General features: G+C 38.8%; 2 protein-coding genes across 8 annotated transcripts in view; both read right to left on the bottom strand.

Moving 5' to 3' along the window:
- The window catches only part of LOC137615196 (protein tweety-like), a 219,204-nt gene extending 204,596 nt beyond the window's left edge, over nucleotides 1-14,608 (bottom strand). For 5 of the 6 annotated variants that reach the window (XR_011039189.1, XR_011039191.1, XM_068344847.1 and 2 more), the window contains exons 1-2: nucleotides 14,512-14,608; nucleotides 6,013-6,065 (exon numbers count right to left, since the gene is read on the bottom strand). The gene's annotated coding sequence lies outside the window, so the exon portion shown is untranslated. Of the gene's footprint in view, nucleotides 1-6,012; nucleotides 6,066-14,037; nucleotides 14,305-14,511 lie in introns of those variants that run through there. The other variant, XR_011039190.1, reaches the window with a different exon arrangement.
- An 18,828-nt stretch (nucleotides 14,609-33,436) lies between these two features.
- Nucleotides 33,437-97,374, bottom strand: cta (Guanine nucleotide-binding protein subunit alpha cta). 2 transcript variants are annotated; one of them, XM_068344844.1, is made up of 8 exons: nucleotides 97,241-97,374; nucleotides 76,212-76,283; nucleotides 60,569-60,715; nucleotides 58,038-58,238; nucleotides 40,148-40,198; nucleotides 37,567-37,784; nucleotides 36,485-36,650; nucleotides 33,437-36,114 (listed from the first exon to the last, which is right to left on the bottom strand). In XM_068344844.1, the coding sequence occupies exons 1-8, from the start codon at nucleotides 97,301-97,303 to the stop codon at nucleotides 35,917-35,919; spliced, it is 1,116 nt and encodes a 371-aa protein (XP_068200945.1). In that variant the 5' UTR covers nucleotides 97,304-97,374; the 3' UTR covers nucleotides 33,437-35,916. The 2 variants fall into 2 exon arrangements, with proteins under 2 accessions (XP_068200945.1, XP_068200946.1); XM_068344845.1 differs by lacking the exon at nucleotides 97,241-97,374 and adding an exon at nucleotides 81,797-81,895.
- Nucleotides 97,375-102,500: the final 5,126 nt, after the last annotated feature.

Raw genomic sequence — 102,500 nt, 5'->3', positions numbered from 1 at the left:
ATATATATATATATAATATATATATATATATATATATAATATAATATATATATATATATAATGATGAAAATCATCACAATATCATGTTCCAATTTTAAAGATTAAAAGTGTCTGGTTTCAGTTCCAGTATTATCAAAATAGATGCTCACCAGAACGTCAGACGGGCAAGCCCAACGCCCCACTGTGGTGGTGCCCAGCCACAGCAATAGCCTCCAGTCCCCAGTAAACAGCTTAAACTCACGGTCATGGGCGGGGATCGACCTGCCGAAATGTGAATGCTAGGTGAACACATTTACCATTGTACTAGCCATAAGGATCGAACCACTTTCTCTTTAAATGAAAGACAAGGTCGCTGTGTCTCTAAGTGCTAACTGTACTTCACGATTTACCTGATGATAGGTCACTGTCTTACATAACAGCGAGTATTATCAACTTCCTGACCCACCAGGTGACCCAATTGCTAGTTTTTAATTTGAATCACCCGTCATGTTTCAATATAAGATGAAAGTCAACACAATACCATTTTCATATACTATGAATGTATGTACATATATGTGTGCGTGCAATAGACTTCATTTATGCGCAATATCATATGTATTAATGGCATGTATAATGCACATGGAACAATCGAATGCGTCTTTTATTGTCTTACCCAGCATATTCTTACAATTTATTTTAAAAAATAGAGCTTATAGACGGTAGGATACAAATGAAAACTAAAGAAATAAAATTGCATATCAGTATAATGATAAATACTTAGATTAAAGATGATAGAGGAAGATCCTTGTTAAAATAAATCCTATGAAGTATAACCTAACAGGAAATATTTATACGACGTACCAAATCACAATTCCTACTTCTAAGAAAAGAAAGCAACCGGTTACCAATTCCGTCTAAGATAAACTCCATGAGATGCTAATAATATCCAGACATTTCAAAATTAAGATATCCAAAGCATTTAGTATCAATTATTATTATTATTATTATTATTATTATTATTATTATTATTATTATTATTATTACAAGCCAAGCTATAACTCTTGTTGGAAAAGCAAGATGTTATAAGACCAAGGGCTCCAATAGGGAAAAATAGCCCAGTGAGGAAAGGAAATAAGGAAAGAAATAAGCTACAAGAGAAGTAATAAATAACCAATATAAAATATTTCAAGAAGAGTATCAACATTAATCATGAAAGCAGAAATGTAATGACGAACAGACATGTTAATCAGTGAAAGTTCATGAAATTTTAAGCATAAGAATATGCTGACAAATGACAATACAGCGAATATAAACTTATCTGAGAGAGAGAGAGAGAGAGAGAGAGAAAGAGAGAGAGAGAGAGAGAGAGAGAGAGAGAGAGAGAGAGAGAGAAATTTACAAGGTCAAAATAGCTTTGTGTATAAAATAATCGTTCCTCAAACTAATTCGACTTGAGCCCCAAATTTAACCCAACAATTTGATGAAGAGGAAAGAACCAGAAACCCTTTTCAATTGCAGCAAATATAAAATTAAAAGATTCTCCTAAGACAAAAGGGTTGGGTGGGACCCCATGCATAGGAAGGCTAAATCCTTAATAGCAATTGTTGCCTTGTTCGTTCAATTGAGACCATTGTAGTGTGTGGGGGGTATCTCCGGCACAATAAAGTTCACCCAAGGTTGAAGAAAATGAGACCCCTTTTTTATCAAAAAAATCCGGTAGAGCGTCCAATCCAAGATTGCGTCGGCAACCGGATTACTTTCTTCAGCCGAATGTCGTTTTCCACTCATAGTGGTAAAACGATTTGTATGAGGCTTAGATTCAGTCGGTGCATTTCTTCAAGGTAATTGGATCTGATTTTAATCTAATTAAGATTTGGGATGCATTAACGTGGTGAAAGGGTTTGTATACCGCCATAATTAGCAAAACTGTGCTAGTTAGGATCACCCATACTTAGTTGGTTAGTTGTGAGCGATCAGACTAAAGTCTCCTACCATCACCAATCTGCAGTGGCCAGGTTGGTGATAAAAATTGGCAAAATCCCAGACATGATTAAGGGCATGTCCGAGGTATTTGTCTTGTAGTGAACTAGAAACGGGTACATTTGTTGCTGTTCTTGTAAAATACCAGCAAGTGTTTCCTAGCAGAAGCACTTTCCTGGCATTACAGATGTCCGAGTAAATTTCAACATTATGTACACGGTTTAATTATGAAAACATCTATTGAATAGGAGAATACTAAGTATTAAGAAACGGAAGTGAATGGTCCATCAAAATTAAATGATTTGTCCACATAAAAAAATGTATGTTTATCCCCACAGGTTTTTAAGGAGCTCGCTCCCATAACGAAATTTTCATTGTCATACTGTAGTCTGAAGAAAATTCGCCATCGCCTTCCTCTAAATAAACATAAACTTTTCAACTTCAAATTACCAATGAGTACGAAACCAATATAGAACCGTGTACAATTGGACACAGAAGTCCCTGAAACAGCTCGCTTCGAAGAAGTGTACCATGCCATACTCTTACTTAGCGGTGAGTAACCAAACAGATAGTGTAGGAAGATATGGCAGAGGTGGATGGTGGGGCTAAAACAGGAACTCTACTCGCAGTAAGGGCGTGGCTAGGTGCACTTCTTCATATTGATGTGTACCAGGAATTCCAGCGTCCAACTGGACATAACGTGTCCTAATGTTTATTTTGTAAAATATAAAACTCATCAATAAGTCCTTCCACGGTGAGCTGCCTTGCCCGTTGTCTGAATTCTTAAATAATTACAGTATATGAAACTTACGTATTTTGTATAATTGTACAAACATAAAACTTACTACTATCCATCACATTCAGCTGGGCTTCACAAGGCACTAGAAGAGTTGGAAGACCCAGGCCTACATGGCTGAGGACTATGAAGCGTGAAGTAGATGATGCATGGAGAAGTATTGATTTAAAAGCTCAAGATAGAAACAACTGGCGAAATCTAACGGAGGCCCTTTGCGTCAATTGGCGTAGGAGGAGATGATGATGATAAACCTATTCACTGGATTTCGCTAACAGGACGCAATACCCTTGGAATGAAATTTATTATAAATAAAAATCACTTAAAATATGTATAATTTCATTAATCTAGTCCAACGATTAATCTATCAAAAAACACTATTTTGTTTACCAATAAATATATTTTATTACTCCTGAACTATAATAGTATCCTTAGCTTAAAAAAAAAAAAAAAAAAAAAAAAAAAATTCTTCTAACTTATGGTGTTGATATAATCTAAACGTTAAAGTAAAAACATTCCTAATAGACGTCGCTGCTTATGCTACCCCCCAACCCCCAATGAAACTATCAATCAAAAAATAATGGATACGAAAAACAAATGACTTCATGTTCTCTGTCGAAATTTTTCTTTTAGTAACATTCTGACAATTTTCCCATCTCGAGAAGCAATCAAAACTCCATCTTAAGGAATGACGTTGCAGACCGTTGATTACATTCAAGCTTTTCCCTCGGCCGCCCTAATCAAACGAAAATGACCAGTTTCAGGGAAATGATCGAAGTCCTTGCAGTGCGATGGTCTTCAAAGGAAAATGCAATCTAGCTTCATGGGTTACTTACTTTACTTTGACGGCTGTTTTTCCCGTCCTATACAGCAGGGGAACTCTACTCTCTACAGGACCTCCACTGCCATTTTATCTCGTTCGTTTAGTTAAAGTAGTTGCACAGTCGACATTATTCACCAATTGATATGATTCCAATAACTCACTAAATGCCAAAGCATAAGGTTATGATGCGGCATCCACCTAAAGATTGAAGTCTCCACAAATAACTAATTCATTTTTCTCCGTAATAATCATCTCAATGAGTTCACTGAATTCTTCAAAGAAGATACTGACATTTGCTCTCGGAAGTTTGTAAATTGTTACAATGGATATTTTTTTCTGTTTTTCTACATAAAGTTTATGTATGTACGTATTTATATCTTCAGCAATGGTAAGTAGCTCTTCTGGGAGAATGAAACTCCAAAATCAAACCATTGTCCTCTGGTCTTGGATAGTGCCATGGCCTCTATACATGGTCTTTCACTGAAGAGTTCTCTTGCTTGAGGGTACACTCGGACACACTATTCTATCTTATTTCTCTTCCTCTTGTTTTGTAAAAGTTTTTATATTTAATATATGCAAGATTTATTTTAATGTTGTTACTGTTCTTAAATTATTTCATTTCAATTGTTAATTATCTCTCGTATTTCCTTTCCTCACTGGGCTATTTTCCCTGTTGGAGCCCGCGGGCTTATAGCATCCTGCTTTTCCAAGTAGGGTTGTAGCTTAGCAAGTAATAATAATAATAATAATAATAATAATAATAATAGAAAGGCAACCATTCCAACAATAGAATGGATATTTAGTTTAAAATTCATCCATCGTATAACCATAGAATTATATTTCCTCATATGAGAAGATAGTCTATAAACAACTGTGATAGTTGCATTGCACGTTTTCCACCTGTTCTCCACGGAAGTGCAATACTGTTTGTACACATTACATTACTCAAGAAGACATTGTGACAAATGCGACATAGTGATAGATAGGAAGGCTTAAAATAAATGCAAAGCGATGCCATTTTAATAATCAATTACACAATTTACTGTTATGTATCCCCCCCCCAAAAAAAAAACGACAGGACTATGTCATCTGAACTTGCAAATTCAACTACCTTTGGACTTCGGTCTACAGAACACACTATGTAAAAAAAAAAAATCTTCAAAATTTAGAACATCAAATATTCTTTGGAAGAAAATATCTTGTTAAAAAAAATCCGAAAAAGGCGATGTTAACTTCTTGATCCAAAAACGCTTCATCTCTAGCACAAAAAAAAAAAAAAAAAATGTGGTAACTTGCCAAATTCTGTTGCAGTGGTCGTGAAGCACCAATGGTTAGTTAGGGCTGCAAGGCCAAGGACACCATTTTAAACACTTGTGTTTAATTACATCACCATCATCTTTCATTTGGATCATTTTTATTTTTGTCTCGTCCAATATTGTAAACACCAAGAGAAGACAACCTTGTAATTTATAGTCATGAGGGGAACCAAAATCTAGATTTTTATTTTCACGCATTTTATATTTACTTGAGAGAGAGAGAGAGAGAGAGAGAGAGAGAGAGAGAGAGAGAGAGAAACTCAAAGCATTTTGATGATAGGACAAACCATTATGGTGGTTTACAGCGAGGACTTTCCATCCGCAAACACAAAACCATACAAGGCCTTTGATGAATCAGATCTCGAGTTCACAATCTCCATAGAATATCCGTAGGGAAGCGAACCTTAAAGGACAAAGATGCCAAAATAGAGGTGACTGACAGGCCTTCAGGGGCAGGAAGATCGATGAGCGAACCTTGGCCCAATAACGTTAGAAGAATGGGTTTTACATTTCAAGGGAAAACGTTCCATTGCAAGCTAAGAAAATACATCGTAGTAGAAACAGCGTACGTGCGTATTATATGTGCATACTGTACTGTATATATGTCAGTAATATAAGATTCAGTATTTTTTATTACTTTATCCATACTACTGCATCTGTAAGTTAAATTCTCCCTTTCAAAGGGAGAATGAAATGTTAGATTCTTTTCCCCGAAATTCCCTTAAAATCTATGCAATTATGTTGTACAATATGAAAAAACGCAGGAAATGGAAAGCTCACAAAGGATATAGCTCCATGCTAAGTAAAGCTTTACAAGTCAGGGCCACCCATACTAGGTTGGTTTGCAATGAACGAATATATATACACACACACACACACACATATATATATATATATATATATACAAACTTTTAAGATAAATAAGCTTTCAAAATAACGATTTCTAATAAGTAAACTACTTGACCAGAGCTTGACCCAATCTCCAGCCTCATAAACAATTCATCCCATATTTCCTTCATGTTCCGCTTAATTGAAATTTACTCGGGTTTAATTTTGCAGTTAACAAGATCTAAGCATCTCTCTTAGTCTATTAAAGAACAAACGTTAATAATTGATCTTACCTTGAGAAGATCTAGTGTTTGAAGTGGAGTTCCCCTCTCACTGGATACAGAGTCTGAAAAGGAGGAATAAATAGTTATCATTTATATAATAATAATAATAATAATAATAATAATAATAATAATAATAATAATAATAATAACAGCAATAAAAGCAACAACGTTAATATATGCATTTAAGTGAATAACTTCTTCAGTAAAATCGACTAAAAAATTATTCTCTCTCTCTCTCTCTCTCTCTCTCTCTCTCTCTCTCTCCAAGACTGGAAAAATTCAGTAAAATGTACATTCTTGTCACTATTCAGAGTGAGATGACCTTGCTCCTCAGAGAGAGAGAGAGAGAGAGAGAGAGAGAGAGAGAGAGAGAGAGAGAGAGAGAGAGAGAGAGAGAGAGTTTTCATGATAAATGGAGTAAAGAAAATTAAATCTGTTATAAATTTACAGTTTACCCTCTTCATGCAATTACTGTGAGAATATAAAGTTATAATGAAGTTAGGCGTGATTGGAGCACTCGAGGTGTCAGCAATGGAAAGTAGAAAAAATATCTCTTTAAAAGAAAGAATAAAATCCTACAATTAACGAAGATCAGCAAAACCTTATGCCGTGAGACCTTCGTTGAAATTATGAACTGACCAACTTGAGAGATTGAGATACCCTTCATACATATGTGGCTAGACATCTGAAAGACAGGATATTAAGACTTTCAAGACGAAACTGAAGACTTCCTTGTTTTTTAAGTGTTTCGATAATGAGGATTTGACAATAAACGAGCAATATGCGATGTGAAATGCTGAATGCCTTGGAATATAAACGATGAATTACTATTGACCCTTGTAGTAAGTAAAATATGTCTTCAGCAAAGCCAAGAATATGTTTATGTTGCTTAAAAACATAACCACCTCATTACCACTCGAACTTAGTTAACCAGACAATATGACAATTCCATGACAGGCTGCTATTTAGTTCCGATCCAAAATCTGTGACGAATCAGAGCTATTCCCTTTCCCCTCTCTGGACGCTAACAGCATCACACGACAGAGATCAATTTCGAAGAGGGTCGAGAAGAAAAGTAATATGATTCGCAAATAAGAGAATCAATTTGCAGCTGAATGAATGGGACAAGAGGGGTCTGTCGCTGACGAAGGAGGAGGAAATGGCCAGGGGAGAGAGAACACAGACGAGAAGGAACAGATGGATGTTAAGTCGTAAACGGCTTCATATCACTACCTGTCATGGAATAACATGGTGTCATCAGTTCAGTCTGAAAGAGGTGACACTCAAACAATTTCTCATTTCATTCAGAATCTCTACTACAATTTACTTTAAGGTTCTCGTTACCAAATATACTTTAATATATTCGTGGTCTCTCACTCACACTAATAACTAATGCTGCTTTTTCTAGTCCACTGCAAGGCAAAAGCCTCAGACATGTCATTATTCATGCCTTGGGTTTGGACATTTCATCATCACTCTAGCCATTGTCGTTTGGTCATAGTGGGAGACTTCAGTCTCATCGCTAAGAAAAAAACAAATTAGTGAGGGTCAGGATTAATATTGTACTCTATTAATCCTGGTGTGGGGTGACCCTGGCTAGTACAGCTTTGCTGATCGTGGCGATACACAAACCCTTTCACTACATAAGGTATCTTCACTAAGGATATATATATATATATATATATATATATATATATATATATATGGGTGTGTTAAAGCATTACATAGGCCTAAGGTAATATAAATTTACTAATAGTTCTGTATCTACTTCCAAAACGAAGATTCTGAGATTAATCCCGATAAAAAAATAATTGCAAATAACAAAAATAAAATATATGCAGAAATACAGGTATTACCCAGAAACTAAAATAAAAATATGCCGAAATATAGGTTTTAACTCGACAAGAAACAAAATTATGGCCTTGTTTTCATTTAATGTATTCTACGCACACCGCGCGATTTGATTCCTGTAATGTCGAACACAGAATAGACAGATTTCGGTTCCGATTCAGTATTGGATTCGGTTGGAATATAAACAGGATAAAGTTGATTGAGCCTCAGACAATGACGGTACTTCAATGCAGTAATCTGATCTGCAATTCTCTTTAGCCTCAATTCAAAGAAGTATTGGAATCGATAGTGTTTGTCCTTGTTTTACAAACACAAGAGAAAGAGAGCCCAAAATTGACGAATAAATGTTTCAAAGTAGCACTTGCATTTCTTAATAATATAAGTCTGAGAGAGAGAGAGAGAGAGAGAGAGAGAGAGGAGAGAGAGAGAGAGGAGAGAATCACTTTAAACAGAGGCCTATTGACTAATATTCTTATATAAATATAAATATATATATATATATATATATATATACAGCCGTTTGTAGTTCACTACTAGACAAAGTCCGCAGACATGCTTTTATTCATATCTGGAGTTTGGCCAGTTTCATCACCACGCTGGCCAGTGGGGATTGGTGATGATGGGAGACTTTTGTCTGATAGCTTTCAGTAAACCAACCTAGTATGCGTGACCCTGACATTTACGGCTGCCTTTGCTGAGCATGGCGAAACAAAAACTCTGCCATCGCGTAAAGGTATCCCCACTCACAAAAAGTACACGCACACACACACACACACACACACTATATATATATATATATATATATGTGTGTGTGTGTGTGTGTGTGTATGTGTGTGTGTCTGTGTGTATATATATACATATAATTTCTCATAAGTGTTATTAGCTTTAGTGAAAACCAGATTCTGTGCTTGACTGTGAAAAAAAAAAAGACCCAAACCTTCACTAGTCCTAACAATTACGTCATATCTTACTACCTCACTCCGCATAGGCTACAAAATAAGCCATCATCTTAAACAGCTTCTATCTTTAACCTTTCATTCATTCCAATTGTCCCTTCTGTAAATTAATTTATCTAACAACCATTTTTTGTCCATTACCTTTAACTTTTATTGAAGTCCTTTTAAAAAAAGCTTTCGTCAGACACATTTCCCTTGCTAAACCTGTTCTGTCATCCTACCACCCCTAGTTACACCTTTCCAAAATAAAAACATTTGTATCAATAATGTCCATACTTTAAGCATCCAATGTAACATTCATTGCTCTCTATTTCTGGGTTCCAAGTATCCTTGTTGCCTAGCATTGTTTCACTTTACCTTTCAAACATTTCTGCTTACAAACTTTCGCCAACAATTTCACCTACAATTTCTCTTCACTATCACCAACTAGCTCCTACAAAAATGGATCATCACAGATGCAGTTAAAACCCCATTTTCCTATCACACAAAGTTACACCTAAATCTGTCCCTTTCTTCTCTTAGCTCAACTTTTTAGCTAAAAGAATATCAAGCATCTATGAAAACAAACCTTGCCTTTGTTTGAGTCCCAATCTCCACCAAAATCAGTACGTTTCTTGTCTTCGTGTCCTAACACAAAAACCACTTTTATCTAAATCAATCTCATAAAGTTACCTCCAACACAACACATCTTCAATAAACTCCTCCGCTTTTAGGCCTATTTACGACGCATGCAGCTTTATTATTTTCACTCAAAGTTTCCTTACAGTTTTCTGCAAACATTCAAAGCATAAATTATTATAAAACACACCCCTACACCATGGATGCACAAGCAGCTTATTAACTTTCTCGATGGTCACCTATCCAATCACCGACCACGCCCATCACTGCTTAGATTTGCTAACTAGAATACCAGCAGTAGCCTACAACTCATGTGTCGCAGCTGTAGGCATGTCAGTTATGAATATTTTCAGTCTTAAAAAATACGAATTTCTGAAATACATACTACAGAGCACTTATTACCTAATTATGAAAAAAGGGTAAAATATGGAAAAGTTTATTACTATTACGCTTGCTTAAGCTCCAAAATGAAAAACTTGACACAACAGCCCTATAAAATTGGCCCATTAAAACTTTGGCTACGACTTACAGAGATAGCTGCGTAGGCCTACGAAGTTTGTCTAGGTGTAGAAGATTTTCACAGCGTAGTTTTCTTCTGTCTTTTTCTTTTCAATGTGATGGCTTACAAGAATAACTTCTCTAAATTAAAGCTAGGACATTTTTTTTAAATAGTGTTGCCTCCCAAAGATGAGATGAGGACCCGTGGCCCCTTATAGGGCATTTATTATGACTAAGTTCACAGGGATCCATATAAACTTATTCATATACAACAAAGATACACACACACACACACACACTATATATATATATATATATATATATACACACACATATATATATATAAACAAACACCTGCAGCTATTTATGGTCCACTGTAGGACAAAGGCCTCAGACCTGTCCTTAGTCATGTCCGGGATTTGGCCATTTTCATAAAAACGCTGGCCAATGCGGATTGGTGATGGTGGGAAACTTTACGCTCATAGGAAACAGTATGGATGGCACTGACTAGTACAGCTCTGCTGATCATAGTAATATACAAACCCTTTCACAACGCCCCTCCCCCCAATTTTGGTTAAGAGAAACATTCCAAATTTGAAAGAAAAAAAAAACTCTAAGGACAGAGATGAAACCCGACATACTACACGTATTTGGAATTCAAACACAAACACAAAAAAGGTCGCATTACATGTTCCGTAATAGGACCACAATAAGGTAATGCCAGTGATTTACTAAAATATGCGTTAATACCGTCTTCTACTAGAATTCTACTTACGTCCACGGTCTAGGTATAAACGCTCATGCGTAGTACTATGGAGCGTAAGTAGAAATATCTAAACACAATAAGCCCGTATGTTTCATACTACACGCCAGTTGAGTGACTGAAGAATGAAAATCATCATAAGCGAATGAAGAATAAATCTGGAAAAACTTTGCAACAAGACTTAAGCTATTAAGGCTTTCTAGGAAGAAACTGAAGACTTTCTTGTTCTCTAAGTGGTTCGATAATGTGGATGTGACAATAATAGAGCAATATGCGGTGTGACATGCTGAATGCCAAGGAAGGCAAATGATAAAATGACCGTGGTGGTCCTGTAGAGTAAGGTTCCCCTACTGTATTATTATTATTATTATTATTATTATTGTTACCTCGGTCGACGAAGTTGGAAGGGGGTTATGCTTTCGCCCATGGTTGTGTGCGCGCGAGCGCGCGTGAACAGCTTCCTGGCCATAATTTTAATCGTAATGAAACTTGCAGTGATTAACTGTTATGTAAAAAGCTGGAAATTATCAAATTTTAGGTCAAGGCCAAGCAAAATGTCTAATTCACGTAAACACTCATAAGTTTGGACATCGTTGTCACTGAGACTTCAAACTTGGTTCATATTTGAGGGTATGAAAATCCACAACAATTAATACACGTCAAAGGTCAAAGTCGAGAAATAAGCTGCCACAGCAGAAGTCTGCTCTCTACAGAGTGCCCCTCTAGTTATTATTTTTATTACTAGATAAGCTACAACCCTAGTTGGAAAAGCAGGATGCTATAAGCCCAAGGGCTCCAGCAGAGAAAATAGCACAGTGAGGAAAGGAAACAAGGAAATAATTAATAGAGATGTTCCATGTATAAACTATAGAAACATGAAAAAAAAAACAAGAGGAAGAGATGACAGAATAGTGTGAGGTGTTCCCTCAAGCAAGAGAACTCCAGGAAAAAAAAGCAGCCCTTAAAGTAAAGTAAAAATTAAATTTTATTAAAAAAAAAAGGCGTAACAACGATGGATCTCTATTGGATAAATAAAAATTAACACAAAAAGTAACTTCATAAAAGCAGCCTCCTCCAGACCAGTAGATGTCTCAGTGCCAACAATGTGTGATCCCTCGAGCCATAATCAAAACACCGTTAAGAGTCAACTGAGGTCAAACTTGCAAGGGCAACACGTCAACAAAGAGATTCTCTTCACGTAGTTAGGGCGTGGAGTTAAAACAAATGTACATATGGGAAAATGAAAGCTTCGAATGGTACGGGAAAGAAAGTATGGAAATTGGAATACTTGGGTGTGGTATATTCAGTGATAATCTTCAGATATTAGCGTGTCCTATAATTGTTCAATATTGGTTATGATTTGAAACAGTTTTGATATATTGAATAAATATATGTCTCTGTTATATATATATATATATATATATATAGGCCTATATATACATAATATATTTATATATATATATAGAGAGAGAGAGAGAGAGAGAGAGAGAGAGAGAGAGAGAGAGAGCAATAGTTCTGCATGAGTACCAAGGATGTATGTACAAAAAGAGAAATAGCTAATCACTGAGTAGAATGAAGCAAGGTTTATATCTGGATAAGTGCTAAAACGAGATAGGAAAAAACTACTCAACCAACACTTATTGTATAGGTTATGTGGGAGACATTCGCTTGACACTCGTTTAGACAATGCAATCCATTTGAAGTTTATAATTTTCTAAGAAAAAGAATATTTTTCACGTTTGGAAACTATGTAGACACTTCTTTGCGCAAGTGAAGTGCGAAAGAAATAAATGTATAGAAGCTATTGATATGTTTTGTTCACCTAATTTATGACCAATGAAAATTTGAAGGGATGAAAAATTTGGAGATGCGTAAGGGAGAGAATATGTAAACAAAGTTGAAACGAAGACAAAAGATTGGTGAACAGTATTTGAGAAACGGAACGAATGGACATAATATATATTGGCTATGTTTGAATGCTTCACAAATACTTTGAGGAAAGAGAGATTGAATAGATAACGAAGAAAAGTCATTAAAAGGGGATATCTTTCATATGTCAAGCTTGAGATAGCAGTACATGTAAGGGTGGGTATTTAAAGTGGTTATTGTAGAAGTTTTATTCACTGGATCCATACACAATTCAGTATTCAATGTGAAGGATGAATGTGTTATTCATCACATATCTAACAAGGGTGACGTTTGATACGATATATATATATATATATATATATAGATATATATATATATATATATATATATATATATATATATATATATATAGATATATATATATATATATATATATAGTATGTGTGTGTGTGTGTGTGGGGGGGGTGTAGTATATATTTTGAGAGAGAGAGAGAGAGAGAGAGAGAGAGAGAGAGAGAGAGAGAGAGAGAGAGAGAGAGAGAGAGAGAGAGCTAAATCAAATCCTGTTATAGTCCTGTAGTAGTCATCAGAACTAATCCAGTTATCCCAGCATCATCCTTGGATATCAAGTTACGGACTACAAAATGATATCATTTCAATAGTGGGTAATCCATTCATCACCCAGGTCCATCTTTATGAAAACAGCTAACAGATTCATAACAATATACTCCAACACCAATTTACAGGATCCCACCTTTTCTTTTAAAAGACAAACTGTCAACACATATAGCAACAATGCACTCTTCGCAAACTGGTATTCCAAAGCAAAATTGGTCTTGGGTTAACTAAGAATTGTAAACAAACAACCAACCAAGACAAATGGAAGCAACATTGCACATATAAAGGGTGCTATATAAACACCACTAAACATAGCCATATTGTTTCTGGATTATTATTTCTTCAGATGACAACTAGCCAACCTATAACATCCCCTTCCGAAGCGATAGTTAATAGGCAATGCCCTTGTCGTTTGAAAATTTTATTTTGCTTGAAACGATGGAAATATTTGATGGCATATTACATAGATTCTATTAATGGTGTAATATTACTTCAATGTATTCAGAGAACTCATTTAGACGAATATCAAAACTATATGGCTGTCATTGTTGATAAAGACCTACAGAACTATATAGACAAGCATAATGATCAAGTACTAGCCTACATAGTCAGCCTACAAATAAATGACAATATAATTAGTACACAATCACCACATTACAAAACGGCCACAACACGAAGATATAATGACACTGATGTTGATAATGAGGAAAAACACTCATGTCAGTTCCATGCACTCGGTATAGTAGACATGAATTTGACACCCAACAACGATTTCGCAATTAACTTCGCCGGCCAAAGAGCACTTGCAAGAGATGGACGATATTTCAAACAACAGTGCATTGAATGTCACAGCTTAAATACCTTCTTTTGTTTATAGTCCCGCTCCTTTTCTATCTCTCATCCGCAACTGATGCTGAACAGCCTCCCAGACAGCAGCAGCAGCAACAACGCTAGATACCGGGACGCAACTAACCACCTTCTCCAACAATAACCCCCCTTTTAAACGTTTCTTCAAGATCGCACTAGATTTTCACGATTCTCCGGTGGGAGACCGATGTCCTATCACCGGCTCTGTGTTATCTAGACTGCGAATGCATCGACCTAAGCGCTAAAAAAAGGAGGGTTTCTTTTTTATTCCTTTCGGGGGGCTTGCAAGAGTAACCCTGGGGCGAATTCTGCTTAGCCCACCTTGCCCGCTCGAGTATTGATTTCTCTCTCTCCAGCACCTACACAGAAGAATAATAACTTAAATCGCTAACATATAGGTTAACATTATTAACCATTGCATTGAATAACTGCATAATACCTAAATTATCCTTATAGTTTTAAGCATACCTTAATAACAGACTAGCGAAGTCCAATACTCAGTGGGTATCCGGGGGAGGACGTTCCAACTACACTTTCCTCCGCCAACACAACCAAGCAAACTGTCAAAACATCGAACAGTCCCGTTTTCTTTGCTAACAGTAACAACTGACACGGAAGATGCGCACACTATTTTGGCGGGAATTTAATTTGTTTCATAGGACTGACAGTATTTGACTTTTCTCACTGATAAAACTTATATTGACAACGGTACAAATACATTGCGTAGATATCATAACCACCATCATATTATTAAATTTAATTTCACAATTAGAATTGATTGCCAGATCCACCTCGATTTTGTTATAACACTAAAATTAATATACAGTACCTTTTATTGTCAATGGATTTGTGATTGTGAATTTGGGTCAGTTGGCCCACCACTGGGGCTAGGGAGGCTATTTGATGCCCAGGTGCAATGGCAAAGAATCTCATTTGTGCACTCGAAGTTATACGGAACATTTAAAGAAATGAAGAGGAAACGAAGCGACTGTATAGCTTTTATCATGGATATATTTTTTTATCCATTATAAAGTAAAGGGTCTCCTTTCACACTGTCTACTTCATATGATATAAGATCTATAAAATACAAACGATAATTTGTAAAATACATCTAATTACATGTATGAAGATGTTCAGAAATTTTACAGTAATAAAAAAGATAACATCCATCTAATGAATTACTAAAAGAAAAATCATCAGGAAGAAAAATCATCATCAAGATTTTTAACAGCTTGCGTGAAGACCCTATAATTATTCACACACGTCTGTAAAGAAAATTACATTCACAGACACACACGTGTTTATGTAGCCTATGTATGTATGTATGTATGTATATATATATATATATATATATATGTGTGTGTGTGTGTGTGTGTGTGTGTGTGTAAATATGCTTTGATACACTTATGCACAGAACGTCATTTGTCTCTACCCTGAGCGCCTCCTCGACAATGAGCCCTTCTTATACAATGCCCCTTCCAATCATGCCATGTATCCAACCATTTTACCATTCACTCTTTCAAAATGACTGTACCACCTTAAAATATTTAGATCCATCCATCCTTCCTTTTTACCATTTCTACATATATATATTCTTTACCATATTAATTCTTCTTACACTGCACATATTAAGAAAATGTTTCATTTCAACAGCTGCAACCTTTTTCTTTCATTTACACTCAACAGCCACAAATTTGTTAGCTTGACAAACCCTTCTTACACTTTCAACTTTGCTTCACTTATTTTGTCGCTTGCTTCGTCTTCCATTATTTACTCTCCAATATCTTAAAAAACACTCACTTTTATCCTTCCACTATTCATAACAACTTTCCCGATTACCCTTTACAAACAAAACCCTACAAATTTTTCTCTTACGATCTCTTTCACTAATGATAGTTACTGTAATTTCTCTTCAAGATCCTAATTCAGTACTTTATCTTTCACAAACACCAGCCATTCCTTACTCCAATAAATGACTATGGGCTCATACCACATTTCTCAACTCATAACTAGTCCTTATTCTACTTTTCACCTTAATCAATAAAAGATAATATAGATTCTAGTCAAAGACTTACAACTTGATCTTATCATATACACAAATTTACTCCAAACCAGTATCTCTCCTGATTACAAAGTCTGGCAATTTCACTTTCCAACATATAAATTATCCCACATACAAAACTTCTTGCATATTTCTATAGCATCTGAACCGCACACTACTTTTCTAAAAGTATGTAAATTTTTCAATAAAAATTCTGCCATGCATTTTAGTCATCCTTAGGATTAATTTGTACATTCATTTGCTGCAGAGTATGGAGTTAATTCCTACATTCTCCCTACCGTATACACACCATTTCCTAACTTTTCTTTAATATGCAGTCTTTCCTGCACCCTTACATTTTAGGATGATTCCATGTCCTCTGTCTTTTTAATATTTCTTTGACATCTAGCTTAGATTTTGCTGTTAACACTAGTCATAAGCATGAAGCACCTGTAAGGGGTCCCCTTTTTTGTACTCCTTCGCAGTTTTCTTTATCGCAGTGATGAAAAGAAAAGGCTTAAGCTCCGATCCTTAATGAATCACTAGCTTTTATCTCAAGTTCTCCCAATATATAAACCAGTGCCCTCATTTGACTATTTATGTTACGCACAGTAACATCACTACTTCACAGAGTTTTTGGCAAATATTTTTTTCTAGACAACACTTTTAGAAAATAAATTCCAAATGTAAATCAAAACAAACCGAAAGATTCTAATGATCATGGTTAAAATTTATTGCTAAATTCTCAAATTATGCTAGAACATGCCATAGTAAGTACACTTGATATTCCAAAGAAATCTTAATGATTTTCTTGAAGATATTCATGAACAATGATTAGTCTCTCGGTTCGAATCAATCTGATGGGCTAACTTTTCTACCAAGCAAAACATACTCACATACTGTATGGTATTACGAGTGAGGTGTTTATACTCTAAGAATATAAAATATCATTGGCTCCCTTAGTGTGATGGTTCCGATAGGTAAGACCTTAATTAATTCCATGTAATTGTATCCAAGTTAAACTATACCCTTCCTACGCAATGTATGGATATAAAGTACAATATATCTACAAATTGAATCACACCTATAAGGAAAGGCTAATAGTACCATAATAATGAAGCTCATAAATAATGGTGCATCAAGTTGACAAAGTTAGCTTATCTCCGCCAAGGTTATAAAATGTTCTGCGTTTATCTGTGATCAGGATTACACAAAACTTATTGCAGCATTTTCACCAAATTTTAACAAAGGATAGGTATTATTCTCCGGAAGAACTCATTCGATTTTGGAGGTGATCTGGATCAAGATTCTGGTTATTATTGTTATTATTACTGTACAGTATACAGCAATTTCATTCACAGTCAACATATGAAAAAGGGAAAGCTTGGTCAGTAGACAGAGTAAAATGTTGACAATATTCATTGATGGAGGTCTGAAATCTCTGAATACTCTTTCTACTTGTTTTTAAGTTTTTATATCAATTGCATATAAAAACGTTGGCAAAACCATGCACAATACAATCAATAAGATAATACTTTTTTATTATCAAACAGCTTTACCAGATAAATCAATGAGAAATCTCTACTTGACAGTACTATACAGGCTTCCACAACGGGTTCGGCGTTTTATCAATACGTATAACTGAATCTACAATAGGATAGTAATACACTGCATTTACAGTAACAAAATAATATTTATTATATTTTCTATAAAATGCTCTCAAGCTCGGGCAGAAGTCATAACTTTACATGCTATTTTTTTTCTCCCTCTCACCCACACAGATTCCACTGAAGGGTCACTTCAGCTCTAAACATGTGTCTGAAACACTGGCAGTGAGAGGTCACTCACTCTATACAAATTATGTAACAATACCTTGTAAAACCTAACTCTAAAAAGTATCCAAAATATCAAAAAATTCATTATATGAAACAAATGACCACTTCACAAACTCGACAAAGACAAAAGCAAACACATATGGAATAGGAATGTCCTTGAAAAATATGCAGAAGTCTTCAACAAAATATCATTTATCACAAATTAAGAAAGCTACATTTATTTACTAAATTTTCTAATTATACACAAATGGAATGGTAGCTAAAACTGCATTATGAAAGTTATCAAACTGAACTTGCTACTGAACAAAATCATCTTTGAAAAGAATGGTAAACTTCAAAAAGTTAGTAAAAGTACCCTGATTGATATCTCAAGCTCTTCAAATAACAGAAAAATTAAAAATCAATCGAATAACAAAACAAGCAAACTGAATTATACTGTTACTACGGAGGGAACCAATTCTAGAACATCCTTTAAACGTCTTTTCAACAATAACAGTACTATGCAAGTATCAGCCTAAACTAATAATGTACAGTAATACAAAAGATATGTAACTCCAACAGTACTGAGTGTGAGAGGTCTGTGGATATCTTAACTTACCATCTCCATGACATACAACATATATCTGTACATTATCCAAAAGGGACACACAATGGAGAACCTTATGGTGCATCTCCAAATGACACACACACTCGGGGAAACTTATCGTTTATTGTACAGCTACAATAGTGTCTTATCAAATAACGACCAGTATTAAAGCTATGTTTAAACTAAATATAGTAAATACATTTTTATTTATGCATTAGGAAGCACATAACAATGAGGATTTGAGCCTGAAAATGAATATACAATTCACTTCATTTACCTTAATTATCACAAAAAAACTAAAGCCTACTGTTATATACAATCTTGTCACACAATGTTAATTCTCACACCAAAGACTATTTGCAAAAAGTTTTACAGTCTCAGAAAGAAATTCTTAATGAGTAACAAGATGCAATAATGGACCTCCACTTGTCTTTAACAATGATAGAACATACAATAAAAATGAACCTGAAGATACATGCTAAAGTTCTTCTTTTCATTTTATTAGTGATTCAAAAACCATAACCAAAAATTATGTTGTACCATAACCTTTGCATATTATTGGGAATAAAAACCCCTGCCAAATATGCTACGAACATAAAATCTTGTTAGAAAATTTTAATCTTTTCAGTAGATAAAACAATTACAGAGTTATATCAACATAATTAATTTCTAGTGGTTTGTTTACTTCATGCATTGCATGAAATAAATTTAATTCTACCCAATGATGCCGCCTTACGATTCTCAAGTGCTATACAGTATTATAATTCTTGGTTCATGTATAATTATACATAACAAATTACAAGAAATTTCATTCTTGTCTAAACTAAAAATGAGCTAATTAACAATGATAACTTTCAAAATAACACCTTGACAACTGTTCCATAATTAACAGATCAGAAGGAAATTTCCTCTCTTTAGAATATTTTCAAGTAACTTAACCAGACTATCAAGTTAAAATACTCGCCCTTCATTGGGATGTGCCAAATTATTGATTGTAATAAAAAATATTTTCTACAACAAATTACAGTTCCAAAGGATAAAGGCTTCCTCGATTGATGATTTCCAAAGCTTGAAATTCTTGGTTAGCTGAAGTCCCACACAATGTGTTTAATAGTTACCACTGACCTGCTTTCATCAGCAATTAACTCAGGACTGTCCCAGTTCAATGGAGAGTTTCATTATTCATATACTGTATATCAATATATTATATTAATTTTTCCATAAGTTTGCCATATAATGAAGATTAAAGTTTATGATATGTTAAAATAATCACTGACAGGAAAAGCTGAATTTGAACATAAAAATGGTTGTAACTTTCACTGCTTTACCCAAATCTCTATTTCCTTTAATGGACACAAAGCTGGGATCCAACATAATATATTTCAACATTTACATCAGCCTCATATATGTGGAATGTAAACTTCACTTGTTGTACTAACATATTTTACAACAAAATTTTAAGGTCATCAACAGGAATCATAGTTACTGAAAGTTAAAAATTTCAATGGCAAAATATTCCTAATAATTTTAACCACATACCAATGATTGTCCTTAAGTAGAAAGAAAAGAAACTCGGCAATACAGTAGAATATCGCATTAATGAAAAACACTCTCTGGCTGAGATGGCTTCAAATGGCTACTGTTTAGCTTTGCATAAGCAAGACAAGGTGTGAATGAATGTTTAATTGTTAGCTTGACTCAGTGTATGAGGTCTATTATGGGCTGCTTACATATGAGGTGAAGGTTATACACTACAAATGTGACCAACCCACACTTAGTTGTGCCATTTTGCTACTCTCTTTGGGGCAATTATAATGCTCAGTACCCATTACTTTTGGTTCCCCTCTGATTAATCTCAACCTGAAGCATTACTCTAGAACTTTAAATGTCTTGTGCTCCTGTCATTATTATACTTTGATAACTGTTACACGAATCTCTTTGTACATTTCAAAAATAGAATTACCATCTTAAATGGTTTACTTCACTACCGACTGCTTTGCACGACAAATAAGACATTTGTTTCACACCAGGTAAATTTCATATTCTTTATGCCAAATATGTCCTGTTGTAGAGCAATTCTTAATTTTATTGAACTTTTATTGTTATAAATCAAAAGAAAAAGATTTATTGGTTAAATTCTTTGTAAATGCCTCATTGGCTCATAAGTTTTACCTATTAAACAATTTTTTAATGACGGATGTAGCATTGTATGAATATGCAAGCATTATGGTATTTCTAAAAAATCACAAGCTAAATTGCAACAGTATTCAGTCCACCTTTAGATGTTACTACTCAAAACTCTTAAATACAATCTTGTTAACCTAGATGAGGCTCTGTACAAGCTGTTTAAACAGAGATGTGGTGCAGGTATTGCTGAGAGGTTTGGTGTGCAAAATCAGTGTGATGTGAAATGAAATATGGCATCCAAGAAGTTTCCATGGAATTTGGTGCTGAAAAATTAATAGATTCTCATCACCATTTTTGAACATTTTTGTAAGGGCCATGAAAGGGGAGAAGGAAGCAGCCAGTACACTGATGGAGACTAGGCCAAAGTGGAATTACCTCCAAATTATAGAGTAAAAAGTCTGCTAGTGTGATAATGCAGTCATTAAGTGCAATAAACAATGAATGAAAACATTTTCCTTTTGTGATTAGCCAATGCTAAAAAAACTTAAAGCCAAATCTGTCTGTACATAAAGATATTTTGAGAGAAAAAAATACTCATCACCAATGCATTATCACATTTCCTAGAAAGCACAGTTCACTCCAACAATTATATAACTTATGCCTTTGAAACCAGTCTATATAAGAAACCCAACACCCCTAGAAGACTATCCTGAATATTCCCACAAAGGAGATTGGGTATATTGTCTCGGGGATCAGTGTATCACATCCACGCTTGAGGGAACTGATGACTAGAATGGTTATCTATCTCCATGTGCCTTCCGAAGAAAAAGATCTCTGATACCAACTACAGATACAAATTTTTTACACGGCCAAGAAGTTGTACGAGTGGAGTTTTAACCAAAAGATGAACGGCTTTCGAAGATGTAAAGGGAAGAAAAGACTAGAAAACTTCTCAAAATACGACATAAAATCAGCTGTGCTTACTGGTTTTCACACTGACGGTGGAGTTAACAATACAAGAAACTATGTTTAAGGGACTGTTGGAAGACACTGGAATCATCCAACACTTCCATAATTTGAGGGAGCTAGATTTTCAGCAGACACTTCAGCCATGGAAAATTTGAAATTGACCTTACCATCACTACCTAGTTGGAAAGGAATAAAATCCAATCCATTGTGTGTTCAGAAAAGGAAATAGTACAACTCTCATGAAAACCCACAGCACAAATGAACAACATTATTGATCAGATGTAGGATCCACTCGCCAAAAATGTCTACATTTACTTAATGTTACCATGTTGGAAATCTGAGGAATGACTGCTGATCTGCAATAAACAGCAATTGAATAGCAGCAGACTCTTCCTTAAAAATAAGAAGTTTCCAAAAGGTAATTGATTATGTTTATTCCACTGGGTGTGGATACTCACAATTACATGTCACCTCACCCTTGGTTCTTGGACCTGATGTGTCCCATCAAGGTCTTTCACCAACACCTGATCCCTTAAGCATCCCTTCATCTTTTACAATACCTGTGCTCTATAAGGGATAGGAAAGCTACCTGTATAGGGCTTTTTGTGAGGTATTGTATACACTATTAAAGGTTCTTTGTAACATCTTTTTGACAATAGCAGCAATGGTTTCTGTCTTTAATTTTTTGTCTATTCCCTTTACTTTCTTCCTATTTATTTTCCCAATCACTTCAACTTTACTTTCCTCCAATTTTCACCTGTCATCCAAGAGCAAATCCTCTTGCGAAGCTCTAAAATTCTAAAAAATTGACTGTGATGTTTGTAAACTAATTTAAAACAATAGCTATACTGACAATGGAATCTGCCCCTCTACATACCAACCTAAAAATTGACCGAAGACAAACCATCCTTAAGTAGCAGATAGGCAACACATAGAAACTACCATTTATGATACATATACTGCAGTAAAAAAAAATAAGTTGTAAAAAAATATCTAAATAAGGAGGTATTGAACATGATTTTGCATAGTTATTTCCGATGAATCAAAAATATATATATTCTTTTGATATATGAATGCTTAATCTTACCAGGGTTGGATATATAATTGATCAGAATATGAAAAATTTAAACAATTCTTGTTTACTGGTAATGAGAAGCCACAATTTCTAATTTAAAAAAATGATCCTATATGATCATAAATACACTAGTCTTTTAGATCGTAACTATTTTCAAATTTTAAGCTTTCCCAGACACTGAAAAGTCACCAATTAAATCAACCATTATTCATAACAAACCGAGACAACTAACTAGTCTTAATGGTAGTTACATTTACATCAAATTAATAAGACAGAAAAAAAATAGACAACAGAAATCCAACTGACCAGATACATAATTAATTGGAAGCCAGTTATCATGACCATATTAAGTGTAAATACAACAATCAATAAAGGGATTTACTAATTTTATGCCCTTATCCTCACTAAATGGGAGTGATTATGATTAATCTCCCATCACGACAATTAAAACAATTCATAAAAATATCATATAATGTTATCTGACTCTGCAATGGACATGCGTTTATTTCCAAAAATATAGCCTAATTTAACACTACCTTCATTAAACTTTTGTTAATTTTAACAAAATCACCAAGTTAAAAAGAATTCAAAAGTCCTCTAACCAAATGTTTCAAGAAAATAAAAATAAAAATCCACATTCTTTGTGGGCTGACCGAAAATGTGTGTTCATGCGAAAGTCAATTTTGAATATTGTATATAAACCATTTGTTACCTACAACTGTACAGCAAATATTGCTACCTAATGACTCAAATGAAAATTTTAAAAATTTGCAATTCCTTAGGAATTTAGGTCTGAGACTTAAGTTAAATACTTGAATATGCCAAACAAAGCTGGTCACGACAAAAACATCAAAACAAGCAACCAAAGGCAATAGGGAAGATGATAAAAAACACAAACACTCAAAATCCTCCAAAATAAAGAAAAACTAAAGATTTCCCTTTAACATACAGTACCAGATTTTAATACTTTTCTGGAACCTAAGAAATACACAAATATGAATAATGAGGCTACTAACAGGAAAGTTCAATTACTTGGACAATACTTAACTTCAAAAGTTAAAAAGTTTATTTTACCAAGTCATAATTTCATTGCTCTAAGTTTCATTTGCATATGCTAAAAGGACATTTATAAAACAATGATTTCATGATCCACATTCTCTAAATAAAAAAACAAATATCTTAAACTGAAATATCTTAAACTGTGTGTGCCCCATATATAACTTTAAAATGATGCAAAGTTTACCAAAAAAAATTCAATAAAATGAGTATTACTGTACCTTCAAGTATTACCCTCAAGAAAAAGAGAGGCAAAAAACACAACAGTAAACAAACAAATAGCCAAACAATTGAAAATAAATTCTTTAAAAGAGAAATTTTATACAGTATTTATCTGATAATACCCAATAGTACTGTACTGTAGTGTAAAAAACTATAACCAGGTTGATCTTCCTTGAGGAAGAATTTGAACATGAACAGTTTCCACTTTTAAGCCAATTAAAACTTTTACAAAAATCAACATGATCAACAATCGTACGAAACTCCCGGATATTTTCTCATAGCAATTCAAAGTACTATAGAAATGTTAACTTAAATTCTGCATGTATCATCACTAAAAGAGCCATAGACACAAGAAGGGGAAGATTGTGTACAATTCTTATGAAATCTAGTGAATCACCGTAAAACTATGTTATAATCCCCAGAGACAGACTTCACATTTTCTTGTGGTTACATTTACCAAATTTTGTTGGCATAGATATTCCATACACCAATGGCTTGACACTCATTAAACGACAAGAACCAAATTACAATTTCTATCATTAATTTTACAATTAATAAAAATATGGAGAAATTCAACAAAACTGGTATAATTTACATGTCACATTTCAGTCCAATGTAAGGGGGAAAACAGATACCCACATAATATTTCCGGCTGTACTTTTGTAATCATTTATTATTTATGAAAGTGCAGAAAAAAACATCATAGACTAACAAAGATGAACTTTAACTTCCCGTTTATAATTTAGAAAATAAAAAAGGCATAAAAAGAAGACTTGGCACTTTCATCTATCTCATCAGGATGTATTGGCTAATTATATTACTGACACTATTAAGATTAAAAAGCAAAGAATTTATGCAGACCATTCAACCTTGGAACACCATTATCAGTTTTGGTGCACATTCCACATTGCCTCAGTACATAGAAGTGGTGTGATTTTGACTAGTAGGTTTTACAGTTTACAAATTTTGAGCATTTTTACTTAAAAGCCCAAAGGTGCACTAGTCTTCTTATATTAAATAAAGTAAATTCAGAAAAAGCTTATGAAGCTCACTACCAACACACTCAGAAAGCTTGGTAATAGCCTGAATAGCATCATCATCATCCCAACTGTAATGCACTAGCCTAGTATTTGTTGGATTTTCCCGAACTAAAAGATACTTTTCTTTCACGTTTGCAGTCATTCATGTGAAATTGGTCAGCCATAAGATGTAAATATTGCCCCATAAAAGGGACGGGTAAGCTACCAAATTCCTCGTTAATATTTTCTACGTCACACTACCGTCCTCGACATGTGACGCAGAGAATGTTGATCTTTATCATCCAGCCATAAATCCATTAAACAACTAGAGCTTCATAAATGTCAGGGGGAGTATAAAAATAATTAATTCTAATAAAATTGAAATCTTATGGTCTGGTGTAAAAAATTATTAGCATTATTAATATTACATACAACACTTCTCAAACTCTCGAAGAAACGAATCATTATCAGCTGATCCCCCGTAAACACACTATCATACGAGTCAAAAGAACTGCTATGCAAGAATTTCCTAGAGCAAATCATTCAGATATCTAGACAAACTAATGGAAAGTCTTGATTCCGCTAAAAATTACAAAATTCTGGCACTCCCACTCGTTTGCAAGTCCATATATAGTAGTCTAAATAAAAAATGTATATATATATATATATATATATATATATAGTAGGCCTAGTGGATACAAACTATTTCCTTGTTGTATGCTGTATCACCCTTTTAATAAACACATATGTCATAAAGCCTATGCTAGCTATGATATCCTTGCCCAATGAAACCTACTGTAGTAGCCTAGCCTAAGCTATGAATTTTTGCACTAACATTTACCAATTTTAGGCGGACAAAAATTTTTCAAAATTGGTTATTGCTTTAAATGCTAAATCTGTGTGTGTAGTGTATACTAGCAAGGCTGGGCCATATATTTGGGTAGTCTAGCATTAGCTAAGCCCAAGACTATTCCCTAAGCTGTATTTTGTGATCTACATACTGGTTGAAGATGTAAACAACCACATACACCAGGCATGACTGAGCAGTAAGAATTAACTGGGTTACAATCACACCTGGGATGACAAAACTCTTCTTTGAGCTACTCATTGTCTTGTGCTATCCAACTCCAAGATATGTCTCTTCCCTCAAAAACTTACATTTCTCTTTACCAAAATATAATAATTTGTTGCTAGTCACAAAATCTACTTTTAGGTAAATATTATAGAAACCCACACTTAATGGAGCGTACTTCTGTGGATGTCAACTTACAAAGAAAAACTGAACCAAAAGCATAATCCTCTTTATGAAGTTTAATTAATGTATTGTAAACCCCATAATATTACAGTACATACAGAAATACTGATCAACACTAAACTGGTTTATGGTTTAGATATTATGAAAAAAAGATGATGGTATTTCATACACTGTATCCTCCTACGAGTTGAAAGCTTACTTAAACATCTATTTTAATTTTTCTAATATCAAATTCCATACTTAAAACTGGGGAACCAATTGTCACTATTAGTGTTACTGATGCAATGCACTTCATTTCAACATATCTAAACACAATCAAACAGATAGTGGTAGACTGTTTCATTATGAGGGTCTTTTGTTATTAATAAGATCTATCAAAAATCCAATTAAACATATCACAGTTTTGCCACTTGTACCTTATAAGTCAAAGTTGATTGACATGGGTGAAAATGCAATGTACCAGTAATACAAAAATGTGCAATATTACTAGTCCATTCGCTCATCTACAACAGTCTACCAATCAATTATGGTTCTTTTCTTATTTCTAAAAGAACTTCAATACCTTTTAGCATTACTAGAAATAAACTCTCAAGAATATTTGGTTCTGTACTAAATGGAAAAATCCCACTCATAACTTAATTAGAAGGCAGATCAGTTAAGTTCACTTCATGACTGAAATATAGTATTGATTGATGGTCATTAGAAATTTCTAGGACATGCTTTTTATTAAAGCCTGAAAAGATTGCAAGACAGGCTGTTCCATGGTGCCACGGTTCCTGAAGAGAGGTAAGGCCAAGACCTAAAAGTATTTAACCTTTGAAGAAAGAGTTGGGTTGCTCTGGCTGAGAGAACAAGAGAGCGATGGTTGGGAGAAATTGGTCTACTAATAAAAAAATCTATCAGTAATGTGTATTTTTCTTAGCTATAAAAACCGGAGATGTTTAAATTAGAAATATGTCTTTTGTGGCACTGGAACTGCCATTGAATTGTTAATAAGGTAGTTTGTTAATGACAGGTGGCAAAAAGGGGACGCCCAACCCACCAGCCTGTCACACAATAGTCACTTTTGTCCTTAGGTCTATGACTGAGAGGAGGTTCAAATGGCAAATTTAATTCAAAGGACTCAGGGTTGCATATGTAGAAAAACTAAAATTACAACTAAAATTTATTTTTCCCTAACATATACAAGCTTTGTCCTTTGAAAATAGGGAGACTTAATCACTAGTGGGAGGAAGTCCACTAAAACCAAACTATAGGATTCTTTTCTTCCCTTGTCCCCAATGGGGGAAAAGGAAGGTTGACTCCAACATCCTAACTGCAAATCTTAGGGATGAAGAAGCTGTTACAGCCGGTTTCGGCCAATACTGGCCTAGAAAAGAACCTAGCAATCGGACATGGAAAATCTACAGTATCTCCTCCCCATTACCAGGATAAGAGAGTTGCTTCTTGGCAGATGTAATCTGCAAGAGAGGTGCTCTATCCTGTAACATACCAGCATCACACGTTTGACCACCGTAGGTAGTAGGTTGACCAGGCACCAGCCATCTGTTGAGATTCTACAGCTAGTGTGTTATGGAGGTCCTTTGACTGGTCAAACACTACTACGTTGAATTCTTCTCTCTGGTTATAGTTCATTTTTCCCTTTGGCTACACATACACCGAATAGTCTGGCCTATTCTTTACATATTCTCCTTTGTTCTCATGCACGACAACATTGAGATTACCAAACAATTCTTCTTCACTATCACTGTTCAGAGGCCACTTTCCTCTAGGTAAGGGTAGAAGAGACTCTTCAGCTATGGTAAGCTGCTCTTCTAGGCAAAGGCCACTCCAAAATAAAACCAGTCTAGTCTTGGGTAGTGCCATAGCCTCTGTACCATGGTCTTCCAATGTCATGGGTTAAGAGTTCTCTTGCCTGAGGGTACACTATTCTATATCATTTCTCTTCCTCTTGTTTTAAAGTTTTTATAGATTATACATTCTCTTCTTCTTGTTTTAAGTTTTTATAGTTTATATAGGATATATTTATTCTAAAGTTGTTACTGTACATAAAATATCTTATTTTTCTTAGTTTCCTTTTCTCACTGGGCTATTTTCCATGTTGGAGCCCCAGGGCTTATAGCATTCTGATTTTCCACCTAGTGTTGTAGCTTAGCAAGTAATAATAATGCTTTTGGCTCTTGCATTTCCTCAAGAGAAGAACAAGCAGTAGAAAAGCCAGTCATTCTACTGCTCCTCAAGACTTGTGCCGAATTTGAGTCCAAGGGTGTATGGGCAACGTTCGCTTTGTTTGTGAACCGTTAATGCAGTGCCAGTGTAGTGTGGTATTAGTGATTTAATTTTAGTAGGTAGTATTTCTCTTGCGCCATAGTGTATTTCTATACAAACTTTGACCAAGAAGATATCTGACATTCAGAAGTGAAAGGGTCACTAGAATTTCCCAAAATTCTAAAAGTAACAAAATAATTTGGGATGTTGGGAAGGAATAACTCAATTTGAGTGAAAAAAAATAATATTTACATTTATGCTTTAACATGATTAGTATTAAAAAAGAAAATAAAAGTATTAATGATGAATTACGACTTTGGAACTTTCGGGTTATCCAAAATTATTAAAAGTAAAATATTTCTTTATCATTATGCATCCTACATAATAAATATGAGTAAATGATAAATGAAAATCATTATATGTGGTACTAAGCACAGCTGAACTTGAAGATGAAAAAGAGCAAGTCATACTGCATATCTAGGCAATGCCATAAAATATACCAAACCTGCCTTGTACAGTCCAAACAAAAAGAAACAACGAATACTATGGCTCACTTTATAATGTGAAATGCAAAGAAATTAAAGTTAAGAGCAAAATGAAGTTGGTTACCAGAAAAGTTACATTTATCTGATAGACCCTTTGAATTTTTAACACTTAAATAAAGCAGGTAACCCATAAAGCCATCAGCATCTTTAAATTGGGAATGTTCCCATTCAATTAGCTAAACAACTAACGACTAATTTTAAATTTAAGACCGATTTTCTTAGCTCAGACCAGCAACATACAAGACATTAAAAAAAAAATTTACAGCGGTACCTTGGCTCATGAGTGACTGAATACGACTATTGTATCAACCTGCGAGCAAACTTGGCCTCTGTACAGTATGTGCTTTTTCATAGACAAATACTATTAAGATTAGTATGCGTACCCAGATGCCACCTTCACAGTGTTCAGAGATTTTTTATGCCATTTTGTTTTTTTTATTAGCTCGCAACCACCCCTTGCTCAGTCTAACTCTTTCACTCTCCCAGCAGCATTGGTAGAAGAATAATCTCTTAGGCAAGTCTTTGGAATTTTTTTTTGTACAGTTGTGACTGCACATTCTTTGTAGAGCTGTGACCGTTATTGTTCATCATAAAGACATTTTGTGCTACGTAAAGTTAAGAGTATCGTGACAACGTCCCCCAAGGAGAATTAAAGACTGTAAAAAGGAAAAGATCATGTGTGCGGCTGATTGCAAACCTGTACATTCTTACTGCAACATCCACTATTGGTACAGATATAATTATGAGCAACTAATGGGATATCGAAGCATTAGACAATGCAGAACCAGGGCTATCAATGAAAATAAAGGGCACCATGTTCTTAACACTGAACTTTTATCTGCTTATCTGGTTTGAAGAGAAGCAGTTATAAAGTGATACAATTATAGGACATGCTATTATTGAAAAAACAATGGTAATGGAGCTAAATAAGGAGCAATATCAAGAGAATGTAGCGATTTCAACCGAGGAAGAGAAGATGATCTTAAGAATGTTGGAAAGACTAGAAAATTTAATAAAAGATACGACTTCATCATGGCAAGTAGACAATCTGTGCAATACTGATAATGCGATGTCACATGACTATGAAATTAAGGAAGAGGACACAGCAGTCGACTCTAGATAGGTTCGTTATGAACACAGAATGTGTAAAAAAGACGACCAAGTGTCCAGAAAGTGTAAATTAAGTGTTGCAGATAAAAATTCCTCATGGAGGGAGCATCTCCCACCAAGCAGTAATCACCCCCCTCTCCCATTTCATGTATGCCAACTGCAACAATCTTCAAGGGTAAATTGTGAGTGAATTTGCAAATAAAGGTATTTCTATTTATTGATGGGAATTATTAGTCTGTATTCATTTTATATGCTAGAGATAACAATTTGTTTTTTAAATAACATTACAAACCTCTAAAAATGAGTGCATATATATATAGAGTATTTATGGACATGGGAATGCATTGAGTGAATTTACTTTATTTCTTAAAAGGAAAAAATTGTTTTAGTTTACCGTACAAGCATTTTTGGTTGCGAGCTCACTCCCAAAACAGATTAGATTCGTATGCAGGGACACCATTTACTTTCATAAGTTTGTAAGATAAAAGGTTTTTATTTTAAAATATAAATTTTAACGTTTCAAAACTTCCTGGAATGTGTGTATATGTGCTGTTCATTCATTAATGATGTGTCAACTAGATATAAAAAAAAATTTGTAACAATGTATGTAAAATTCTTCAAACTATGATAGTAGAATGTCAAGATGGAACCGAGGTAGAAACATGTAATGACTAAAAGTGATTGCCTTTCCCCCATTCAGAAAACCTTTAGGTGTTTGAGAGAGAGAGATTGTGTCAATGCTTCTAGGTGTTGAAAATCCGAGCTCTATTTGTACATGATAATGGCAAATGAAAACCCATAACCTAGACAGTGGTCAAGACAGTTAAGATAATTTTCCCCCCTTCGCTACCTATGAAATTCTATGCTCCCTGCCTTTGCTAACTTTAATAAAATATCAAGCTTTTGAAAATAACTATTCTTTATCTCTTACCCTTCGATATTTTGTTTTCCATACTTCTAGTTTTGTAAATTTCTTGTTTCTAGTCGTAAATTTTTTCTAACATAAATAATCCTACTGTATATCTTGGTAGCCATAATTGATCTTTCCATTTCATGTGCATTACCATATAAAGACAACACTAATACAGTAGCATGAAAAACATATGATTAGTAGCTATTAATTCCTTATACTGTAATGTGTTTTATAGCAATGTAGCATAATATTTCTTGGATTTTTCAAGGTGGATCTATCAGACTTGACTGCTATAACTTTCTGGTATCTCCTTTTCTGTGATACGAAATATGAAAAAGGATCTTGTCCAGCTCAACTTTTATACACGTTACTGGATGAGAATGACTGTGCAGTAATTTTTCCTTGATTTCTCTGGATTTTCAGCATCAACTGATAAGTTACAAGAACAAATTTTCATGTAATTTCTATACATGTATTAAAAAATTCCTCAAAACTTTACATAAAAATGATGGATGTTCTAATGAAATATGAATAATAATTAAACAGTCGGGCTTATGTTTTGAAAATGGTAGTGTCATAATTTAATCAAAGTGCGATGATTTTACCACTTGAAAGTAAAAGTTGATAATTTAAGTGTACCTTTATTCTGGCAAAACTCCCGCATAAATATTTATCCCCACGAGCTCCACCCATGAATCACAGCAATTTAAAGTTCCCCCTTTTCATAGTTTTCACAATTTTCCTTTGGCATGAGCCCAATTGGTCTTTTTAAACCATTACCGTAATCATAAAATTCCTTATTTTGTGCAAATGGCTCTTCAGCAACACCTATTTCATAGATCTTGAAAAGTTACAACTGTGCATGCAGCGACCATGAATTGTTATCCAAAAGACAACCTCAAGCTTCCTACTAACTTTTATCAAAGCAGAGGTGGTTTCTTTAGTCTCCCTGGATTAGCAAATATTTCCCATTTCCAATCATCAGTTCTTCTCATGCTCTAATCCTTTCCATTTTCATTTAGCAGTGACAAGTGATTATTTTTGTGTATTTCATTTTTGACATTCCAAGCTGGCAGTATTATTTGCCAGCATGTTTGTACATTTGTTTGTTTATTTTCTTAGCTCATAGCTATTTTTCTATTTCTTACAAAGATTGAATCGTCCTAACTATTCAGGAGCATTTGAATTAAACTGTTTGTCTTATGGCCTATAAAATTCTGAAATTTCCACCGTTTTGATATATTGTCAAAGATTTTGCCAGTTGATTCATGGAAGCCAGTTTAAAGTTCATTTTTACTGTGAAGTAATCACAAGAAACTGGGAAGTGTTTTTTTTTTTTTTTAAATGGGATTTTATGCTAGTTTTACGGTGACAAGTAACAATCAATTCTTTGTACTATTCTCAATTTTACTTATTGAAGTTCCCTGTAATTCTGGCAGGATAGAACCATTGCTCTACAATCTAGACCAGGCATTTTACTATATCCAAGTGAGTGAGAGCTGCCATGATAATATACACAAGCAAGAAATATTACTTGCCCAATATATACTGATTTACTTTTTTTGCAATTCCTCCTTGTTTTATATGTTTTAATATGAAAGTTTACACCAAACTGGCATCTTTTTCATTACTTCCTACTGATAATGATGATTACTGGTATAAATAAATATAGTTTCAAAAACTTAGAAAGTCAAGTCTAGACCTTGCAGATAGCATTCATACTGCTATTGTCCTTGGAGTATGTCTTGAGTAAAGTGGCATTGGGGCATCAAAGGACCTTTAGGAGAAACATGCAACATGGGGCAACCCCAGTTGCACTATGAGAGAAAGGTCAAGAGGCTGGACAGCAAGATGAAGAAAAGGAAGTGGTAACAGGCATGGAAATACAATACGAGGTGTCCTTGTTGTGTAATAGTGACTAGTGAAGCCAGAAAGCTATTTACCTGAAATGAATCTGTTCGCAAATAAGAAGTTTATAAAAACATGTTTCTTAAATCTAAAGAAATATGACCCATGGAAACTTTATTTGTGCTTTGTTTACTAAGGGAATATTCTTATCTATCTGTACCAAAGCAACTTCTTTACAACTTTTGTTTTTAAAAAATGCCAAACCATACCAATTTCATATTTTTTTCCGGACACCACCATCTTCAGGAGATAGTAATGTAATAAAGTACTACACGATCATTCAAAGTAACTTACGTCTATCTGTAACGTGAAAAAAAAAAAGCCAAATTCTCAACCTGCTACCAAAACGGACTTGGCGTGTCAGCAGCCTTAACCAACAAACATTGCCAAATGAACTCTAAATTTCCATGACTGGCTATCAAATGAGACCATCATCATAATGAATTGATATTCCATCAATGGTCAATCTTCCTATGCCAATTGATACCAAATTATTCTTGATAATAAGAACTAAAAGATACAAATCAAACACCAAAATCTAATACATTTTTGCTAAACTCATGGTAAACCTTCATAGATAATCTTATATAACGATTGGTCCACTAAAAAATAAATGAACAAATTTGGCACAACTTAGATTAACTTCTAGCAGGAAAACAGCTGACTCTATAGGAAAGCCATCCAAGAAAAGTATCTATAAAACCAGGAATGCATTTTTTTTCTTACAGGCAGATGTAGTCCAAATCTTTCCCCCCTCATTTTTCAAGCCAGAAGAAATATAAATGCTTCCATTAATAGCTGTGGTCCTAATCTTTAACCCAAAATTTTCAACTCCCAAGAAATGCAACAGTATAAATTCATGGAGAAACAGAAATACAGTAGAAGGTCCTCAACTTCTAAACATTCGGATACAAACACAAATCTAACTGAAATAATAAATCTCATATTGTATCAAAAGTTTATAATGAAATACTGTAAACAATATTATATAAATTTAATGCAGTAGGCAAGATTACATTTGCAATACGAAACGGGACTATGTGTCGATTTCTACAGCTGAAAATCGTAGGCCTAGTCGAGTCTGGTTATTACAAATGTTGTTATGATTACTGTATTAAATGATATAATATTGTTTTATTAAAGTATTTCTTCATCTTATCTCTGTTAGTCTCAGTTGGATTTGTGTTTGTATCTCAATATTTGTAAATTGAAGACCTTCTGAAGATATGAAGAATGTCATCACGATAATAAATTAGTGAGAGAGTGAAAGCTTCCCTAAATATACAAAATTTTCTAAATAATACAGTATTAAAAATATTTTACAGCATTAAATGCAAATCAACAGGGCTCTTAAACTAACATGCTCTGGATCATTGTGCGCATTAATCACTTCTTGATTGTATGACACTTCCTAAATTTCATAAACCAACTTAATCACGCTAATACAGTAGACTACATTAAATAGCCCCAGGTTTGAAGCAACTTAAAATAAAATTGACAAAATGAGTATTGATCTGATCTAAAATTAAATATTTTGATATAGCAATGAACTCCTCAGTACGAGGAGGGATTCCGGTTAATTACTCTAATATTTCTGTGAATTAGTAACCAAACTCTTTAAGGGAATTTGAAGTAAATTCAAAAGATGACACTAATGATTATGTACAAAAACTTAAAACAAAAGGACTAAAACCAAGCCAGTCTTTTGATACCAACCTTGCCTGAAATTAATTCTAGAATAAACATTTACTGACCAAACTAAAACAGTCTAATGACTTTGAACTCTTTTCTTTGTGACAGAAAAATTATTCTTTGTGACATGAATTTCCTGCATACTGAGGAACAACATGAGCATTTTAAATCAATCTTGCTCACATTTGTCATCTAATGACTTTACCACACTCTCCTACATAATATAAATCTAGTAGCTTTAAAACAGCTACAATAATATAATTGTCAATTAGTAGATTCCTTAGTCTTTCTAAATGAGTCCAGGGTTAATTAACTTAAATAAGATCATCGTCCGTAATTGGGGTCACATTATGATATACACGGCATGGAGGAAGAAAAAAAAAAAAAAAGAGCTGCATATCAAAATACGCATGATTTAACCAAGGCTACTAAAAAGGAAAAAAGAAAACTTCCCACAATTAAGTGACCGCATCAATGACTACCAATATTCTAATTGCAATATTCAACAATAATCTTCAATATCCAACACTTCAAGATTCTTCTACAGTGCAGTATCTCACTCGCAAAGCTCGAAGTTCATCTACAAATATGGAATTTAATATGTTCTTTATAAACAAAAATAAGTCTGCCCCATCTACACATTGAGCATTTGTTACTTTATAGGAAAGACTTTCGATCCAAAAAGGGGAATTAATGTATACAGTATACATAAACATCTTATGAAAACTATATAAGAAAATGTCTTCACTAATGATTTTGTATCATCTAATAAACTCTCCTGGATCTTCTATCACGTTTAAATGTAAGATATTTCAATCCAAGGATAAATATACAAAACAATTCAAACTTCAAAACTACTTTGGAATGATGATCATAAGGGTTTAGGTTCAACTTCACGTTCATGTAATTTTCTCTAGTAACCTTGGCGATAACAGCTAAAAAATGCAAGTTATCTACTTAACAGCTTGTGCAATATGACTTTACACTTTAACATTTGTGAAAGAATAAATTGATCAATGCAAGCTGCCTCACTTCAACCTTGGTCATCTTTAAAAGCACCTGTGTATAGAGTAGAAACTCCAGTCAAGAGAAAACTAAACTGGTTCTGAGCAGCAATCACATAGCTGCCTTTTCCAAAGTTTTCAAATATGGAGTTTAAACAGCAAATTAAGTAGTTTCCAAATACACTTACTTGCCACAAGGGAAGAAATGGCATCTTGTAATGGGTATGCAGGACACCTGCATATAAGCTTCATTGTAACATTAGTGTTTCCAAATTTCGCTGCAGAATTGTATCCTTTACAGAGTTAAATACAACTTTAATGTTCTCAGTGTCAACTGCAGTGGTGAAGTGATGGAAGAGCGGCCTACGATTGTTATCGGCTCTGCGCTGTTCGACAAATTTGTGTAGAATAAAATGCTGAACGCACTTCTCGTCATGAGGATTACCCTTCAAAGAAAAAATGTCATCGAATACAATACTGTATATCATAACAATTTAAGGACTGACTAAATGGTTTTTATTTTAGGGGTCACCATTTAAGAATATTACTGTTTTAAAATGATGGAGAAACCTACTTAGTCAATATTTAAATATGATGGAGAAGTACTTAAAAAGTCCAAATCTAAATAAGTGGAAAAATATCTTTTTAATGAAATTATAAAAACCCATTGGCATTTTATGTTAGAACAAGGTACTTGGGGCATTACAGTAATGTCTACAATATAATGTAATAAAAAATTATTTATCAATTGATCAGGGACAATATTCCACAACCTTATTAATACCAAAAAATAAAACATACATGATGATTCCTTACCACAAAATCTGTGAAGTAGTGAGAAATATTGCTCTGTCTGGAGCGAACTTTCTGAATAAGAAGATCTGTCTTGTTCAGAAAGAGAATGACAGACACATCACGAAAACTACGATTGTTGACAATTGTTCCAAATATATTCAGAGACTCTTCCAGTCTATTGGTTATTCTGAAAAACAAATCAACAAACGTAGCTAAATATGCTGACAAAATATATTTTATATGATACGTCATTAAAAGATTAAAACTCCTCAAATATGCAAACAAAACATTAGATTTAAAGGAATATACTACCCAAGATTCCTGAGGAATAATCAACTATTCTTTAAGTGCATAACATTGAACTAGAATGTTCACATATTTCAATGAAACACTTAGGACTTCAACCATGTACTCAAAAACATTTATTTTCCAAGGTTGGATGAGTGGTAATCCTTTCCCCATTATTTTCATATACAGTACAACACACTATACTGGAATATAACAATGTAAAAACTATGCAAGTACAAAACCCCATTTTTTTTTCAAATAAAAATATTTACTGCCCTCTACTTGAGCTGTCAAAAATTGAATTAGACAATACAGTATTTATGAAATTTGGATCTTGAGTAACTTTACTGTTACACGTGAATAAAGAACTATTTCACCACAAAACTCATCTCTCATATACTGTTCCCATTCTCAGTCTTTATATGGCCCAGACAAAGACGCCTTTATCTAAATGACAGATGAAGATAAGTTAACTGCCACACTTATGTCTGCAATGTTGTCAAAACTTGAGCAGGATATCATGAGTTTTCATTTTTCTGCAGGAATGTCGCAATATCTTAAGGAGGGGCGAATAACTAACACAAACTGTTGATCATCAGCCACCAGTGGGTAGAAGCACTAACAACTACCTCTTGATGCCATGCAGTAGCTTAATATCTTACCTTTGAGTGGAAAACAATTTTCAGGTAATGAAAAATGTCAGGAGGCTTCACCATGGTTACATGAACAAACAAGAATTTCAAAAAAGGAAAAAGATGCTATTTTAATAAGAATAAATTTTGGATAGTCATAATTACACAAGAACGAACACCCACCTGTCTTCCAGTAGTCTTTGGTCAAATTCTGAAGACGATGCAAGAAATAAGATAGACGTGACGCTTTCAAAACACTGGAACCACTTTTGTCTTTGTGTTCGCTGTCCCCCAACATCCACGAAGAGGAAGGGTACATTTTGGATAGGTATGGTAAATTCTGTGATTGCTTTGGTAGCCTTTCGACAATGGAGTATATCTTTATCAGTTGGAATGTACTCCTGAAATTGAAAGATTATAAATATCAATGTCGTGAAACATAATATAAAATACATTAAATTCGAGTTGAATTCTAACATTTGCTAGTTTGTTGGTAAGGTGCAAATACAAGAGCAATATGTCTCTTCGAACTCGCATTTCTTCACCACAACCCCATTAATAATACACAGCCTTCAGTGTAACAAATTTAAAAAGCAGCAATTCATAATATTTATGATCATAAAATTTCAACTATGCATTGACAAGTCACCACAACCTTATGTATCTAGATTCAGAACTTCAACTATGCATTGACAAACCACCATAACCATATATATTTGATTGCAAGAAATTTGGACAACTGCTAAGCACTGAGGTGCAATTAGGGAAAATAAAGCAATTGCACTATGAAGTAAAGACAGAAGATTGGATGGTAAGATGGAAAAAAAAAAGTGGGAGTAGAGATACAACAAAAAGATAAAATGTGGGTGCAGCTAGGAGCGCCAAAGGGATGCTGTAAACTCTACATTAAGGGGTTAATCAACTTCATTTACTCCTCATTCTTCATTGCAAGTCAATAGGAGTGAGGATCAGTATGCAGCTCACCCAGGATCACACCTTTGGGGTTTTTCACCATCATGCCATTCTACCATTTTCACCTCTATGTCCATCTTTGCGTGTATGTGTAATTCTCTAGTCTATGTACAGTATTAAGTGATTTTCTGATTATCGGTGCATTTTTGAACAAGCTCTGAAGCTTGAAATTGAAGTTACTTCATACATGCATCAAATTTTTTCTATTTTCTGCTCACATTTGTTTTCCCAGTTTCTTGATATCAATGTTTCTAAAACACTTTATATTTAGTTTATCAAATTTTGTTTCCAATCAGGCTAGACGAGTTTCAATCTCTTCACTCTGCTGTAATGATATAATTTTGCACTACCATAGTCATTACATTTCTTTCATTCTTAGCTTAAAAGAAACTTATTACTGTACCTTCAATGCATTCGGTGTTTATAGTTTTCCCTTGGCTAAAAAAATTCATGTGAATCTCTTCAACTATATTTTGAAAGACTCATTCAAATTCAATTGAAATTTCTTATATCTTCTATTTTTCAATTTTATGATTAGGTAATCTTATACTTTCAACTGAGTATTTGCTAAATTCAGTTGGGGGATATTACACGCCACATGTAAAATCATAGCTTCTGTATACTGTACTGTACTTTGTTCATCAGCCTTCAATGTAGTATACTTGAAAGGATTTGCCCGAGTAGGCTTTCAGCTTGTTCATGCCTCCTCTTTATAAAGACTTCCTTCTCCCCTGCCCATCATAAAGGTTTTAATAGAGTTACCCTATATGATCTGTAAGACATGTTCGACATTAAATTATGGATCACTGGTTCCTGTTTGCGCAGAGGAGATTCTACCCACATCGCAATCCACTCTTATGTTTCTTCTCCTTCTGCCATTTCCTTCTGACAATGAATCCATTTTGGCAGTACCTCTAGCACCTGTAAAATCACAATCCGATTGATTAAAGTCTCTGGATTCTGCCTTACTAGGTTACTTGAAACGTCTAGTCTTTTATACTATGCAGGATATCATCAGCAACCAGCTTTGGTAGGCAACAGTCATTGGTGAAAGCCTTGCAGCCTCACATTCCTTACTCATTATTTCTCCTAAGACTGCCTCCACAAATCCATGGTCATAAATGCAGGAGATTCAGTAGCATGCACTCTCAATAACAAGATAAAAAAGCTATAGACCTTCTTCAAATCAAAGGCCTGTCATGGAAGAGGATGCCATTATCTACACTCAGCAAATGTTGATGACAAAAAACAGTATTGGGGCCATACAAACAGCACAGATAGGATGAAGGTACTTTGCTCTTTTGGATATAAATTTAGTACAAAGACAACCTTTCTCTTGGCATTTAGTGCGAACAAACTTCTTCGTCTCCAGGATGAAAGACAAAGCCAGCACACAAATACACAAAATGTAGAAGGAAAAGAAATACAGTAACAGTATTTGGTTAGGGCACAAAAGTGAGTCTATACCAATTGCCACCTAAGAAAAAAGTGAAGGATCTTTGAGAGGAAAGTGGATGGGGCAGCTTGTACGCGTTCAACATCAGTCGTTAACAACCTCATTAACGAATTCAATGATCATTCTACCTCGGCAAAAGACATTCCTTATCTTAAAAGACAAAAGATTTTTAAATATGTAGGAACAAATACACAATTATGAAAAAGAAATTGAGTAAAGCAATAAAAAAAAATGTAAACAGAAAGAGACGGTGTGTGTACTTCACACATTTGATGTAATTTACCAAGAATACAAATATGTATAACTTATTCTAACATAAGGAAAATTTCTACTTACCAATATTGCTATTCTATCTAAGTCATTGAAGAAATATGATACACTATCCATCTGAAATTAAAACAAAATAGTACTTATCAGTACAGTAAATATAGTCATAGAAGGTAAATTATGTCCTGCACCACAATAATGGTGAGGATATACCATAAAATAAACTGAAGGTTATAATGCCAGTATCATCTTTTACAGTAATAAAACTTTCCCTTGTAACAATTTTTGAAAAATCTAAATGATATCTTGATCTCTACAACTTAAAAACCTGCATAAAAATAGTCTAAATTAAAATATAATTAAAAATTAACTTAACTTTCAGCCTTCTCTTTTTTATACAAAGGTAGCAAAATAAATTTACTAACAAGAAGGCACAATATTTGAAAATGGTGTACCAACTGCACATATCACAATAAATAAGGCTTGGAAACCTAACTGTGTAATGCTCAGTATACAGAGCAAGACCGTTCCAAAGTAAAACAATTAACAGGAATTGCCTTTCATTATTGAATAACATAATGATAACTGGGTTGGCATTAACTCCAACAAGTTGGTTCATTCCTATGTATAAATACTTTACCTTGAAAATGATTTTCTCTAACAAACTAGATATTGTATTGTATTAGGATAATCATTCCTTCATATCTATAAAATGATATTTTCATAATAAAATAAATTTTTTAATATACTTACCCGCTGGTTATACAAAAGAGCTGAAGTCCCTGACGCCAGGGCAGAAATTCAAATCTCGCGCTATCGAAGATACGCCAGGTGTACCAACCGCACCCTAGCGGTAGAACAGGTGGAACTACACACCAACTCCAGTTCTTCCATGCCTCATAGCCATACCATAGGTAGTCTCTAGAGGGGAGGAGGGTGGGTGTTAAATTTATATAACCAGCGGGTAAGTATATTCAAAAATTTATTTTATTATGAAAATATCATTTTTAAATATAGAACTTACCCGCTGGTTATATAAAAGAGCTGATTGACACCCCTTGGTGGCGGGTCAGAGACAGCTACATATAGAAAATTCACTTAAGGGTTACATACAATAAACTTAAGCAGTTCTCACCTGATAAGGAAGCTGACAGCAATGATACTCTGCCTCATTTCGTCCGCTATCCTTAAGAGATCCAGTAATCCACTCGGGCTGAAAATCTCTAGGAGCTGTCAAACGGTACAACCACCTATAACATGACAGAACCTCAACCAATACCCTTGTTCCAGGTGCACTCAAGGAACAAATTGACCACCTAACCAAATCAAAGATTGCGGAAGACTGACGCCCAATCTCCACAAACAACCATAACAAACGAGTTCCAAGAGATAGAAAAGGGGTATTAGGAAAAAAGGGAACGTAGTGGTAGATCATTCACCTACTATCGCATTAGCTGCTATAAAAGGACCCAACGTAAAAAAGTCCTCATAGCGAGTCTGAACATTCTTCAAATAACGGGATGCAAAAACAGACTTACTTCTCCAAAATGTTGTATCCATCAGACTTTGCAGAGAACGGTTCTGTTTAAAGGCCACTGAAGTCGCTACCGCTCTGACTTCATGTGTCTTGACTTTCCAATTCACCGCCAGCCAAATCAGAAAGGTTAGGAATCTCGAAGGATTTGGGCCATGGCCGAGAAGGGTTTTCGTTCTTGGCCAGGAACCCCAGTTGCAAAGAACAAATGGCTTTCCCATTCCGAAAACCAATGTTCCTGCTTAAAGCGTGAACTTCACTAACTCTTTTCGCAGTGGCGAGGGTAACTAGAAAAAGGGTTTTCAAGGTTAAGTCCTTAAATGAAGCCGAGTGTAAAGGCTCAAATCTGTCACTCATGAGAAATTTAAGGACAACATCCAAATTCCAGGCGATGGGAGCTGTTTGAATCTTCTTGGTCGTATCAAAAGACCTAAGTAAATCTCGTATATCTTTATTATTAGAAAGGTCTAGGTTCCTGTGTCGAAAAACCGTCGCCAACATACTCCTGTAACCTTTAATAGTCGATGACGAGAAGTTATGCTTAACTTTAAGGTCCAAGAAAAAATCTGCTATTTGGGAAAGCGAGGTACTGGAAGAGGAAATCGCGTTAGTTCTACAGTGAACCCTCGTTTATCGCGGTAGATAGGTTCCAGTCGCGGCCGCGATAGGTGAAAATCCGCGAAGTAGTGACACCATATTTACCTATTTATTCAACATGTATATTCAGACTTTTAAAACCTTCCCTTGTACGTAGTACTGTTAACAAACTACCCTTTAATGTACAGAACACTTAATGCATGTACTACAGTACCCTAAACTAAAACAGGCACAAATATTAAAGGTGATTTTATATCATGCATTTCCTAAACACGCTAAAAAGCACGATAAAAAATGGCAACCAATGTTTTGTTTACATTTATCTCTGATCATAATGAAGAAACAAACTGGAGGTAGAGCTTTGCTTATTACCCAGACATATTTCCCATACTTTTCCCTTAGAACTACATCACATCTTCCTACTTTAGATATATATATATATATATATATATATATATATATATATATATATATATATATATATATATATATATATATGTGTGTGTGTATATATATATATATATATATATATATATATATATATATATATATATATATATATATATATATATATATATATATATATATATATATATATATATATATATATATATATATATACAGTGATACCTCGGTAGTCGAACGACTCTATACTCGAACAATTCGGAGTTCGACCAAAATTTTCGAGAAATTTTTGCTGCGGTGCTCGACCAAAAATTCGGTACTCGACCAGCCGAACACGTGACGACCGCATTGGCTTTGTGATGATCGCGCCATCTCGGCCACTCTCGCTTGTTCGGGAAGCATCAGTTCTCTCGAGAGCGTCACTCAGACAACGCGCGATCAGCATTCGTTGTGATTTAGTGATTTTCAGTGCTTTTAATTGCTTTTTTAGCTTTCATAATGAGTCCCAAGAAAGTAATGAGTGTTAAGGGGAAGGAGAAGAGGAAAACAGTGCGAACAACGATCGAGTTGAAGAAGGAAATTATAGCGAAATATGAGAATGGTGTACGAGTGTCCGATTTAGCGGTAGAATACGGAATGGCGAAGTCGACCATTTCTACGTTTTTAAAGCATAAAGAAATGATTAAGAAGGCGAATGTTGCAACGGGAGTTACGGCGGTAACTAAGCAAAGGCCACAAGTGATTGAGGAGATGGAAAAGTTGCTTTTAATATTTATTAAAGAAAAACAGTTGGCCGGGGAAAGTGTTAGTGAAGCGTTCATTTGTGAAAAAGCGTTGCATATCTATGAAGAATTAGTGAAGAAAAGTCCGAGTACCAGTGAAAGTGATTCATTTACATTTAAAGCGAGCAGGGGTTGGTTTGAAAAGTTTCGTAATAGAACAGGTATTCATCGTGTTACTAGGCATGGGGAGGCAGCTAGTTCGGATCAAATTGCAGCCGATAAATACGTGGGGGAATTCGATCGGTACATAAATGAACAAAATTTGATCGCACAACAAGTCTTTAATTGTGATGAGACTGGGTTATTTTGGAAGAAAATGCCAGCCAATACGTACATTACCAAGGACGAGACGAAGATGCCAGGTCACAAGCCAATGAAAGATAGGCTAACATTGTTGCTGTGTGCAAATGCAAGTGGCGATTGCAAGATCAAACCCTTGTTAGTGTACCACTCGGACAACCCCCGGGTGTTCAAACGAAATAATATTTGTAAAAGTGCACTACCAGTTATGTGGCGCTCGAACACTAAATCTTGGGTCACAAGACAATTCTTTACTGAGTGGATAAACGAAGTGTTTGCCCCCCAGGTTAAGGCTTACCTCATTGAAAAGAGCTTGCCAATGAAATGTCTTCTGGTTATGGACAATGCTCCTGCACATCCTCCAGGTCTCGAGGATGACTTGAAAGAAGAATACAGCTTTATCAAAATCAAATTCTTGCCCCCCAATACTACTCCCATACTCCAGCCCATGGACCAACAGGTCATTTCAAACTTCAAAAAACTCTATACCAAGGCCCTTTTCAGAAAGTGTTTTGAAGTGACCAGTGACACGAAGTTGACCCTAAAGGAATTCTGGAAGGAACACTTCAGCATCCTCAACTCTGTTAACATGATTGACCAAGCTTGGCGAGGTGTGACCTATAGGACATTGAACTCTGCCTGGCGTAAGCTGTGGCCATCATGTGTCACAGAGAGGGAGTTTGAAGGTTTCCAACCAGAGGCGGGTCCAAGCACTGCTACCCCTGTAATTTCTGATGACACTGATGTCGTTGAGGAAATTGTTGTCATGGGCAGGAGTTTGGGGCTTGAGGTCGACAAGGATGATATTGATGAGCTTGTAGAAAGCCATTCTACCGAGTTGACTGTGGAGGAATTGTTGCACCTGCAACAACAACAGCAGCAGGATCTGATTGTGGAGCAGGAATCTTCAGAAGAGGATGAGGTAAGGGAGGATGTTCCAAGTTCTCTCATCAATGAAATTTGTTCCAAGTGGGCAGATGTGCAGGCTTTTGCTGAAAAATACCACCCAGAAATTGCAGTAGCAAACCGGGCAGTGCATATGTTTAATGATAGTGTCATGTATCATTTTCGAAGAATACTGCAGAGGAGGAAGAAACAATTAACAATAGACCAGTTTTTCACAAAAGAAAAGAAAGCTGCTACATCAAAGCCTGTTTCTCCTCCAAAGAAGAGACAAAGAAGAGAAGAAACCCCTGAAATAGATCTGCCCACCCTTTCATTGGAGAGAGAAACAACTCCTGAAGGAGAACTACCCCGCCACATCATGGAAGGGGACTCTCCTTCCAAGCAGTAACCTCCCCCTTCCATCCTCTCCACATCCATCCCTGTATGCCATCGAACCGCTGCTCAAAGGTATGTTCACTACAGTACAGAAAATGGTTTAAAATTGTTTTATTTTAGTACAGTAAATGGTTTAAAATTGTTTTATAGGATTTTCTGACCAATTTCATACACATTTAGATAATTATTGTTGTTTAGGTACACGTTTTATTAATATTTTGGGCCTGTTCGAGTGCTTGGGAACGGAATAGAATATATACCATTATTTCTTATGGGGAAAAAAAATTCGGTACTCGAACAAATCGGAGGTCGAACACGGATCTCGAACGGATTATGGTCGAGTACCGAGGTATCACTGTATATATATATATATATATATATATATATATATATATATATATATATATATATATATATATATATATATATATATATATATATATATATATATATATATATATATGTGTGTGTGTATATATATATATATATATATATATATATATATATATATATATATATATATATATATATATATATATATATATATATATATATATATATATATGTATACACATATACATACCTACATATATACATAAATACATGCATACATATATATATATATTACTGTATATATATGGGTTATGGAAAAAATCCGCGAAGTGGTGAATCCGCGATGGTCGAACCGCGAAGTAGCGAGGGTTCACTGTACACCATTCCCTGAACAACTCCCACTTGGACTGATACACCTTGATGGTTGAAGACCTTCTTGCCCTTGCAATTGCCTTGGCTGCCTTCTTCGAAAATCCTCTAGCTCTAGCGAGTTTTTCGATAGTCTGAAGGCAGTTAGACGTAGAGCTCGGAGGTTTTGATGATTTCGGGCCAAGTGAGGTTGTCTGAGAAGATCGGGTCTCATGGGAAGGCTTCTCGGAACATCCACCATCCATTCCAGTACCTCTGGAAACCAGCTCCTTGACGGCCAGAACGGAGCTATCAGTGTCATTCTGGTCTCCTCGTGTGAAATGAACTTCTGAATCACTTTGTAAAGGATCTTGAACGGAGGGAAAGCATAAACCTCCATGTGTGACCAGTTCATCAGAAAAGCGTCTATGTGCAAAGCTTCGGGGTCTGGAACCGGAGAGCAGTAACACTCTAGCCATTTGGTCTTCGCGGTGGCAAAGAGATCCACGAGAGGTCGACCCCATAACCGCCACAGACTCTTGCAGATGTCCGGGTGCAGAATCCATTCTGTGGAGAGAACCTGACCTTTCCTGCTGAGTCTGTCTGCACTCACATTGTTGACCCCCTGGATGAACCGCGTCAAAAGAGTCACCTTCCTTTCCTCCGCCCAGATGAGGAGCAGTCTTGCAATCTCGTACAGAGGCCAAGAGTGGGTCCCGCCTTGTTTCACAATATAGGCCAGAGCTGTCGTGCTGTCCGCATTAACTTGGACCACCTTGCCCCTGATCTGCTTTTCGAAGCCGATGAGAGCCAGATGAATAGCTAAAAGCTCCTTTTGATTGATGTGGAGAGAGGTTTGCTTCACCGTCCAAGTCCCCGAAAGCTCCTGCTTCTCTAGAGTGGCTCCCCACCCCGAATTGGAGGCGTCGGAACACAACACGAGGTCTGGGTTCCTCTGAAGTAAAGACAAGCCTTCTTTCAGTCTGGGCTCGTTGTCCCACCATTGAAGATGAGACTTGATGGAAGCCGAGATGGGAATGCAATCCCTGTCGAGGCTGTCCCCTTTCTTCCAATGGCGGTCGAGATGAAACTGAAGAGGACGCAAGTACAACCTCCCCAGGGTCACGAACTTCTCTAACGACGAGAGAGTCCCCAGAAGGCTCATCCAATCTCTGACGGAGCAAAGATCTCTCTTCAGGAACGTTTGGACTTTTAGGAGGGCTGCTTGGATTCTCACCGACGACGGAAAAGCCCGAAAACTCCGACTGTGAATCTCCATCCCCAAATAAAGAATCTCCTGGGATGGAATCAGTTGTGATTTTTCCGAGCTCACCAGGAGACCCAGTTCTCTGGAGAGATCCAAAGTCATCTTGAGGTCCTTCAGACAACAATCGGCTGAGGAGGCTCTTATCAGCCAATCGTCCAGATACAGAGAGGCCCTGATTCCCCTCGAATGCAGCATGCTTGCCACGTTCAGCATGATCTTGGTGAACAATAGAGGAGCCGTGCAGAGTCCGAAACAAAGAGCCCTGAACTGGAAGACCTTGTTTCCGTCCATGAACCTCAGATAACGTCTGCAACTGGGATGAATCGGAAGGTGGAAATAGGCATCCTGAAGATCTAAAGAGACCATCCAATCGTCCTTCCTCACAGCTGCCAGAACTGTTTTCTGAGTCTCCATAATGAACGTCGAGTTCTGGACGTAACCATTTAGCACACTTACGTCCAGAACCGGTCTCCACCCCCCGGAACTCTTGGGTACTAGAAAAAGGCGGTTGTAAAACCCCGGAGACGTAACATCCTGCACTTCCTCTATTGCTTGCTTCTCTAATAAAAGAGACGTCTGCAGAAGCATGGCTTGCTTCTTGGGACCCTCTCTGTATTTGGGCGAAAGATCCACTGGATCTGTGACTAAAGGAGGATTGGTCAGGAAGGGGATCTTGTAGCCTTCCTTTAACACCTGGACGGACCAGGGTTCCGCTCCGTTCCTCTCCCAAGCCTCCCAAAAGTGAGTCAACCTGGCACCCACTGCTGTCTGAAGGGAAGGGCAGTCAGACTTTACCTCGGCCGGACTTGCCCCCTCTGCCTCTAGGCTTCCTTCCTTCTGGTTTAAAAGAGCCTCTTCCAGAGGGCTTCCCACGAAAGGACTGAGGTCGAAACCCAGAAGATTCCTTAGGTTTACGAGAGGAGAATGACGGAGGCAAAACTTTCCTAGTCGAATGAGTAACTAAGTCATGTGTGGCCTTCTGCGTGAGAGCAGTAGCCACCTCGCCTACCAATTCCTGCGGAAATAAGGTATTAGACAAAGGTGCGAAAAGAAGGCCCGTTTTCTGGTAGGGAGACACTCCTGCAGAGAGAAAAGAGCACATCGTGGCCCTTTTCTTGAGAATTTGAGCTGTAAACAAGGCAGCAAGTTCGTTGGAGCCATCCCTCACACCTTTGTCCAAGCAGGACATCAAATGAACCAAACCACTAGTGTCCGTTTCCGTCATATCAGAGACCCTCTTACTCAAAGCCCCCAAAGCCCAGTCCAAGAAATTAAAAACTTCGAAGGCTCTGAACAGACCTTTAAGCAAATGGTCGAACTCTGGAATGGACCACCAAATCTTCTTCTTCCTTAAGGCAAGACGACGAGAAGCATCTACCAAACTTGAAAAATCCCCTTGGGCAGACGAAGGAAAACTCAAGCCCAACACTTCACCAGTCTCGTACCACACACTAGATTTAGAGGCTAACCTAGCGGGAGGAAAGGCAAAGGCCGTCTTGCCAAAAGATTTCTTGGAGTCCAACCAAGAACCCATTAATTTCAAGGCCCGCTTAGAGGATCGAGAAAGAACCATCTTGGTATAAACTGGAACCTTGGTAGCTTTACCTAAGATGAATTCAGAAGGCGGAGAACGAGGGGCCACAGGGGTAAATGAATCCGGGAAAATTCCAGTCAGAATAAGCATAAACTCGCGAAGGTCCACCGCATGCTGATAATGCTTCTCCTCCTCATTCTCAGAGACTTCCTCAATAGGATCATCCTCTTGTCACAACACCGAGAGAGTCACGATTCTTCGGTACCACATCAGACACTGAAACACTTTCCACAGTTCCGATAGGCTCACGGTTTTTCAATACCTTTAACTCGGAAAAGATAGTATTTCTATCGGCTGCTAAAGACTCAACTTTCTCACCAAGAGACAAAATAGCAGTAAACATGTCTTTCATAGTAGGTTCCTGATCTACCACCACAGGGGAAGGAACAGGATTAGGAACAGGTAAATTAGGTAAGGCTCTATCCACAGATCGGGAAGAACTACGCCTAACTCTATCTCTCTCTAGTCTCCTAACATAACGATCGAAAGTAACAAAATCATCATCAGTTAAGGAAAGACACTCATTACACCTATCATCTAATGAACAAAATTTACCCCTACATTTTACACAAATAGAATGAGGATCAATAGATCCTTTAGGAAGTCGTGTACGACAACCCTCACTAACACACCTACGCTGAGCAGGGGAGGAGTCGGCCATTTTTAAAGCTAACGTGAGAGACCGACAAGCAAAAAGTAAGGGAAAAAGCAATAAAGAAAATCTCAAACAAAAAGATTTCAAGATAAGAACCAAGGGAAATTAATCAACGATAGCTTAAACTCAAAAAAGAAACGTCGTACATCACCAAACAACTTCCCAAGAGAGTAAAACACGAGAGCGAACTTCTATATGTCAGTCAGCTATGACGGCAGAGAGAAGAACTGGAGTTGGTGTGTAGTTCCACCTGTTCTACCGCTAGGGTGCGGTTGGTACACCTGGCGTATCTTCGATAGCGCGAGATTTGAATTTCTGCCCTGGCGTCAGGGACTTCAGCTCTTTTATATAACCAGCGGGTAAGTTCTATATTTAAAAATTACACCTTGGGAGCTCATTGTCGATGCAAAAACTATATCAATTTACTGCTGTCACCCAATTGCAACAAATATTGTCAATTAAAGAAGCCTACACATATGACACAATCAAGTCAGCCTCTGCTCTGTTAATGAAAACAATACAAAAGAAAGAATACTGAAGGGATTTATTCTTACGTGAAACGAAGTTTTCATCATATTGTTGGTAGCATGTATTCTTAGCTGTAAGTCTATGTTAAACCAAAAACCATCAGACACAAAAAGAATTAAGATACCAATTCTAAAGAATGGCAATGACTTATACACAAAGAGTAAAATTTGAACATCATAGTGAGGGAGGAAAGGAAGCGTATCACCCTTTGTCATATCTTTTCCTTTCATAAATAAATATAATTTTCCCTCAAAGGTGAAGTACTATACATAATTTGTACTAAACTTTTCCCACTGTATATTATACAGTAATGTATTATACTTTGAAATTACAACGGATCAAGACTTGCCAGGGTACAGTACCTCTAATATTTATCATACATAACTCACTAAAAGCCAGCAGTTCCTAAACCCCAAAGATGTACCCCCAAGAATGGATTGGATTTATGAATTTGGGCTATATAACTCTGGTCTGGGGGCTGCAAATCCATTCAGCAATGAATTACCAGTGAGAAAAGACCCTGCAGTTACACTATCAAGTAAAAAAAAATTGACAGCATGTTGGAGGTATGGATACCGAAACAGAGGTAAAGTGTCATGCACTAACCACCTAAGGAGCCCCAAGAGTGGGCCAATAAGGTTTATCAAATATACTTGATGTAAAATGTTATTTTCCTTAGTAAAATAAATTTTTGAATATAATTACCCGATGATCATGTAGCTGTCAACTCTGTTGCCCGACAGAAATCTAAGGTCGGGATACGCCAGCGATCGCTATACAGGTGGGGGTGTACACAACAGCGCCATCTGTGAGCAGGTACTCAAGTACTTCTTGTCAACAAGAACTCAATTTTCTCCTCGGTCCACTGGTTCTCTATGGGGAGGAAGGGAGGGTCCTTAAATTCATGATCATCGGGTAAGTATATTCAAAAATTTATTTTACTAAGGAAAATAATATTTTTCAATATTAATCTTACCCGATGATCATGTAGCTGATTCACACCCAGGGTGGTGGGTGGAGACCAGCATACATGTTAACATAAGAAGCTAAGTATCCCGTATCTCATTTTAGCAGTTATTCAAAATAACAAACATAAAATAAATAAGTACCTGGTAAGGAAGTCGACTTGAACCATTACTCTGCCTTTTTAAGTACGTCTTCCTTACTGAGCCTAGCGATCCTCTTAGGATGCTGAGCGACTCCTAGGTGCTGAAGTATGAAGGGCTGCAACCCATACTAAAGGACCTCATCACAACCTCTAATCTAGGCGCTTCTCAAGAAAGAATTTGACCACCCGCCAAATCAACCAGGATGCGGAAGGCTTCTTAGCCTTCCGGACAACCCAAAAATATTTCAAGAGAAAGATTAAAAAGGTTCTGGAATTAGGGAATTGTAGTGGTGGAGCCCCCACCACTACTGCACTCGTTGCTACGAATGGTCCCAGAGTGTAGCAGTTCTCGTAAAGAGACTGGACATTCTTAAGATAAAAGACGCGAACACTGATTAGCTTTTCCAAAAGGTTGCGTCGAATATATTTTGCAGAGATCTATTTTGTTTAAAGGTCACGGAAGTTGTGACAGCTCTAACTTCGTGTGTCCTTACCTTCAGCCAAGCTTGGTCTTCCTCATTCAGAAGGGAATGAGCTTCTCGTATTAACAGTCTGAAAATAATAGGATAAAGAATTCTCTGACATAGGCAAAGATGAATTCTTAACTGAACACCATAAAGCTTCAGACGGGCCTCGTAAAGGTTTTTAAAATAGAAATTAAGAGCTCTTACAGGACATAATACTCTTTCTAGTTCATTTCCAACCATACGATAAGTTTGGAATATCGAACGATATTGGTCAAGGCCGAGAAGGCAGCTCGTGTTTGGCTAGAAAACCAAGATGTAGAACATGTAGCCGTTTCGGATGAAAATCCGATGTTCTTGCTGAAGGCATGAATCTCACTGACTCTTTTAGCTGTGGTTAAGCATATCAGGAAAAGAGTCTTAAAGGTGAGATCTTTCAGGGAGGCTGATTGAAGTGGTTCGAACCTGTCTAACATAAGGAATCTTAGAACCACGTCTAAATTCCAACCAGGTGTAACCAAACGACGCTCCTTCGTGGTCTCAAAAGACTTAAGGAGGTCCTGTAGATCTTTATTGTTGGAAAGATCTAAGCCTCTGCGACGGAAGACTGATGCCAACATGCTTCTGTAACCCTTGAAAGTGGGAGCTGAAAGAGATCGCTCTTTCCTCAGATATAAGAGGAAGTCAGCTATTTGAGTTACAGAGGTACTGGTCGAGGATACGGATACTGACTTGCACCAGTTTCGGAAGATTTCCCACTTCGATTGGTAGACTCTAAGGGTGGATGTTCTCCTTGCTCTAACAATCGCTCTGGTTACCTCCTTCGAAAAACCTCTAGTTCTCGAGAGTCTTTCGATACTCTGAAGGCTGTGAGACGAAGAGCGTGGAGGCCTTGGAGTACCTTCTTACGCGTGGCAGACGTAGCAGGTCCACCCTTAGGGGAAGAGTTCTGGGAACGTCTACTAGCCATCGAAGTACCTCGGTAAGTTATTCTCTCGCGGGCCAGAGGGAAGCAACTAGTGTCAACTTTGTCCCATCGTGAGAGGCGAACTTCTGCAGTACCTTGTTGACAATCTAGAACGCAGGGGATTGCATATAGATCTAGATGAGACTAATCTAGTAGAAAGGCATCTAAAAGAACCACTGCTGGGTCCGGGATAGGTGAGCAAAGTATTGAGAGCCTCTTGGACATCGAGGTTGCGAAGAGATCTATGGTTGGCTGGCCCCAGGTGACCCAAAGTCTCTTGCATACATCTTTGTGGAGGGTCCAATATGTCGGAATTATTGTCCCTTCCTACTGAGACAATCTGCTAAGACATTCAAGTTGCCTTGGAAGAAACTTGTTACTAGTGAAAAGTCTAGACCTGTTGAACAGGAGAGGAGGTCACTTGCGAACTCGCACCATGTCAGAGAGTAGGTCCCTCCTTGCTAGGAGATGAACATCAAAGCAGGGAGTTGTCCGTGTTCACCTCCACTACTTTGCCTTGAAGGAGAGACCTGAAGCTTTTCCAGGTCAGACGTACTGCCAGAAGCTTCTTGCAGTTAAAATGCATTGTCCTTTGACTCGAGTTCCATAATCCCGAGCATTCCCTACCGCCTAAGGTCGCACCCCAGCCTACGTCCGATGCGTCTGAGAAGAGAACGTGGTTGGGAGTCTGAACAGTCAGGGGAAGACCCTATAAAAGGTTGATAAAGTCCTTTCATCAAGTCAGACCAGACTTATCTTCCGGAAACCGGAATCGAGACCGCTTCTAGCGTCTTGTCCTTTTCCAGTGAAGAGCTAGATGAAACCGAAGAGGACGGAGGTGTAGTCTTCCAAGTGACACCAATTGAACCACGGATGACAGTGTCCTAACCAGACTCATCCACAGCCTGACAGGGCCGTGTTCCTTCTTCAGCATCTTCTGGATGGATAGCAGGGCTGGGGGTTGATCGTCTTTTTCAGCCATGTCCTCATCAGAGGGTTCCTCATCCGAAACTGATGAGGAAACGGCAACGGAGTGGGCAACGTCTGACTCGCTGAATCCGGTCGCACTGGTGGATGCGTGACGGAGCCGGACACAAGATCATGGTACTGCTGCACAGTCTGTGAACTGTCAACCATGGGGATGCGAGGAAGTACAGCGACAACCCGAAACTGTCTAGACTGTCTGGGTAGTGCAGACAACCCCTTATCGGGTTGTTGAGGTTGCCGCACTGCGTCACAACAAGTCACCTCTGCTGGTTGTTGAACGTCTTCCCAGTGACACACTGAACGTCCACAACCACCTCCGAGAGTAGCTTAACGTCAACGTGCGACTGGCAACCCACACTGGGTCGCACCGGTGGAGGAACCATCTCAACTGGCGGACGTGAGTAGGATACCTCAGCGTCAACAGGGCGTACAACCAACCGGTAGGAAGGTCGTTGGCAAGAAGGTTCTTCTCCGTAAAAAATCCTCTATCAAGGACTAAGCTTGGACTGCATGTCTTGCAACAAAGCCCAAGGTCTATGGGAGCAGGTGTGGCAACAGACGGGGTTAGCGACTGAAGCGGAACCATTTACCCTCCCTGGAAGCATGTTATGCTTTAATTAAAGTCCATAGGAGGCTAAGCAGCTTAAGGCTCCTCTCCAAATGACAGAGTCCTCAAGGGAATATCAGAAGGAGGGAGAACAGCACTTTCTCATCTACAGGAACCATGTCCGAGAAAAGCTAGGTTATCTCAGTGAGGGTTTCACTGGTGCATAAGCAGCAGACCAGAAGGCAACGCTATGTAACTGCCTGACAGTCAGTGAACTGTCAAAAACTGAACTGTCAACCACAACAGGTGCGTGAGGACATACAGCACTGGTGCATTAGCAGCAGACCAGAAGGCAACGTTATGTAACTGCTTGACAGTCTGTGAACTGTCAAAAACTGAACTGTCAACCCCAACAGGTGCGTGAGGACATACAGCACTGGTGTATTAGTAGCACACCAGAAGGCATTGTCATGTAACTGTTAGACAGTCTGTGAGTTGGCAACAACCAAAGCTGTGTGGGGAAGCCTCAACTCCTGACTGACTAGCTTGCTGCGGGCGAGTGGCGGTAACCACAGTGTGTTGCTGAGGCTGACACACCGTGTCAAAACACGGAAGCTTGTGGTAGCTCACGCACTGCAACGGAGAGCTCCGTGTGTCTGTGGGAGTCAGCATGCGTCTGGCAGGGTCGACTGCGCATGGGTGGAGGAGCTCTCACAACAAGAGTGTGGGAGCAGGCAGCCATGCCGGGCGCACAACCGTGGCAGGTTGTAGGCCAACGGGTGCATCGTCAACCTTCTCCGCAGTCGGAGTGTGGGAGCTGGCAACAACAAAAGCGGAGTGCTGGTGCGTGGGAGGGACTGCCGTGGGTTGCGGAGCATGCCGCATTGTGGCAAAACACGGCAGCTTGACAGCACCTTCCCACTGCTGATGCGGTAGCTCACGCATGTCAACGGAGGGTGCAGCATGAACATGCGTCTGGCAGGGTCGACTGCGCATCGGTGGTGGAGCTCTCACAGGTGGAGTGTGGGAGCAGGCAGTCGCAGTATCTGCTGAACGCACAACCGTGGCAGGTTGTAGGTTAACAGGTGCAGAGTCAACCTTCTCAGCACGATACTCCTGCATGAAGGAAGCAAGCTGAGACTGCATATCTGCAGCATGGACCACTAGGGTCTATAAAAGACGGCAACAAACGGAGCTACTGTCCGTTGTGACTGAGGGTCTAAAACAGCTGGTGCGGCAACAGACGGAGTTACTGCCTGTTGCGGTACCACCTTGCCTCTCTCGGAAGGTGTGCAGTCGTCGAAGACTGCAGCGAGTCCGAACTGACCCAGTGGCTACACCTAGGCCGTTGGACTTGCGCGGAAGGGACCGACTTGCACTTAAAAGCTGCAAGATTTGGTCCATGGTTTCTGCGAGAAACCTCTTCCGCAGACGAGGAATAAATGGGCTCTCTCGTCTTTGTGTGGGTGGGGTGATCACGTCGGCAACGTGTGTAGATACACCCGAAACCACGGAGGGAAACATCTGTTCGTCAATCAAGGCCTGTGGAACCCATAAGTCCTTCGACATTACTTCTCCCCTGAGCTTGGGAGCTTGTAAGAGGTATCGGACTAGGTGAACAACTGGCACGAACAGACGAACCCTCGAACGCAACACTGTAACACTTTGCGCATATCACTTTATCACTTTTGATTTTCTGTTTGCACTTATTTCACTGAACTCGAAACTTTAACTGATTTGTACCTGAAACACGCAATCCTATCCTTCATTAAAAGGTAGTAATTGCGAAAACAGTTTTACAATGCAACAGAAAAACATAATGAAAGATAAAGAATTCAGTGGCTGGAAAAGAGACTAAACACTAGATCAAATAAACTACGTTTAAAATCTCTCACCGCATAAAGCCTGGGAACAAGAATAAAACTCTAGAAACGTTTTACCTTCTTCCCCTATAGCGACTAGGGAGAAGAGTAAAAAACGAGAACAACGTTACCCGCTTGAACGAAACGTTTATTCTCCTCTCTCTCCCTCCGTCTCTATCTCTCTCTCTCTCTCTCTTGACTTAGAACCTGAGAGATGAGCCCAATTATATATCGTTAAAACATATTATTTGTTAAAGGAAAAAAAAACTGAAAGGTTTCCCAAATAAAAAGTTCCTTTATTAGAATTAAAACCATTTAAGCTAAGAAAGAATGAACGAAATGCTAGAATCGGTTTACTCTTACTGCAACGTGAAACCGTGAAATACTCTCTCTCTATCGTAACGATAGAGCGCATGTTGAACGTTCTGAACGTCAACAACTGCGGAGACTAAACTAAACGTTAGTTCATCTTTGAAAACAGTACGAGACTATCAAAGATTTTCTTTCAAATACATTAAAATTAAAAAAGTATAAATTCTTAAAAGGAAATACGATATGACGGGCTCAATGTTCATTAACTTCGGTTCCAAGTAAGGACCGCCTACTATTAGGAAAGGTCGCATATAAACAAACATAAAAATTAATTTTTTATAAGTTTATAATAAATGGAAAGTTAATCGAAGAGGCCTATAAATGGCGGAGAGATATAAAATAAATAGATCTATAACTTGTTAAGCAAAATTACCAAAAACCTAAACACACTTCCGTCTAAGGGAAGGGTCGGTCATTTAAAAGTGAAAGAGAGTCCATACTCTCTTCGTCACCAACACTTCCGTCTAAGGGAAGGGTCGGCCATTTAAAAGTGAAAGAGAGTCCATACTCTCTTCGTCACCATAATTAAATCTATCCAAAACGAGTTCAAGTTTTGAAATGAAGATAAAACCCCTGCATAGCGAAAGCTCAAAACTGGAATAGTGTACTTCACCAAAACGTTGTGAAAACAAAACCAGTTAGGGACGGCGTATTTAGTAGGTCTTGCCTGTGGCACGACAGAGGAAAAATTGAGTTCTTGTTGACAAGAAGTACTTGAGTACCTGCTCACAGATGGCGCTGTTGTGTACACCCCCACCTGTATAGCGATCGCTGGCGTATCCCGACCTTAGATTTCTGTCGGGCAACAGAGTTGACAGCTACATGATCATCGGGTAAGATTAATATTGAAAAATTACAATTTCTGATAGTTATGTAATACTTCATTTAAAATTGAATCCATAATTTGCTAACCCTAGGGCAATTTCATTCCAAAGAACAAAATCCTTGACAGTATTGCAGTTTACAGTTATGATTTAAATCTCCTGACTGATATAAACAGTGCATTTCTTTTATTTTTACAGCCAAACTGCCTGTTGAAAAATGTAAAACTTTAAAGCAACAGTTACCTCACAATTTAGAAGAAAATAATTCAATTGCCATTCACATAATTATAAGAACAAAATAAGTTTCATAGTAAACAAGGTATTAAATAGGATAAATAAACTATGACTTGAGCTATCTAGTCAGATGTAACAAAGGGACACTAATCTATTTTGGAAACACCATAAAATAATGTGGGATTACCGAAATATCTACCAAATTTTTTTTTTTAAAAATAAGGAATTCCAGGTAACCACATAATAAAATGTTTATACCTTGAGATTAAAAAATTAAAGTCCTATTTAGGGAACTGGTCTTAGCAACACATTATTTATTTTATATCATGTCGCACTGTTAAATTCAGAGGTTAATATCAGATTCATAATGTCTTCAAAAAATTGAGTAAAAATTCTCAAAAATTAATCCCATTCTAACACATGCCACTTCTGTTAAAAGATTTATACTTCTATAGTAAATTGTGGGAGACTGCTGTACAACTTTGCAATAGACTTTACATTCAAATCATAAAGAAGTTATCAGAATATGGACTAAAGTTTCTCAGAGCAAATCTTTACAGGTTGGAAAGCGTGTCACACTTACCCTTATATTGTACCATAATCCTGTAACATTTTTCAAGTGCTACAATAACACTGATAACTGATCCAACCACAACCAAATTTGATCATAAAAGATTTTTTTGCAAATGATCATTCAAAGTAATTTCTGTTTACAGTCAGACCATCTATTAAAGCTAAGAATCTGAAAGTAACCTGTTATTGTTATATTACCAAATTAACAAATCCAATAAGAGAATTCTCCATTCCACAGATTGTGCATTAAATTTTAAATATGTTGCCAAACTGCAGTCCATGACAGGCGAAACATGTGCTATTTCTATATATTTCCCTATTCAAGCAAATAGGAGTTATAATTAAAATCACTTTGGAGGTTGGGGAATAACATAAAAAAAGGTTTCTTACGACTTACCAACTGGTATTCTGCCCGTCTACTGTAAGCTTGTCGAATACCACTATCTTTCCAAAGCTCTTTAACACTAGGTGAATATTCAAGAAAAACATGTCGATCTAAGGACATGGAACCCATAAATTTCATAACATGATGCCCATATTGCTCTCGATCAGGGTCGCCCCAAGGTATTCTCAACTTATCTCTTGCATCTAATAATACCTGAAATTATAAAACACTCAAATCAGTCACAAAAAAATTATGGCACAAACTTATATTCTTTCCTTATTAACCCCCTGTTATAGAGCAACTATTCACAAATTTTAAGTCATTTGTATTTTCCTCGATATACAAGCCAGAGTCCTTTAATAGGAGAATAATTCAAGCGCAGCTGGAACTCGGCAGTTAAAATCTTATAACGAGGTGTTGGCATACACTGAACAGTCATCTGGGATCTTTAAGAGGAAGGTGATGGTAGGAAGTTAAGGTATATCCCAGAGTAAAAGGGCCGAGAGATCATCAAGAACGTGTCGGCGAGCTGTGCAACAAGGTGAATACTTTGAATGAACATACCTATCATCATCATCATCAGCCACTGATAGTCCTCTGCAGGAAAAAAGCCTCAGACATGTCCTTTCACTCACGTCTGTTTATGGTCTTTCTATGCCAATCTATACCAGCAAATTTTCTTAGTTCAACAATCCATCGCCTTCTCTTCCTTTCCCTGCTTCTTTTGCAATCTCTCGGGATCCATTCTATTATTCTCAATATCCATCTATTATCTTCCATTCTCATTATATGTCCTGCCCATGTCCATTTCTTTAACTTGCATATTGTTTGAATATCCTCTACTTTAGTTTGCTCTCGTATCCATGTTGCTCTTTTCCTGTCTCTTGGTGTTATTCCCATCATGTCCATAGCTCTTTGAGTTCTAAGTAGCTTATGCTCTAAGGCTTTATGGCTCCAAGTATCTGATCCATAAGTTAATATGGGTAGGACCACCTGATTAAATACAGTACTTTCATTTTTAGATAAAGAGGCATTTTACGTTTCATAATCTCATCTTGTTAACAAAAAGCTCTCCATACCATGTTGATCTTTCTTTTAATTATGATTTCATGTCCTGGGGAAACGCTCTCTACCCTATGAATGTATAGCAATCATTAAAAGTCAGTCACAAATGCCTTAAGCTAAAGGCGCCATGAGCAAACCTTTAGGATCATGAGAAAAGTTCTATGTTGTGTGCTAATGCTAAGCATGCAGGGGTGAGAGCGCGCCACAGCTATGCAAGTCATAGGCAAATTTTTACAATCGTGATAAAAACTTTGTGTGCTAGTGTTGAGCGCGCCATCATTGGAATTGTTATCCGTGAATCCATTGGATGGCAAGTGCTCTACTACACGCTAGTGTAAGTGTGCTAGAGAAGGGGTCCACCATTGCAGAACCTGCTGACCACAGATAAGGTCTGGCAAGGTAGGGTTATTCAATAAATGTGAACATGCGCAAAAGGGAGTGCATTTATGAGAAGCAGAATAGTCAAGGGATGAATGGCACTATTTCCTGAGAAGAACTCACTCTTTTCACTAGTGTCTACTTTGGGGAACCCTCGTGGGGTTGGTCAAAAAGCCTGTTCCAAGGTCGAAATATCGGTTGGCAGCACGGGTACTGGCTCATTGTCAAGAACAATATTGAGAGAAGTCTTATTCCTAATTGAGGAATTAGGCTCAAAAGGCTAAGAGCAGAGGTGCAGCATAGCATCATCAACTGGAGCATCTGTAAAGGATGAATCCTTCCAACGGAGGTCTTCCGTTTTGCTAGGGGAAACAGGAGTCCACCGGTCTTGAAATTCGTCCAATTATCAAATTGGCACCACTCTTCCCTGACTTATTTCCTGAAGAGACAGAAAGGGAAGGGTCAAAGGGTAGAATACCAACGGAAGAAAGAGGAGGCCTTGCAGACTTCTTTGATCTTGAGGACGAGCCTGAGGGGAAAGTCTCGCTTCGTCGTTGTCTTCTGCAGACTGTCATACGCCTCTTACTAGGAGGGTGAATGCTCCTTTCAGGAGAATTCCAGGATGAAAACGTGACACATGCACAAAGGGCACAAAGAATGAGGATTTACTTCCCTGCCACTCATGAAAGCACCATTTTTTTCTAACACTCAGAGTCCCACCTGTTTGCCTTCTGCATAGACAAGCATATACTCACAAAAATGAAAAAAAAAATAAATTTTCAAAACAAGCAAGTTTAAGCGGACGCCAATAGCACGTCAGTGTTTATCGGCAGCAAAAATCAAAGTGACTGTTTAGGGTACCAGCAGAAGGGGGGTGGCTTCCCACAACAGCCAGTAACTACAAGCTACTGCCGACACCTCATTATACGTTTTTAACTTCCGAGTTAGAACTGTGCTTGCATCAATCTCCTATTGAAGAACTAAGGTTTCTATTCGTGTAGGAACAACTATCTTTTATAAATAACAATAATTCTTAGTAAAATATATTACATCCAAATAACCATGAAATTCATAGGCTTAGCCAAGCTTAAATACCTCACCTTCATACCCATAACAATATTTTTGTATATAGTCTGTCTGTATTCTTCGATCTCATCATGAGCAAAGCGATACCCGTGAATAATTCGCATTTGTTTAAGGAATGTTGATTTACCACTCTCTCCAGCCCCCAGTAATAACAACTTCACCTGAAATAAAAAAGAATAAAAAACCACCCTTCATTTAATAGAAAACCAAACATAAAGACTAGCTTTCATCTCATGAAGAAAATATAGATTGAACATTCGTTACCTTAACTTTATACCAATTCAGTATTGTGAATATGTCCTACACAAATTCAGATATGAACAAATTGTGAATATCAAATATCAATGGTAAAAAATGCATGAATTTTTACATATAATACATATCTTGGCTCTCATTACACTCCTCTGTCTGACTCGCGGCGATACATGTGTAGGATTAGTCATGTTCAGATTCTCTTTAGGTGAAGTTTAGTGAAATAGTAAAAACAGTGAAACAGTAATAGTAAAAAAAATTAAGTATGCAAAGAACTTCCCATTCCCAGAGAGTACATGAAGTAAATTCTTTATGGAAGAAGGATATTTCTGCAAGTAAATCTGTCCAACTCAAACAGAAAGACAAAAGAAATTACAGTAAAAACATAAAAGATGAAGAGGATATTAGACAAAATTATGGAGTATCTTTATGATTACCAATTTTTAGAACTGCAAACATATGGATGAATTTCAGTAATGAAAAATACAGTCACCTGGATAAGAACACAATGCAGTCCAAGAGTCTGTTTTCAAGTTAAAAAGTTTTTAGTCTTAACATAATTAACTTGGGCTCCAGCTCATAAACCACAACCCCATAATTTCCATTACAGTCAGGCCTCTCTCTCTTTGCAGGTAACAAAGACAGGCACGAAGAGCGAGAATCCGTGAATACTTACTGCCCTAGGGTGGGATGACTCTTAACCCTATCACTTCACTGCCCATTGCCTACACATGGTCGATTTACACGATAAATACTGCCTAATATTGTTTTTACTTGCTTTCTGTCACAGTAGAAGTATTTTGTAATCGAATGAAAATATTTCAGCACATGTAAAGTACATGTGCACATGTGTACATCTAGTACTGCACAGGGTAAGGCCAAGTTACAGTATGTAACAATACAGTAGTCATTGGGACACTTAAAACAACAAAACACTATTGCTCTTATCTAATATAACACTTGCTAATATTGTAGTGTATATTACTGTAATATATGTACAGCTTGACGGTAATATATGTACAGCTTGACGGTACTGCAAGTGTTTGCAGTTTTCATTCCGACGCCTTGCATTGTTGAAAACTCACCGCACAGGTAACCTGCATTTACATATTGTAGAGTACAGTACATGTAATTATTTACCTACAGTACTATACAGTATAGTAAATAAACAATAATATACATTACTGTAATACTGTACCGTACTGTATATGTATATATGATACTGCATTCAAGATGAACTAAGTGTTCATATTTTATACAATGACTACTGTACTAACCATTCTCGTACAAAGTTCTAGCAGCAGTCTTGAAGCATGACGCAACTCTTGAATTGTCGTCTCTTTTGCATTACTGTAGGGAATTGCCCATTTACAGTTCATTACCCCATAAATATAAACAACGTCCAGGAGTATGTACAGTACTACCATATGCAAATACATCACTTTTTTTCCATGAAAACATGATTCTGCTCTAAAAGGAAAGAAGTGGGAGATTCACACGCAAGATAGACATTGCAAGACTGAGCTGAGTCAGCATGAGATGGGATGTTGTGTTGGGCAGAGAGGGAAGTGGCACGAAGAGAGCTGGGTGAAAAGAAGCGAGGGCTGTCTAAAATTATCGAACCACGAGAGTAGTTATGAACTCGCGAATGTGATTTTTTATCTAATAAGTTATACCATTCTGTGTTGCGAACGAGCGAAATCATGAAGAATAAACCCACAAGAAGGGAGGGCGGACTGTATTTACAGTCGGCTGATCTTGCTAACAATAGTGAGGTAGCCTACTAATAGATCTAAAATTCCTAGATATTTCTATACAATAATACTTTTAAAAAAATTTAATTCATTTGTATTTTGATTTTCTGTATTGTTTTGCAAACACACTAGTTCCTATCTTCAAGAGTTCTCAACTTGAAAAGTTTTCAAGCAGACTTGCTGTAAAAATGTTATTTTCATTAGTAAAATAAATTTTTGAATATACTTACCCGATGATCATATAGCTGTCAGCTCTGCTGCCCGACAGAAAAAACCTACGGGCGGAATACGCCAGCGATCGCTATACAGGTGGGGGTGTACATCAACAGCGCCATCTGTCGAACAGGTACTCAAGTACTCGATGTCAACACAGAACCAATTTTCTCCTCGGTCCACTGGGTCTCTATTGGGGAGGAAGGGTGGGTCCTTTAATTTATGATCATCGGGTAAGTATATTAAAAAATTTATTTTACTAATGAAAATAACATTTTTCAATATTAAACTTACCCGATGATCATATAGCTGATTCACACCCAGGGGGGTGGGTAGAGACCAGCAAATATGTTAACATTAAGAGCTAAGTATTCCGTATTTCATTTTAGCAGTTATTCAAAATAACAAACATAAAATTAATAAGTACCTGGTAAGGAAGTCGACTTGAACAATTACTCTGCCTTTTTAAGTACGTCTTCCTTACTGAGCCTCGCGATCCTCACAGGATGCTGAGCGACTCCTAGGAGCTGAAGTATGAAGGGCTGCAACCCATACTAAAGGACCTCATCAAATCCTCTAATCTAGGCGCTTCTCAAAAAAGAATTTGACCACCCGCCAAATCAACCAGGATGCGAAAGGCTTCTTAGCCTTCCGGACAACCCAAAGAACAACAATAAAAAGCATTTCAAGAGAAAGATTAAAAAGGTTATGGGATTATGGGAATGTAGTGGCTGAGCCCTCACCCACTACTGCACTCGCTGCTACGAATGGTCCCAGGGTGTAGCAGTTCTCGTAAAGAGACTGGACATCTTTAAGGTAAAATGATGCGAACACTGACTTGCTTCTCCAATAGGTTGCATCCATTACACTCTGCAGAGATCTGTTTTGTTTGAAGGCCACTGAAGTTGCGACAGCTCTAACTTCATGTGTCCTTACCTTCAGCAAAGCATGGTCCTCCTCATTCAGATGGGAATGAGCTTCTCGAATTAAAAGTCTGATATAATAAGAAACTGCATTCTTCGACATTGGTAAAGAAGGTTTCTTAATGGCGCACCATAAAGCTTGTGATTGACCACGTAATGGCTTAGTCCGTTTCAAATAGTACTTAAGAGCTCTTACCGGGCATAGTACTCTTTCTTGTTCATTTCCAACCAAATTAGCAAGGCTTGGAATATCGAACGATTTGGGCCAAGGACGAGAAGGAAGTTCGTTTTTGGCTAAGAAACCAAGCTGTAAGGAACATGTAGCCGTTTCAGATGTAATTCCAATGTTCCTGCTGAAGGCGTGTATCTCACTGACTCTTTTAGCTGTTGCTAAGCAGACGAGGAAAAGAGTATTCAACGTGAGATCTTTTAAAGAGGCTGATTGAAGTGGTTCGAACCTTGCTGACATAAGGAACCTTAGTACCACGTCTAAGTTCCAACCTGGTGTGGCCAACCGACGCTCCTTCGAGGTCTCAAAAGACTTAAGGAGGTCCTGTAGATCTTTGTTGTTGGAAAGATCTAAGCCTCTGTGACGGAAGACTGCTGCCAACATGCTTCTGTAACCCTTGATCGTGGGAGCTGAAAGGGATCTTTCCTTCCTTAGGTATAAAAGGAAGTCAGCTATCTGAGTTACAGAGGTACTGGTTGAGGATACTGATTTGGACTTGCACCAGCTTCGGAAGACTTCCCACTTCGACTGGTAGACTTTGAGAGTGGATGTCCTCCTAGCTCTAGCAATCGCTCTGGCTGCCTCCTTCGAAAAGCCTCTAGCTCTCGAGAGTCTTTCGATAGTCTGAAGGCAGTCAGACGAAGAGCGTGGAGGCTTGGGTGTACCTTCTTTACATGCGGCTGACGCAGAAGGTCCACTCTTAGAGGAAGTGTTCTGGGAACGTCTACTAGCCATTGCAGTACCTCGGTGAACCATTCTCTCGCGGGCCAGAGGGGAGCAACCAACGTCAACCTTGTCCCTTCGTGAGAGGCGAACTTCTGCAGTACTCTGTTGACAATCTTGAACGGGGGGAACGCATAAAGGTCTAGATGGGACCAATCCAGAAGAAAGGCATCTATGTGAACTGCTGCTGGGTCCGGAATCGGTGAACAATAAATTGGGAGCCTCTTGGTCATCGAGGTTGCGAACAGATCTATGGTGGGCTGGCCCCACAATGCCCATAGTCTGTTGCATACATTCTTGTGAAGGGTCCACTCTGTTGGGATGATTTGACCCTTCCGGCTGAGGCGGTCTGCCATGACATTCATGTCGCCTTGAATGAACCTCGTTACAAGGGATATGTTTCGATCTCTTGACCAGGTGAGGAGGTCCCTTGCGATCTCTTACAACATCCTCGAATGAGTCCCTCCTTGCTTGGAGATGTACGCCAGGGCTGTGGTGTTGTCGGAGTTCACCTCCACCACCTTGCCTAGAAGGAGGGACTTGAAGCTTCTCAAGGCCAGATGAACTGCCAGTAGCTCCTTGCAGTTGATGTGTAACTCGCTTTGAACCGCATTCCACGTGCCCGAGCATTCCCGACCGTCCAACGTCGCACCCCAGCCCGTGTCCGATGCGTCCGAGAAGAGAAGGTGGTCGGGGGTCTGAACAGCCAGTGGCAGACCCTCCCTGAGGAGAATGTTGTTCTTCCACCAAGTCAGTGACGACTTCATCTTCTCGGAAATAGGAACCGAGACCGCTTCTAGCGCCTTGTCCTTTCGCCAGTGAGCAGCTAAGTGAAATTGAAGAGGGCGGAGGTGGAGTCTCCCTAACGCGATGAACTGGTCCAGTGATGAAAGCGTCCCTATCAGACTCATCCACTGTCTGACTGAACATCGGTCCTTCTTCAGCATGGACTGGATGCATTCTTGGGCTTGACTGATTCTGGGGGCCGACGGAAAAGCCCGAAAAGCTTGACTCTGAATCTCCATTCCTAGGTATACTATAGTTTGGGATGGGACGAGTTGGGACTTTTCTATATTGACCAGGAGACCCAATTCCTTGGTCAGATCTAGAGTCCACTGTAGATTCTCCAGACAGCGACGACTTGACGCAGCTCTTAAAAGCCAGTCTTCCAAATAGAGGGAGGCTTTGATGTTTGCTAAATGCAGGAATTTGGCAATATTCCTCATCAGTTTGGTAAAAACTAGAGGTGCCGTGCTTAGGCCAAAGCACAGGGCTTGGAACTGGTAGACAACCTTCCCGAAAACGAACCTTAGAAAAGGTTGGGAATCTGGGTGGATGGGGACGTGAAAGTAAGCGTCCTTTAGGTCTAACGAGACCATCCAGTCTTCCTTCCTGATCGATGCTAGAACCGACTTTGTCGTCTCCATGGTGAACGTCTGCTTTGTGACAAAGACATTCAGAGAACTGACGTCTAGCACCGGTCTCCACCCTCCTGTCTTCTTCGGCACTAAGAAGAGGCGGTTGTAGAAGCCCGGGGATTGATGGTCCCGGACTATGACTACCGCTCCCTTTTGTAGTAAGAGAGACACCTCTTGCTGTAAAGCTAGTCTCTTGTCCTCCTCTCTGTACCTGGGAGAGAGGTCGATGGGAGTTGTTGCTAGAGGGGGCTTGCGTAAGAATGGAATCTTGTACCCCTCCCTGAGTAACTTCACAGACTGTGCGTCTGCGCCCCTGTTCTCCCAGGCCTGCCAGTAGTTCTTGAGCCTGGCTCCCACTGCTGTCTGAAGAAGGTGGCAGTCAGACTCTGCCTCTAGAGGACTTGGAACCCTTCTTCTTACTCCCACGTTGACTTCCGGCACGAGCACCTCCTCTGCTGGAGGCTCTGCCACGAAAGGGCGGAATGAACCTTGATGCTGGAGTGTCCATCCTGGGTCTAGGTACGGAGGGCAAAGGGGTGGTTTTGCGTGCAGAAGACGCCACCAAGTCAAGGGTGTCTTTCTGGATCAAGGAGGCAGCAATCTCCTTAATCAACTCTTCAGGGAAGAGACACTTCGAGAGTGGAGCAAACATAAGCTCCGACTTTTGACATGGGGTGACTCCAGCTGACAAGAAGGAGCAAAGGTGATCTCGCTTCTTGAGAACCCCAGACACGAAAGAAGCCGCAAGCTCACTAGAACCATCCCGTATGGCTTTGTCCATGCAGGACATGATGAGCATGGCGTGCAGAAGACGCCACCAAGTCATGGGTGTCTTTCTGGATCAAGGAGGCAGCAATCTCCTTAATCAACTCTTCAGGGAAGAGACACTTCGAGAGTGGAGCAAACATAAGCTCCGACTTTTGACATGGGGTGACTCCAGCTGACAAGAAGGAGCAAAGGTGATCTCGCTTCTTGAGAACCCCAGACACGAAAGAAGCCGCAAGCTCACTAGAACCATCCCGTATGGCTTTGTCCATGCAGGACATGATGAGCATGGAAGTTTCCTTATCAGAAGGGGAGGTCTTCCTGCTCAACGCTCCCAAACACCAGTCCAAGAATTTAAAGACCTCGAATGCGCGAAAAACTCCCTTCATAAGATGGTCCATATCCGAAGGAGTCCAGCAAATCTTGGAGCGTCTCATAGCCAGCCTGCGGGGAGAGTCTACCAGACTTGAGAAGTCGCCCTGGGCAGAGGCAGGAACTCCCAAGCCGAGAACTTCTCCCGTGGCATACCAGACGCTAGATCTGGAAGCAAGCTTGACCGGGGGAAACATGAAGGATGTCTTCCCAAGTTGCTTCTTGGACTGCAACCACTCTCCCAGTACCCTTAAAGCTCTCTTGGACGAGCGAGCGAGTACGAGCTTCGTAAAGGCAGGTGCTGCTGACTGCATGCCTAAAGCGAACTCAGAGGGAGGCGAGCGTGGTGCTGCAGACACAAACTGATCCGGATATAAATCCTTGAACAGCGCAAGCACTTTCCTAAAGTCTAAGGAGGGAGGCGTAGTCTTGGGTTCTTCGATGTCCGAGTGTTGGTCGTCAAGATGTGCAGCTTCGTCATCATCAGAGATACCATCGTCTGAATGTTGAGGAGGAAGAGGCAACGGAGTGGGCTGGACGGCTGAGTCCGGCAGCACGGGTGCATGCGTGGCTGCACTGGACCCAACATCATGCCACTGTTGGTCAGTCTGAGAACTGGCAACAACCAAAGCTGAGTGGGTGCGCAAAGAGTCTACTCCCGACTGTGGAAGGATAGCGGAGACCACCGTGGGTTGCGGAGACCACCGTGGGTTGCGGAGGCTGACGCACCGCGTCAAAACACGGCAGCCTAACTCCACCCTCCTGTTGTTGTGGTAGCTCACGCACGGCAACGGAGGGTTCCGTGCGTCTGTGAACGTCAGCATGCGTCTGGCAGGGTCGACTGCGCATGGGTGGAGGAGCTCTCACGGCTGGAGAGTGGGAGCAGGCAGCCTCAGCGTCTGCTGGGCGCACAACCGTGGCAGGTTGTAGGCTAACGGGTGCAGCGTCAACCTTCTCCGCACGAAACTCCTGCATAACCGCAGCTAACTGAGTCTGCATAGACTGCAGCAAAGACCACTTAGGGTCTACAAAAGCGGCAACAGACGAAGGTACTGTCCGTTGTGACTGAGGGTCTAAAACAGCGGGTGCGGCAACAGACGGAGTTACTGCCTGTTGCGGTACCACTTTGCCTCTCTTAGGAGGTGTGCAGTCGTCGGAGGACTGCAGCGAGTCCGAACTGACCCAGTGGCTACACCTGGGCCGTTGGACTAGCTCGGAAGGGACCTTACGTTTAAGAGGCCGTGAGACCTTGGTCCATCGTTTCTGTCGAGAAACCTCTTCCGCAGACGAGGAATGAATGGGCTCACTCGTCTTCTTGTGGGTGGGACGATCTAGGTAAGATACGTCCGAAACCACGGAGGGTACGTCTGTACGCTGATTAAAGCCTGTCGAACCCTTTGGTCGTACGACATTGCTTCTCCCCTGGGCTTGGGAGCTTGCAAGAGGTCCCGGACTGGGAGGACGACAGGCACGAACAGACGCACCCTCATGCGTAACACTGACACTTTTCACTGCACTGACACTCACTTCACTTCCCACTGCACTTTTACCTTTCAACTCTCTGACGTCAGCCATGAGTTGATTGCGGTCATTCGCCAATGACTCGACTCTCTCACCTAGAGCCTGAATGGCACGCATCATATCTGCCATTGAAGGTTGATGAGAGCTAGCAGGGGGGTCGGGTGCAACCACTACAGGGGAAGGAATAGGTTGAGGGGCATGGGGAGAGGAAAAATCAATTGAGCGAGACGAACTCCTCCTGATCCTATCCTTCTCTAGCCTACGTGCATATTTCAGGAATTCTTGAAACCCGAATTCCGAAAGCCCAGCGCATTCCTCACATCGATCTTCCAATTGACAGGCTTTACCCCTACAATTGGAACAAACGGTGTGCGGATCGATAGAGGCCTTCGGAAGACGCCTTGAACAGTCCCTAGCGCAACATTTCCTGTACTTGGGGACTTGAGAAGGGTCAGACATCTTGAATTAGTCAAAGGGGGGAATTCAAAATCTATCCAAGTCGTCAACAAATAATCCAAAATCCAAAAAAAGAATGCAAGGAAGTATTGAAGATAACTTCTGCACAGCGATAGCTAATAACCAGAAATGAATACTTCACCAAATAACGTGAAAATCAATCCAGAAAACAAGAGCGTATTCAGTAGGTCTTGCCGGTGGCACGACAGAGAGAAAATTGGTTCTGTGTTGACATCGAGTACTTGAGTACCTGTTCGACAGATGGCGCTGTTGATGTACACCCCCACCTGTATAGCGATCGCTGGCGTATTCCGCCCGTAGGTTTTTTCTGTCGGGCAGCAGAGCTGACAGCTATATGATCATCGGGTAAGTTTAATATTGAAAAACACAAATTTCAAACCTACATCCTTTAAATAGGAGTCCAACAACTGCATCACTGACCTAGCTGGGTAAATAAAAACATCTGGTGAGACCAACTGCAGGAGTGTAGGAGAGATGGGGAATTACCCAGTTCTTCCACATGAGCCAATTTCCCATTCTGATCCCAGAGCTATATGGTTTGCAGGGTGGTGAGGTGGGAAGTAAAACTTTAAAAGACTCAGGTTTGTATAATTAGGAAAAATTGTATAATTAGGAAAAATACAATTTCCAGTACAGTAATTAAAATTTGCGATTTCTTCAGACACAAATATAAAACCCTTGTTCTTTAAATAGTTAATCACAGACACAAATATAAAACCCTTGTTCTTTAAATAGTTAATCACAGATACGAGGGGGGAAACCCTACCTAATCTGACCTAGAGAAACCTTTATGACTAGCCCATTCTCTCAGCATCTATTCTCAGTTCTACAGTATACAAGGGAGGTGAGAACCAGATGTAGTTCCGCACAAGCTACCCTTGATAAGGGGGAATCCTTGGGTTTTTGGAAGGCTAAATGAAACTAACAGGGTTCATCTGAATAGGCCTAACCTTCTCACTCTTTCCAAGGAGAAGATCGTGTTTCATGTACCATACACCACTATTTCTCCGTAGTCTCAGATGGTATACTGCTTCTTGCTTGGGTGAAGGACCATGCGTCATTGATAGGAGGAGAGAAAGGGGGGAAGTAAAGTATGTACAGTATTTGCCATTTACATGCTTTCACACTTTGTTCAGATTCAGATGCATCTGACCCAGGACCTAAATCACTTGTTGTGCTGCTACAACCAGCCCCTAGGAGGTGTCCAAAGACCTGTATGTAACTTATCGATAGTAGTGCGCTGTGAAGGTCGACTGTCTCTTACATACTCCTGTCTTCAGCCCTTGTCATACAAAGAATTTTCCCTGAAGACCATAGTTGTCTCCACCACTCATACTTTGTGAGCCTTAATAGCAGCTGGGTTGCATTACCCCTGCTCTCGTATGTCCTCCTGATCATATTCCATAGCCAAAAAGAGATGGTGATTCTACAGACCTTCTTTACCCAACTTATGGCAACAAACAAGTTCTGAATAGCTGGTCAGCAGTTTACAGTCTATTTCAGGTACTTCTTGATGGTCGTGATGGGAGAGAGATCTTCTGGCTCGTCTAGAACTGCCGGGTTCTGAGTCTTTGCTACGAATTTCGGCTCAAACTTGAATGTCATCTCTTTCCCTCGCACCACGTGCGAGACCTGGTAGGAGATATCGTGGATCTCACCAACTTTCTTAAACGATGCCAGTGCCAGGAGAAAAACTGCCTTGACGATTAGGTCCCTGTCGAAAGAGGTTCAAATGGGGCCTTTTTGAGGGATCCTAAGACCTTCCTGCTGTCATATTCCAGAAGATATACCTGGGTAGACACAATGACTCAAAACTCCTAATGAGTATAGAGATCTCCCTGGAGGTTCCCATGTCAAGACCTTTGAGTCAGAAGGTCTGGCCTAATACTGCCTGGTAGTCCTTTACTGCAGCCACTGACAACTGTTTGAGTAATCAGAGGAAAACCAGGAAGTCAGCTATCACACACAAAAGCTGAGATATGAGAGATGTCCTTCCTCCAATACTAAGTACAGAAAACTGCAAATTTTTCTTGGTAGAGCTGTGAAGGATTTTCTGAGCTATGCCGACATCTCTCTCGCAGCCCTGTTCGAAAACCTGTTCTTTCCAAGGAAGAAATGGATGGTCTCCACCCATAGAGAAACAGGGATGATAGTGCGATGTGGTATCTTAGCATGTGGGGCTGGCCTCACCTGGTAGTTCTCAAGGATCTTCCACATGGAAGGGGACTAGGACTGGGTACCACTTCATGCAGGGCCACCTTGGTGTAAGGGCTTCAACAGGGAAAAATAGCCCAATGAAGAAAGGAAATAAATAAACTACAAAAGAAGTGATAAACAAAAATATTTTAAGAACAGTAACAACTTTACAATAGATCTTTCACACATAAACTATTAACTTTTGGGAAAAAAAGAAGAAAGAAATGAGAAAATGGTATGCCCGAGTGTACCCTCAAGCAAGAGAACTCTACCCCAAGATAGTGCAAGACCATGGTACACAGGCTATGGCACTATCCAAGACTAAAGAACAATGATTTGATTTTGGAGAGTCCTCCTCCTAGAAGGGACGCTTAACATAGCTAAAGCATCTCTTCTACCCTTGCAAGAAGAAATTAGCCACAACAATTACAGTGCAGTAGTTAACTCCTTAAGCGAAGAATTGTTTAGAGTATCAAGTGATTTTGGGTATATGCGAACAGGGAGAATGTAGAAAGAATATGCCAGACTATTCGGTGTATGCGCAGGCAAAGGAAAAATGAACAGTAACTAGAGAGAGGGATCCAATGCAGTACTGTCCGGCCAAACAAAGGACCAAATAACTCTCTAGCAGTAGTATCTCAAATGGGTGGCTGGTGTCCTGGCCAACATACTACCAACAACCTACTAACCAGAGGTTTGGTGTGACTAGGACCCTGTTAAGGACTCTTCTTATCAGGCAAAACGGAGGGAAGGCGTACAAAGCCATCCTGTTCCAGAGGTGCTGAAACAAGTCCTCGATGAGCCCCACTAGACCCGGGATTGGTGAGCAATAAAATGGAAGTTTATGGTTTAGGCTGGTCAATGGTTGGGAAACTCCATAAAATTATAACTGTCTTTGCCAATTGAGGATGAAAAGACCACTCTTGACCAAACCACTCGCCCTCTCGGGCTCGGTTTGTTCGGTATTTTTTCTGCATTTGTTTACCTGACAAGGAAATGATACAAGTGAATTTATTTCGAGGAACATTGCATACTGGAACAAGTAAGACTTTTTCCGTCTGCTGAGACAATCTTGTAGTTTATTCTGTTTAGGTCCAGGAGGCTGAACTCCACACGGTAATAACTTGTTCTGTTTCCCAAGAATGAACTTTGTTCTCAGGCCTACCACATTGTCCAAGGCCCACATGTATGCCTTTGCTGCCAGGTCAAACAGTGGATAGGATGCTATCCTATCTGTTTGTGGACATATGTGACGACTGCAGTGTTATTACTGATTAACGTGACTGAGTAGCCTCAAAGATGAGAGGTGAAGGCCTCTAGGACTTGAAGGGCTGCCATCAACTCCAGCTTGTTGACATGCAGCTTTTCCCTCCTTCTATAATCATACATCGTGCATGTTGGTCCTCAGATGTGTGCTCCATCCCTCCTTAGGGGTATGCTCAAACAGGATCATCTCCGGAGGGGGAATTCTAAGGGGGTGCCTTTTTGGGAGTTTTCCTCAGATGTTTAATGTTCACTACTATGCTAGGGCTGTCCTGCTCTCTTGATCAATCATTATCAGTTTGTGTGACAAGTCCCTCACTCCTGATTATTGGGTTTTTAGGCATCATTGCAATGTTATCTGATGTAGCCACTCGTGGGGGGACCTATCCCATAGAGATGAGAGGTGCCCAAGAAGCCCTTGGCACTTCTTGGCTGGAAGGGCTGGGAGCTTGAGGGATAGCTTTTACCATCTTGTGTTACCTTGCTGTCTAAGAAGAATACCTTCACTCCCACCAAATCCAACCTCACACCTAGATACACCATTGGGGAGCAGTTGTGACTGCTCTGAATTCAGGATGATTTATAGTAAAGTCGCAGCAAAACGCAGAAGTTCGTTCCTTTGACAAACCAAGGCTTCCCTTGAGTAAGGAGTAGCCAGTTGTCTAAGTAATGCAGGAGTCTTATTGCCTAACATCAAGGAGAAAACACTTGGGAGAACCTGCGTAGCTGTCAAGAGTTCGAAGTACAGGGTCCAGAAGAATGCCTTCCTTAAGTTGAACCACAGATACTTCCAGCTAAGGGGATCTTATGGCTCAAAGTCCAGTGACAGCATAAAGTCCCCCTTAACTCCTTTACTACGAGGCAGCGGATCCCTACCAGTAGCAGCATACGAGATTTGTCACCACCATATACACATGCACAATTTATTATAACCTACATTTCCATGTTTATTTGTTTTACTACTGATTACAGATTAAATTTTTCTTAAATTTTCTTCTTTTTTAATGTATTTTACTCTATATAACATAAAAGCATGGTTTTTTCATGTACTTTTTCTTTGAATACATCTCTATTCATCATGAATTGATCATAAAAAAATTTTTTAGAAATTTATTTTGTTATATTATTTTATTCTAAATACTTTGGCATGTAAGATGGATGCAATCTGAGTTTCTTAGGTTAACCAGATTGGCTGTGTGATTAATCGTACTCTTCTAAAGAATAAGCACAAGAGAAAGGAGTATAAAGTCTCTCCGTCATTGCGCGCATAGTCACCATGAGTACTTATGCCAACCATTCTTCAATTGTTATACGGGGCCAGAATAGCGAGCCAGGCCAGGCTACTCTCGCACTCTCCCAGGAAGGGCACAGAACAAGGGGCCTGAGAGATAGAGAGGGAACGACAGCACTCCTCACCCTGACGCACAGGATTTGTCTTCTCCTGAAAGAGAAGGAGAGCAAGTCTCCCACTGTCCTTCTCCTCCTCCCATTAGGAAGGAGAGCACTCCATGCAGTAGGTGAGTTTGGACCTAGGCACTTTGTGAAGGCACAATAGAGAGCACCCCCATGCAAGACGGAACAGCGGATAGAAGAGGGTCTCAATACCTCCTCCACACACATTGAAGGAAAAATCTACTAATGGGAGGTGCTGTGTGGTCTCCAAGCCCCTTCCTCTTTCCTAGCCTTCTCTAAGGGAGTGGGTCAATGGATTGTCACTCTGAGTTGGAAACTAGCAGCTGAGCACAGGTAGCATTGTCTCCAGCAGTAGTAATGGCTTCTGGTGATGACATGTCACCAATAACCCGACCATTACAGTATTGGAGGTGTTGTGACTGGTTCAATAGCACCCAAACTTGCAAGACTCCCCTATACTGTACACACTGAGCTCGTGCTTTGCACATTGATATACTGACCTTACAGCAGGGGAGACAATATTTCTTTGGTAATTGTGTTGTATTGGCTTCCTGTTCTAGCCTTTTACAGGAAAGTCCTTGGAGACAACACAGCAACACCCCAAAATTAAGTTTTCCCTTCGTAAAAACCACTTCATTAAATAAAGCTTGTAATTCACCGAATCTGCTGGTCACAGACAAACATAAATAGAAACATAGCTTTCATAGTCATCTTTTTCGTGATAATTTATTGTGTGGTCTTGATGATGAGCTTCTTGATCATTTCATAACCAATTCAAGATTCCAGCACAACTTATGCTAAACAGAAGGCTATGAAGCTGTTACTTCTAAATAGCTTAGAATTCTTAGGTAAGATTCATGGAAGTAGTTGAAAAAAAAAAAAACACAAACCTTAACAGTAATTTATCCAATAAGCTTTTTTTTTTTTTAAACTAAATCATTACTGTATTGTACAAGCAAAATATGGGGACAAGATTTCTCATGGCCATTCAAACTCAAGAGGGAGGAATTCTCACTTTTTTTCTATCTTGATTTTTTATCTTTAGTGTCAAGTTCACAACACAATTTAAAAAAACAAACAATAAAATGGCTTTATTCTTATTGCTCTTAATGAAAGGAGCAGCAAACATTGATTTAGAAAAAAAAAAAAATTAAGCATATTCAAATGCTGGTTCATGGGAGAAGTTTAGTGGTGTAATTAACCTTCTTCCTACTGAAAAGGATGCCTAGCTCATAATTAACAAAAGATGCTTCAGAATTTACCTCTAAGTATGCTTACGGGCTACTATTGGTTTAATATTAGTGGGTAATTATAAATGCTGGCGATAAACATAGGAAGGGGAGCAGTAAAAAAAAGTACTGGATGCAATGTTCAATACAGTACATTGGTTTACTGGAAAACTTCATTTCCCAATTTCTATGAACTACAAAGAAAATGGATTAGTCTTTCAGCTGAACTGTTTAAAATATATATGTAAAATACGCATTGTAAAGAAATACATTCAAACTGCATTAATATTTAGAATCAAGCAAGAGTTACAAAGAATTCCTATATACATCTCAAACTAATTTAGGCAATACTTAGTAATGAGAGAGAGAGAGAGAGAAGGGTTAAGGGACTCATTTTTTTTTTTTATTTGATTATTGTAACTGCTTCAGTGCCCTTACCCTTCAAACAATTCCATCGACTCTTACCATAACATCACACCTAAAATGAAACAAAACACTGGTATTCTACCAACTATAATGAGAATGATAAAACAATTAAAATCCTAACTTTCAACTCTAGTAAAAAAAATCAGTTTACTATTTTATCAATTCTTCAACTTTTATATATCAATTAGAGTTCTTGTTACAACCATCTACAACTGTTTACTTCTACATCACAAAGTATCAACAGAATTCTACAGGCCTCTGTAAACAGCAAATCAATATATATAACAGGGTTAATGCATCCAACAATTTTCTGAACATTCTCTTCTACTCATATTAAATGGAAATTATTTATCAAAATGAATATTTTTCATTACAAGAGTCCAATTACTATGAAAAAAAGGGCATTTCATCACCTTAAGGAACTACATCATTGAATCAACTTGAAATTCTTCAGTGCTGAGAAAAGAAAAATAACTACAGTACCTGCCGTCTGTATCGCTGTCTGTCTTTTTGTATTTCTTTGTCGATTTGTTGTGACCTTGCATGCTGTTCAATCTGAAAAGGTAAAACATTTAAAATAAGATATTCATACATTTCATTCATGCAGAATCCCCTCAACACATACTGTCTTTCAACAATCCTTTTAAGGTGTGCAGTCAAGAACTCCCCAATCTAGGAAATAACTACATTATTGTAAATATGACAAATTTGAAAGTAATTTGTATTTTTCCCAACATTGCAAACTTGGAGTTATTTATTAGGGATTATCTTTCAGCACAGCTGGAAGACTAGCCATTAAAACATTTAAGTGAAGTGGCAACTACCCAACCTGCTATTTAGTGGGGATTGCCAGCTACCCCACTCACTCACAAACCAGTGTATTCGAGCCACATTTGATTGTAGGCAGGACTTACTATGGGGGAGAGGTGATGGCGGGACAATTTGTATAAAAAGCTCCAGGTTTGTATCATTAGGAAAAATGCAAATTACTTTCAAATTTGTCATTTGTTTCGACACTACTACAAACCATACGCTATTCATTAGGTATGACTCACCCATTAGGAGGGTGGAAGTCCAACCACCGGCTTGGCCACTGACCGGGGGTCTTCCCGTACAGGCTTGACCTGTAACCGAGAGAAACCCTGACACCTCGCTAAAACTTTGTGCAACGCACAAATAGCGGCTTGAGCAGCCTGCGAATATGTGACAAGCAATGTGACCGTCTAGGTAAGACATTTCCGAGATACAGTAGGAATGTTGACATCAAACATAGACATTTCCCAACACCCACCTTGCGGGGAGTATCAGGGACGTAGACAAGTATTAAATTTATACTAGGGTACACAAGGGAAAGGGTTATTACTTTCAGATAGGTCAGGCCAGTGTAGAGAACTCATGGTGCTGTTCTCCAAGAGTGGGGAAGATGAAAAAAAGAGCCAGTCATTCTCAAACATTTATCCCAGACTAATTCTGGGTAACCTATGCCCTTGACCATCTGCTACTTGTCCATCAAGGAGCCTGAGGCATACTAAATCACTTGTGCAGTCACCACAGGATCAATGGAGAAAGTCTCCATTCTCCTGTTGGTCATGTCTTGCAAGTAGTGGGCAGTGAAAGTCGTTTGACGCTTCCACATGCATCACGGAGTAGTTGCGTTTGAATGCCAGGGACGTACTTATGACCCTGACGTCATGAGCTCTAGGTTGCAGAGCAGCAGGAGGGTCAGGATTCACTACATGGTCAATGACCCTGCGAAAGCTAAAATGGTGTTCTTTGTGACCCATCTCTTGACATTCCCCATACAGCTGACGAAGAGCGCCGACACTTTGGGGCGAGCTGCAGCAGTGTGTTGAGGGTAATACAGGTACCTCAACCTCCGCACTGGGCAAAGTAACAGTTGATCTGGATCATCTGTTACAGAACAAAGACTCCCAATCCAAAGGAGCACGAATCTATTATTCACTACTCTCGGATTTTGAGTCTTGGCGATAAACTCAAAGATGAAGCCGAGTGTTACCTTCCCGATCCCCTAGAATGGGCGATGTCGTAAGATAGACCATGAAGTTCACCAACTCTCTTTGCCAAAGCCAATGCGAGTAGAAATACCATCTTCAAAGTGAGGAAGTGATCTGTTGCCTGGCGTAATGGTTCATAGGGAGCACCCTCAGAGACTGTAGGACGCGAAACACATTCCAAGGATGAGGTCTAACTACTGACAACGTGCAAGTTAGCTCATAACTATCTATGAGGAGAGAAACTCCAACAAAGAGGAAAGATCAATTCCCTTCTGTCTGAAGGCAAGACTTAAGGCTGAGCAGAAGCCTTTCACCGCCGAGACCGAAAGAAGCTTTCCCTCCCGAAGGTATACAAGATACCCCTTCCACGACACCAACCACGGAAGACAGTCCACTCAGCCTGGTAGACTGATACCAAGGTTCTTCGTAAGTATCCAGACAGCCTTCTCGCAACATGTTACGAAAAGCCTCTCTGTGAGAAGAGATGCTGGATAGTCTCCAGGCGGGACGATGATGAGAAGCTACAGCACTGTGGTAGATGTTCATGTGTGGTTGTCCGAGTAGATCTTGTTGTGGAAGAAATTCTCGCAGGAGTTTTGTCAGGAGCAGCAGAAGTTGGATAATCCCAGAAAGTCAGGACTTTGTTGGCTATCAGATAATTCAAAAGACCATTAGTAGCCCACTACTGTATATGAGTTGCTCTGCTCAGATTGTCTGCAAGCAGATTCCCTTGCCTGGAATGAAGCAAGCTGATAGGGACAGCAAATTTTCTTCTTTCCTTCTTAACATCTCGACTGCTAGATGGCATAGGGGCTGCAAAAAGGTATGGCCTTGTTTGTTTACGTAAGCCCTTACTGTGGTGTTATCACTCATCAGCACCACAGAGCAACCTGCCAGGAACTGCTGGAAGATTAGAAAGGGTGCCCTCATCTCTATGAGATTTATGTGCTAGTACCTTTCGGACTGGGACCATGGCCCTAAGGCCGTGTGGTGCAGAATGTGGGGCTCCCACCCTTCATTTGATGCATCTGTGTAGAGCATCAATTCCGAAGGAGGGACGAGAAGGTCTGTCCTTCTGCAGAGGTTCTTGTCTATCACCCACCACTGTAGATCTGTTAGCTGCTCTAGTCCCATGGGGACCAATCTATCCAGAGATCCGGTGTGCTGACTCCACCTGAATTTCAGCCACCACTGAAGAAATCAAATCCTGAGGTGGCCGTTGGGTACTAGTAATTAGACAGACCAGGGATGCTAGGTAACCCAAGAAAGGGGCTTGCTACCTCCCACTGCCTGTGTACTCTTTTGTCTGATAGAAATACTTTCTGAATTTTAGTGTCTATAATCATACCCAAGTATACCAGTTCTGAGAGGGGAGCAAGGATGACTTCTCAAGGCTTATCACGATCCCAAGATCCTGACAAAACTCGAGGAGTCTGTCTCAGTGCTGAAGAAGGATCACCATCAAGTCTGCTAGAATCAGCCAATCATTGAGGTATCTTGGCGGACGAATGCCGATCTTGTGAGCGCAAGATGAAACTAGGGCGAACACCCTCGTGAATACCTGGGGTGCTGTGGAAATACCAAAGCACAGTACCTTGAACTAGATTGCCTGTTCTGTATGATCCGGAGATAATTCCTTGAAGATGGATGGACTAGGACCTGGAAGTATGCGTCCTTGAGATACAGCGTGCAAAAGAAGTCCTGAGGTCTTATCGCTTGTGCGACCGTGTCTGCTGTCTCCACCCTGAATGAAGTCTGAAAAACAAACCTGTTCAGAGCTGAGAGATCAATGACTACGTCTCCAGCCTCTAGACACCTTTTTCACGAGAAAAAGTCAACTGAAGAAGCCTGGAGAGCCGTCAAGGACCTCTTGGAGAGCGCCCTTCTACAACATGGTCGGGACTTTGGGCCAAAGGGCCAGCTCCTTTGCAGATCCCTTTGCGTAAGAGCTCATTGGAACTGGATCCTGAGTCAATGGAGGGAGAGATTGAATGAACGGGATGTGATACCCTAAATGAATCACGGAGGTTGTCCAAAGATCGGTCCTGTGCTGCAGCTACCTCTGCCAGTGGCATTGCAGGCATCCCCCCACCATTGATTGTGAGTGGACAAGATGATGTGCAATTGATCACTCACATGTGTAACAGTGCTCTCTTAAGGGCGTATTATGACTAGTACTGTAGAGGTATAGCATTAATAAGAACACGAACTGGTGAGGTGGAGCTATCGCAAGAGGGCATAAACCGTTAAACAATTAGAAATCATGAGCAGAGCTTATGTGATGTCATTACTAAAGATGATCATGAACTGCTGCAGAGAAAATAAAGTTATGTGAAATCTTACTGTCTCTTTCGCCATCCTCGGTGAAAATTTGGACACCACTGTTTCTACCATGGGGAGCGAAATGGTAAGAGTGACTTACGACTTATAAAACTCCTATCAATTGGTCTTCCAGGAATAATCGTCCAAAAGGGGAAAACTAAGGGCAGCAGCTCATTTCTCTTCTGACCAGCAGTGTGTAAAAAGTCAGCTGACTAAGTGCCTGAGGCTGAGGGAAGTATGTGGGTCACGCCACACGAACGAGGTCTTTTGGTCCCCTTAGGAGGATGATTCCAATATTTCAGTGATCGCTCTGGTATCACTCCTTGCTCCTCCCTGTTTTCGGATGGCGTATGATCATGACACCTTTGTGGTAGATTTAGTGTCCTACCCGGCGTTGAAGCGGATTCGATTCTATCCTGTATGTGTAGGGGGATAAGGAGGAGCCACCGGGGTTGAGAAACTGACTTTGGACCAATTAGTTGAGGGAGGACATGGAGAAAGAGGTAGGAGCCAAGAGACTCGCCAACTCTTTATTATCCAGAACATATTTTTGTAACTTCTTTAAGTCCTCCTCAGATAAGAGCTTTACTCCATCCAAAAGAGAACTACACTTCCCAGGCCACAACTATTATCTTTAACAAATGATCATTCTTTCCTTGGATATCTTATTGTTGAACTCAAGTTATGAACAGCCACTCATACAGAAATACTTCTATATTCCCAGCTTCACTGTTATTGGTCTCCTATGTGAATGATAATGTTTCGTAAATGTGTAGGAACAAACCTAGATTAGGATAGGTTAAGCTATGACAAACCCAGACCAAATTAAATCCTGTCTATACAGGCCGCTGATCAAATTCGGAGGCACCTTTGTAACAATCTAGGTAATTTATAGCATACTAGGTGAGGTCAAGACGGGTCTAGAGGAGTAAAAGGCTGCCATCAGGTGAGAACCCTGCACATTGGGTTAGGCTAAAACACTGCCCTGTAATTTTTATCTTATACTTGCATACATGGAATGGTTAGGTTATGCTGCATCCTTATAAGCATCCTTGCTATATTCAGAAGCATTATAAATATTTTGGGTAACATTACTACTAAATTGTCATGCACAATATATTTCTGTTAAGTATAACAGAATATTGTGATTTACACATTTCTTACCTTCTGACAAGTACATTATGACGAATAATTAAATTACGATCACTTTGTTTTATGCTTGTCAATAGACAAATCAGTGGTACGCGTTTTTTTTTTTTTTAAATCACGACACTACCAGTGGTTACGTATCTTTTATCTTTAAATAAAAGAAACATCGTTTTACAATTACAAAAGATGTACTCTCTATTCTGTTGTTAGAAGATACAATATTATGGTAAATATTTTCAATACATCTATCAAAATAATTGAAAAATATTCAAGCATATTCCTTATCTTCACCATCAACAAAGACTTTATTCTTAAATTGCTCAAGTACAGTATTAGCAGAGAAACCTTCTTTTCCCCAATACTAAACTTCATCCATTTTCTTTATCAACCTACAGTATTTTATTCGTTGAATTTTTCTCATTATTTCATAATTTATTCAGTATTTTATTTTCTCGGCTATTTCCAATTTGTCATTAGGTAAATTATGCTAGCTAAGCTATGATTGGTCAATGTCTATAGAATTTAGTATGAAACACACTATATTAGTTTAAAGAAAAAAATTATACATTCAATTGTACTAACCTAGAGATAATACATTTTGTTGTTTGCATTACAGGCTAGCCTCTTCATAATTCTTTCCTCATATGAGCTAATATGCCTTAAAATATCATTAGGTAACAAACTTCTAAGGAGGTCATCACTCTAAAATGGAAGTTATTTATCAGAACTCAAATACCGGTAATATGACAAATTCGAAGATAATTTGTATTTTTCCTAACCATACAAACCTTAGCTATTTACATTGGGTTTACCTTTAAGCGCAGCTGAAATGACGAGCTAATAGTTTTAACGAGGGTTAATTACCTCCGCGCTAGTTAGCGGGGGGTAGGGGAAGGGTAGCTTGCTACCCCTCCCCCCCCACACACCGGTGACTTGCTTCACTTCACTTAGAGGTAGGACTTGACTTGGGGGTCAGGGATGGCGGGCACATGTGTGTAAATAGCTAAGGTTTGTATGGTTAGGAAAAATACAAATTATCTTCGAATTTGTCATTTGTTCCGTAACCAAAATACAAACCACGCTATTTACATTGGGTGACTTACCCCTTAGGAAGGGTGGAAAGTCCCCAGCCTTACTGACTTCGGCTTGCCCGGGGGCTCGATCCCTCAGTGAGCAGCACTAGAGAAAGGGAGCCCCTGTACCTCACAAGTTCCTAGCATCGCTAGGAACGTGTGGCCTACATAAGCAGTGTGTCGAGGAAAGTGTGACTCGTCCTATGAAGTTGACCTTGAGACCTTCAGATAGGAATTCTAGGATAGGACGTTCCCAATACCACCTCGTCAGGGTATGGGAGACGCAACAGTATTAAGCTTAATACTAGGAGCACAAAGAAGCATGGGTTACCTGCAGAGGTCGAGGTCAGCTATGCGAGGACCAGGATGCTGCTTCCCCAAGAGAAGGGAGAATGAAGAAAGAAGTAAGGGTCAGACATACTCTTTCATTCACGCAGACTAAGACCGGGTAACAACGCCCTCAACCTACTGCTACTTGTCCAAAAAGATGCCTGAGGTTAGACCAGCTGTTGTGCAGCCACCACAGGGCCGATAGAAAACGTATCGAGGCTCCTGTGGGTCACGTCTTGCAGGTAGTGGGCTGTGAAGGTCGTTTGACGCTTCCAGACCCCAGCTTGAAGTACCTGCGTCACAGAGAAGTTTCTCTTGAAGGCCAGGGATGTAGCAATACAGTGAACCCTCGTTTATCGCGGTCGATAGGTTCCAGACGCGGCCGCGATAGGTGAAAATCCGCGAAGTAGTGACACCATATTTACCTATTTATTCAACATGTATATTCAGACTTTTAAAACCTTCCCTTGTATGTAGTACTGTTAACAAACTACCCTTTAATGTACAGAACACTTAATGCATGTACTACAGTACCCTAAACTAAAACAGGCACAAATATTAAAGGCAATTTTATATCATGCGTTTCCTAAACACGCTAAAAAGCACGTTAAAAAATGGCAACCAATGTTTTGTTTACATTTATCTCTGATCATAATGAAGAAACAAACTGGAGGTAGAGCTTTGCTTATTACCCAGACATATTTCCCATACTATTCCCTTAGAACTACATCACATCTTCCTACTTTAGATATATATATATATATATATATGTATATATATATATATATATGTATATATATATATATATGTATATATATATATATATATATGTATATATATATATATATATGTATATATATATATATATATATATATATATATATATGTATATATATATATATATATATATATGTATATATATATATATATATATGTATATATATATATATATATATATATATATATATATATATATATATATATATATGTATATATATATATGTATATATATATATATATATATATATATATGTATATATATATATATGTATATATATATATATATATATATATATATATATATATATATATATATATATATATATATATATATATATATATGTATATATATATATGTATATATATATATATATATATATATATATATATATATATATATATATATATATATATGTATATATATATGTATATATATATATATATATATATATATGTATATATATGTATATATATATATATATATATATATATATATATATATATATATATATATATATATATATATATATATATATATATATATATATATATATATATATATATATATGTATATATATATATATATATATATATATATATATATATATATATATATATATGTATATATATATATATATATATATATATATATATATGTATATATATATATATATATATATATATATATATATATGTATATATATGTATATATAATATATATATATATATATATATATATATGTATATATATGTATATATATATATGTATATATATGTATATATATATATATATATATATATATATATATATATATATATATGTATATATATGTATATATATGTATATATATGTATATATATGTATATATATGTATATGTATATGTATATGTATATGTATATGTATATGTATATGTATATTATATGTATATGTATATATATATATATGTATATATATATATGTATATATATATATATATATGTATTATATATATATATATGTATATATATATATATATATATATATATATATATATATATATATATATATATATATATATATATATATATATATATATATATATATATATATATATATATATATATATATATATCATATATGTATACACATATACATACCTACACATATACATACCTACATATATACATACAAACATATATACATAAATACATGCATACATATATATATATATATATATATTACTGTATATATATGGGTTATGGAAAAAATCCGCGAAGTGGTGAATCCGCGATGGTCGAACCGCGAAGTAGCGAGGGTTCACTGTACCCCTGACATCGTGGGCCCGAGGGCGACGTGACGGAGGAGGGTCAGGATTCAAGGCATGGTGGATAACCCTTCGAATCCAAGCTGAGATGGTGTTCATGGTGACCCTCCTCTTAGTCCTGCCTGTGCTCACAAACAAAGCTCGCACTTGAGGACGGACTGCAGCCGTTCTCTTCAAGTAGTGCCTCAGACACCTCACTGGACATAGTAGCAGCTGGTCTGGGTCGCTTGTTACAGAACGGAGACTCGCGATCCTGAAAGAGTCGAACCGAGGATCCGGCACTCCAGGATTCTGAGTCTTGGCAACAAACTCAGGGACGAACCTGAACGTTACCCTCCCCCCATCCCCTTGAATGGGCGATGTCGTACGAGAAACCATGAAGTTCACTAACCCGCTTGGCCGAAGCCAAAGCGAGTAGGAAAGCCGTCTTCCAAGACAGGTGGCGATCGGAGGCCTGGCGTAATGGCTCGAAGGGAGGTCTCTTAAGAGACCTGAGGACTCGAACCACGTTCCAAGGAGGAGGTCTCACTTCCGACTGGGGGCAGGTAAGCTCATAGCTACGTATGAGTAAAGAGAGTTCTAGCGATGAAGAAATATCCACGCCCTTCAGTCTGAAGGCCAAGCTTAAGGCTGAGCGATAGCCTTTCACTGCCGAGACAGAAAGGCGCATTTCTTCCCGCAGATAAACGAGGAAGTCCACTATTGCTGGAATAGTGGCATCGAGTGGAGAGATACCCCTTCCACGACACCAACCACAAAAGACTCTCCACTTTGCTTGGTAGACTCCCTCAGAGGACCTTCGCAGGTGCCGAGACATTCTCTCCGCAACCTGTTGCGAAAAGCCTCTCTCCGCGAGGAGACGCTGGATCGTCTCCAGGCGTGAAGCCGAAGCGAGGCTACGGCCCTGTGATGGACGCCGGAGTGGGGTTGTCTGAGAAGCTCGTGTCGTGGAGGAAGCTCCCTCGGGAGCTCCGTCAGGAGCTGCAGAAGGTCCGGAAACCATTCCGCGTGATGCCATAGCGGAGCTACCAGAGTCATCGAACAGTTGACCGATAGTCTGGTCCTGTTGAGCACCCTTCTCATCAGACAGAACGGTGGGAAGGCGTACACGTCGATGTTGTCCCACCGTTGCTGGAAAGCATCTTGCCAGAGTGCCTTGGGGTCCGGGACTGGGGAGCAGTACAGGGGCAGCTTGAAGTTCAAAGCTGTCGCGAACAAGTCCACAGTCGGGGAACCCCACAAAGTCAGGACTTTGTTGGCTATCTGAGGATCCAAAGACCACTCGGTACTCACTATCTGCGAGGCCCTGCTCAGACTGTCGGCGAGCACATTCCTCTTGCCAGGAATGAAGCGAGCTGATAGTGTTATCGAGCGGGTTTCGGTACACCTCAGAGTCTCTACTGCAAGATGGGATAGCTGCTGCGAAAAAGTGCCTCCCTGCTTGTTGATATAAGCCACTACCGTGGTGTTGTCGCTCATCACCACCACGGAGTGACCCGCCAGGGACCGTTGGAACTGCTGAAGAGCCAGAAAGACGGCCTTCAATTCTAGCAGGTTGATGTGTAGGCACTTTTCTGATTCTGACCAAAGGCCTGAGGCCCTCTGGTTCAGAACATGCGCCCCCCACCCTTCTTTTGACGCGTCCGAAAACAGAGTCAATTCCGGGGGGAGGACAAGAAGACTCACTCCCTTCCGCAGGTTCTCGTCGACCAGCCACCACCGCAACTGTCCGTTCCAGAGACCCCATTGGGATCAGAATGTCCGGGGAATCGGATCCTTGATTCCACTGGGACTTGAGCCGCCATTGAAGGGATCTCATCCTGAGGCGGCCGTTTGGAACCAGACGAGCCAGGGAGGATAGGTGACCTAAGAGACGCAACCACGATTGGGCGGGGAGTTCTTCTCGCCTGAGGAAGGGTTCCGCCACCCTCCTCAGTCTTGCTATCCGGTCGTCTGATGGAAAGGCTTTGTGGAGATTGGTGTCTATTAGCATGCCTAGATAAACCAGTCGTTGGGACGGCTGCAGAGAGAACTTCTCGAGGTTTACCACGATCCCCAGATCCTGGCAAAGATCCAGAAGCCTGTCTCGGTGCCGAAGAAGGGTCGACTCCGAGTCTGCTAGGATCAGCCAATCGTCCAGATAACGAAGGAGACGAATGCCGTTCCTGTGCGCCCAAGATGAAATCAGGGTGAACACTCTGGTGAACACCTGAGGAGCTGTGGAGAGACCGAAACACAGCACCTTGAACTGGTAGATCTTGTCGTCTAGGCAAAATCTCAGGTACTTCCTGGAAGACGGATGGATTGGGATCTGGAAGTACGCGTCCTTTAGATCCAGTGTGCATATGAAGTCTTGTGGTCTCACCGCAAGTCTGACCGTGTCCACTGTCTCCATGCTGAACCGGGTTTGCTTGACAAACCCGTTCAGAGCTGAGAGGTCGATGACGGGTCTCCAGCCTCCAGTAGCCTTCTTTACAAGAAAGAGTCGACTGAAGAAGCCTGGGGAGCCGTCGACGACCTCCTGGAGAGCACCCTTCTCGAGCATGGTCTCGACTTTGGCCTGAAGGGCCAGCCCCTTTGCCGATCCCGTGGCATAGGAGCTCAACGACACTGGATTCGCTGTCAGGGGAGGTTGAGATGTTGTGAACGGGACGCGATAGCCTTGGCCGATCACTGAGACCGTCCAAGCATCGGCCCCGTGTTGCTGCCACCTACGGACGCAACGCTGAAGGCATCCCCCCACAGGTGGGCACGCAGGGGGACTGCCACTCCTAGGGCTTACGGCCGCGGCTGCCAGCCCTAGGAGTCTTGCCTCCCCTGGAGGACTTACTGCCCCTCTTGACCTTGGCTGGAAAGGGCTGGGGCTTAGACACCACCTTCTTAACTGCTGGTGCCTGCTTTGGAGCCTTAAGAGGTTGCTGCTGCTGTTGTGGCGGGGCTGGAGGCTTATAGGGCCGGGTTGTAAGGGCCCTATGGAGGAGGGAGTCCGTGCTGGATTTCCTCCACCTCTCAGCCGTTCGCTCTATGTTACTCCTCTATGTAAATGTGTTTGTGGTAGCTCAAGTCCCACTGATTACCGCCCAATTTCCATAACTCCCATATTATCTAAAGTTTTTGAACGTCTTCTGGCAAAACGTCTTAATAGGTTTGCTGAAGGTAATCATCTATTCCCTAGTTTGCAATTTGGTTTTCGGAAAGGCCTTGGAGCATGTGATGCCCTTCTTACAATCTCCAATGCAGTACAGAAATCCCTTGATTGTGGTCGGGAAGTTCGTATGATTGGCCTTGATTTTAGTGCTGCCTTTGACCGTGTTAATCATGAGGCCCTTGTTTTCAAACTGAAACAGTTGGGAGTGGGTGGGTCGTTTCTTAGCATTATTATTGATTTTTTAAGTAGTAGATCTCAAAGAGTTGTTGTTGATGGGCACCATAGTGAGTATAGGAATGTGATATCCCGTGTTCCACAGGGTAGTGTTCTTGGCCCATTACTTTTCATACTATATACACATGACATGTGGTTTGTCCTAGAAAATAAGCTTGTTGCATATGCAGATGATGCTACTCTCTTTGCATCAATTCCATCACCTGAATGTAGATCTGGGGTTGGTGAATCCCTTAATAGAGATTTAGCTAAAATTAGTGCATGGTGCAAATTATGGGGTATGAAGTTGAATCCTAACAAAACTCAAAGTATGATTGTAAGTAGGTCAAGGACGGTGGCTCCTCAACATCCGGATCTCAGTATTGATAATGTTTCTTTAAATTTGTATGACTCTTTCAAAATTTTAGGCGTGATTCTTGACAGCAAATTTACTTTTGAGAAACATATAAGGTCTGTGTCTTCTTCAATTGCACAAAAAATTGGCTTATTGAGAAAGTCTTTTAAGATATTCGGTGATCAATCTATTCTGAAGAAGTGTTTTAATTCTTTTATTCTACCTTGTTTTGAGTATTGTTCTCCTGTCTGGTCTTCAGCTGCTGATTCTCATCTTAATTTGTTGGACAGAAACTTACGGTCTATTAAATTTCTTATTCCTGATCTAGATATTAATCTCTGGCACCGTCGATCAATTAGTTCATTATGCATGTTGCATAAGATTTTTCATAACTCTGACCATCCTTTACATTCAGATCTCCCTGGACAATTCTATCCTGTTCGTAATACTAGGCAGGCAGTTAATTCTAATAGCCAGGCCTTCTCCATCATAAGACTCAATACTACGCAGTACTCTAGAAGTTTTATTCCAGCTGTTACCAAGTTGTGGAATGATCTTCCTAATCGGGTTGTTGAATCAGTAGAACTTCAAAAGTTCAAAGTTGGAGCAAATGCTTTTTTGTTGACCAGACGGACATGAGTCTTTTTATAGTTTATATATGACATTTTTGTTGTTGACGTTGTTAATAGTTTATATATGATATATCTCTTTTGACATTACTTTTTTTAGAATGATTTATTGTTAATTTGTTCTCTTCAGTTATTTATTTCCTTATTTCCTTTCCTCACTGGGCTATTTTTCCCTATTGGAGCCCCTGGGCTTATAGCGTCTTGCTTTTCCAATTAGGGTTGTAGCTTGGATAGTAATAATAATAATAATAATAAAAAGGGACATTCCCCCGGGTAGTCGTGGGTTCCTGGCGAATCCTTGAAGAGGATTTCGGGACGGTCTTGGAGTCCTTGGATTCCCTCCTGGGAGGGATACAGGATCCCAAGAAAGAGATTCGAGGGGCCCCTTCCTCACGAGATGATTCTCCTCCATGAAGCGAAGTCTCCCCCCTTGGTGCCGAGGGGAAGACTACCACCCCACTGGACTCACCTGAGGACGGAAAGGCCTCGTCCACGGGAGAAGGAGAAAGCAATCGAGCAGGAGAAGGGGCCTTCGCGACCGACCTCTTGGGAACCAACTTCGCCCTGGGGGAAGTCACCACGAAGTCCACTCCTCTCTTTCTCTTCAGCCTAGGAGAGACAGCCGTTGGTTTGTTACCCTGGTCGGCGAGTGCTGGTTTCATAACCCTCACTAACGCTCGCGCCAGAGGACCAAACCAAGTCTGTTGCTCCAACAGGATCGGGAAAGGGATCGGGCGATCCTTTGGATTGGACACCACAGTACCTGACTGAAAAGAAGGTGGGGAAGAATGATGTAGTAACCTCTCCTCAGTAGTATCCTTGACCTGCACTACCAACCTGTGTTTGGGTGGAGGCGATCCCGAGCGTTGTCTAGGAACACGCGTTCCTGCTGCTACCACCGGCTGCGGAATTCGCCGCGAACGATGGTCGCGCGAGGGCGAATGGTCGCGCGGGAGCGCGGGCGAGCAATCACGCGGCCGCGCAGGCGAGCGGTCGCGCAGGCAAATGATCGCGCAGGCGAGCAGGCGAGTGGGCGCGAGGGTGGGCAGGTGAATGAGCGCGTGTCCGAGGCGGCGAACGCAAGCGTTGACGCGATGGCAAGGAAACGCGCTGCCGCGTGGGTGAGGAAGACCGCTGGCGATGTGGATCAACAGGCGATCGGTGGTGAGCTGGTGAGCGCTGACGCGCAGGTAGGCGATGGCGCGTTGTGGCATGGTGACGCGTTGGCGAGCGATAGCGAGCAGCATGCGCTGGCGAGCAATCGCGCGATGGCGAGCTAGTAGCTGGAGAACCATGTCCCTTCAGAACCTCCGGCTGACGAAGCGTTGGAGAACGTTGGCGCGCAGGCTGTAACACACGCGGGCGGTCCGGAGATTGCCGAGAAACAGGTGATCGCTGACGCGTAGAACGCTGGTGAATAGGCGATACCAAAATCGCCTGTGAACGCTGACGAGCAGGTGAACGCTGGCGAGCAGGTGAACGCTGGCGCGTAGGCGATCGTTGACGCGTGGGAGAACGCTGGCGAATAGGCGATACTAAAATTGCCAGTGAGCGCTGGCGAGCAGGTGAATGCTGGCGAGCAGGAGGTCGACGCGTGAGATCCTGTGAAGGGACAGGTGGCGCGGCGCGTTCACGAGCAGGAACAGGAAGATCGCAGGCGCGTTGAACGATGTTGCGTAGCCACAGGATCAGAAGACTGATGGCGAGCAGGGAGCTCAGCAGGAACTGTAGAATGGTCAGAGACCGCAGGGCGATGATCCTCAAATGAGCGCTGACGCTCAGAAGAGAGCTGATGAGCAGGAGAGCGCTGGCAAGGAGGGCGAACATCAGGAGAGCGCCGACGAGCAGGTGAGCGCCGACGAACAGGAGAGTCTTGACGAGCAGGAGAGCACTGACGATCAGGAGAGCGCTGACGAGCAGGAGAGCGCTGACGAGCAGGAGAGCTCTGACGAGCAGGAGAGCGCCTGTGCGCTAGCACTGCTCGTGGAAGGGAAGAATCCCTTTGCCCGTCGGGTGACGAGTTCTCCAGAAGGTGAAGATCTGGCAGGAGTTGGTGAACGGTCTGCAGAGAGGTCCAAGGGAGACGGAGCTGTAGGTTGAGGCTGACGAGGAGAGTCCCCTTCGGAGGAAGAAGATCCAAAAAGGCGCCTCTTAACCCCCTTGTAAGGGGAAGGGAGGCCCTTGTGACGTAGTGGACGGTGAGCCTTACGGCAAAGGCGGCCTCTGGGAAGATCATCGGGACCATCGTTCCTCCGAAGGGGAGTCTCAGTCAAAGCACTTCCCTTAGAAGGAAGCTGAGCAGCAGCAGAGACCGAAGGACTCACTTCCCCCTTCGAAGGATGTACGGAAGGGGGAGGAGAGCCGTCAGCACCATCATCCTCAACAGCACCTGCGGAGGATTGCCCAGCCACGTCGGAGGCCTCTGCCACCACGACATCGACGATAGACAGAGGGTCTACCTCTGCTACCGCCGGCGACTGCTTAACAGCGGCCCCCAACGAGGCAAGGTCAATAAAGGCGACCCTGGAGGGCAAGCCCTTAAGCCCCAGGGACGACCAAATCTGCAAAAGATCATCATTAGTTAAAGCATTATCAATAACCTCCCCCGGAGGAGGAGGGGAACCGCCTCTCTATGGGAGGCGACGCCCTCTCCCCCCACCCAAGGTCGGGAAACAGAACTAGGGCCTGAGCTACCACTCGGCCGACTCTCCTTAGGAGCCGGACGAGGGGGAGCTTCGGAGGAGGTTTGGGCGGCAGAAGAAGAATCCCGAGAACTTTCCTCCTTCAAGGCAAACCCCGAAGGAGAACGGTCTCTCCTGGACTTCTTCTTACGCCGGCGGCCAAACCTCTCCCACTGGGAGGCAGACCACTCCCTGCACTCACGGCACATGTTCTCCTGGTCACACCGTCGGCCCCGACATTGAGGGCAAAGGGTGTGAGGGTCCGTAGCTTCGTCCGACATAAAGGTCCCACAAGGACGACCGGCAACACCAGGGCATGTACGCATTGTAAAACAATAATAATGAAGGTCAACTTCCAACCAACACACACGCTGTAGAAAGAAAAAGCAGAAAAATTAAAGGCTGTCACGAGGACGATGAACAGACACGTCTGATCACCGCCGAACCAAAAGTGAAGTGAAGCAAGTCATCGGTATGTGGGGGGGAGGGGTAGCAAGCTACCCTTCCCCTACCCCCCGCTAACTAGCGCGGGGGTAATTAACCCTCGTTAAAACTATTGGCTCGTCATTTCAGCTGCGCTAAAAGGTAAACCCAATGTAAATAGCGTGGTTTGTATTTCGGTTACGGAACAAATCAAAATTTAACAAATCAATATGTTGACGATGGGATTGCTGGGTTTACATTCAACTTGTGATATTAATGAACAAAAAAAAAAAAAAAAACAGCAACCAGGGTACCTTTAAGTGAAAAGGGATGTAGGGGGATGGAGACCTCAATAAGTTAGGATACTCTGTTCAATGTTAGATGGGAACGCGAGGTTTTGTAGTTTACTAGAGGCGGTGCAAGAATGAATATTCAAGGATATAATGATGGCCTTTATATAATCATTGGCAAATAGGGGCTCATTGGGATGAGATATGTTATCACACATCATAGCTGTATTAATTGGACTCAAACCTTTAAAGTCCAATATAAAGTTAGGTTTCATTTTACATTAACACAATTTTCCCAAAACAATTTTAATTGGCATATTTCAATAAATCATTGCTAGTAAATTCATTTACACCCATAACCATGAATTGCAGGGTAATAATAACCAAGGTAATTAAATTCTCTAAGTTTGTGTAATTGATAATGCCGAAACACTAGCTCACTGGCGTGTTGTGAAATAAGTTCCGCATGCCAGTACATAGGAACAATGAGATAATGTTTAATCCCGAAAAAAGTGAACATACGGTAGAGCAAAATCAAATAAGCGTAGATCATTAGCTCAATTAAGTAAGGAGGTATTTTTAACATTTAGAACACTGTTACAAACGACTCCATAAAAAACTGGATGGCAAGTCACGTTTTCTATGCATTGCATTTGAATGTCATAGCAAGCAAAAGCTGCACTGTTCTGACCATAATTCATTATCATTACTCGGTTTTGATTACGGCGACTTTATTATTACTCGGTTTTGATTACGGTGACTTTATTATTACTCGGTTTTGATTACGGCGACTTTATTATTACTCGGTTTTGATTACGGCGACTTTATTATTACTCGGTTTTGATTACGGTGACTTTGTTATTACTCGGTTTTGATTACGGCGACTTTATTATTACTTGGTTTTGATTACGGTGACTTTGTTATTACTCGGTTTTGATTACGGCGACTTTATTATTACTCGGTTTTGATTACGGCGACTTTATTATTACTTGGTTTTGATTACGGTGACTTTATTATTACTCGGTTTTGATTACGGCGACTTTATTATTACTTGGTTTTGATTACGGTGACTTTATTATTACTCGGTTTTGATTACGGCGACTTTATTATTACTTGGTTTTGATTACGGTGACTTTATTATTACTTGGTTTTGATTACGGCGACTTTATTATTACTTGGTTTTGATTACGGCGACTTTATTATTACTTGGTTTTGATTACGGTGACTTTATTATTACTTGGTTTTGATTACGGCGACTTTATTATTACTTGGTTTTGATTACGGCGACTTTATTATTACTTGGTTTTGATTATGGTGACTTTATTATTACTTGGTTTTGATTACGGCGACTTTATTATTACTTGGTTTTGATTACGGTGACTTTGTTATTACTCGGTTTTGATTACGGCGACTTTATTATTACTCGGTTTTGATTACGGCGACTTAATTATTACTCGGTTTTGATTACGGCGACTTTATTATTACTCGGTTTTGATTATGGCTACGTTTATTACTAGGTTTTGATTACGGTGACTTTTTTTATTATGATAACTGACTTATGATAATGACTGGCGGAGTCAATAAAGTTTACACAAAGTTAATTCATATATCATATAATTAGACTGGTATACAATATATTCTAATGTGTTTCAAACATAATTGATGACAATATCTAGCACAAAACCATCAGTTTTCAATAATGGTAGTCGACTCTCCATAACTATGAATTTCCATCATAAATCATTATCATAATGGGGATGTATGTATGATAGCGGCCGTCTGTATATATTATTATGGCTAACTTAGACTATGGCAGTGTAAGGGGGGTCGCAGGTAAGGACACGGCTTGAAGGTTAGGTTAGGGGGGAAATTTTAGGTTAGTTAAGATCCATTTTTAATTAACGCATGAGGAACTGGCCGCTGATATACAAAGGCTCCCAATAATGTTCAAAACACCTATAATTGCCCGATATTACAGTTTCTAAAGCCGTAGTATATTTTGTTTTATTATAAAAATTTACTTAAAAGTTGTAGGCTACAGTAGGTATTTAATAGTCACACAATTAACCAATCGTCGGTTTTATTACAGTTCTAAACAATGCTACTATTTCTAATAACCAATAGTTTTCTTATGAGAACACTCCTGTTTTCTTCAAAAATTAACTTTATTTTCACCACAAATCATTAGTGAGAATGGGGGCTACCTAGTGGGAACCGGGGGTTTAGGGTGGCGGATATAGATATACTGTATAGATATAGGTATAGGGTATTATTATACTGTATTACAGGCTAATATAACCAAGGGAAAAAACTACGGTAATAGTATAGAACACCACGCTCTCCATTTACTCCAATATAATGTAATCCTGCAGTTCTCACCTTCTTGCACAGTAATTAGGAGGTTATTTAAATTTTGGGAAAGCAATAATTAGCAAGATATGTTGAAGAGGGGGGAAGGGGTTATAAAAAGAAAATAGCTCGGTTTCCTCACTAAACGACTTGGAACTGACATGTCAACATCGTCAACCAAACAGAATTCGTGATGCCAGCGTACATAAACAGAAGTTCGTGATGCCAGCGTACATTTGATTTACTGTATATTCAAAATATACTTAATTAAAAATGGATTAATTACTCAAAAGTGTCCTTAAAATATGCAATTTACAAATAGTGACACTTTTGAGTAATCACAATTCTTGATTAGGTAAATGTCTAGGAGAAGGCCGCACCCGTTTTTCAAGTATTAACGACGAAAACGGAAAAAAACAACCAGATTATTGTTGCACAGTGCATAGAAACATGAGGAAATGAATAAAAAAGAAACTAAGCCTTAACTCTTACATACAAAATGTAAGCATAAACCTACTACTACAATTAGGGGGGACCCCAGTGGGAAGCAGGGTTTTTGGGTGGGGGGAGGATGAGAAAAGTGATTTTTCGGGGCACTACCGAACCTAATACAACGATCCCTGGGGGGCCTGTACCCCTACCTAGGCCTACCGGGGGGGGGGGGCCTCTGCCCCCCCCCCTGAGACCCCCCTTAAGGCCGCAATGATTTTCAGGGCACCACCGAACCTAATACACCCACCTAACCTAGCCTAATAGCCCTGTACCCCTACCGGGGGGGGGGGGGCCTCCGCCCCCCCTGCGACCCCCCTTAAGGACACTATCTAACACATCCATCAAACCAAATCCAAAGTGATGGTACTGCTGTATACATCGTTATACTATCACCATTATAATATACTCCATAAATTAATGAAGCTTATCTTAACCTGTTGGTTGATAAAGATGTGCTGCTGCTTTGAGGAAAACGTGAAGCCATTGCGAAGGTTCCCTGACATGCAGGACAATTTTTATTTTGTAAAATTAAATTGTGTCTCTGGCACAAATCCACTAGTTTTTCAATATTCCCCAAATAAGTTAAAACAAATTCATTGTAAGTTAGGAAACAGTCAGGACAAGAAAATGGAATTTCAACTTCTTGTGCAACATGAGATGACATGCTTAGTATGGCCTCCATGTCTAAGAACAAAATGAAATGCCTGGGTAAGATAATGTATTGTCGCGCTGTTGTATTGTTGCGCTGTGATTGGCCAAACATGTATGACGTCAAAGTGGATAGGCGCTGTGATTGACCAAACGTGTAAGACTTCATAGTAGACTAGTTTGTCTGTGGATTATAGTGGTTACAGGGCTCATTGGAGCAAAAACAAAACACAGTCAACAATAACAACAGACTTAGAAAAAATCTGGGAGGAAGACAAGAGTAGCGTGAGTTTGATCGTCGATATTTCGACTATTATTGATTTCCACTAAATTATCTCACTGGTATACCACTATTTACATACATTCCTACACATTCTAGTAAAAATAAATTGAATATCACTGATATGTTCATGCGGCCCTCTCCTAGACATTAACCCTTGATTAAGTATATTTTGAATATACAGTATATCAAATGTACGCTGGCATCACGAACTTCTGTTTATGTACGCTGGCATCACGATCTGTTTGGTTGACTATGTTGACGTCAGTTCCATGTCGTTTAGTGAGAAAACCGAGCTATTTTCTTTTTATAACCCCTTCTCCCCTCTTCAACATATCTTGCTAATTATTGTTTTCCCAAAATTTAAATAACCACCTAATTACTGTGCAAGAAGGTGAGAACTACAGGATTACATTATATTGGAGTAAATGGCAAGCGTGGTGTTCTATACTATTACCAAAACTAATTTTTTCTTACCCTGTAATAAACTACAATAATACCGAAAATATACTGAGGCTACTGCTAGACACTCCCACAAAACTATACAATCTGGACTAGGTTTCTTTCACTTAACCCAGGCAAAATAGACTTGTATGACACACAACCTGACTTGATAAGGTGTATACTTAGTTAACTCATCCTCGTACCTGGAATGACAGTATTTTAAACGGCACTGAAACCTCGAGGAGATATAACCTAGCATAGCCTCCTATTGTAGGCAAAAACCCAGTGACCTGTCAGTCAATAGCAGTGACAATGACCTTGTCCGAGATCTTTATACCTATCGTTATATTAGTACTCATATAAATCCTAGAAATACCCATTAAAATAATCAATAACCCTAAAATTACAACTGAAATCCTAATGAAAAGTTTCGAAATTGTCTGAGCTTAAGCGAACACCAATGGAAGGGTCGCGAGAGAAACCACTTTCCCTATCACTAGAAATCGTCTAGCAACACTATTTCAGTAAAGTCATCTTCGTATAAGAAACTATCGTTCATAAAACTATTCATGTGTTCAAGACTAACCTCCTCAGGTGTCCAAATGGCTCTTAAACAGCAGGCACAGCTAAAGACTGTGAGCCGCGCCATGTTATTATCCTTCTCACTATCAGAACACAAACAAACATTGGCATCATCGAGGAAGCAACTGTGGAGGGATTCATTCATTCATGACAGTTCAAAGCTTTATGCCAGTCATTTAAATCTAAGTCATTGTTGATGATTTTATCACATCAAGGGATTGCTTTTGATAATGCATATTGAAATAAATAAACGTTTTCTGATTGTTAAAATTAAATCCTCACATGTCAACTCCAGGTCTCAATTGGTTAAGCGAGCTAATTGAGTCATTCATTTTTATGAAAAAAAATCTGGAGAATTTTGTTTTCATTTCTTGATTGTTAAAATAACTGCATTCTACAGCTTCTGTTATTCTATTGCATGCAAGAATCACAAGACAAAAAACAGAAATGAAACCTACTTTAAACTATTAATTTAAGGATATTTCGCCTTTAGGCATGCATACAAATTGAGGCCGACTGCTCGTAAGCGATTATTTATTCACCAGACAGCTTCCGCGACCCAAAGTGAATGAGATTAGCAAGACACCTCAGTAATAATTAGTCAATGCATTTGCCGTAAACTATATTTGTATATCTAATTGTATACACGAGTCACTAGAGATTGCAACTGATGCAGGGGAATGAAGAGAAGACAATGGATTGACGAGCTAAGAAAATTTGCGGGAATAGACTGGCGTATTTATGTGGCATAGAAAGACCATAAATAGGCAAGAGTAGAAGGACATGTCTGAGGCCTTTGTCCTGCAGTGGACAATGAACGGCTGATTATATATATATATATATATATATATATATATATATATATATATATATATATATATATATATAGCAGTAGTAACGATGTACTGAATGTCAGAAGCAGTAAATGCCATATAACGTATTTTATTGTCGCAATTTCAAATTTGGATTATACATGCACGTATATATATATATATATATATATATATATATATATATATATATATATATATATATATATATATATATATATGTACATACATATATATATATATATATATATATATATATATATATATATATATATATATATATAATATGACGACTAGGGAATTACGTAAATTCCCGAGCTCCCAAACTCACCTGCTATATTTTACATAATTTAATACACAATAGAAAAATACCTCCGAGCTCTGAGAATAATACGCAACTCCCAGACGATAATATATATGAACACTGAATATTTAAAAGGTGTCTTTACTTTACACTCAAAATAAAACTGGGTGATTACTTTACTTTTAATGGGAGCTATTCTTAAATCAACCTCTTACTTCGGTTCTTAGTCAAGGGATACGAGCAAGGCACCAAGAAAAATATTGATAATCGAAATAATACACAATTTACAAAAATAAATATATTCTATAGAAAATTAACAATTCAAATTTAACACCAAAATTAAATCACTCGTAGAAATATTAAATCTTAACTAAACCTTAGACTAAGAAAAAAGAAACTCTTTAAAAAGATTATACTAGCACTTGTTTCACTGGAAATTAATTTCTAAAAATATTTAATTTTGACAATTAATGAATAAATGACACTTTAACACTTATAGAAAATAAATCAGAATTACACTTACATATACTTAACTGTTACTATTATGTCCTTAGGCTCACACAAGGTTACCGAACGGTTAAGCAAAATAATTACACTTCACTGTTTAACCTAATCTCATAGGGCCAGTCACAAAAAAACAATTATTTTTTTTACAATATACCGGTACTCACATATACACGACACTTCTATTAACTTATACCATAGAAATTCCAATGTTTGAACAACCACTATTCACATTTGAGAGAAAACACTATGCATGTTGGAGAGGAGATACATAGTGAGTGGCTGAATAGATGCTGGAGAGGACTGTCGGACGATGGCTCTTCTGAGGGTTAGGCTGGATCTCTCTGTCTCCTGTGCATTGCTAGGTCCTTATATATCAACTTAATTTAATCTAAATAAAAATTTCTAGTAAATCATTCTTGTAGCGTGGGGTCATGGCTCTAGAGGCGTAAGGTTACCAACTTTGTAATTTGAAGAAGGGGTACTATCATTGTTTGGCAAGGCAACTCGCTCAGCTAACTCCACCCACCTCCTCTCACAACATTGAAAAAAAGATTAAACTTTAGTCTAGAACCTTCATGCCTCTTCCAACCACGTGGAAACATGAAGCAATCCACACTTTTAAACTTTACATAAGACTTCATAACCAAACTACGTGAAATAAAAACTGAATTCTTTAAAATAACGTAAATTTACATAAACAGAACTGAATGAAACTACAATTAAAAGAATGACGACAGTCTTATGTAATTTACATACCTTTACTTAATCCTACATGAGTAGAACTCACCTTACGAGCTGGCTATATATCTCTTAAATAGACAAATAAAATATGTGAATAGAATATTCTACTTTCATGAAGACCAGCTCCGTAAGACTATATATATATATATATATATATATATATATATATATATATATATATATATATATATATATATATATATATATATATAGTAAGAGATAAGTATGTTATTTCAGATACTATATAGATACCTGCTACAACTAGGATTATCTAGATAATTCTAAAATGGAATCCAAGCATCTTAAAAACCAACCATAATCCTGATTGTAATGTTATGGTTCAACAGGACATGTATGACATACGTGACAGATACCAGGTGCTTGCTTGCTCGCTTTTACTGTCAGAGGTGTGGTCATATTAAGAAGCTCTATATATATATATATATATATATATATATATATATATATATATATATATATATATATATATATATTGTATATATATACTAACACATATATGTACACACACACACATTTAAATATATATATATATATATATATATATATATATATATATATATATATATATATATATATATATATATATATAGACCTAGAGTCTGGCGAAATTAGGATGGCAACCATATAAAGAATTTTTTCTGATGTCATTAATTGTGTTAACAGTTTTAGAGAGAAAAAAATAAGATGCATAGGCTAAAGGTATGGTGATTTTGAGATGTAAAGATTTAGACGTGGGAATAAAAAGACTGCCGTAAAATAAATCATAAATAGGCCTACAGTTGTTGATGCATTGGATTGATAACCAACGGCTTAGATGAAAATATGACTGTGATCAAATTATAATGAGGAAAGTATTATTTGAAAGCAAATTTTGTGACCAATTTTATTTTAATAATACATTATAATCATTATATTTTGTTATATCATGTTAGATTAAGTAAAATGTAAAATAAGTTTTCTTATGTAGGATAGTTAATAGACTGCACTGCATCGGTTACATTTAGTTACGTTTTTGGTTTTCTTCTTTTCCACCGTTATCTCTGCATGAGGGGTCGGTCGCCCACTGCGATGCCTTCTATCAAAGGCATTCGTTTCTCTCCATATCATCCTCCACCTTATCTTGCAATCTAATTCTCTGCCATCCCTCTCGATCTTCTCCCCTCTAACAACTTCATTCCAAGCCCTCTTCACTCCCTCCCCACCAGCCATCCTCAACACGTGCCCACACCACCATCCCGGTTGTTTAGGGCTGCCAAAGCAAGAGCCCGTGTCTTATGTAAGGATGGGCAATCTAAAACGAACGAAATCTTAGTCGTGACACTCTTATCAGCTCTCCCTTGAATGCCATGATGCCAGCAAAACCTCAAATCAATCAATCAATTATCAGCTCTCCAATCTTTACTATGCCTGCCATTCTCATTTAATAATTTTCCAATATTTCAAGCAGTTTTATATATATATATATATATATATATATATATATATATATATATATATATATGCATATATATATATATATATATATATATATATATCTATAAATATATATATATATATATATATATATATATATATATATATATATATATATATATTTATATACAAATGTGTGTGTGTAAATATCAACCACAATGGCATTTAATACTGAATTCTACCTTGGGAATACATATTCACTGGAATTCATTTATGGTAATAGCTTCTGGCTGGGCAGAAATTCGAACTCGTGTCATTCAGCCGAAACCATGCCTCTACCAACTGAGCTATTACCATAATGAATTCCTGTGGATATATATTCCCAAGGTAGAATTCGATATTAAAAGCCATTGTGGTTGATATTTACATTGATCAAAATCACGAGTTTATATATATATATATATATATATATATATATATATATATATATATATATATATATATATACATATATATATATATATATATATATATATATATATATATATGTTTGTGTGTATGTATGCATGTATGTGTGCGTACATTTCTATATATCCCATTGAAATTTCAAGCCTTTTTTTATGACATGGTGAACGTACAAACCCTGCATGTTCATACAGTAACATTGATCTCACTGAATTAATATGTATATAGCCTTTTTTATATATATAATTTCAGGCGATTTGATTTTCAAAATTTACATAACCTTGCCAATGTCTGATTTACTTTTTTCAATCTCGGCCTGAAATCATCCAATTGACAACATGAGAAATATCGTACACGTTCTAAAAAATCATCGGAGGGTAAACCCCGAAGGTCTGAAGTAAATTTAAAGACTTAATCAATCTCTTTCATGGGATATGGGAACGGAGAATAATGGTCACATAGTATTCAGTCTATTATTCTTATTATGACGTAGAGTACATTCGTATTCATAGTTGGATCTGAACACTTATAAATGAGGAAGGATCAAATGGAGATCCTGGATGAAATTTCTACGGATTACTCCGATCGTAAATTACGTGTTCCTCTGTACAGTCATAATTCTCTCTCTCTCTCTCTCTCTCTCTCTCTCTCTCTCTCTCTCTCTCTCTCTCTCTCTCTCTCTCTCTCTCTCTCTCTCTCTCTCTCTCTCTATGATATTTCCTTAGTTCTTAGAAGTCATTTAAGTTTCATTTACCATTTTCTTTGAAATTTAATCACCGATGTTATTTTATCAGAAAATATTGTGCTTTATTTTAGAATCATATAATATTGTACGTCATATCTTTCCTTCTTGTGTCACAATATAGATCAAGTTATTAAATTATTATTTATTTAAAAATTCTTTATTTTTCTAATTAGATCATTTAATGACAAGAATATGCTACCTATATAAACACATAGATGGAAAATGAAAGCTATATTCC

This window comes from Palaemon carinicauda, chromosome 21 (genome assembly GCF_036898095.1).
Source record: "Palaemon carinicauda isolate YSFRI2023 chromosome 21, ASM3689809v2, whole genome shotgun sequence".
Classification (NCBI taxonomy): domain Eukaryota; kingdom Metazoa; phylum Arthropoda; class Malacostraca; order Decapoda; family Palaemonidae; genus Palaemon; species Palaemon carinicauda.
The sequence above is the reverse complement of the archived record's forward strand: the minus strand, read 5'-3'. Positions and strand labels throughout refer to the sequence as shown.

Bases quoted from the DNA above. Each gene is read 5' to 3' on its own strand.
- cta (XM_068344844.1), bottom strand. From the start codon at position 97,303: ATGGCGCGGCTCACAGTCTTTAGCTGTGCCTGCTGTTTAAGAGCCATT. The intron at 60,716-76,211 runs GTACTGTAGTTA...TTTTTATTTCAG, and splicing joins GACAGCGATACAGACGGCAG to GTGAAGTTGTTATTACTGGG. The intron at 37,785-40,147 runs GTAAGTAGAAAT...TTTCAATTTCAG, and splicing joins TAGATAGAATAGCAATATTG to GAGTACATTCCAACTGATAA.